The 121,896-nt window shown below is 35.6% G+C and overlaps 26 protein-coding genes, 1 long non-coding RNA gene and 1 pseudogene across 48 annotated transcripts; 12 read left to right on the top strand and 16 right to left on the bottom strand.

Moving 5' to 3' along the window:
• Positions 1–316: 316 nt before the first annotated feature.
• LOC105962483 (Ribosomal protein L14p/L23e family protein) lies at positions 317–1,992 on the top strand. 3 transcript variants are annotated; one of them, XM_012986795.2, is made up of 4 exons: positions 317–473; positions 577–661; positions 1,177–1,268; positions 1,413–1,992. In XM_012986795.2, exons 2-4 carry the CDS (start codon positions 628–630, stop codon positions 1,785–1,787), a joined length of 501 nt encoding a protein of 166 aa, XP_012842249.2. In that variant the 5' UTR covers positions 317–473; positions 577–627; the 3' UTR covers positions 1,788–1,992. The 3 variants fall into 3 exon arrangements, with proteins under 3 accessions (XP_012842249.2, XP_012842248.2, XP_088668644.1); XM_012986794.2 differs by having other exon boundaries at positions 318–473; positions 580–661; XM_088812518.1 differs by having other exon boundaries at positions 330–473; positions 607–661.
• Positions 1,936–4,503, bottom strand: INT2 (inositol transporter 2). 2 transcript variants are annotated; one of them, XM_012986796.2, is made up of 6 exons: positions 4,153–4,503; positions 3,962–4,032; positions 3,458–3,793; positions 3,248–3,355; positions 2,543–3,148; positions 1,936–2,450 (listed from the first exon to the last, which is right to left on the bottom strand). In XM_012986796.2, the coding sequence occupies exons 1-6, from the start codon at positions 4,295–4,297 to the stop codon at positions 2,001–2,003; spliced, it is 1,716 nt and encodes a 571-aa protein (XP_012842250.2). In that variant the 5' UTR covers positions 4,298–4,503; the 3' UTR covers positions 1,936–2,000. The 2 variants fall into 2 exon arrangements, with proteins under 2 accessions (XP_012842250.2, XP_088668642.1); XM_088812516.1 differs by having other exon boundaries at positions 3,962–4,464.
• A 1,863-nt stretch (positions 4,504–6,366) lies between these two features.
• Positions 6,367–7,236, top strand: LOC105962448 (glutaredoxin-C9). Its single transcript, XM_012986750.2, has one exon. The coding sequence runs from the start codon at positions 6,632–6,634 to the stop codon at positions 7,043–7,045; it is 414 nt and encodes a 137-aa protein (XP_012842204.1). The 5' UTR covers positions 6,367–6,631; the 3' UTR covers positions 7,046–7,236.
• A 1,056-nt stretch (positions 7,237–8,292) lies between these two features.
• On the bottom strand, positions 8,293–10,469 carry LOC105962486 (uncharacterized). Of its 2 annotated transcripts, none has more exons than XM_012986797.2 (3): positions 10,145–10,469; positions 9,684–9,796; positions 8,293–8,693 (listed from the first exon to the last, which is right to left on the bottom strand). In XM_012986797.2, exons 1-3 carry the CDS (start codon positions 10,302–10,304, stop codon positions 8,604–8,606), a joined length of 363 nt encoding a protein of 120 aa, XP_012842251.1. In that variant the 5' UTR covers positions 10,305–10,469; the 3' UTR covers positions 8,293–8,603. The 2 variants fall into 2 exon arrangements, with proteins under 2 accessions (XP_012842251.1, XP_012842252.1); XM_012986798.2 differs by having other exon boundaries at positions 8,293–8,690.
• Positions 10,470–10,645: 176 nt separating this feature from the next.
• LOC105962491 (Transducin/WD40 repeat-like superfamily protein) lies at positions 10,646–12,453 on the top strand. The gene is made up of 3 exons (XM_012986804.2): positions 10,646–11,401; positions 11,523–11,817; positions 12,245–12,453. The coding sequence occupies exons 1-3, from the start codon at positions 10,754–10,756 to the stop codon at positions 12,316–12,318; spliced, it is 1,017 nt and encodes a 338-aa protein (XP_012842258.2). The 5' UTR covers positions 10,646–10,753; the 3' UTR covers positions 12,319–12,453.
• A 220-nt stretch (positions 12,454–12,673) lies between these two features.
• Positions 12,674–15,705, bottom strand: RH1 (RNA helicase 1). The gene is made up of 9 exons (XM_012986800.2): positions 15,365–15,705; positions 14,918–15,164; positions 14,440–14,694; positions 14,198–14,352; positions 13,898–14,093; positions 13,596–13,783; positions 13,301–13,505; positions 13,074–13,179; positions 12,674–12,995 (listed from the first exon to the last, which is right to left on the bottom strand). The coding sequence occupies exons 1-9, from the start codon at positions 15,490–15,492 to the stop codon at positions 12,901–12,903; spliced, it is 1,575 nt and encodes a 524-aa protein (XP_012842254.2). The 5' UTR covers positions 15,493–15,705; the 3' UTR covers positions 12,674–12,900.
• A 2,758-nt stretch (positions 15,706–18,463) lies between these two features.
• Positions 18,464–22,839, top strand: CIPK23 (CBL-interacting protein kinase 23). The gene is made up of 15 exons (XM_012986802.2): positions 18,464–19,607; positions 20,210–20,272; positions 20,361–20,432; positions 20,531–20,638; positions 20,753–20,833; positions 20,922–20,975; positions 21,075–21,200; positions 21,276–21,365; positions 21,495–21,614; positions 21,705–21,833; positions 21,912–22,028; positions 22,147–22,203; positions 22,290–22,364; positions 22,478–22,544; positions 22,623–22,839. Exons 1-15 carry the CDS (start codon positions 19,380–19,382, stop codon positions 22,634–22,636), a joined length of 1,401 nt encoding a protein of 466 aa, XP_012842256.2. The 5' UTR covers positions 18,464–19,379; the 3' UTR covers positions 22,637–22,839.
• A 10-nt stretch (positions 22,840–22,849) lies between these two features.
• Positions 22,850–24,043, top strand: LOC105962490 (transcription termination factor MTEF1, chloroplastic pseudogene; annotated as a pseudogene). Its single transcript, XR_016029390.1, has one exon. The product of XR_016029390.1 is annotated as a transcription termination factor MTEF1, chloroplastic pseudogene (transcript).
• A 54-nt stretch (positions 24,044–24,097) lies between these two features.
• Positions 24,098–26,625, bottom strand: LOC105962488 (Chaperone DnaJ-domain superfamily protein). Its single transcript, XM_012986801.2, has 7 exons — positions 25,878–26,625; positions 25,285–25,784; positions 25,130–25,188; positions 24,982–25,038; positions 24,649–24,744; positions 24,372–24,548; positions 24,098–24,292 (listed from the first exon to the last, which is right to left on the bottom strand). The coding sequence occupies exons 1-7, from the start codon at positions 26,420–26,422 to the stop codon at positions 24,254–24,256; spliced, it is 1,473 nt and encodes a 490-aa protein (XP_012842255.2). The 5' UTR covers positions 26,423–26,625; the 3' UTR covers positions 24,098–24,253.
• A 493-nt stretch (positions 26,626–27,118) lies between these two features.
• LOC105962492 (Tetratricopeptide repeat (TPR)-like superfamily protein) lies at positions 27,119–32,425 on the bottom strand. Of its 9 annotated transcripts, none has more exons than XM_088812504.1 (4): positions 29,685–32,421; positions 29,139–29,202; positions 28,647–28,718; positions 27,119–27,173 (listed from the first exon to the last, which is right to left on the bottom strand). In XM_088812504.1, the coding sequence occupies exon 1, from the start codon at positions 32,186–32,188 to the stop codon at positions 29,747–29,749; it is 2,442 nt and encodes an 813-aa protein (XP_088668630.1). In that variant the 5' UTR covers positions 32,189–32,421; the 3' UTR covers positions 27,119–27,173; positions 28,647–28,718; positions 29,139–29,202; positions 29,685–29,746. The 9 variants fall into 9 exon arrangements, with proteins under 9 accessions (XP_088668630.1, XP_088668636.1, XP_088668635.1 ...); XM_088812510.1 differs by lacking the exon at positions 27,119–27,173 and having other exon boundaries at positions 28,480–28,728; positions 29,685–32,181; positions 32,277–32,421; XM_088812509.1 differs by lacking the exon at positions 27,119–27,173 and having other exon boundaries at positions 28,480–28,718; positions 29,685–32,181; positions 32,277–32,421.
• Positions 32,426–32,571: 146 nt separating this feature from the next.
• LOC105971113 (Metallo-hydrolase/oxidoreductase superfamily protein) lies at positions 32,572–35,443 on the top strand. Its single transcript, XM_088812514.1, has 10 exons — positions 32,572–32,929; positions 33,037–33,172; positions 33,384–33,511; positions 33,671–33,818; positions 33,913–34,018; positions 34,386–34,444; positions 34,603–34,638; positions 34,734–34,843; positions 35,008–35,069; positions 35,207–35,443. Exons 1-9 carry the CDS (start codon positions 32,739–32,741, stop codon positions 35,063–35,065), a joined length of 972 nt encoding a protein of 323 aa, XP_088668640.1. The 5' UTR covers positions 32,572–32,738; the 3' UTR covers positions 35,066–35,069; positions 35,207–35,443.
• A 292-nt stretch (positions 35,444–35,735) lies between these two features.
• Positions 35,736–37,413, top strand: LOC148765983 (uncharacterized). The gene is made up of 3 exons (XM_088812515.1): positions 35,736–36,239; positions 36,368–36,433; positions 36,784–37,413. The coding sequence occupies exons 1-3, from the start codon at positions 36,063–36,065 to the stop codon at positions 37,300–37,302; spliced, it is 762 nt and encodes a 253-aa protein (XP_088668641.1). The 5' UTR covers positions 35,736–36,062; the 3' UTR covers positions 37,303–37,413.
• A 4,316-nt stretch (positions 37,414–41,729) lies between these two features.
• LOC105962494 (Remorin family protein) lies at positions 41,730–44,604 on the top strand. Of its 3 annotated transcripts, none has more exons than XM_012986807.2 (6): positions 41,730–42,067; positions 42,354–42,525; positions 42,710–43,312; positions 43,412–43,865; positions 43,949–44,030; positions 44,107–44,604. In XM_012986807.2, the coding sequence occupies exons 1-6, from the start codon at positions 42,038–42,040 to the stop codon at positions 44,308–44,310; spliced, it is 1,545 nt and encodes a 514-aa protein (XP_012842261.2). In that variant the 5' UTR covers positions 41,730–42,037; the 3' UTR covers positions 44,311–44,604. The 3 variants fall into 3 exon arrangements, with proteins under 3 accessions (XP_012842261.2, XP_012842263.2, XP_012842260.2); XM_012986809.2 differs by having other exon boundaries at positions 41,858–42,067; positions 42,713–43,312; XM_012986806.2 differs by having other exon boundaries at positions 41,858–42,067; positions 43,409–43,865.
• A 180-nt stretch (positions 44,605–44,784) lies between these two features.
• LOC148765982 (auxin response factor 6-like) lies at positions 44,785–45,547 on the bottom strand. Its single transcript, XM_088812464.1, has 4 exons — positions 45,369–45,547; positions 45,142–45,298; positions 44,925–44,978; positions 44,785–44,820 (listed from the first exon to the last, which is right to left on the bottom strand). The coding sequence occupies exons 1-4, from the start codon at positions 45,545–45,547 to the stop codon at positions 44,785–44,787; spliced, it is 426 nt and encodes a 141-aa protein (XP_088668590.1).
• A 686-nt stretch (positions 45,548–46,233) lies between these two features.
• On the bottom strand, positions 46,234–48,296 carry LOC105962495 (uncharacterized). The gene is made up of 2 exons (XM_088812503.1): positions 47,497–48,296; positions 46,234–46,958 (listed from the first exon to the last, which is right to left on the bottom strand). The coding sequence occupies exons 1-2, from the start codon at positions 48,140–48,142 to the stop codon at positions 46,561–46,563; spliced, it is 1,044 nt and encodes a 347-aa protein (XP_088668629.1). The 5' UTR covers positions 48,143–48,296; the 3' UTR covers positions 46,234–46,560.
• Positions 48,297–50,091: 1,795 nt separating this feature from the next.
• Positions 50,092–55,816, bottom strand: LOC105962496 (ADP-ribosylation factor GTPase-activating protein AGD5). Of its 4 annotated transcripts, none has more exons than XM_012986813.2 (11): positions 55,520–55,816; positions 54,430–54,488; positions 54,211–54,301; positions 53,774–53,828; positions 53,579–53,669; positions 53,264–53,498; positions 52,559–52,763; positions 52,240–52,421; positions 51,818–52,018; positions 51,671–51,729; positions 50,092–50,558 (listed from the first exon to the last, which is right to left on the bottom strand). In XM_012986813.2, exons 1-11 carry the CDS (start codon positions 55,568–55,570, stop codon positions 50,402–50,404), a joined length of 1,386 nt encoding a protein of 461 aa, XP_012842267.2. In that variant the 5' UTR covers positions 55,571–55,816; the 3' UTR covers positions 50,092–50,401. The 4 variants fall into 4 exon arrangements, with proteins under 4 accessions (XP_012842267.2, XP_012842266.2, XP_088667611.1 ...); XM_012986812.2 differs by having other exon boundaries at positions 52,559–52,766; positions 55,520–55,788; XM_088811485.1 differs by having other exon boundaries at positions 54,211–54,333; positions 55,520–55,771.
• Positions 55,817–56,255: 439 nt separating this feature from the next.
• On the top strand, positions 56,256–57,265 carry LOC105962498 (hypothetical protein). The gene is made up of 2 exons (XM_012986816.2): positions 56,256–56,548; positions 57,205–57,265. Exons 1-2 carry the CDS (start codon positions 56,354–56,356, stop codon positions 57,259–57,261), a joined length of 252 nt encoding a protein of 83 aa, XP_012842270.1. The 5' UTR covers positions 56,256–56,353; the 3' UTR covers positions 57,262–57,265.
• Positions 57,266–58,517: 1,252 nt separating this feature from the next.
• Positions 58,518–59,069, bottom strand: LOC105962497 (uncharacterized). The gene is made up of 2 exons (XR_016029236.1): positions 58,913–59,069; positions 58,518–58,679 (listed from the first exon to the last, which is right to left on the bottom strand). It is a non-coding gene; the product is annotated as an uncharacterized LOC105962497 (long non-coding RNA).
• Positions 59,070–60,497: 1,428 nt separating this feature from the next.
• LOC105962500 (hypothetical protein) lies at positions 60,498–62,274 on the top strand. Its single transcript, XM_012986818.2, has 4 exons — positions 60,498–60,748; positions 60,881–60,951; positions 61,815–61,898; positions 62,070–62,274. Exons 1-4 carry the CDS (start codon positions 60,622–60,624, stop codon positions 62,091–62,093), a joined length of 306 nt encoding a protein of 101 aa, XP_012842272.2. The 5' UTR covers positions 60,498–60,621; the 3' UTR covers positions 62,094–62,274.
• Positions 62,275–62,511: 237 nt separating this feature from the next.
• On the bottom strand, positions 62,512–65,002 carry LOC105962499 (hypothetical protein). The gene is made up of 6 exons (XM_012986817.2): positions 64,375–65,002; positions 63,947–64,024; positions 63,356–63,390; positions 63,209–63,264; positions 62,882–62,977; positions 62,512–62,773 (listed from the first exon to the last, which is right to left on the bottom strand). The coding sequence occupies exons 1-6, from the start codon at positions 64,819–64,821 to the stop codon at positions 62,715–62,717; spliced, it is 771 nt and encodes a 256-aa protein (XP_012842271.2). The 5' UTR covers positions 64,822–65,002; the 3' UTR covers positions 62,512–62,714.
• Positions 65,003–66,151: 1,149 nt separating this feature from the next.
• Positions 66,152–68,707, bottom strand: LOC105962501 (uncharacterized). 2 transcript variants are annotated; one of them, XM_012986819.2, is made up of 5 exons: positions 68,342–68,707; positions 67,287–67,561; positions 67,072–67,194; positions 66,681–66,971; positions 66,152–66,576 (listed from the first exon to the last, which is right to left on the bottom strand). In XM_012986819.2, exons 2-5 carry the CDS (start codon positions 67,533–67,535, stop codon positions 66,367–66,369), a joined length of 873 nt encoding a protein of 290 aa, XP_012842273.1. In that variant the 5' UTR covers positions 67,536–67,561; positions 68,342–68,707; the 3' UTR covers positions 66,152–66,366. The 2 variants fall into 2 exon arrangements, with proteins under 2 accessions (XP_012842273.1, XP_088667661.1); XM_088811535.1 differs by having other exon boundaries at positions 68,282–68,432.
• Positions 68,708–69,453: 746 nt separating this feature from the next.
• On the bottom strand, positions 69,454–72,983 carry LOC105962503 (hypothetical protein). The gene is made up of 13 exons (XM_012986820.2): positions 72,744–72,983; positions 72,510–72,623; positions 71,972–72,082; positions 71,836–71,898; positions 71,608–71,721; positions 71,363–71,512; positions 71,213–71,290; positions 70,892–71,113; positions 70,702–70,788; positions 70,486–70,605; positions 70,247–70,339; positions 69,853–70,068; positions 69,454–69,703 (listed from the first exon to the last, which is right to left on the bottom strand). Exons 1-12 carry the CDS (start codon positions 72,918–72,920, stop codon positions 70,009–70,011), a joined length of 1,389 nt encoding a protein of 462 aa, XP_012842274.1. The 5' UTR covers positions 72,921–72,983; the 3' UTR covers positions 69,454–69,703; positions 69,853–70,008.
• A 1,596-nt stretch (positions 72,984–74,579) lies between these two features.
• On the bottom strand, positions 74,580–77,926 carry LDL2 (LSD1-like2). Its single transcript, XM_012986821.2, has 2 exons — positions 75,776–77,926; positions 74,580–75,552 (listed from the first exon to the last, which is right to left on the bottom strand). Exons 1-2 carry the CDS (start codon positions 77,322–77,324, stop codon positions 74,870–74,872), a joined length of 2,232 nt encoding a protein of 743 aa, XP_012842275.1. The 5' UTR covers positions 77,325–77,926; the 3' UTR covers positions 74,580–74,869.
• A 3,471-nt stretch (positions 77,927–81,397) lies between these two features.
• On the top strand, positions 81,398–82,985 carry LOC105962449 (uncharacterized). The gene is made up of 2 exons (XM_012986751.2): positions 81,398–81,703; positions 82,136–82,985. Exons 1-2 carry the CDS (start codon positions 81,466–81,468, stop codon positions 82,858–82,860), a joined length of 963 nt encoding a protein of 320 aa, XP_012842205.2. The 5' UTR covers positions 81,398–81,465; the 3' UTR covers positions 82,861–82,985.
• A 5,287-nt stretch (positions 82,986–88,272) lies between these two features.
• On the bottom strand, positions 88,273–88,784 carry LOC105962450 (uncharacterized). The gene has a single exon (XM_012986752.2). The coding sequence runs from the start codon at positions 88,684–88,686 to the stop codon at positions 88,477–88,479; it is 210 nt and encodes a 69-aa protein (XP_012842206.2). The 5' UTR covers positions 88,687–88,784; the 3' UTR covers positions 88,273–88,476.
• Positions 88,785–94,644: 5,860 nt separating this feature from the next.
• Positions 94,645–97,628, top strand: LOC105962505 (3',5'-bisphosphate nucleotidase AHL-like). Of its 3 annotated transcripts, none has more exons than XR_016029009.1 (4): positions 94,645–95,106; positions 95,543–96,206; positions 96,810–97,193; positions 97,298–97,628. XR_016029009.1 is itself a non-coding variant. In XM_088811470.1 (3 exons), the coding sequence occupies exons 1-3, from the start codon at positions 94,953–94,955 to the stop codon at positions 97,111–97,113; spliced, it is 1,122 nt and encodes a 373-aa protein (XP_088667596.1). In that variant the 5' UTR covers positions 94,705–94,952; the 3' UTR covers positions 97,114–97,222. The 3 variants fall into 3 exon arrangements, 1 of the variants encoding a protein (XP_088667596.1); XR_016029010.1 differs by having other exon boundaries at positions 94,811–95,106; positions 95,189–96,206; XM_088811470.1 differs by lacking the exon at positions 97,298–97,628 and having other exon boundaries at positions 94,705–95,106; positions 96,810–97,222.
• Positions 97,629–102,346: 4,718 nt separating this feature from the next.
• NAC2 (NAC domain containing protein 2) lies at positions 102,347–103,944 on the bottom strand. The gene is made up of 3 exons (XM_012986753.2): positions 103,481–103,944; positions 103,015–103,325; positions 102,347–102,913 (listed from the first exon to the last, which is right to left on the bottom strand). The coding sequence occupies exons 1-3, from the start codon at positions 103,662–103,664 to the stop codon at positions 102,401–102,403; spliced, it is 1,008 nt and encodes a 335-aa protein (XP_012842207.2). The 5' UTR covers positions 103,665–103,944; the 3' UTR covers positions 102,347–102,400.
• Positions 103,945–113,050: 9,106 nt separating this feature from the next.
• RD26 (NAC (No Apical Meristem) domain transcriptional regulator superfamily protein) lies at positions 113,051–114,675 on the bottom strand. Its single transcript, XM_012986824.2, has 3 exons — positions 114,353–114,675; positions 113,989–114,257; positions 113,051–113,899 (listed from the first exon to the last, which is right to left on the bottom strand). Exons 1-3 carry the CDS (start codon positions 114,531–114,533, stop codon positions 113,336–113,338), a joined length of 1,014 nt encoding a protein of 337 aa, XP_012842278.1. The 5' UTR covers positions 114,534–114,675; the 3' UTR covers positions 113,051–113,335.
• Between the last annotated feature and the right edge of the window lie 7,221 nt (positions 114,676–121,896).

Genomic DNA, 121,896 nt, shown 5'->3' with positions numbered 1-121,896 from the left:
ACTCGAAATTCGATTCAAAATCGCTTGTTCGAGGAACTTCATTTGAGCTCGATTTGCTAACATAATGAATCAAACTTGATCACATATTTTAGTTTGATAAATTAAAAAGCTCGACTCGAGTTCGATTATTAAAATAATTAATAAGATATTAAATTTCAGTGAAATATACAGTTTTTTTTATAATTATGTTGCAAACACCATCCTAATTCAACAAAACAACTTTTGATTTGTTAAGCCCATATTAAAACTTGGGCCGTAACCCGGCCCGAAGCAACATGGTTTAGTTAACATCAGTATTTTTTTTTTGAATTTATTTATTTTGTAAGCCCATATTAATTTAGGTAATCAAGCCCAGACGAGTTCGAACCAGTGTTAGCTCTCACATCTCACCCAAAACCCCCGTCGTCCGGCAAACCACCTCCGCCGCCATCATTCAGCCACCTTCGCCGCCACCCTCACCGGACACAGACTTCGTATGTACACTTTACCCGCACCTGTTTATTATGTAATTAAATGTACATAATTTGGGTGATTATAGACGGTGACCTATATTTTTGTGCATTTAATTGAAATTAGCAGGAAAGCTGAATCGAGTTTTCATTTCAGTTCTCCTGATTATTGTTGAGAATGGCTGCTTCAAATTCTTCTAAATTGTTTCGTGGTATGTAATCTTCCTTCACTCTTTTTCGAATTGATCAATTTCCTTTTTCCCCTTCTGTTTTTCTCTATCAATTTTTACATTTCTCCGAGAAAAAATGGACTCTTTTTCGATCTGTGTTCGTATCCAATTGGGAATAAGAATTCACATGGGTACTGATTTTCTGTATGTTGGTAGCATTTATGATATTATTGGACTAGAAAAGTTGTAAGTGAAGAACAAATCGCCTCTTGCATAAAGCTATTAGAACCATGTTAAAATTTTATATTATCGAAGATTAAGTGAACGTTCACTGCTTGCTAGGCTCTCTTATCGGTGTGGAGCTTACAATTTTTACATCCGTTTTCGATTTTCTTCAATATGTTGGATATAAATTGCTGCACCTCAGAAGCATTGATTTAGTTTGTACATATGCAAGCATCCTTTAATTAAATTTTGCATGATATATGATTATTTGTATAAAATGATGGTAATCTTCAATAACTAATGTTCACTCCAAATCTTGTACGAATCGTCAGCTGGTCGTTCACTTCTAGGTGGTCTTGGCAACAATGATTTTGCTGGAAGCAAGCCATCTTCCGAGCTGGCACGTCTGGATTTCTTATCTCAAGTTAGTATATACTCTCCTTGGTTCTCTCTGCAAGAGTATTACCTTTCGTTAGAATGCATTCAGTTTGCTTTCGTTGGAAAAAAAATGTTATTTAGCTAGTATCACGAGATTGTTTGAATGTGGAAATTGGGTTTTTTTGTATAGCAAACGAGAACATTCATACAGATGCGGACCAATCTGAAAGTGGTGGACAACTCTGGTGCAAAAAGAGTGATGTGCATACAAGCATTGAAGGGAGATAAAGGAGCTAGATTGGGTGACACTATAGTTGCATCGGTTAAGGAAGCACACATGGGAGGTAAAGTGAAGAAGGGAGATGTTTGTTACGCCGTTGTAGTTCGTGCTGCAATGCAAAAGGGTCGGTGTGACGGGAGTGAAGTCAAGTTCGACGACAATGCTGTTGTTCTTATCAATAAGCAAGGCGAGCCAATCGGAACCAGAGTTTTCGGCCCTGTTCCTCACGAACTCAGGAGGAAGAAGCATCTCAAGATTCTCAGTCTTGCTGAGCATATTGCCTAGGTATTTGTTTTTGTCAAATCGTTATTATGTTCAAAACAAAACTTGTGTAATTCTGTTGTCCTCGTTTTTACAAGTCTTTGCTTTGGTCTTGAGACTTGAATGATCTAGTTCTTGTAGAATGTGTTTTTAAGATGTTACGTGTGTACGATTTACGAAGAAGCTAGATATTTTATTGAATAAAAACGTTGGGAAAACCTCTCAGAAATACATAGTCTATCTTTTCCAAAGTTTGAACTGCAAAGCTCTCCCCTCCAGCATGTTCTCCACTTCTTCGAACGGAAGTCCCTTTGTTTCAGGCACACAAACAAGAACGAAAAACAGAGCGACAACAGAAATGACTCCGAATATGAGAAAAGTCGAAGAAGTGCCGATTGCTTCTGTCAAGGATAGAAAAGACTGTGCCACAATCAGGTTCGATATCCAGTTAGCTGTGGCAGCTATTCCTCCACATACCCCACGTAAACGCAGAGGGTATATCTCGGAATTCACAATCCATGGAACTGTTCCCATTCCAGGTGAGAAAAATAAGATATATAGTGCTAGACCAATCAGTGCTCCCCATCCAAAACTGCTAGGGCACCCCCTTGTGTACCACTCCCTGTCTTCTCCATGACAAACTTCCTTAACCGTGTTGTTTGAAATCAGACATGCTCCAGGAAGCAGCTGCAGAGGGTAAATCGAGTGTTAGAACATGCTATATTCGAAGGGTTTTATAACAACCAATTCAAATAGACTGTGTGCTGTACTTTTTGTACCTTGTTCTTTGTTGATGATGAACAGAAGCCACAGCCGGGAGAAGAAGCTTTCAAGCACTTGGTGCAATCCCAAACAGGTGGGGGTCCCACCGAACGATAGTCAGGACAGGTGTATGGTGCGAATCGAGATGTTTCGATTGCACTTACCGCAGGTGCGTGTGAGGCAGTTTCGTGAAACACAGCTGATAAAACCCCGAGGGAGACTGCGACCCCACATAAGCTGATCACTAGAAGCTTCTTTCGTCCTGTCCTGTCTATGAAGTATATGCTTACAATGGAGCCGAAGGCGTTTAGTCCAGCTGTTACGAGGGATAACAGAAGTGCCGTTTGGTTTGATGCAAAACCTGCCAGCTGGACTATGGTGGGGCTGTAGTACATAACGGTGTTTATGCCCACAAACTGCTGGAAAATTTGGAGACCTACTCCAGCTATGAGCCCTCTTCGAATTGCTTTCGTTTGAAATAGCTTCAGAAAGGTGATTTTCTCCGAGGACTCTTTCTTGAGGGAATCTTTTTCGGTTGATTCCTTCAGGGATTGTATTTCTTCTTCAACTTCTTGTGGCGGGTATATCTTTCTCAGTACTGCCTCTGCTTCTTCTTCTCTGCCCTGCTCAATTTTTTTTCATCCACATTGAGTTAATTAGTCTTTAAACTCAAGAAATTCAATCTAAATTGCTAACTTCACAATTTAGATTAAGATTAAAACCTTTATATAAAGCCAACGTGGCGATTCTGGAAGGAGAAGCACAAGTATAAACTGTAGTAGGGCCGGCAATCCGGCAACTCCGAGCATCCACCGCCACGTCCCAGGTGCCTAAAAATTCGGGGTTTTTTTTTCCCGATTGAAATAAAAACCTTAATTAATTTCCGTCAACCTTAAAAGGTGGTAATTAATTATCATTATTATTATTAAAACCTTGGTGAAAGCTAAGTTGATAAGGTAAGAGAGGAATTGGCCGGCGGTGGTGAGAAACCCGTTGGTGCTGACAAGGGCACCTCGGATTTTGGCGGGAGAAGCTTCGGAGATGTAGAGTGGAGAAGTCATGGAGGCCATTCCGACACCTATGCCGACAAAAACTCTGCCGGAGATTAGAACGGATGGATTTGGGGCGGAAGCCATTAGAACTGCTCCGATGAAGAAGAGGAAATCGGCAACTAGGATAGCTGTTCGCCTTCCGTATCTGTCATTTAACCAGCCCCCTATAGCGGAACCTATGATTGCTCCTGCTACCGCCATGCTCACTATGCTCTCCTGTTTTCGTTATTAAAATATTTGCTTATAAATTAAAAATAAATGTTTAATTAACAATGCTGATAGGATTAGTGAAACCAATGGACGCTTTTAGTTTTACCTAATTAAATAAACTCATGATCATATTGAAGAATTCAATATAATTGGCATGCTAATTATTTCACTAACCTGCAATACAGTTTTCCTGTCTACAGAATTGAAGTCATCTCTAATATACAGAAGGGCACCTGATATCACCCCTGCACACACACACACACACACACAAGTGTAAGTGACGAGGAATACATACGTACATACATGCATACATACGTACATATATATTATAATGATCGAGGATGATAAAGTGGGAACAGGGCAACCTGTGTCGTAGCCGAAAAGGAGACCACCGATGCCGGCAGAGAAAGCAAGACGGAGAACGAAAGGGTTCTTCCATGATAGAGACAAGCACTCTTTGAAAGCTGTGCTATCACCTCCTTCAGTACTGTGTATACCTCCTCCTTCCATTACTTATTATTATTTCCTATTTATTCATATATCACTATAATATATCTAGAGAGATGAAAAAGTGTATGTGAACATAAATTAAAGAAATGTGCTGAAATATTGTTTCTGATATATATATATAGATAAATACAGGCTACTATTGAGTGAAGAATGTGAATTGAAAGGACAATTTATAGCAAGATATGAGACCCCCAATTTAAGAAAATAAAATTTAAAAAGAAATATTAGACTATATATATACATATGTAATGTGACATGTCAAGTTGGTGCAATGAATGAGTAACTGAATTAGCCACTTTATATTATATTTATAGTCTTTATTTCAATAAATCTAAGATATCACCGTGATATGTTATGCCATTTTCGCGGAAAAAATACAGTTTTCGTCCCTCACGTTAGTATCAATTTCACATTTGGTCCCTCGTGTATCAAAAATTCAAAATTTTTAGTCATTTCCGTTATAACTAACAGAATCGATCGTATGCCCGTCAATGACTTAACTGACAGACTAATGGTAAATTGACGGAAATAACCAAAAGCGTTAAATTAGTGAAACATAAATGACCAAATGTGTTTTTTGTGAACATAGATGAGCAAATGTGGAATCGATGCAAACTTGATGGATGAAAACTGTAACTTTTTCCCATTTTCGCATACCGGAATTATACGGGCCGCAAGCTGGGCAGGGTTTTGGATCCATAGTGGAAAAAGATTCATGACAAATTATATGGGCTACAAGCCGGGTAGGATCTTGGATACATATTGGGCCTTTTGTATGTATATTGGGCCGCGGAATTTCTTTTATCCAATTTAAAATTAAATAATAAATAACGGAAATAGAAAGAAATCTGCAAAGAGGTTAAAAAGCAGCATGAAAAAAGTAACAGAAAAAGGAAGATTATCTGACGGATTTTTTTGCAAAAAAGAAATTATTTAATTTTGGGTACAGAAAGCAGACGGCGTCACTGTCGATGATGTCGTCGTGGTGTCTGGGGAAAGTGGCAAAACCCGACGAAATGCATTCAAAGAACTTGTGTTTTTCCTGACCGTCAAAACGACGGCGCCTAAGGCGTTTGCTTGTCGGCTTGTCGGTGCTTTCCTTTTTCTTCTTTTAACACCAATTCACGGCCATTATAACAAACCCTATAATTCTCACTCCTCTCTCTCTCTCTCTCTCTCTCTCTCTCTCTCTCTCTATATATATATATATATATATATATATTAATTGAGCTACGGCAGATTCTAGTTAATTAATCTGTGTCAGCCAAGTATTTTCACCGTACGGTGGGATGGATGATGCTCATGCCCAATCACGCCTCCTGTTAAAGCTGTTATACAAACCCGATTTCCTCTCTCTCTCTCTCTCTCTCTCTCTCTACTCTCTACTCTCTCTCTCTACCGGTGTGAGCTAACGCTTGTACCTTCGCGATTCCTCTCTCTTCTCCCTATCTCTATCTCTCTCTAGATGTATATATACATACATACAGTATATGTATATAGTGATGAGTATCACGTAATTCTGGTGGGTCTAACTGCAAATAATTTTTCTGTTTTGATACTGGTAGTACCTTGGACTAATTAATGGTCCCACTTTTTCATTAGACCGTAGAAGAACATGGCACACATACACCAAACAATATATGGCACGCGCATCACGCCTATAATTAATTAACTCCTCCCCCATTTTTTAATTTTTTTATTTATATTTATTTCCAGTGACTCAGTGAGTCATGAGGCTTACTTAATTCACCAATTTACAATAATATATAGCGTATATCTAATATCAATTTGTTTTGAATTATACATATCTCAATCCTTATTTTTTATTTTAAATTCAAAATTGCAGAGAGTGGCATAAAAATTGCTGAAAAGACCATCAGAATATTGTAATTAACCAAAGAGTTCCGTCGTTGTTGAATTACAGTTAGAGATATTTGAAATCATTTAATTTCCTTGTAATTTATCTTAAATACTAATAATAATAAAAAAAAAAGGTGATTTAATTCCTTTTAGACTTATCTGTAAAAGGACGATAAATCGAATGCAGAAAGCATGAGAAATCTGGCCGCCAGACATTTTGCCTGCTACCAGTACACCTACGCCCTCTCCTCTCTCTCTCTCTCTCTCTCTCTCTCTCTCTCTCTCTCTCTCTCTCTCTCTCTCTCATAAGTGATGCTTATATATATATGCAATGTAAACCCTAGTTAGTTATCGTATGGTTTTTCATGAGACTCTTCTTTCCTCTAACTATTTAATTTAATTCCCCTCCCTAAATTAATTCGGCAATTTTCATTTCTCTCAGTACAAGTTAAATTAGACGAAGAATTGTACAAAATGCAGGTGGCGAAGGACTTACCGGTGGTAGCTGTCAGGGTGGACGGCGGCGGAGGAGAGACGCCGGCGATGAATATGCAGGCGGCGTACGAGAAGGTGAGCGTTCTGGTCTCCGGCAACGCGGTGGTCGTGTTCACTATAAGCGGCTGCTGCATGTGCCACGTGGTGAAGCAGCTCCTCTTCGGTCTGGGCGTAGGCCCCACCGTCGTGGAGCTCGACCGCTGCGCCTCCGGCAGCGATATCCACGCACTCCTCGTCCGATTGTCCGGCGGCGGAGGCAAGCCGCGGCAGCAGGTGGTGCCGGCGGTGTTCGTCGGAGGAAAGTTTTTGGGCGGCATCGAAACAGTTATGGCCTGCCACATCAACGGCACTCTCGTCCCTCTGCTCAAAGACGCCGGAGCACTCTGGCTTTAATTTTACGCTTATTAATAATTATTACATATTTAATTTTCCAAATAATATTATTAAATTATTAACCCTAACTTTAGTTTTAATTATGTATATTGTGGGACTGAATCTATGATTCTGTTCTCCATTGTTATGACATCAGCTTATATTAATTAATATAATTATGGTTTTGTGCGATATTATATATTATTTTATTTCACTGATTGTTATGTTGATTTTGATTATGGAAATTAACTGGACAAATTATTTTATTACAATGTTTTATTTTATGGAAATTGTTTATTGTCACATGAGCCATGCATGCATACATACATGAGATAGGTGTGGTCTCTGGTTGTAGAATTAGGATGAAGAAAATTCAATTTTTATATTTTTCAAAAAAAAGAAAAAAAATCAATTTTTATTTTTCAATAATATCAAATTATATGAAATTGAAATTAAATAATGCCAAACAGGGCCTTGATTTATTACTACTAGACTAAAAAGGAAAATTAAATATCCGACAGACAACTGGGACAGTGGGATTCAGCACTAATTAGTACAACCCAGGAAAATGACACGCAATCAACGATTATCTCATAGATAATTATGACACACATTTTTCTTTTACTTTTATTAATTTCAATTTCATTTGTATTCTTCAAGTTCTGATCCACAGAGATCAGATGACATATGCACATTTGACCATGATTTTTTCACCATTTAACAGCACAATACAAAAGGGAAAAAGAAAAAAAAGTAACGAAAACCGCTGTAAATTAGGATGAAGATATATGTTGCCACAAAAGAGCATTTTAGCAAAGTTAGACAAATCTTCCCTCTATCAAACACGAGAGGAAATCGGCCTGATCGGATTGGGATTAGCACTTTTAGAAAAAAATATTAAATTATAAAGATTGTAAAGTTCAAAAGTCAGAATATTGAAAATTGGAATGAAAAAAACTTGGTTCAAAATCGAACTTTTTTGAATTGGGGTCAACGAAGATCGAAAATTTTCAGTTTTTTAGTCACCCAAAATACATAATAATAGTATAAATAATAGAAGTGGGAATTTCAGAAAACAATCGGAATCTTAGGATGTTTCTCGGAAATTGAAATTCAGAATCTCAAATTTCTTCCAATTCCAATCCAAAAAAATCGGAAAAAACAAAACTCGGAATTTTGGAATTTGGAATGAAAAGTAATGTTCTAAAATTGGAAAAATTCGCATAGGAATCAGCCCTATTCCAATTTCCACCCCGACCATCAAACAATTGGAATAACCTACACCATTTTAACCGGTAGATTTACAAAGAATGTATACAAATAGCACAAATTATGGTACAGATCAATCTAGTATCGCACAAATTCTTATACGCGGGAGTCGAGCATTACAAGGATTTCATCACGAAGACATGGTTTCCATGCTCGATATAACTGACTAAACACAATCATTCACATAAACTTAATCATATGTAGCAAAATGAGGAAGTATGAAGCTGTTGAATACATATACACTTTTAATATATATATATTCAAAAGATAATAGGTGAATAAGAGGCAGATCTAAAATCAGCAGTGACACCTAGCGGGACTTCTTCACACGTTTGGAGGGTCTCGATCTCAGCATTTCTTTTCTTGGCTCATCTGCCGGTTTTATGTCCGTAAACGGCTGCTGTATTATTTCAAGAATCGGTTAATTACTCAATCAAAGCATCACTTATCATGCAAGAAATCAGATGAAAATTATATACAGCAAAATGTTTCGTAAATGTAAAATCTGGATTAAAAGTAGACCGATTGGTAATAGGTTGTATAAACCAAATCATAAATATGGCGGATTCGATCAGTCGAAAAAATGATGAAAATTGTGAAAAACAAATACAAGAGCTTCCACACACATAAAGACAAGTGTTAAGCATGCTATTGGTATCACATTTTTTTATTTCAATTCTGTCCCGATGTCATTAACAACCAACCTGAAACCCGTTACATCCTATACACCTTTATCATACAGCTATAAAATTTACCTCAGTGCATTGAGCAAAACAGAGAAGAAAAATGATGGAAATGGGAAGATGAATATGTAGATTTTACAAATAGAAAATATATCTATAATCATCAAATTGACCCTTTACAAATTTCAAAAACCCAAAACAGTCAAAGTCGACATGAAGAAGAAAGTGAAAATTTTCATTTTCAGACCTCCTAAAATAAGAAACCAACGAGCAATTAAATTCCTCACAGGGGATAATAGCTAGTTGATTCAGACAATACCATCAAACAGAATAGCAGAAATAAGAGTGTTAGTAACAGGATTAACAATATAAAATTTGGTCTCTATCTCTCCCAGTCAAAGGAATCTACCATCATTACTCTATTATGTGTCGAAAATGTATCGGGGATCATAGGCCATCCTTTAGATGATTCATTTTCTTCATATAAAAACATAGACTAACAAACGAGCATCGCCACATTGCTACATAAGACAATCAAAGTCAAAATTTTGTATGCATATGTCAAAATCCCAATCTGTTTAAGACAAACTAACAAATAGTTGGTAGACAACCAAATCATAAAACGATCACATATTCCAGCGGACATATTCAACGAGCAAACATCTGAATATCAATTTGTTAATAAAACGCATCACAGTGCTAAATACCTCGTCTATTTTTTTCTGAAGTTCCAAAAGTTCTTGGCAGTAAGTGAGGCACTCTGCATGGTATGAAGCTGCCAATTCTTTGATCAATGCCTTCCTTCTGATGATGCCGATCACTTGAATCGACAAAAAAGGTTTCGTCTCATAAGATACAATTTAATTATAATTCTCTAAAATGTATGAGCTCAACACATGTAGAAATCAGCAGTAGCATGAAATTATCCCAATCCATAGCTTTTTTATCAAAATCAATCCAGATATTCAGTATAGATAAAGGCCAAAAATAAAGCTATGAACAAGGTCAATCGCCAACGTGAATGCCATGGGAAATTACACATATAAATTCCGAAGCCCATAATCACAATTCAAAGAATTAATCATATACGGATACGGATAGATCGTTCACGATAGTACAAAAATTGAAGAAACACACGCAACACACAAAAAGGGAGAGAGAGGGTTACTTCGGCTGGGGTCGAAAGGAAGGGGTGGCGGAGGAGGACGGCCTTCCGGCGATGAGGACGGCCGAGTGGCGGGATCGTCGCGCGATGAGGACGGCTGCGGAAGAGGGGGGAGCGGCGGTGGTGGAAGAGAGAAGGGGTGTTGGATTTGGAGTTCACCCATTTCTCGGCGTCGCCGCCGTGAGGGGTGAAATTAGTCTAGCAACAGTAAGAAGAGGGCGGATTCCGAAATCGAGATTTGCGATGTGAGGTATAATTGTCTGCAACAAAATGCAAATTTAGGTTTTATCAAATTGAAGATCGACACCAGAAAATACTGAACAAAGTTACTTATTGGAGAAGAAGAGGAGATTCTAATTTATTTTTGTTATTTATTTAGTACTAATATGTACATTTAAAATAATAATTGGGCCCAATAAGAAATTAAATTGAAGATGGGCCTGTTGGATTTTAATTATTTTGGGCCCCCTAAACAAAACAAAAATGTCTTAAATAGAGCGGGAGGGGTTTTCTTTTCCAATATTACCCTCTGTCAAGGGTTTCCTCACTGTTAAACCCTTGCTCCTCCGCCATTGTTTCTTCTACCTCTGCTAAACAGAAATTTTTGGGAAGATGAGTTTGGTTGCAGGATCATACGAGCGTTTCATTTGGGGCTACAAATTAAAATCACGTAAAAACCCCGATACCCTAACCCTAAGCCCACTCTTCTCCTTTCCGTCCCACCTCTCTACAATCAAAACCGTCGCCGTCGCCGGTTCCGTCGCCGTCTCCGGCGGAAACGACGACACAATCAAAATCTACGACCTCGCTTCATCCGCCGAGATCGGCTCCCTCTACCATACCTCCTCAATCACCTCCCTCGCCTTGTACTCCCCTCCCGCCCTCTCCTCCTTCCCCCGCAACCTCATCGCCGCCGACGCCGAGGGTTCGCTCTCAATCTACGACGCCGACCCCTTCGTGCTTCTCAAGTCCGTCAAAATCCACAAGAAGTCCGTCAATTCGATTTCCGTGCACCCGTCGGGGAAGTTAGCGTTGACTGTCGGCCATGACGATTGCTTGGCCATGGTCAATTTGATCAGAGGCAGGCGGAGTTTTTACTGCAAGTTGAGTAAAGAAGCATCAATCGTGCAGTTCGACGGAACCGGTGAACGATTCTTCATGGTAGTCGATGAGAAAATCGGTGTTCACGAATCGGAGGACGCCAAATTAATCTTCGAGCTGGATAATAAGAAGAGAATCCTCTGCGCTGCCCCTGGCAATGTGAGTTCTCCATCTCTCTCAATTTTTCATTTCATATTTGCTTGTGAATTAATAGCCAAAAATTAAAATCAAGAACGGATTTTTTTGTGCTGATTTTTTTTATTGGGATTTCTTTTGGCAGAATGGGATTTTGTTTACAGGTGGAGAGGATAAGAATCTTACTGCTTGGGATACAGTGAGTGGGAAATTGGCATATACTATTGAAGATGCTCACCCGGCTCGGCTCAAAGGCATTGTAGTTTTATCGAAGAACAGTGATAATTCAGGGGAGGATCCTTATTTGGTGGCATCTGCATCATCCGATGGGGTAATACGCGTTTGGGATGTGCGAATGGCTGGTAAAGGGAAGACAAACCCTTTAGCCGAGGTCAATACCAAATCGCGACTCACTTGCCTTGCTGGATCGTCTATTAAATGTGAGTCTACACTTTCTTTATTGTTTGGAGGTTTTAGCTATTGTCTCTGGATTTGTCATATGTTTTCTCCTTAGTGTTGCAATTATGTCGATAACTTCGTGTATCAAGCAATGGTCAATCTTCGTATCTGTGTTATGTAAAAGTTTCAAGATTGTGTGGATATTAACACCAACTCCAGTTTTTATGTGAAGTATTTTAAAAACTCTCTAGAAAGTTCAAACAATATTTATGCCATATAAATGATGAATGAATAGTGAGCAAAACTGCAAGAGAGATATGAAGTCTCTTGTTTCTCAGTAATTCCTTTGTGTCAATTATGTAAAGTTTTTATGGTCGTATCGTTGTCATTCGCATATTAAGTTCCAATTTGATTTCGTTAACCATAATTCATTATGAATTTGTTCAATGGTTGTGTTTCTTCTTGCAGCCTTGAAACGCCCTCGGTTAGAAACGCTGAATGCAGATGAAGATACAGATGCTGCAGCTGCTTTGGTATCGTAGAGCTGAAGAGGATGTTCACTGAATTTACATTTCCCCAACGTTTTTTCGTCCCTTCTGTTTTTGCCTCCATTGTTAGGTCTTTGTTTATGACTCTATTTTGGTTTAAATTATATCACAAGTCTTGCACTATTAAAAGGGTCTTGCACAGAAAATTTGAGTCGATGTAGTATTGAAGCAATACCAAACATCAAACAAAATCCAATTTTTTAGTTAATAATAGTTAAGTCTCCCCAACCAAACGAGGCCTTATAATAATTCCCTGATTATTTACCAACTCTGAAAAAGTTAAATATTTACGAGAATTCGTATATACCCGAAAATATATAAATTAGCAAGTTATATATATACTTGTAAATGGAAGCAAACCCCTTTAAATTATCAATTAGTAAATCCAAAAATGAATCATAACAATATCTGTCTTTTTCTCCACATAATTCCGGCAAGATTACGCAGTCAATTAGCAAAATCTGCAAATCAACTGACAGTCGAAAAATGGAGATTCAGCCATTTCATCTGTTAGAACTAAAAAAAAAAGAAAAAAGAAAAAAGAAAATTATATAGGAAAGAAATGTTAGAAAAACATTATGTAGTTTCTTCAAGCGCCTTCTTCTCTTTCTTTCCGCCTTGCCTTCTCTGTATTTTCCCCGATTCAATACTCTCTTTCAATCTCTCCAAAGCTGAACCAAAATAAATCATGAGTCCGAGATTCTATGTATATATACATATATGTGTGCGCGTGTGTGTGTATTGTTTACCTGTATTGTAAGTAAGACGAAATGACTCTACAGATTCAGATGGAACGGAATAATCGGGACATGATTCATTTCCAGCTTTCTGTAACAGCTTTTTGAATTTCTTAACCTGTAACCAAAAAAAATATCCCAAACATTCCAAAATTAAAATACACCACCAACTATAAATACATACAAACTAAATAAAAATAATCTTAAAAAAAAAAATTCGACTGAGAAAAAAGGCAGACCTCGTCGTTGCGCAGAAGTGTGAAGCAGCTTCCAACTTGCCCTGCTCTTGCAGTTCGACCAGCTCGATGAACATAGGTCTTAGTAAATGCAGGCATATCGTAATTTATTACGATTTTAACCCCTTTAACATCCATGCCTCGAGATATTAAATCCGAGCAAATAAGTACTTGTATTCTTCCTGCTCTAAATGCCCTCAATGTCTTACTGCAACATATATTTCATCCAATGTTAATAAAATAAAATAAAAAAAGAAAAAGAAAAAAAAAAGAACGGAATAAACATGTCTTAATTTACCTTCTTATGGCCTGGGGTTGAGAGCGGGAGTACTGTTCAAACTTAATTTGGAGGCCATCAAAGAAATTCAATAAAGTACACAGCCTGTGAGTTGACTCAACAGACGATGTGAAAACGATACATTTCTCCCATTTCAAACTTTCCAAAAGCGCAAGTAGATAAAGTGGTTTCAGCTTCGATTTGCACACCTGCGAATATATTAAAGGAATATTTCATCACCAAAAATGCACATGAGTAACGAAAAAAATATTAAAATTGCAGAAAAATGAAAATGTATGCTGGAATGTTTATCTGTTTCGTACCACTTTAAAGGATTTCAGCTGTTCCGGAAGATAATATCTCTGAGGAGTCTCGTCTCGCTTTTGCAAGGTGGTTAAGAGCAAAGGATGGTGAAGATTAAGCTGTGCAATCTTACTTGGATCTTTAGTTAACGTGGCTGATAAAACCATCTTTACGAGTCTCGGGTGCGGCTTACCCTTAAACCCTCTGTCAACGCCGCTGCATCGATTGCAAAGTTCACGGTTTTTTAGAAGTAGAAATTATTTAATTTAAGTCTATTGAAGGGGTAAAAAAATTAACGAGAGAACATAGCCGAAACTTACAAACTCCTTATGGTCTTCAGTGAACCGAATTTAGGAAGAATAATGTTGTCGGCAAAAGGAAACTGATTTCGATTATTAGAGTACACCGACTGAAGAACAGTAGGTAGCCAAGATTGATACGATTCCCTTAATAAACGATCTGTTTCATCAACCACCTGAGAGTGAGTGACACAGTCAATTAGAAACAAGAATTCAGCTTTACAACGATGATTTAGAACGAAAACGGGGGTTATATTACGTACAAGAAATTGGAGATGTTCGAGTGTGAAACCATCGGTATTGTCAATGTGATCCATCAACCTTCCTGGTGTTGCTATAAGTATGTCCACTGCACTTGTTGGCTCCGGACGAACATATTCAGGGTCGTAAAAGATGCTACTCTTTAGTTCGGGTTTCTTGATGAGCATTGAAATGTCATCCGCCATCGAAGATTGTCCCACCGCTAAACCCACTGACAAGCCCACGGCAGGGGCCAAATAGTCAAATACTTCCTTGACCTGGAAAAGAAAAATAAGGTAGTACTTTATCATCATCAACTATAATACCAATCTATTACGGAAATGAAATTGTATATCTTCTTATGCGACTGGAAAATCCAAGATTTAATACAGCTGAATCCATTTCATCGTGTCTCATAACAAGTGCTAAATCACTATTCATTAATCGGGCAGTCAATATAGGTTAATGCGAATTGCGGAAAACGTAAAAGCAAGATATTACCTGCACGGCCAAATCACGAGTGGGCAACACCACGAGAGCTCGAAGACATTTAGTCACACGAGTAGACAGCATTTGCACAATCGGTAACACATAAGAAAGAGTCTTCCCACTCCCTGTAGGAGAGTTTATGCAAAGATCTCTCTCAAAAGAACCCGGCCCGATTGTTTCGTGCCAAACTGCTACTTGTACAGGAAACAACGATGCCATATCCTTGATATCCGTATTATGCAGCAGAGCCATCTTTAGTCTAACAAAAAAATAAAAATTGAATCTTTAATACTCTAAACTACACTTAAACAGCTTAAACAACATGTTGCATTTTAACTGAACAATAATCAGCTCCTTACAAATAAAATTGCAAAGCTATATTGAATGACCCACAAAATTACCACCGTAAAAAAATTCAGACAAGAGTCAAAACATCAAGTAAATAACAGAAAAACCAACCTGGGATCAAGAAAAGGAAGCGAGTCCAACGGGCATGGTTCGGATAGGTTAATGTCTACTGGGTCTCTCATCCATGGTATGGCAGGTAAATTTATCCTCTTCTTTATCTCTGTCGCCGATTCCACCATTGTAGATTTTTCGAGCTCTGTTTTATTACAAGAATAATTTGAAGTATTTGTTGATCAAAGAAGGTTGTTTGGGATATATAATCAGAGGAGAAAGAAAATGAAAGAATGTCGCAAGATAGCCACACAGCGGGCTTGGCTGAAGTAAGAAACGTTGAAATTAGAAAAACCCTAAATCAAGAACCGTGCCACCTGATTGGAAGTAAATTCCCCCAATTTAATTACAAATTAGGGTGTATTTAACTTGTCATTTGGGCTCAATTTTAGGCCCATGTTTTTATTTAATTAAATGTGGTCATGAATTACTATGGCCCACTATGCATAAGGATTGTCAAACCCTTGACATATAAGACAATAAAGCTATATTATTTATTTATTGCAGAATTCAATAAATATATAATATAGTTAAGATTTTATCCGAAACATGAGAGTTGACCACTGTGCATGGGACAGCAAAACTGGATAAATTGAAGAAAAATATATCATCTTTTAAAACAATATTTTCATTAATTTATCAATAGTCACTAATCATTTTGTAATTATGACACAACCAAGTTTTTCAAGTTAAAATTCTTATTTGTAGAATACCAAGTTTTATAATTTAGAAAGAAACAAATGTTTAATTTATATAGTCAACAGTCGAATTATTCTTTTCTTTGTTAAAAAACATGGTGGAAAAATGAATTATAGATTAATACTCCCTCCTTCCCTTAATATTTGTCACTTTTGCCATTTTTTCATATTTCAAATTATTTGTCATTTTCCTATTCCGATGAATAATTAATTACAATCTTTCAATTTTGCCCTTCCTCACTTATAATTAATTGAAATATAATTATTTAAAAATCAATTAATGGCATGGGCATTTTAGTGATTTACTATACTTTTTGCTACTATCTATGCATATTTATTGAGTTTCTTAATATGTGTGCAACTAACAAAAGTGACAACTATTGAGGGAAGGATGGAGTATTTTATAGTCGTTGGGTCTTTTTGTTGCATTAAATTTTAGAGCGTAGTTACTAGAATTGGTATAAAAGGTAAAGAAAATTACACTGGGAAATGGGAATAAATTGTTTGTTTACGTGATCCTAAAAACTAGGGATTATTAGCAAGACCCCCCTCATCTAGTAAATGTAGTTAAGAAAACCCCCTCTCCCAAAAATAATTTGAGAAAACCTCCTTGGTTAGTATTCCACCAAATATTATTTTTATAATTCCAAATTTACCCTTAATTGTCAATATACTATTTTAGTATTTTGAAACCCTAATTTCTCTTTCTCAAATTCACCTGCCTTTCACCACCGCCGCTGCCTCTCCCCCGCCGTCCACCGCCTTTCACCACCGCCACTGCCTCTCCTCGCATCCACTCCACCGCTTCACACCTTGCCTCGGCCAGAGATGGGTTCTGCTCGAGGCCGGCGGCATCGTGCAGTTCGTTTCCCTGCTCTTTGTGCAGTAAACAGCTCAACTCGTCAACCTCCCACAACTCCACAAATAAACTTGGGTCAGAGTTAGTAGAACTTTTTTCCTTTTCTCTGTCAAATCAAGAAATTAAATTGGAAGGAAAACATCAAATTAGTTTTTCTTTTATAAAATGGTATACAAAGACTTGTTCAAATTTCTCTGCTCATGAATGATGGTAATGATGGTTGTGGCGGCGGTTTGAGTGGAGGATTGCGATGGGTCTGTTGGTGGCGGCGGTTTTGGGTATGGGTCTGATGGCGGCGGCGGTTTTGGGTGGAAGATTGCGATGGGTTTGCTGAATTCGCGCATAAAAAGAAATTCGCGCAGGCAGGGCCTTAATCGACTACGTGTGTTTAATCGACTATGTTCAATAGTCGATTAAGGCTTAATCAACTATGTTCAGTAGTCGATTAAGGTTAACCAACTCCAGTTGTTAATTTTTTTTTTTTTTTTTGATTTTTTGTTTATTGATTCCCATGTATAAATCAATTACAATGTTTGTATATTTTTTTTAAATATAGTTGATTTTGCATTTTTTTTTGTAATTATGATTTGTTATTTTTAATAGCTAAAATTTTAATCGACTATGCATTAATAAACTTGATAGAGAAAAAAATTAAAAAAACCAAAAAAAAAATTTAAAACAAAATTAGAAACAAAAAAAATTAAAAAAATAAAGATTTTCCTTAATCGACTATGAAGCATAGTCGTTTTAAGACTAATCGACTATGCTTCATAGTCGATTAAAAAAACGGAAAAAAAAAAAAATCCTGGAGCGCTGACCCAGTGATGAGGTGGCGGGCGGGGGTAAAGCTGGAAAATATAATACCTGAAAATGGGTGTGGACTTTTCTCAAATTGACTAAAATATTTTGGGCCTCCCTCAATTAAAAAAAGTAGCGAGGGAGTTTTCTCAAAGAACCCCTAAAAACTATATAGTAGAAACTATAAAGGATAGTCGGGATGTAAATGAGTTGAGTTCGTCTTGTTTCACGAGCTCAAGCTTGTTACATCTGAACAACGCTCGAGCTCGACAAACCTATATTTTTTAGATCGGGCTTGAGCTCAAAATCAGCAAATCCAAAATTTAATTCGTTACCTATCCATCATATTGGGATGAACATCTATAAATCCCTAAACCTAAATTTTAATTCTGATTATCTCTAACCGAAGATGTAAATAAGATTCTTATAACATCAGTTTCAGACTCCCATTGTCAAATTATGCAAGTAGAGAGAAAAAAATAAAAATAAAATCATATTATATATAATGTGAGATGGATGAAAAAATTGAATAGGTTGACCAATATTATTGATTGATTATGTCAAAAAAGAAAAGAAAACAAAACAAATTGCTATATATGTGGACGTAATTAATTTCAAAAGTAATTACTTTGATATACAATTAAATCTGTATAAATTAATAATGTCGAGACAAACTAATAATTTAATACGTATATTATTTTTCTTAGCCAAACAAGCCCTAATTATGGAATAACACCATCGTGTGGTAAGCGATTTGTCAAAAGGGGGGAAATCCGCGTACAAACCGAGTCCCTATGTTTGACTCATTGTGGGGGTTCATCATAAAATTCCGTGCGGCTTACCACACAATATCCCACCCAATCAGACATCACCTTCCTCAGTTGTCCACTCTTCCTCGTACTATTTTAGATGGGAACCCTAAATTGTTTAATTAGCGCTAATTCATAATATATTATTAGTTTCCATCAATTGTTTAGGCGAAGCTGAAGCTCCCCCTCTCTGCGTAATCACAACTCCAATTCCCATTAATCCCGACACAAATCCGACACATCTCAGCCCCACACACACACACACACACACACACAGACGATATGTGAAAGACGAATTAACAAGAATTTCCCTTTTTTGAATACGTTCAATTAATCTTGATTATTTTTTTTTCCTTTTTCGAGCGAATACTCTTTCCTTTTTATACCAAACGATTTATAGATGGCGCCGTCATTATTTGCTTCCGTTTACAGAAGAATTTCCGCCTTCTCTCCTACGAAAGTTGCAATCTTGATTGGTTTGTGATCTGCCCTTTTTTTTTTTTTTACTGTGTGGTCCTTTTTTTTTTTTTTCTTGAGAGAGAAAAGTATTCGAGGAAAAAAGAAGATGAATGTGGGAAAATCCCAGGTTTGGCAACCTTGCAAGAAGAAGAGGTTTTTATAGCGTTCAGGAATATTCAAGAAATAAAACTTTTTTTCATATATAATAAAATGGATGGGATTTGTATTGGCAAATCAGGGTAGCTGAAAAAAATAAATCTGCGGATTGTTCAGAAAGGGGGTTTTGTGGTGAATCTTGGTGAATCTACACACACACACATATATATAATATAATATATACACACACACACACACACACAAAAAAAAAAAAGGAAACAGAGAGGGATTTAGGAATGGTGATGGCATCAAGATCAAGTGGTGGTGGTGGTGGTGGTGGTGGTGGTGGAATTGGGAGTAGTAGCGGTGGGCGGACGCGGGTGGGGCGGTATGAATTGGGAAGAACATTAGGTGAAGGGACTTTTGCGAAAGTGAAGTTTGCTAAGAATTTGGAAACAGGTGAGAATGTGGCTATCAAGATTCTTGATAAGGACAAGGTTCTCAAGCACAAGATGATTGGCCAGGTTCGGTTTCGATTACATTTTTTTTTTTTTTGAAATTTTAATATCTTCTGTTACGTATGGTTCTTGATTTTGATGGATCGGCATATTTACTCTTTGCTTCTGAATTGAATCTGATTTTGTTGGTGTTCTAGACTTTAGAGTCAGTATATACTGAATTGTTGGTTTGACTTTTCAATTTTGTTTGCTTTTATTCCCATGCTTTTTTGTGGGGTTTGACATCCTGATGTTGGATTTACTGTTTGCTTCTGGCATCCGGTTCCGTTTATGTTTCACTTTTTAGTTAAAAATCGGCTCCACTTTTGCGATTTTATGGAGTACCTCTTTCGTATCTCCCCTTTTCCCGTCTTTTTGTGGGGTTTGTAATCCCCGATGCAGCTCTATGTATTATCTAATTTGTTGGTTGACTAACGAGGTTTCGCATATAATGTAATCACTAATTGATATTTTGCTCCCGATCTTATTTGAATTATAATGAGATTGTTTCTGATCAATCAATCATTCATTCGTTGCAGTATTTGTTAGGAAATTAACCAGAGTTGAAAATATTCGTGTTTTGTTGAGATCTTGAGTTTCACATTCCAACTCTGTTGTCCCACTTGCAGATCAAGCGTGAAATCTCTACCATGAAACTAATAAGGCATCCTAACGTCATTCGAATGCACGAGGTTAGTGACAGAATACGATTTGGGCACACTGGGAAGCTTTTATTTTTACTACATGTTAAATGATTGAAAAATTATTTCTCGTTGCTAGGTTATGGCTAGCAAGACAAAGATATATATTGTTATGGAATTCATCACTGGTGGCGAACTTTTCGACAAAATTGTATGTTACGACTGTAGTCTTATTCACTCTTAAGATAATGAACTTGTGCGCAACAATAATCGATTTAATTTTTTTATATTTTTTTTTGTTGTGACCAGGCTTCTAGAGGGAGGCTGAAAGAAGATGAAGCGAGGAAATATTTTCAGCAGCTTATTAATGCTGTTGATTATTGCCATAGCAGAGGTGTTTACCACAGAGACCTTAAAGTGAGCCTGCAATTTATTTGTTTAATCCGTTTCTCTCCTAATTACCCAAACTGAATATTTTGGAGACGATGAAAAGATTCCAATATTTTTTTTCTTCATTTTCTTTGATTGTAGCCGGAGAATTTGCTGCTTGATGCCAATAGTGTTCTCAGAGTGTCTGACTTTGGATTGAGCGCTTTACCTCAACAAGTTCGGGTATTATGATTTACGTTTTACTTAAATTTACAAATTGGTGGATACGAATGCATTAATACTAATTCTTTTTTCGTAATCTTTTTATTAGGAGGATGGGTTACTTCACACAACATGTGGTACGCCAAATTATGTTGCTCCAGAGGTACGCAATCAGCTTTTGGCACAACTCTGTTCGATTTTTTGTTTAGTGACTGATTAAAAAATTCTTAATATCTCTTCTTTTGGCTATTTAATTTTGTAGGTGATCAACAATAAGGGTTATGATGGAGCCAAGGCGGATCTTTGGTCTTGTGGTGTTATTCTTTTCGTACTTATGGCTGGTTATTTGCCCTTCGAAGATTCGAATCTTATGGTATTATACAAAAAGGTAAGAAAAAAAACATCTTTTTTTTTTAATCTCAATATCTACATTACATTTTGTCATTACTTTATTTGATTGCAGATTTTTAAGGCGGACTTTTCGTGCCCTCCGTGGTTTTCCTCCAGCGCAAAGAAGCTAATCAAGAGGATTTTGGATCCCAATCCATCAACGGTACCAAACGATCTTTTTGGTCAAAGAATCAATTTTTATTTTGTTTTTGGCCTCAATATTATATTCTGCAAGAACCCTTTTTCTATCCGATCATATAACAAAAGCAATGTTTTTGCCACGTGAAAACAGCGCATCACAACTAATGAGGTCCTTGAGAATGAGTGGTTCAAGAAAGGATACAAGCCACCTATTTTTGAACACGAGGAAGTTACACTGGACGATGTTAATTCTGTTTTTAATGAATCGGCGGTTGGTGTTCATTCTTTTGCTTCGTAATTAGTAAATATTTGGAAATAGAATTTTAATTTTTAATTATTAGCCATTCATTTTCATAAACAGGAATCTCCAAACCTAGTTGTTGAGAGGCGGGATGAAAGGCCACCTATAGCACCAGTGACCATGAATGCCTTCGAGCTTATCTCTACCTCACAGGGTCTCAATCTGAGTTCCCTTTTCGAAAAACAAATGGTATGTGATAAATAGAATCAGAATCTCGATAATTTCTATTACACTACACGCCTAACATTCTTTTTTTAATTACTATAGGGTCTTGTGAAACGAGAAACAAGATTTACATCTAAAAGCACTGCCAACGAGATCATCTCGAAAATTGAGGAAGCTGCTGGTCCGATGGGGTTTGATGTCAAGAAAAACAACTATAAGGTGATTTACACACACCACTTACAAAAAAGTAAAAGAACGAAAGGAATTCATTTTTGTTTTAGGGACTTTTTAGACATATATTTAACTTTAACTCCTTTATCTATTTATGGTGTCTCAGATGAAACTTCATGGGGAGAAATCAGGGCGAAAGGGTCATTTAGCAATTACAACTGAGGTATGCAATCTTTTTTTTCCAAATGCACTCTGGTTTCTGGTTTTGATACATCGGTCGAGTAAATCTTGAAAATTGCCTTGTTGCAGATATTTGAAGTGGCTCCTTCGCTGCACATGGTTGAGCTTCGTAAGTCTGGAGGTGATACGTTAGAATTCCACAAGGTATTTTCACCGTTTGCCCTTTATTTAATCGAAAAAGATATATATTCCGAATGTTTCGATAATTGGATTCTGTGTTCGATTTCTCCTTTTTTGGGGGTGTCTTTGTGATGCAGTTCTACAAAAACTTGTCGATTGGGTTGAAAGATATTGTGTGGAAAACGGGCGATGAAGCAAATAATGGTATGCGTTTATTAATCTGCATTACTATTTCGATACGCAGTTGAAGTGGAACCTTATCAATCTGTCATTCTTTTGCAGATTTGTCGACTTGATTGGGATTATTCCGTCGTCGTTCGTCTTTTTTTTTTTCTTTTGCTGTCTGTGTGTATTGCTTGTCGAAACTGCATGTCCATAAAATAACTCCCTTGTTTATTCAATATGTAGTTATCCCCTGGATTTGGATTGCCAATGTTAAAGCTTCTCTTAACTTGAGAACATCCCAGATTGTAATAATAAGCAAGCTTGTTCTTGCCAACTAATTACTTTTTTTTTTTTTTTTTTTTTTTTTTTATTTTAATAACTGAACGAGTGAATAATCTGATCCAATCTTATGAAATCCATTTCCAGCCAATGAAATTAGACAAAGTTGCCAGGTGTCAGTTCCAACATGAGATAAAAAAAAAAGGAAAGCTGAATGTTCATTGTAGGCATCATCAAACAACACTTCTTCTATCCCACTCCACCACCACCGCCGCCGCCATGCTGGCAGCTACGGTGGCATGCAGCCCCTCCTCCGTCACCTTCTCTTGTTCACCAAAACCAAGTGCAGAATTAGAGCAGCAGCAGCAGAGCAGCAACAACAATCTTTTAACATGCAGACCAAAAACCCCACTCCACACAAATCCACTCTACCAAACAACCCTCCACGCAAATCTCTCATTCGAATTCAAAGAGAAAATCCTCTGCCTAGAAATCATGGGCGTCAATTCGGGCCGGGCTTTGGCCCAAAACCCATCCCTCCGCACAGTTTCTCTGCACTCAATCCACGAAATCGTCACCTTCCTCCAATCAAAAGGCATCCACCTCAAAGATCTAGGCAGAATCTTCGGTATGTGCCCCTCAATTTTAACCTCACGCATCAAATCCGACCTAGATCCGGTTTTCGATTTCCTCTCGTCGGATCTCAAAGTACCCGATCGGAATTTCAGAAAGGCGGTCAACAAATGCCCTAGGCTGCTGGTTTCCAGCGTCCGGGACCAACTGAAGCCGGCGCTGTTCTATCTCCGCAGATTGGGGTTTAGAGATGTGCACGCGCTGGCTTATCAAGATCCGATTTTGCTGGTTTCCAGCGTCGAGAAAACGCTGATTCCGAAGCTGGATTTTCTCGTCGGGTTGGGGTTTTCGAAATCCGATGCGGTGGCCATGGTTCTCAGGTGTCCGGCGCTGTTCACTTTCAGTATCGAGAATAATTTCAAGCCGAAATTTGAATATTTCAGAGAGGAAATTGAGGGGAAATTGGATGAAATTAAGGAATTCCCGCAGTATTTTAGTTTCAGCTTGGAGAACAAGATCAAACCGCGGCATATCGAGGTTGTACAGAGTGGATTGAATATTCCGCTGCCATTGATGCTCAAGACCACCGACCACGAGTTCACGGAATTATTGTTGATAAAGCAACACATTTAAATATAATAATTTTTTTTTTTTTTTGATAAGTGTAATAATTAATTATTATATTATTATTAATCTCTTAATATAATTATAAATACCCCATTTTCTTGGCTCTCTTCTCATTTCTTTAGTCAAATAATAACTAATATAGAATTATTAATTTATTACAGTAGTTGAACACAAACAAGATCCAAAGAAAGACACTCAGACAAATATAATCACAAATATTTGGATATTTTACTCTGCTTCTTGCAATAAAAGAAAATAAATTATAATCCTCAGAACACATCTTGGGAGATAAATGCAGACCAAGCATCCTGAAAAGAACATACAACCGTTATAAATAACCGAACATAAACTAATTATCTGCTATTTAAAATGAAGAAAAAAACGAACCTGTAGAACATAAAAGGCTTTATCAGCAACGTATTTTTGCTGTTCAGTAGCACCCCGTTGCTGGAGCTTGTCGGGGTGGAGGCATAAACGGGCTTTCTGGTACGCTTTCTTCACTTGCGAGATTTCGATTATATACGACAGTGGCACAGCCAACCATCCACTCTCCGGCCATAGAATCTGAACGGGGGAAACAGGGGTATTCATGTCATTTTGGCAAAATCGAATATTTAAAAGACGTTGATGATTAATTAGTTTATTTGAGGAAATTTCATCTCACTTGATGCAGAGAAGATAAAAGCAATCGGATATCGGATTCCTTGCCACTTGACCACAACCTTATCTGCTCGTCCAATATTTGCAGCTCCGTTTCTAGCTGTAAGGATTTAAAGATCAAGTTTTTATTACTTTATTATTATCTTGTAATGAAAAAAGATTCACATTAGTCACGTCTAGTTGTTGTTTTTGCTTGCTTATCGCAGTAGGTATGACATTGCTTGAAAAGCAGCCGATTTTTCAGTTATGATTCGATAAAATATCTCGAATCAATCCACTTTCGTTTAATAACAATATAGTCTCAAATGCGAACAAAGTTGAATTTTGTTTAAAATACCGTGCATTCAAATTGCTGCGTTTCTTCTTTGGCAGCAAACTTATCCCGTTGTTCATCCTATAAAATAAGAGACGTAAGTTTGAAATTAGATTGTGATAAAGACAGTCGGCAGCAAGAAATCGTATAAATGGACAATTATATTTATTACCAATGAATTATAATAACTCTCTGTTTGCCCCATAGAAACACGATGCCCGTCCATCGTTTCTGCTTCGATACGAACCAATTTTTAGTAATAATTCAAGATTTGCTTTCCCAAACTCAAGAAAACTATATACAAAAAAAAAAAAATTAATAACTCACTCAAATCTTCAGTAGAATATTGCGATTGAAACTTCTCTCTCGCCCACGCAATCGCTTCATCCACACCGTTCGATTCACACGTGCCTTCCCTATTATCAGAATTGATCTCAATTACATACGAGCTCATGACATCATCATCGTCATCATCATCTTGTTCTTCCTCCATTGGGAAACATCCTTTTTGTTCTTTTCCGGAAGATTGGCAAATCGAAGAAACGGGCGACGAAGGTGAGTTGACGAGTTCCAAGTCATCTGCAGAGAATCTGCAACTGTTGTTCGAAATGGGCTCCATACTAATCGTCTCTGGAGATGAATTCTTTCGATTAAGACCAAAAGGGTAGCTCCTCAAATTATCAGGGCAATTGTTTTCGGTGGTACCGTAAAAAGGCTGTCTGCCCGCAAATGGCGGGGTCGACATATGTTGTTGTTGTTGTCTTTGGTGTTCTTCGTGCCCCATTCCTGTTCTTTTTGATGTCCACTCTGATCTTACATTTATTGGCCTGAAAATCGATCCGAATTTATTTCAGTACATTTACTCTTTGTTCATTTGAAGTAAAAAAAATGTTAAAAATATCAAACACCTAGCTAGCTACCTGAGTTTTGAAGCGAAGAAGGAAACATCGTAGTCGAACGGCGGCCGGAGAGGGCTGAGCTCCTCCGAGCTGAGAACAGATGAAGAGCTTGCCTTTGATCTTGATCTTGATCTCACCACTCTCTGATCGTCTTCTAATCCGAAGATATCGCTGTAAAACCCTTTGTTTTGACGTTTGTTCTGATTATTGTGATCGGTTTTTCTCGTTTGACCCGGGATCATGAACTCCGGCAAGCTCCGGCCGGACTTCCGGGTCGCCGGCGACGACTTGTCCGAGGGCCGGAAAATCTCCTCGTAGGAGAAAGTGGTGGAGGAGGAGGATGATCTTGAGAAGCCGGTGGAGAACTGGCGGGAGATAATGGTTCGAGGGGGCCCACCGAAAACGTCGTTGAAGTCTTCGGGGTTTAAGGGGTCGTCGGAGATGGGTTTACGGCGGTGGGAGGTGGCGTCCTCTGTGGATCTCCGGGCAGCATACTCTGGCATGTGCCGTGTTGTTGGCGGCGGAGCTGTCGGCATTCCCATCCTCATTCTCCACGACTCGTCCATTTTTCTTTATTTTCCGGCGAGTGGTGAGTTAGCGGAGAGAAGAAGAAGGCGGAGGAGCAATGATCGCTAATTCGTAATTACAAGTATGATGGCATGCGCCAGTGTATGCGTTTATACTGCACAAATGTACTTTTTCCCCCCCTCTCTTTTTTTTTTCCCCCTTTTCTTTTATTTTGGATTATTTGATTATTCAAAATATATTAAATTATATTATAATATATTAAATATGTAGTAAATGGTAATGGACGAGAGAAACTAGATTAATTAAATATATTAGCACTTACTCAAGCAATCATCCCTACTTATCTGGAAAGCTGCTTTGTGTTGGCTACCCCACTCCGCGGTTTTGCTCGTCTTGAACCATTAATCTACATATAATAACACAAACACTCGTGTATATGTATGCTTAATGGATAGTTATTTATATAAATGTACGATTCAAAACCACCAAGTGCAATATCTCATAGACCACCACTGCATTATCGAGTTTCTTTAAGAAGATTAATATTTATAATTATACAAACTTTCAATATGTATAAAAGTATTGAAGAATATATATATTATATATATATAAAAGGAAAACGAGATGAGGTAAGATTCTTTACAAAATATTGGAGACAGCAAAATCGAGGGCACATGGGCAACTTGAGAGAGCTTTCCTTGTTTTAGCCACTCTCTCCTCCCTTCCCTTGTTCCTTTTTCTATCTTTTTTTTTAACTTTTCTCTTTTGGTTAAGCAGTAGATTGAGACCCTTTGACATAAATTAATCACCAATAAATAAAATTTATATAAATAAATAATTAATTAACTTAAAAAAAATAAAAAAAAATTGGGACCTCTATTCTATCAGATGGGATAGGGGAAAACAACACGATGCTATTTCGTCTATAGCTAAATTTTGTCCCAAAATTAATGATATTCTACAGCAAATGTAATACATATAAAAGGGATGCTGTTTTAATTTCCAAGAAGACAACATTAATACACAAATGTGTGTGCAAGTGTATCACATTATCATGTGATTGCTGTTTCACTATTAGGCCAATACTAGATTAAATATAATAAAATAAAACATATTGTTGATAAATAAACATATAAATATCCTGAAAGAAGATTTTAATTTCAGGCCATTTATTTATTTTATTTTTTTAAAAAGAAGAAGAAGAAGTCCCATAAAAATTTGCAGGAGTGGGTAAAAAGGTAAAAAGGACAGGTGAGGGAAAGGATTATTGACACCTCACAAGGAGACAATGCATGCTGTGGTGTTTTATTCAAATTAACTTTTATCATATAAATTAAACCCAACCCCTCTCTCTCTCTCTCTCTCTCTCTCTACTTTTCCTTTTTATTTATTTATTTAGTTATAAATTATAATTTAACTTTGCTTGAGAAACAATGATAATCATTAATTTCTAAAAAGCAAATATATTATTCAATGAAATCTCTATTCCCCTTTTCTCCAGTTGGACCCTAATGATTTATTTCCTATCTCAATGGCCTGATTCTTGGGTGGAGCCCTGCGGTGGTGGTTGGGTGGGTGGTGGTGGTGGTTGTGGGGTGGGAGTTTATTTGTTTTATGCTATGAAGACAATGTACATTACTACAATGCAATTCAATACAAGTCTTTACTTAATATATTCAATAATAATAATCCAGAAAAAAAAAATATTGGACCAGTCCCAGACATCTTATGTATACAGGCCTAGCCTATGTTGTCTTGTGATAATGTAACTTACCATTAAAATTAATAATAATGCATAATTCCTATTAAAAAAAAGAAAAAAAAATATGCATGTAAAATTGTTTTCTGAAGTTATACTTAACCTCCCTAAACAAAAGGAAAAACACACTCGTATGTCACAAGATATGATGCTACAACATACAACAACCGATTAACCGACAAGTTTATGTTCGTCGCATTAGAATACATAGTACCGTGTTTTAAGAGATTAGGGAAAGGAAAAGTTTGCACAATTCATGCATTTAGTTTCCTTGATATGGAACATCGACTAAGACAACCTAGAATCAAGCTAATGTTTCTTAACGAATCCAACAAATTGACAACGATAGCCCGCCCACCGCTCACTTTTATATCATAAAATAAACATGTTATTTTAACAAGAATCATTATTGTATTTACAGCTTTTAATCTGCGATAAAAATTTGGAGTTTAATACATTGTAAGGTTGTGTGATGTTGTATCGTGTATTCAGAATCAACTTACCTTCGAGCTCATGTTCTGCACCTCGTTCCATATTTTTTTAACCTTCCCATCGTTGTTCGGTAATAACACATCCTGCATAGAACTTGAAAATCATGCGACATCATTCGTATGCTTTTACAAGTGACTTAAAGATTCCACACGATTATACGTAACAGCAAAATTTCTGTTTATGCACAGCATACTGATAGATTCGCTTATGTTGGTGGGATTCAATAAACGAGTAACAAGAGAAGACATTCATAAAAATCCTATGTAAGAAAAAAGGCTATAAATCTACTACCTAGTAATGCTCCTAAAATTCAAGGCACTAACTAGCATTTTAGGCAGGTGAGGATTTCTTGCACATGCTTACCAAGTTAAAATCAGAAAGCCGTAAAAAATAGCAATTCGGTGTCGAGATTTACTTTTTTTTTTTTTTTTTTTTTTTTTAAAGTACGATTTAGAGAAGTTCGAGTAAGGGATTGAAGCGGGATAAGTGATTCTATGAATTACCTGATGTAAATTTAAATACACTATGCATGCAAGGTCCAAAGACAAGCGCTCGGTCCTGCATCGTCTGAAAATTATGCTTACAGTTAGAGACAGAAGCTTGTCAGCTGATAAAACAAGGTGTTAGATGACTCAGTGTAAATATTTCTACTTCTTTTTTTCATCTTTCCTTTTACCTCGTTTTTCAAGTTCCGGGATCGAATTACAGTTGAGAAAATAAATGGATTTTTAACCACCATAACTGAAGAAATTCATGCTCGGAAGATTTTGCTTTTTCAAGACTCTTAATGCATTCACAAAAGAACTCATAGATTAAGTTAACATTTCGTACATGTAAATTTAAGCTCAATTTCTACGCGAGATAGCTAAATTGGTCTCAGGTGATACATTTTAAAATCGGAAGTCGCCGATTGATCCCAATAAAGTCATATCTATCTTTGCGAACAGTCAGCGTTAAACTTAGGAATCAAATTCCTTAACAAACCCAAGATAACAGACGATTGTTTCGTTGAGGATCAGCTTATCTTACAATTTATCAGCGAATAATACCTGATGCATTCTCCAGTTGATTAAGGAATCAGTTTCGTTTCAAGTGCTTATATTGTTATTTGTCACACAAACGCAGCCTTTTTGCCATTGGGTGGGATATGACCTCGTTCCACAAACCGCAGTATAAGCTTATCCGCCTCATCAAATTTCTGCTGCAAAATCAATTTCTTACTAACTTCCTCACACAGCTTTAAATCAGGAACCAAATTACGGTTAAACATCCTACAAGCCACTCTATACGATCCAATCGGATTCTCATTCTTCAAAAAACTTCTCATGAGAATATGGCAAGTATTCGCATCACTTCTAGAAGCAGTTCTCAGAACCTTCCCCAATAACTCATAACCTTCATCGACATTTCCAAAACAGCAAAGCTTCTCAATAACTTGGTTATACGCCGTTTTGCAGCTTTCCCTTCGAAGCATCTTCTCAATCAGTTTCAACAAATCATCCACTTTCCCATGCTGACAGAAATGATGGATGACTGACCGATAAGTGACTTGAGTCGGGAGCAAACCACAGTGGAGCAGTTTCTTGGTCATTTCATTAGCCTCGTTTATTCTACCTTTTCTTCCCAGTGCATCAATGACAGCTGTATACGTCACTTCATCGGGGTGTTTGTTGTTCAAATACATGTCGTCAAGAACAGACAGTGCAGCTTCCAAGTCGTCGTTTTTACAGAATCCATGAATTACTGTAGTGAAATTCACCACATTTACAGCACACCCCTTTTTCATGCACTCCTCTAGTAATTTCTTCGATTGATCTGCTCTGCCCGCTTTACAAAGAGACTGAATCAAGATGTTGATTTCGACTGGAGAAGGATAAAACCCTTTTCCGATCATTTCCCTCATTACATCACAGGCCTCTGACAACTTCCCTTCTCTACGAAACCCATGCATTACTACACTATACGTCACAGCATTCGGGGCCCACATTCCCTCACTCATGTTCATCATCTCTCTTGCTTCTAAAGATTTCCCGTTCTGACAAAGCCCGTTCAACAAGGCTGTGTAAGAAACACAGTTTGGTTTACAACCGTGCTTGTACATCTGCTGCAGCAGTTTTTTAGCTCGTTCGATTTCTCCTATTCTGCAAAATCCATGCAAAACAGCAGTGTACGTCACAACATCGGGGGTGCACCCCTTCAATAACATTTCATCGACAATATCTTTAGCCCTATCGATTCTTCCTTCTTGACAAAAGCAATTCACTACAGCAGTATGCCCAACTTTGTCGACATGGAAACCTCTTTCCTCTGCTTCTCGTATAAACCCTAGCGCCTCTTCTGCATGGCCGTACTTTGATAGCATGTGGATAAGAGTGTTGTACGTAACTTGATCGGGCACCAAATTACTCTCTTTCAACATCTTATCCAGAAGCCCTCTCAGTTCGTCAATCCTTCTCTCCTTGCACAAAAAACCCATGACAGTATAGTAGCTGACTTTATCCGGAGAACAGCCTCTCAGGGGCATTTCTACGATCAACTTCATGGCATCTTCAACAAGATTCTTTTCGCAGTAGCCCTTAATCAAACAATTATACGTGACGACATTAGGTTCAATCCCTACAACCTGCATTCTCTGCACAAACCTCAATGCTTTCTCCAACTTTTCCCATTCAACCAAAACGTTAACTGCGGTATTGCATATCGAAACATCAAGCTCGATTCCTGCTTTCTGCATGAGATTCAACACCTGCATTGCTTTCCTAAAATGTCCAGCTCTACTGAAAGAAACCATTACACAGCCAAAATCTTCGGGCCAAATCTCGATCTTTCTCCGTGCCATAAGCCGAAGAATACGCTTAGCTCCTTGACATAACTTGGTCTTACCAAGAACATTAAGCATTGCATGATAAACCATTGGATCGTGCCTGTACCGCCACTGCCTGTCAGCCCAATAAAAGAATTCTAAAGCAATTCTTTCATCGGATTGAGCTCGAATTACTGCACAAACTTGAGAAGGCTTCAAACTGCGCAGCAAGTTCTTGAACTCCGATTCGAGATTCGGAGTCCATGATGCTCTGAGACCAATCAGCCTGCAAACCTCTCTAACTAAAGGGTGTCTTACTTCGTCTTCGTCCACCTCGATTCTTCTAGAAACATCACTTCTCTCTCTGTTTCTGTCGAATGAATTCAAAACCCTAAATTCATCGTCATTATCTTCATCACTGTTTTCCTCTTCTCCTTCTTCTGACTCGCCAAACTCATTGGAAATACCACGATTGCATTTTTCTCCACCCCAATTGCAAGAACTATAATCTGGACTAAATATCCTAGATTTTTCAGAACCAATTTCTCCAATCCCACCAAACTCATGATTTTTACCCTCGGGATTAACTGTATCCACGTACCGCCCGCGCATTTGGGGGGCCAAAGGGGGGGCGGAACTACTGCTTTTCGATGACCATGATGAGAAAGAAGAACATGTATGCAACAGGGTAGTTTTACTGAAGCGGCGAGCCGTAGCGAAACTTTCTCGGATTCTTTTGTGAACTGACATTTTCAGTGAATCAGAAGATCAAAATTAGATTATCATAAATTGGGTACAGAATAGAATTAGGGTTTTGGGAAATTACATCTGACAGAACCTGCAATTTTAAATGTCAGAAAGGGTTTTGGTGAATTTCAAGAACAATCTGCTGTATTTCCTTGCAATTTGACTAACAATTTATATGAAATTTTAATTCTTCATAATCAACTGATAAATTAAAACAAAACAAAACAAAAATCTTCAAATGCTTAAACAAAACTGATTAACATATATATTTCCGTAAACTAACGGTGCGAAGCACTAAATTTAGGAAATAAACAGAATATTCGGAAGAAATCCAGTCTAAAGAACGGCACTTGCCTTAATTACTGAATAGTCCCGTTAAATGTAACGTGACGGATTAAAAAATTAAATAAAATACAACACGAGGAAAGAAAGAAAACAACAGCTGTTCTGTTCCGCTCCTTTTCATAACCGGGCCCCACCAACGTCTCTCCTCGGGCTTCACGCGCGCGCGCACACACACACTGATAGGACAGCCAATCAGTTCGCCGGCGAGATGGCATCTGCCGCCGTTGAGGTGGCCGAGAACGGCAATGTGGAATCACCGGAATCAGCACTGATTTTTCTCGGGACCGGTTGTTCGAGCGCCGTGCCGAATGCGATGTGCTTGATCCAGCCCTCCGATCCTCCTTGCCACGTCTGCTCCCAGTCTCTAACCCTACCGCCGGATCAAAACCCTAATTACAGGTTTTTTTTCTCATTTTTCCAATTATTGCAAAATCATAGGCTGGGATTGTACTCTCTATGCTCTGATATTTGTTAGTCTGATGGTTTGATGATGCAATTTATTGTAGGTGCAATACATCTCTCTTAATTGATTACTGTGGCAGTGAGGGCAAACATAAATACATCTTGATCGATGTTGGCAAGACTTTCAGGGAGCAAGTACTCCGATGGTTCACCGCTCATAAAATTCCGCACGTAGATTCAGTGAGTTTTTGTATTCCTCAATTAAGTTCAACTTTGCCTTGATAATAGAAATGTAAAAGAGAACATTACTGTGAGTGTAATCGTGTTTCCAATTACACGAAAATTAACAACCATTGCTTTAGTTTCAATTTTTATTTTTTCAATTGGCGAATGACGATTATCGAATTTAAAAGTAGAATGATGTGATGTAGTTTGCTAACAACTTGTCCAGATTATATTAACTCATGAACATGCCGATGCTGTTCTCGGTTTGGATGATGTACGCACTGTGCAACCTTTTAGTCCAACAAATGACATCGAGCCAACTCCCATTTACCTCACCGAATATGCAATGGAGAGGTACTTTGCATATACATACAGATATCAGTTATACGATTTTGTTTTGCCCATTTTTTTGTGATTCTGTTGTATCTATACTCTTGACATGGATATTGCAACTCAATTGATGGCATGTACTAGAGTTGTTGATTAAACCTTGAAACGTTTGTTTTTGAACAGCATTGCAGTGAAATTCCCATACTTGGTTCAGAAAAAACTCAAGCCTGGCCAGGAAATTAGACGTGTAGCACAACTTGACTGGAAAATTATAGAGAACGATTGCAATAAGCCATTTGTGGTATCTGGGCTACGAATTGTTCCCTTGCCGGTAAGTTTCGCCTCGTACTTTTTATATTTTATTTTATTTACAGATATTTAAGAAGTCTTTCGTATGCATTCTCATGTTTTTATGTTCTTAACAGGTGATGCATGGCGAAGACTATGTATGCTTGGGTTTTCAGTTTGGCGAAAGATATAAAGTAGCGTATATATCAGACATTTCACGATTTCTTGAACCCACTGAAAACTGTAAGCACTGTCATTCTCTCCTTGTCTCACAAAAACCTGTAAAATATGCACCATGGGCTGCAATCCTATTTTTATTTTTTATTTTTATGATTTTAAGTTAGCTGCCCTAATCTTATTCTGTAACGGATAAATATTTTAAGGCATAATAAGCACAAAGAAGAACTTCCAGTTTTAGGGTTACGGACAAATGAAACAACTGTTCACTATAATTTATATACTGCAGAATGATTGAATAAACAAAAAAGCATTGGGAGCCTAAAGATTGGAAAGGTCAAAGGAGCATCGGATAATTAGCTTATTTCTTTTTTTTTTTGTAATATAGCTACAAATTTGAGCCTTGTAAGGATATATATCTCCTCTTTTGTAGATATTTCGAAAGATGGTTGTCAACAGTTAGATCTCCTTATTTTGGACACACTATACAAGGTTAGCTACTATACACTTAGACTTTTTATCTACTTTTAAGATCTTCATTATTTCCTGTTTATGTTTATACCGACTAAATTCGCTAAGCATAGTAGAGAAGCCGTTCTCCCCTTCTTTACTAACTAATATGTTGCTTTTCAATGTGCTCGTCCATGCAGAAAGGATCCCACAACACTCACTTCTGCTTCCCTCAGGTTTTCCTCTTTTACACAATTTCTTGAATATCGTTTTTGTTCTTGGCAAACGCTATTTTTATTATTTATTACATTGTCAAGTTTTCCATCTGCAGACTCTTGATGCTGTGAAGAGGATATGCCCAAAGAGAGCTTTGCTTATCGGAATGACACATGAGTTTGATCACCACAAAGACAACGAATTTCTCAAGGACTGGTCCCAAAGGTATTGCTTATCGCACTTCTCTTTTAGAATCTTTTTGTTAAGGTGAATCACGAAAAAAATCCTACGTGGCGTTTCCTTTTTGTCCTTTCCGATGTGCACTATGCCACGTTGCTTTAATAGCCAGTAATCTGAAATTTATACGTGTTTTTGTATGTTGATTCCAGGGAAGGAATACCAGTTGAGCTTGCGTATGACGGGCTGCGAATTTCTGTAGACCTTTGATGAGGTAAGGTTTTGAGTTTAAACCAAAAGCTGCCTTTTTATTACAAGGTCCCTCTTGGTAAATTCTATTGCAACTAAGTATTTGCTAAACTCTGTTCTCTTTGTTTGAATAGAGAACTGATTATAAGCTTGTCTCTGCAGGTTAAAAACATGGGCTATATTTGTAAACAGTTGATATTTATTGGTTCTTCTTCCCCATTATTGAAAAGGGGAATATAGTTTCCCAAGTTTTATTCTCTAATCCTTGCTATTTTACTATGTTGTGTTACAAATCCTCCCTCTGATATTTGTTTATTTGATGATGTTTGATTAATGCATGTCTAAATCAGCTTGCATTCTGTCAAAATTTGTTTTTAGTATTACTACTCTATTGCCCAAGATTCATTCTTTATTTTATTTTATTGGAGAAAATTGGTTTTGCAGATAGACAACTGGTGTTTTGCCAATCAGGAAATTAGAATAAAAAATATTTGGGTTCAATTATTTATTTATTCTTTCAAGGGTAAATAGCACTTGCCTCCTATGGTTTGAACTTTTATGCACATAACCCCATGTATTTTCAATATAGCACATAACCCCTTATACTTTCAAAAATTCCCTCCTAATAAGCATGATCATATTAAAAGTACATGGGGTCATGTGCACAAAACTCAAACCAAAGGGGGCTAAGTGTCATATACCCTTCTTTCAAAGTTGTAACCAATTCTTCTAGAATGAAAAAAAAAAGTCGACATGTTTGGTAACTGGCCCTAATATAGTCAACATAAAAGACCTCTAGATGTCTGTTCAACTCAATTACCATCAATTGTTTATTATTTAGGTCCAAAAAAGAAGCCAATCACCTCAGACTAATCCAATTGCTACATGACTTTTGACCATACTACCCTTTTTTCTTGAAATTCAATTTTTCCCCTCCATCTTTCTTTTCTTGAAATACATGCATATATATTAACACACAGACCAAAGAATAACTCTGAGAAAGAAAAAAAAAAAAGATATGGCATCATGTTATGTTCCGTTTAACAGCAGGAATCTGGATATAAGTTTCTTCGTATTCAGACCGACCGTTGTATACGTGGACGATTTATTACACGCTCTGAAACAATTCTCTTCGTACACTCAGACCCTTGGCTGTGTTCATAGTTCCATTCTCAGAAGTATTCATGGCAACATGGTAATTAAGATATTTTAATTTTGTTTAATTTCTTCTCTCCATTTATATATATATATTTTTAATTAAATGTTTAATAATTTAGTATCTTTCTTATGTTGTGATCATATTATATATGATTTAATTTGTAGATTGTATGGTATGGTGCATGGATGAAGAGGACTCATGAGAACAAACAACTTTTAATTGATGCTCTTGTAAGTAATAATAATAAGCTTTATTGCTAATTAATATCCTTGCCTTATATCGAATTTGCTAAAATACCATCCCATGTTATTTTATTTGCAAAATTCACCCCTACTAATCAATTTTTGTTAGCACACAACCCCTAAATATGGTTACTAACTGATAAAAAAAACTAAATCATAGGGTGGTTTTTGACAACAAAAAATAACACGGGGCAATATTTAGCAATTCGATATAATATAGGGGTACTAAATGCAATAAACTCAATATTTATGCCAAAAATCTGTTTTTTTTTTCTTCTTCTTCTTTTTGATATTTTAGCTCTTGATTAATATAATATAATTTCTTTCTTTTTATGTAGCTTTCGGTGTTGACAAATGTAGCAGGCATGGCCATCTTAATTGACCACAGCTTCTTCGACGCCTTCACCGGAGAATCAAGAGACGGCACTCCGGCGGCAAAATTCTTCACCGGAGATATTGTCTCCATGAGCTCCGCCACTCTTTCAGCCAACAACGACGACGAAAACAAAGTTTCTTACGCGTGTTTGGCGATATTCAAAGACCGGTTCAACAAGATGAGTGGTGCAAGAGCCGGCGTTTGCTTTAAATCCCAAAGCGTGCCGAGAATAGTTTGCCTTTTCGTTTGGAAATCTCTTCAGTTCTGCTACACGTATATATTAACCTCGGATTATCGAAACACGATTCTTCCTTACCTTGATGGATTTGCGCTCGACGTAAAGTACGATGTTTTTAGGGTCGTGTATGTCAGTGGAGACAATGTAGTGAAGTTACAGAACTACCCTCAGCGTATGATGCTTGAAAATGAAGTAGATAACAATGCAGGGTACCCTTTTGTGCATGATTTTCAAGACAGATGATTGATTATTAATGCTTCTTCATATGATTACTTTGGCCTAAATTTTGCTATGTAAATGTTCTATATACACAAAAAAAAAAAACATAATAGTAAGTCCTCAGATTTGGCTTAATTTATTACTTATAACAAATGAAATCGTTTTTTTTTTCTTTTTAAATATATTTTTCGACTACTTTGTATTGCAAATCAACTTTCGGTCCCAGTATTTCAAGAACTTCTTTTATAATCAAAATAGGGTAAATTACAAACACCCCCCTGAGGTATGGTCAAATTACAAAAAACCCCTCTTGTTTGGATAATTACATCTACCCCCTCAACTATGATTTTTTCAAACACCCCCCTGAGGTATGGTCAAATTACAAAAAACCCCTCTTGTTTGGATAATTACATCTACCCCCCTCAACTATGATTTTTTCCTATCTTTATGGTGCCAAATTCAACATAGTCATTTAGATTCCGTGAAATGTGCTCTAGTTTGTACTCTTTGTGTAAAAAATACAGTTTCCGATGCACCACAAACTGATATATACAAGCTAAAAATCACATATTATGGTCATCTTGCTTCATAATGTAGAGTTTGAATGGGATAAAACGGGTACAAAAGTGATAATATTCCATATAATCTCGAAGATTCCACTAAATTTGATGAGTTGAGGGAGGTGGTTGTAATTATCCAAACAAGAGGGGTGTTTTTGTAATTTGGTCATACCTCAGGGGGGTGTTTGTAATTTAACCCAATCAAAATATTTGCTTTCATGATGAATATCTCTTTGCGATGTGTGATTTTGTTTCGAATTTCTTAGAAATTTTAATTCAATTTGTTAAATTGGGGAACACGTGGACTTGGTTCATTGGGCTTTTATATACCCAGATTCAGTGGTCCATCAAAAAACAAATGTAGTGAAGTTTAAAATTGGGCTTGATATTTGGGGCCCAAATTGTTTTATCATCCAATAAATAAATAAATAAAATGCCAAAAAAAAAAAAAAAAAGGGCACGTGACATAAGTGAGATTTTTGAACTGAAATCCCCCCACAAATATTAATAATATTTTCTTCAATTTATAATTGGTGTTGTCGTTTTATCCCTGTAATAATAAAAAGTTTGAAAAGTATGGTAGAAAAAGTTGGATATTTGAAGGACTAATATAAGAAAGCAGAGAGAAACCATACCACCTCAGTCAAAACATGTGAACCAACATTCATCATTTTCTATTTTTTATTACAAATATAATAATATTACTTTTATTTATTATTTTTTTGTATTTTTCTTTTGTCATAATTTGTTTTTTAAAAGGTTCAAAATTTTCAGGTTTCTGCACAGTACAGAAGTTACTTCCAATCCACATCAAACGCATAGTGAACTACTGTAGATTTTGCTGCTGCCCTCTGTTCTTTACTACATAAGGGCCCCTCTTTTTTTTGTATTGTAAATCATAAACAATTTAAATAAATAAGTAAATAAAGGACTCTTAACTAAGGCCAAAATTAATCATAAGATATATTTAAAAATAAAATAAAAAACTTATATAATTTGATTTATTTTATTTTTTTTGTTTCTTATAATGTGGAAGCATTGGTCAAAAATTTGACTATAAAAATCAAATTCACTATCATAATAAATAAGTTAAGGAAAATGAAGTATGGTCAAACATTATACATTTGACTTTTTGAGAGAAGAATGGGCGACCCGACCCGACCCATAAGTGGGAACACTCCATGTGAACACGCTTCCAAATTCACCCATGCACTAATCATTTGAATATGGCCTACCCTTAGAAAGAATGTTTTGGACTTATACTTCGTGCCCTTATTATTCTTTCCAATTTATTTACTTTTAATTTTATTGCTCCTTAAACAAATTTAATCTATTTTTAAATAAAATATGGTGGGGGTAGGGGTAATAATGGGAAAGAGATTAACCTAGGACTTTGAGCCTAAATAAGGGAATATAATAATTAAGTGAGTGGATATGGTTATTAATTTGTGGGATTAAGTGACAGTCAAGAAGCATAATCTAGGGTTTTGTGCATCATTAATAGAAAATATGAATGATGCTTAATGGACTAGTACATACAATGAACTTTGATATTTTGTTTTAATAAAATTCATAATCTTATATATAAAAGTAAGAAACGCTAGGTCAACCTAAGAAACCTTAATGACATATTTGTAAAAAAATAAAATAAATTATTATTATTATTTTTTCATTTCCTATTTTTCAGCTTTTTTCTCTAATAACTTTCATAGCACTAACAAAATCATAATACATTCCGATAGTGTTTTGTTTTTTTTAATATATAGTTTTTCTCTCTCTCTCTCTTTTACAGAAATCAATGTGGATTTATTTGTTAATATAATTTCATTATCATATATTTAAATTTTCTTTATTTATGAATTGGGATAGTGTTTTGTTTTTTTATATATAATTTTTTTTCTCTCTCTTTTACAGAAATTGATGTGGATTTATTTGTTGATACAATTCAATTATCATATATTTAAACTTTCCTCATTTAGAATTGCTAGTTAAGAATAATGGGAGAAAATATTATATATGTAAAAAAAAAAGGGATAAATTATTGAAAGTCACGTGACTATGCACGTGCGGTCGTCATCAAATGTGTCTTATTGCAACAGGGGAATTCTTGTATTGGTTTGTGTGATCACATGGGCTTAACTTTATGTTTAGTGAAAAATTATTAGCATAAAAAGTATAAATTGAAGCTAATTAACACCCAAAGAATAGGATTACTTTCCAGTGTTGGGCCAAATGCCTAGCACTCAATCATCATCACTGCTAATTAAATAAATGATTAATTATAATTTTCTTGGATTTCGGATGCCTTATATTTATTTTATTTTGTTTCTAATTTTTCTTTAGTTTTTCAATATTTTGTAATTAAAAAAAATTATAATGTACATAGTTTTCTTGTATGTAAATTTAAGAATTTCAAATTTGATGTTTTATATATATTATAGTATACAAAAAAGATAATCATCATATAAATAAATTTAAACCACTTTCTAAACCTTTTTTAAGTTAAAAAGCAACAAATGTAGAGAGAGAGAGAGGAGAGGTATTGACCAATTACTACAGTAGTAGACTCTTCGAACACCGCGCCATGCACCTCAAAATCATACTAACTGCTATTTATATTTATATATTAAAGTTTTTTTTAGGGGTATAAAATATACGCTTTTGTTATATTTACATTTTTTAATGTAATAAATACATACCTAATACTAATAGTATTAATTTACTTTTCATTAAAAAAAAAATTAATTAGGGGGGGGGGGGGGGGGGGGGGGGGGGGGTGGGGGGGGGTAGTGGGTAGGGTGGCGTGTATGACCAATGGGGAGGAGCACATTATAGAATTCAGTAATCCAATTTTCCTGAATTTCCTGTCACACACACTTCATTCATTCACTCACATAATTGAGGGGCATTTATGGGAAAGTGCATATTTACTACCCAATCTTTGACTGATTTCTTTATTAGTATCATATTTTAATTTCTTTTATTTCCAGAGAATAGTAAATTAATTTGTGAATAACTACTGCTAAAATCCACCTGCTCAAAATAAAAGTATGTAAAAATGTATTTATCTATTTATTGTTAAATTAAATATTGAGTCCAAGTAAAATAAGAGTGATTAATGAGGGGCATAATTGTCTAAAGAGACAGAAATGTATTGTGGCAACAAATTCAGGTCTGGCAAAGCAATTAAAATCAAATTGTACTATAGTAATACACAGCATTATTACTTGCTTCTGAAATAAGTAAAAAAGAATCAGAAATCCCAACTGCTACAACACATTTATCGAAAAATCTTTCTCAGTTCTGTGACTCTATAAGCAATCATTTACCCATTTCTTCCTTTTTTGTACATTATATATATGATTTCATTTTTCAAAAATAAGTATGCCGTTGTTTAATTTTGTGAAATTCAAAAAAAATTCTATTTAATTGTAATATAAATATTAAAGTAATAATAGTTGTCACTACAGCTTGCTTAGTTGTGATAATAATTGTCAAAGACAAATACTCTAAAGTCTAAACCGACCCATTAATTACATGTCACAAAATCCTTGAATTTTCTCTTTTGATTGATTGAATTGAATGTGATGGAAATTCAATTTGGGGAAATTAATTTAGAGAACAGGCTTAATTCAAAGATGTACAATTGCAACTTCATTTATTGTTATTTATTGTCCCCAGAGTCCAATATAGTTCAAAATTACTCCATAGATTTTCTATCATTACTTATATCTTTTACATTTTATGTTTAATAGGCATTTTTAAAATAAAAATATAGTAACCGGATACAATTTCAATAACCCACTACCAATTAATTATTAATAAAAAAGGGAGAGAAAAAAAAAAGAAAAAAGAAAAAAGAAAAGAGAGTATTTTAAACATGCTTGGTAGGGACTTGATTGACCAAACAAAAATTTGTTTAGCCCCAAAAAGGGAAAAATGAAAATGAAATGAATCACTGAGTCAACAAATCGGTAGAAAATCGCCAATTTATATTACATTTACACACACTCTCTCCTTCTCACAGATATATACAGTATTAGATTAGCGGAACTGTGTCCTCAAAAGAGCTTTGGCTTCTTCTTTGGCTAGCTCCCTTTCTCTCTCTAGACTTCTGTTCAACATTTTGTTTGTGCGTGTCTCTCTGTGTGTGAGAGAACTTAGAGAGAGAGATTAGAGAGAGAGAGAGAGAGGATCTTATGGAGTACGAAAGGATACACAAAGTTCAGGTAATGTGATTTAATATTTATCACAGCAATTTTTTTTATTTTTTTTTTAGCTTTTTCTCACACACACAAATACATGCATTTGTCTTTTCACTTTCTCAGAGCTGTTGTTCTATCTCGATTTATGCGTCTCTGTAAATGAATTATTGAAATATTTTTGTTCTCTGATCTGAGCATTCTGATTTCTTTGGTTAGGTGTGCTTGATTTTCTCAATTTGTTATATAATTTGTTTTTTTTTTTTTTTTTGTATTTTAATTTTTTTTTTTTTTTGTTGTTGGTTGAATGCAGACTGGTATGATATCTCCGAGTAAGTTGAGGATGAAGCTTATAGGTCACAATCAGAAGAAAAAAGATGGATCAAACTGTAATTCTTCTAGAACATCTCCTTCTAGGATGGACGATTCAGATTTTGTCAACAACAGCTTGTTGTCTTCCCCAAATGGAGATTTCTGCGATGAAGGTGTGATGTTTTTGCCCTAATTCACTGTTTCTGTTATTTATTGTGAGTGATGATTATTTGATTAGGGCTAATTAGTAAACCCAAACCCCCCCTCCTTTTTGCTTTCTTACTGTAACTAGGGCTAAATTGCTTCTCGGATTAGGAATTGGGGATTCTTAAAAATTCATCTGTTTCTTCTTTTCAGCAGCTTCGAATACAGAAGCTCCACCGGTTAAATCCGACAGTGCTACATCAGAGTTAAGCCAAGTTGATTCAAATTCATTACAGTCGAAGGAAAGCTTAGCAAAGGATAACGGTGAAAATGGCCGTTTTAGAATGCAGCTAGTTTCGAAGGGCGAGAGCGGCAATTCCAGTTCGGTACACCCTGTTCGAACATCCGAAGACGAAAACCTCGATTACGACAGCACGTCGAGCTTCGAGTTCCATAAAGGGGAGAGATCACTTCACCATTCTCTTACTAGATCCTTCTCGAGACCAATGTCATCCAAGTGGAACGATGCAGAGAAGTGGATCATGAATAAGCAAAATAATGCTCCTCAATCCAATGTCTCGAAAAAGACCAATCTAGCTAACCAAGCCAGTCGCCCGCCAGCCGTCACGAGTGCGGTGAGAGTTGCCCCAGAATCTACTACAACTTTGGTGAAAAGGGTTGATTTTTGTCAGCCTAATTCGCAGACAGGATTATCCAAGTTTGCTTTAATTGATTTATGTCCCGAAAGTAAGGACCTCGCTGAGGTTGACGACGAAGACTTGTCTTGCACAAAGAGCGTGACCGAAGAAACAACAGGTGATTGATGATTGTTTAATGCCTTGATTATACATCTCCTAAATTTGCTCTGTTTTCAAGAAGGAACTTAAATAATTTTAACATCCTTGAAAAAAGCAGGAGTTGCTGCAATAAGATCAGTTTCAATGAGGGACATGGGAACAGAAATGACTCCAATTCCAAGCCAAGAGCCTTCTAGAAGTGTGACACCTGTAAGTGCAACAACCCCAATTAGAAGCCCAACTTCTTCGATACCTTCGACCCCTCGAAGGGGGGAGCCGGCCCCCACACCGACAGAATATTCCATCGCCGCGCCAGCTCAGCAACACACAACAGGCGAAGCTGGGAAAAGGAATTTGTCGGAGCAAGAAATGAAGCTTAAAACAAGAAGGGAGATTGTGGCACTCGGTGTACAGCTTGGTAAGATGAGTATTGCAGCTTGGGCGAGTAAAGACGAAAAGGAAAAGGGTATTTCTGGAAGTGAAGCCGTTGATAGAGACGAACTCGAGCAGATTGAGTATGATAAACGCGCGGCTGCGTGGGAAGAAGCTGAGAAATCGAAACATGCTGCCAGGTTTTGATTTGATATCCTATATAAGCTGATGCCCTGTTTTATTATTATAAAGTATATAAACTGAATCGAATACTCTTTGCCAGGTTTAAACGAGAAGAAATAAGAATTCAAGCTTGGGAGAGTCAGCAGAAAGCAAGGCTTGAAGCTGAAATGAGGAAAATAGAGGTATTAATCTCATTCATCTCGTTTTTGAGTTTGAGCTTTTTGCATAATGATTTTAACGTAATCGAGCTTTTCACAGGCACAAATAGAGCAAATGAGAGCGCATGCGCAAGCAAAGATGGTGAAGAAGATAGCAATGGCAAGACAAAAATCGGAGGAAAAAAGAGCAGAGGCTGAAGCTAGTAAAAACAAACAGGCTGAGAAAACAGCAGCACAAGCCGAGTACATTCGACAAACGGGCCGAATTCCTTCCTCTCCATTTATCTGCTGTGGTTGGTCATAACTTAATATCGAAAACTCAATCGTTTAAAAGCCAGTTATGATTCTCAGCAGGATATGCAAATTATTAACGTGGTACGCTACCATTTGGAATATAGATTTAGCTTAATCCGTGTTAAATTGTTGCTGTTAGAGTATCGTTTTATATGTCTTTGTAACTATCGACAATCAAATGTTTTGCCGGGACTAGAATTAGTGAAGTTATACACATGCCTTCATTTACACCTTGTAAAGTTAGGTGTTGTGCCTGCTAAAAAAATGTGTTCAATGATGATATCAAACTTTCTTGTTGCTCTCATGTATTTTATACTTCAGACAACCTCCATTAATAGATGATTAGTAAAGACCTTAAATAATGTTTCATACTATAATGTTTTTTTTTCTTATAATTTTTAGTCATTTTATTTTTATAAATAAATTAATTGACATGAATAATAAAGACCTCAATTTCGACTAAACCATGAAAATATATAACTATCTATTTCAAAGATAGTACCTTAGTATAGGCAATATTCTGGAATTAAGATATAAAAACAGAGGATTATCATAATTACAGAACATACTTATATATATGGACGGTTTTAGGTTAGAAACAGAATTTTCTTGCCTAACACTTACCAGAGCTGGAAAATGATGGTTATAATATTGTACAAACGACCCCGGCTTATAAACCTGTACAGGAATAAAGAAAATTGATCCGTATTTTTAAATATTATAATAAATTCGACTTAACATTAGATGATACATGTCGTTTCATTTTTTACGTTTCGATTTCAAATGTGATTTTGACCTTTTTTAGTCCTAATTTGGCAAAAGTCGAAACACGTCAACTGACTTTAACGAAGGTTCTATTGGAAGGATTTGCGTTCCCCGCGCTATTATTCGAAGACAGCAGAAAACCCGACTCGTCAATGCAGCCGCTCGAAGTAATAACTATGCATGTAGCTAGACGAGGCAAATGCCATGCTTGCATTATCGATTTCGTTACTGTTCTGCATTAGAAGAGGGATGAGGAAGTGTCTATATTAACTTCGAATAGGAAGTGGTTTTGAGGGTCAGTACTTTCTTGTTCTATAAGGGCACTCCCTGCCAGGAAATGGAGGCAAAGAAACTGAGTCGTGGGGTATGTTAGCCTGTGGTGACATTCCACCGGAGAGGAGTGGATCGAGAGCAACCCTCTTTGTGGGCCAGCCACTTTCTTGGCTGACTGAGCCCAATAAACTGTGCAGGGGCGAATTCATATTGCCCGCAACAGGTTTGATGTTTGGAGACAGTTGAGAATCGAAAGCATGTTGAATCAGGGTAGACGAGACGACAGTTCATATTGCTGATGGATTTGTAAAACGTTGTTATTAAACGAGTTTTGGTGGAGCATTTGTTGGTGAAGAAGGCTAGTGGCATGTGATTGTTGTTGTGGTGGTGGTGGTGGTGGTGCCGCCTGAGGCTAGTGGCGGCTTAATGGAAGACTTTGAAGAAACTGAGGCTGATTCATCATATGCTGGTGCTGCATAATCGATGAAAGCATCTGTTTGGTGGGGTCCACCATAGCTTGGTAAACATCGTTGTTTTTTTTGCATGGCGGCGAACGGTGGCTGCTGCTGCTACTGCTGCATCCAGGGTGGTGGGACCCCCATTCCTTGTCCGAGAGATTGCATTCCTCCACCTCCACCGAGACCATCTCCTATAGCGGTGCCCTCCTCCTCGGCGGGGGTGTGTACACCATCTCCTGTAACAATGGCAATGTAAATGGCAGTGACAAATGGTCTGAAGAAATCAGAGCAACGATCAGTTCTTCTGATATCTCTTGATTCGTAATCTCGGACAATGCTGGGAATTGACAGAAAGTACAAAATGTGTAAAATGTTCGGGGTTTAGATTTCATGTCCGCGATTAAAAACTAGACTCGGAACTTAATCGAGCATATGAATGATAACGAGCCGAAAATCAGTCTGTAGTCCCTATTATTGCACAATCCTATGAAGAATATTGTTCAATACAAAGATTACATAACTATAAATCACAAAAAAGAAAAAAGAACCAAAAAATGCCATAAATTAATATTTTTAAAAACATGTGAAAATAAATAGTATGAACTTCCTAGGTTTATTACTTGCTACCCCCTTCCCCCATTTTCGTCCATAATCAAGCACAGAATCAAATTCTATATCAACCCAACCCCCAAAATTTAGCACAATTTCACAAACAGTATGTAAACTATGTATAGCTGAGAGTGCTATATATATATATAGCTGATCTAGTGAGAGCCGCGGTTGATCATTTGCATGTACTGGTTAAGCGATTCCTGCCGCTGAAGCCTCATATCCTCGTTGAATTTCTTTATGAACGCTTCCACTCGCCGGTTCAACTCGTCCTGCCCCAGCGACGCTTCCCTCCTCAGTTTCCCCGATCCGCCGCCGTCGCTGCTACCCGGAGATGACGTGTTGGTCCGGTCGTTGAAGGTCTCTGCTTTAGTCATCGTCTTCTCCGGCTGGCGGCGGTGGTGGTGGTGGTGGTGGCCGTCGCGCTCCCACGTGTCGGATTTTCTCAGGTGCCTGGTTATCGGGACTGCGCGCCCCTCCGTTATTGTCTTCCACGTGCTCTCCAGCGTGTCTTGCTTCTTCGGTTTCGAAACCCCGAGCACCGTTCTGCCACCTGGACGGAATACGTATTATTTTACTATTAATTAAATAAGCGCACGCTGTTCTAATTTTATCCAACACCGAATAACAAAGATAAGAATATTATTTTCACTGCTTCAGTTCTTATTGAAGAAATCAAAAGGCACACGTGTGGACAACATACGAGAGCTGCTAACTTACGCCTACGGCTTATCGTTTCAAAGTTTGTCTTTTGCTACTCCACCGTCTAGTAAGGGTATTATAGGTATTTACTATTTTAAGTGACCTACCCCACTTTCTGTCAATGTTACTGGAAAGGTGATCACCTACTTGACGGTCCACCAAAAGGTACCTACTTGGGCCAATTACTTTAATCTTAAGAAAAATGCCTCGATCTGTGTGGGGTTCATTTAATTCCCTGGACCGGCACACACCGAATCACGCCCAGCTAACACTCTAACGGTAACATTTTTTGCCAGCTACGGCGAAACCGAATCCCCACTCGCCGGTGGATTTAAAAAAATTATCTCATTAATTAATTTAAAAAGGAAAAAAGGAACAGTTATTTATACCTTCTGGACTGGTTTTCACATTCCTCCGGTGACCGAACCTCGCCGAAACCGGCGGCTTCACGGAAGGGGATTTTTCCGTTGCACCTTTGCTCTCGGCGGTCAATTTAGACTTGGCAGTAACATACTCGTTCTCCTTATTGCTCGTCGCCTCCTCGGCGCTAACAATGAACGGCGCCTGCTCGTATAATTTTGTGCTCCCCGCAATTGCATCCACGCGCTCGTACGCATCGAACCCCAATCCTTTCTCCGCATTCAGTACTCCGTAACCGACGCTGGAATCGTCCAAAACGACGCCGTTGTTGTACTTGTATTCCGGTTGACTGGTTTTAACAGCCAGCGCCGCCGCGACCGGCTGCGGCGGCACGAAACCCATGGTGACGAGCGCAGGCGTCAGCGAGTCTGGCGACGGCGACACGTCATCCTTCTTCGACTGGAGTTTGGAGGAAACGACGATGGTGACGACGATGCAGTTGATGACGAGGTACAGATACGGAGGCCTGAGCCACGAAACGACGCCGTTGTAGATCGAAGGTACATGAACATGGAAATCTGTGATTGCCAGCATAACTGCAGCTGATAGAACGCTGGTGGATACAAGCACAATTTTTAACAAAGACATGGTGTTAGTTGTTGTTCGATATATCATCGGCGATTTTATTTTTTCCGGTAAATTGCTCGTCGGAGATTTTTACTTTTCGGCGGTTATTGGTGGAGAGAGAAAAATATAATTTAGAGAGAGAAAGAGAAGAGTGTGGTGTGTGTCTGGTAATGAAGAGACGGTGTGGAAAGTGGGGAGCCGCGTTTATAAAGGTAGGGGGAAAATGGAATTTGATGATAGATTCGTGGGCATAATTGTAATTACGTGGAGTAAAATTTCTGGCTGGCATAGCTTAATTCCTGTGGAGACACGTGGAATGTACACGTCAGATGCCTACGTCTATTTTGGCCCGTCATCTCTATCTAAATCACAAATTTGGAAAATTATTTGTCCAAAAATTCTATTGTAGTGCACTCCTAATATTATTTGGAGTTTGGACTAATTTAATGTATAGTGATTTTTAGATTTTGAATTGCCTATCAAAATAAATAAATAAAAAATAATACTTTTAGATTTTGAATATAAATTAATATATTTTAATATGGGTTAAAATTAAATGCACCAGACTGAAGTAGGAGCGAAAATGAGACGAAACGTATAAAATTTAGCTGTTATGAATTCTTTTGATTTTTTTCCGGAAGCAAAAAGCGAAAAACGGCTTTCGATTTCGAAAATCTCGGGATTTAAAAATATATCTCGAATTCAAAACACGTTGAATTTTTTGAAATTCCGTAATACACAACGGATATTACATATTTATAATTTCCGTTGCGTTATGGATATTTATTTTTCAGATTTCTTTATCTAATGGGATTTACAATAAATGTGACAAGTAATCATAAAGTGTCTAAACTTAAAAAAAAAAACAAGGAATATAGAAATTTGGCAAGTATATTAAATTAAACAAATTAATTTTCTAAATAACACGTCAATAACATATGATTGATAAGCAAAGCGCAGTTAATTAGTGGCAACCTCCCAATCTATTATCAATCAGGTCACCGATTAGTTTAATTAATGCTAATAATTAATTAATTTGGATAATGAGGCGCTTTTTCAACGGTTATATATACTACACTACATCGTACATACATAAATATTCCGACCGTTGCATCCGGGCGCGGTTTTTGGATCCGCAACTTGCTAATGGGTCAGCACGTGACAAACAGGTCGATGCTTATGTTTCCACTCACTCGCCACCGACCCTACATTATAAATAAATTCATTAATTATTGCTTATATTGCTACTCTATTTCTTTCAATATTTATGGCCGAAAATAAATTAGAAAGATACAGTTATTGTATTTTTATCAAACAACACGACATATGGATAATATTGAATCTTCATTCTTAATGTTCTTTGCAACAATGTTCGAAAATCAAGATTTACATTCGAAACATGAAACGATACTCCTATAACGTAACAAACAGCGTCAAAACTATTATACGAGAGTGTAGATTTTACCCAGTATAACCTATATGGTTGGTTGCATGCTCCTTCGTTACCGGAAAAAAAAAAAAAAAAAAAAAAAAAAAAGTGCCACGTTTGGTTAAAATAGGCTTCAACTTTTGAGGACAGAAAACAATTGAAAGTCGTGATAGTGATTGTGGCGAGTATAGTTGATTGGAGGGTGTTGAACAGAAAGGCTGCTTTGTTTAGTTTGAATATTCAATCACCAAACTTTATAGGCTGTGTAGGATTAAAATCAGAACCATACAGAAAGATTACGAAACGTACCGACAGAATTCAAATAATAAGTCCAATTATATTCGGCACCGTCCACAGCTCATCTACTAACACGACTTTTACAATTTACAAATCCTATCATCTCTTCAAAACCAAACATATAATTCCAAGGAAAAAATCCAACTTTATTATATGTTGGCTTCTTTATTTCTCTTACCAGACGATTTTTCACTTAAAAAAAAAATAATCTAGTTTCCCATAAGATAAGATATACAAGGAGTAAACAAGATTGAAATAAGCACCCACAATGTAAACTATCTGCATTTGTATTAAAAAAAAAAGAAAAAGAAAAAAGAACCCAATTATCGTACATATGAATCGAGTTTCTTGCTCTGTAACATCAAATTCATCGAAACGAGCAAGGAGTCGAGAAATAAGTGCTTACAAAGAATATTTCATTCTAAACCAATTTATTATTCCAATACACCTACAAACGTAACGCGCACACTGCTCCTCAGCAAATAGTATAGGAGGTAAGAACTCACACTGTGGCTAATTTTTCTGTGAATGACTTGTTTCCCTATAACAGAACATGAGTATATGTATATACACTCACTCATTCAGTGTTTTGTGAAGTAGCCTTGCATCAACGAGGAAAAATCATATTCTTTTCCTGATTGTAGAGAACTGGATGAAACAGACGATGCAGATTGTTTGGCAGGTCCAGGTTGTATACTTCCATTTATAGACGTATTGTTAGCTCCCCCTGCGTATGTGCTGGAACACAATTACAAAACGATTATACATCTTAGTAAAACTTTCAGCAATACACAGAAATAACACGACTAATAACTCCCTAACTACAACTTGTATTAATAATGCTTAAAAGATGAACCAATGTGTTTGCACTTGATAGACAACCCCAACGATGGGCAAGCGACAACAGAAATCATGACGGGCATCTCCGTATTCATAAATTTCTAATTTCATTTTCCAAAACAGTTAACAAATTGTGCTAATAAGTTGGTTTTTATATCATAGAAGAATGAGATACGTATTAAATAAAAGCCTTCAGCATTGAAAAGTCAAATTTTCAGGTGGTCCTGCAAACTGATCCGGAAGGGTGTGGTCAGTGGAACTTCTGCTTAATAAAAAAAACATCTATTTCCTTTTCCAAAATAAATCCTCTAGCATGAAAAAGTCAAAATTGCACTTCGTTTTGTTAATTAAGAGGCTCCAGACCACTAGTCATATATGGAGTAAAGTTAAAAAAAAATAAAAAAAAATGAGCCTTTCAAGTATGATCTGTTTCTCTTCTATATACCATGGTGGAGTTGAGTAAGAAAATGAACCTTTCAAGTATGATCTGTTTTTGTTCTATATACCACGGAGAATTGAACATTTAAACAGCACCACAGAGGCGTATGCAAGATAAAGAATGTCTTGTAATTCTAGTTTACTCTCTCTATAGTACGATGCTAGTAAAGCCTACGACAAAATTGGGTTGCATACAGGCTGCAGCTCATTCTAATGACAATTGGTATCCAATAATTGAAAAAGGAAATGACATCCTAAATGTCATCTCTGTATTCCTTAAAAAAATTAGACAAATAAGCATGCTACTGAAAAATGAATCGTTAAATATCCATCAGAGAGAATCAAGAAACGTTTTTCTCAACGTTATCTTAAGCCGGCATTAAAAAAGTGGGGCCAAAGATAGAACTTTTTCTCTCTTGATTAAAAGAAAAGATAAAATACATCTTGCGGGGTAACACTAAAGACACCACTACGTATTCATGCAATGCCAAGCAATCGTACTAAACACTTGGACAGTAAGCAGTTTGATATAGTCATATGCTTTTTATCAAAACTGGTATTTATTCACATACCTCGACATTTGAAGAGCAAAAGAATTTGCAGCTGGTTGAGTTGCCCCCATGTTCCCCATCTGTCTCAGGAGCAGAAAAAATAAACTTTTAAAGCAGACTAATAGTTTCGTATTGTCAATGACGGAGCATCAAATATCTCTATATTACCTGCATGCCAGGGAACTGGTAGCCAACATTTGGCCAACTTTGGTTCGGCAAGTTGGTTCCATTTAACCCTGGTTGTGCGTTTGCAGGAACTTTAGGAGCCCCACTAGAAGCATTGGCTGCAGCAGCCATTAGAATAGACTGCTGTTGTGCTAGCATAGCAAGTTGTTGTTGGTGAACAGAAAATGGTGAAACCATGTTGGTCTGCATTATGGATAAACACGGGATTGATGGATTATATTACAAGACTGCTAATATCAGCAATAATAGCATAATTACAACGATAATCTTAATAGTATTATTTTACTGATACTTCCATAAACTTTTAAGTATTAACTGTCAACACTTCTCTTTTAGGGAACGGGTGGAATGAATAAATTTAAGTGGCAGAAAGGTTGTTGATGTTACTCGTTCTCAATGCATACCTTTTCAAAGAGAGACATGATATCATTTTTCACATCTGTTTGAGGTTTCCCTGACATTGAACTAGGTGTAATTGACGGTAAATCCTTAAACAGATCTTCAATTCCAGAAGCAGAGGTGCTCTTATTATCATCAACTTTAGCTGGGCTAGGCTTTTCTGCTGTTGATGACAATGCGTCAGCAGCTGCAAATTGTCAAAAGTTACTTCCAGATAAATTAAGAATTCTTGACGTCTCAAGCTCAAAAGAGAGAATAAAAGGAAAGGAAAATTAACATAAGAAAAACTAGTATTGAAAATAAAGAAGAGCAATGTGGCCATACACCGAAATCCTGCCCATGTATTGTCTTCCCCAGATGCTCCAGCACCATTATCAACAGAACCATCCATAGAAAGCATATTGAAAAGATCAGTAGCATAATCAACTTTGGGGGGTGACACAGTGTCTGCAGCCATCTTCGAAGATTCAATGGGCGCAGCTGGTTGTGTTTTTTGAATCACTTCTTTAGTTGCCAGAGCTGGAACAGCCTGCTTTTTAAAAGACATGTAAGGGGCACAATTCAACTTTCACCATTTCTGGAGTAACAAAAATATATGACAAATAAATAATCGAAGCTTTCACCATACAAAACATTCACAACTGACATAAAATAGACCCGTTGAGAAATACACTATTGCAATTCATCAACATAATAAAATGAAAGAATCACGTCAACATGGCCAATAATGAAAAACTCGAAAGACTACTATTAGTTTTCAAGAAAATTTGTACATGCTCATGTCATAATTTCAAGTTCTAACCTCAATCTTTTTGCAATACTGCATCCATCAACAAATTCCATCTTAAACAAAACATATATAGAAAATCTGATATTTTTTACAATTAGCAGTGGCTGCATGAACTATATCTTCGTTACCAGCATCATGCAGATGCAAACGAGAGAGCCGAATGATCACAATGACACATTAGAGAAACAAAAGAAAAAGAAAAAAAAAAAACAGGAAAGCAAGGCAGCAAGTCTGCATACTTGTTCTGGTACTTTAGGGTGAACAGGAATACTAATTCTGGCAGCAGAAATATGTTCTTTCGTACTAGGTGCCGTAACACTTCTCCTCTCATCAAAAGCGTTCCTGGAATTGCGAACTTGTCCATGACCACTTCTATCATTTGGTCTTTGCAACTGGACAGGAGCTTTTTCTTCTATTCTCCTTGCAGGCAACTCGGTCTTACCATCCTTCGATATCCATCTCTTCTCGTCATACCTTCACAGAATATAGATAAGACATATATCCATTTAAATGTAGGTTGCATGACAGAAGCCATAAGAATAAGAGGCTCATACTTTGCACGAATGAAATTCTCAATCCCAACTCTATCATAATTTGGCGGAAGCTCTGCCTCCCAGTAACTGTTTGCCTTCTCGTTTCCCATGGCTATGACCACAAAATGGAAGTTATAAGGGAATTTTGAATATCAAATATCAATCCAAAAGATCGAGAATTAATACAATAAATAATAATGATCATAATAATCTTACATTGAATAAATGTAACCTGTTCAGGAAGCCATGTGTCAAGTGTAGCGGATCTGACCTGCAAAAGAATAAAACATATAAGCCATGAAACCAGAATAAACAATCAATTCTTACTAACTTCTATAAAAGAAAGAAGGTAAAGCACTATTAACAAGAAATATTAGAAATGACAGCTAATTAGTGTACAAAGTTTTTGGAATTTGCAGCAAAAAATATCACATTGAATAGAAATTGGGAAGTCCAAGCCATAGTATCAGAATAGGTTTGCACAACTCAGTTACAAAAGATTCAAGTATCTTAATACAGCTTCAAATAACATTTACACAGCATCGAACTCCAGTACCGGAAATCAACCAGTTTTGATGTGAATACGTACACCTATATCGTCGACAACTTGTATGCATTAGTCAAATAGAAAAATATAGTGTCGAAGATATCACCTTTGTGATGTGCACTCCAAGACTTCTGTGAATCCCAGAGCATTGCATGCAGATAAATATGCCTAAGTTTACACTGGCCCATCGAGGACCCCTGAATTTAAAAACAAAACAGAAAAACACAAGCTGGTAAAGGTCAATGGAGGATTTTTATCTGAACTAGATCAATGAAAGAAATCCTCAAGCTAGTGCAGAAAAAAATAAAATGATTAGAGTACACACTTGGTTTTGCAATCAGCACATTCCCTGTTCTCTGGACGTTTAAGAAGCTCTTCCAAGATCTGAAGACACAGAAATCATTACTCTCAAGTCTCAACTCATGTTAAGAGCATGAAGGGATGATGCAACTAAACCAATAAACTATTGCTTTTGGGGTAAAGAACACCAAATTGAAACACAAACTGTAAAGAACAAAGTAACCTAAGCACAAGCGGGAAAACAAAGAGGACTGATAAGCTGTACCAAGTGGTACTTTTATATAAAGGAATGGCAGTTTCGAAACACTTGTTTTTTTACTTTATGTTAATGTAACACATAAACAACCACTTGATAAGAAAAAATAATGACAATATTTTGAAAAGTTATGACAAAGTCATGAACAAAATAAATCGATAGGCTAGGATTGAAGAGAGACAGGATAACTGAGAGTGACTCTGAAGAGAAAATGGGTAGTGTGACTAAACTAATGAATGTGCTAAATCACCAAATTCTTCAATAATTGGTCCATAAGATAAATATCTCGATAACATATCCCATTAAATTCTACGTCAAGTGTGTTATGAATATGCATAAAAGATCAGCAGAACGAGATACTTCAACATGTTGGTAGAAAAGCTACATACATCTTGAAGTTGAATAATCTTCAATTTTTTCAGTTAAGCAAAATAAAGAAACACTCTCTGATTAGAATAATGATATTCCCTAGGCAAAACTCAAAATATTCTTTTGCCAAATCATGAATCATAAATGATATCATCACGTGAACTAAATAAAACCTCAAAAACACAAACCATTTGGATTAGGAACTAATTAATAGTGGGGATAAAAAACCAGATATATTGGAATAAAAGAACATCCTTTTCTCTTCCACTTTTATCTACGAATTTCTCTGCCATGGGTTACAAAAATCCAGAATTTTGAATCCCTTAACACAACCACCTTCAAGTATAACAGCAGCCCCAAATAAAAACATAATTAAGAAGAATCCAAGTTGAAATGAGGATCACGTTGCCCAGGATTATAGCAGGAAGATCGAATTACCGAAATAGAAAGACCGAAAACAAAATTCAACGAGAAAGCAAAGCAGGAATACCTTTCGATGCTTGGCATTGAGCTCTTTAGAAACGTTTGCCTTCCCATTCATGGTGACAATATATACAATTCGCGGCGAAAGGGCTAAAACCTAGCCACTCTTCACTTCCTCCCGCTGAAGACCGTCCAATTAGCCGATGACCGGCGCCGTGAAATTGCGTAGAGAGAGAGAGAGAGGGAGAGAGAAAATGCAACCGAAATTCGTTTTCGATTTGACCTGTATTTTTTGCTATATTTGCTGTCTTCTCTTCTCTTCCACTTCTTCCATTTACTTTTTATATTTTACAAATATTAAAATAAATAATTTAAAGCATCCTCGTGGTTTTTACTGTTTTCGACCCGGTACGTGTGAAACGGAATTATTGGTTCACACGTGGGAAGGGTTGAATTAACATTTATTTTGTGTGGATGTGTAGGTACAGAGTTGGTCACTAATTAGTGGGTGCTGATGAAATTATTGATATTCTTTACTCTTTAGTGACACAATTCATACCTGGCATTTTTTTTATTTTTTTTTTAAATTTGTCGAACATCTGTTTTTATATCATAAATAATACGCAATTAATAATATAATCAAAATACAGTAAGATATATCCGTTATCCAAGTTGTCAACCTGGCAATCCACGTACTGCGAGCTTTATTCTGATGCTGTTTTTCTCATTTTTGTTGGCATAATTAATAAAAATTAAAAATAATATTAACAATAACTAATAAATAAATAAAAATAATAAAATAATAATAATAAAAGAAAAGAAATAGCACTTCACTAGTTTACTAGCAGGTCTGCAGTTTTTTAGGTTTTTTGGGGGGAAAATTAAGGATTCGTGCAAAGAGATGGATCCAGAGCACGCAGGATCGGCGCCGGAGAGTGTTAAACAGGGGTGGCGGTGGAAGCAGATGGGGAATGAAGAGAAGACGGCGGCGGTTGAGGAGGAGATAAAGAGGGTGCATCAGCTGCCGCCCAAAAGCAGTTACGCCTGCCACCGCTTGCGTGTCTTGACCAAAATTCACCAACTCCTCTCAATTCAGGTTCGTTGTTCATTCGTCTTGCTGCCTCTGAATTCAATTGTGGTTTATATGTTGTAAGTTTTTCTTTTTCATTCGATGCAAATTTCCCCTAAATGTTGAAAATCTAGGGTTTCAATGTAATATATATATATACCTGATTGTTGTACTGGTTTATGTATGAAAACGGAAAATGAAATGATGGAAATGATATGTACTCAGAATCATAGTGGTGATAAGAAAATCGGAGAAGATGAAGAGTAAATGTTATGATCATTAGGAGAATTGCATCTTACTGCTGCGCTTCTTCCATATTGCAAGTTTTCAGACTTTTCGTACTGATGAAAGTGAAACCAATTGTGTGAATTGTCTAAAAAAACTTGAGTTAACGATTTCCACCAAAAAGAAAAAAAAAGAGACGGTTTTTACACGTTGATTTAGCAAATACATTAGCCCAAGATTCTGTTCACAGAAACGTCGGACGCATCTCGTTTCCATAAGATGTTATTTTTAACACTCTATGCTTTTAACTTTGTGTGCAAGAAAACATACCATAAATTTCAGAGGTGCTATTCTACTAGATTTTTTCGGTACTTCTTACTTCCCCAACCCTGGATTGTGCATTTGATAATCATTTATACTAAAATAGTTATACCCCTGTTGCTTTTCTTTGTCGACAGAGAACCACATCACAGGAAAAGGAGTTGGAGTTGCTTTTCTCTGGGCTGCATATCTGAATAGGTATGTTGATGTACGTGAACTGATTTGCTTAGTCATTTAATTTACCGTTCCTTTCTTGCCCTGTTTCTCTGTTTCTTTTTTTTTTTTAGTTTGATCAGCTTTTCGATTGTGCTTAATGTAGTTGACTATAGGATGCATGATGGGGTTTGATTAATTTTTTTTTTCTCAATCACCTTGGATATTGAATTGGCTACAGCTTAATTTTAGGAAATTGTCTTGACCCTCCTCCAGATTGACAAACTTCCTACTTACATTGCATTTTTTTAAAAATACCTAAGTCATTTGATTTTATTCGCTCACTTTAATACATGTGACTTATCAGAAAATAACGTCAGCTTGCAACTGTAATTTTTTATATTTTTTTATCAAATTGTTCGTTCGTATCCAAGTTGCTGGTTTCACGAGATACATATGTATCTCGTAGTTTCAAGAATTCGCTGCCTTAGTTTGGTGCAACCGTGCAAGTGCAGGTAAGTAACTAACGCAAGTGCTTAATGCTAAATTTTTCAAAGTTTTAATCACCTTGAGAATCACGATCTTCAAAGATCTCTCAGCTCTGGCATCCATGTTGAAAGCTTATGTGAATTTCTATTCCAAGATAATAGCAACTATTTTCGTAGTCCCTTGTTTTTCAGTTTGACATAATTGTCTCTGGGTTTTTTGTGTGACAGAAAAAAAAATCGACTGGAGTTGCTTTTCATGCGCAAGAACACTCACTGTCAAAGAAGCTAACATGACATATGAACTTTACCTCTCTCTTCTCATTGGAGTTTAAACTACGATTTCTTTTTTTCTGATTAAGTAATTTGATTTTGCAATGGAAACTGGAGAACATGGATCTGATAATGGAAAGTGCCGACCTTTCTTGTGTATATTTTGTTGTATAACTCCATAGAAGAGTTTCAGTTGTAAACATTTATCTCTTAGTAATTGAACACTGTAATTTGTGCATAAATATATAAAGTATGATAGACAACTTTTTGTTTCAGAAAATAAATGATTCCCACAAGTTGTTTTAGTTGCTCCGCTATAGATTGCTCGAAACGTTTGGGCTCTCGTATGATTGCCCACTCACATACACCGAGTTTCATTGTATAATACACAATCATCGGAGCATATTAAACTACAACAAATAAACTCTTTTACAGACGCGATCGAATGAAAATCTTTGGCCGACGAGTTGACTCAGTCGTCGAACTCTGGGGCGGGTCTTCGGAAAAGTGTTTGAGATGCCCTAATTGTTCTTCTGTTCTGATCAGCATGTTACTTTGCTCTTGTTGCATTATCTCCAGTTTTGCTTGCATTTCTTCCACCACCACTGAATTTTGCTTCCTATAGCTGTTAGGAAGGGCGTCTGAAGGGGGCGGCCCCCCCTTTAATTTTCCTTTCACAACTGCATAAACTTGCATACCCCCTACATATAAAACATTTAAATCAAGATAAATCATCAACTAAAGAAATTTAATTTGAAATACTCTCAGATATAATTTGTAAATTTGGAATAATAATTATTTGATTGCTCTATAACGTGCAACAAATACACAATAATCAAAGGAATAATTCTACTTTTCATATGTATAATTTATATATAAACATGTATGCATATGTGCGTAATAAAATTGATGCAGAAAGAACCCGGGTGAGAACCTCTAAGGAGGGACTCGTTCACGGCTGAGTCAACGGCAAATTTACCCACGTTTATTAGTTTGGCGGCGGCCCACCGGAGCTCCTCCGTTATCCCCATCACCGTTTTCTTTTCGTTTATTTTTTCCTGCAGAAAAAATATCAGTCTGGGAAATATCTTCTAATTTAAAGCCTTCTTAGAAAAAGTGTCGAAAGGGCAAACCGTTGACTTGAGTCCTGGTAAATCGCATCTCGACAACAACGTTTCTGACTTTGGACTCAAATGCCAACATGTAATATTTTTGGGCGCAAAATGAAATATTCATAATATTTTGGGGAACATTGTAAACTTTACATATCTTGAAGAGCAAAACCCTGATTTCTTTTCTAGGGTAAATGGCACTTTGCCCCCCAAACTATGGTGTCTTTTGCACGTTACCCCCTGGACAATTATTTTTTACAAAATTTTATCTGAACTCGTGATATGTTGGCACGGTGCCTTAAATTTGCCGGAATTGTTCAATTTTCGCCGGAATCACTGTCACATGCATTGCACATGATATTTTTAAGGGTACAATTGTCACTTCATATCAACCTTGATCCTAGCCCCTTTTCCCCTTGATTTTGGCAGCAATTTACCCCCATTTGTTTGCTCATTTTAAAAATATTTGCAGCAATCGTTTGAGCACTGAAGATAGAGGAGCCACATCAGTCTTCATGATTATCAAATAATCCAAACAATAAATAAATTATTATTTTTATTTTCTTGTTCATTCTTAAACTGCAATTCCATTTCTGGAACCCCAACTCTTTATTTATGAGTTATAAAAAGATAGATAAAAACTTGCAAAATATAGACGAAACCAAGCAAAAAAACTAATATAAGTTTAAATTGATGTTGTCAAGCATTTAGTTAATTAAACAGTGAATCACATGAATTCCGACTCTGTTTTTCCACCGCGTCCAAATCTCATCGGTCCCTCCATCCATGCATATTTAAAGGTCCTCCAAAGAAAAGAGAAAAATACATTTGGAGAGAAAAAACAAAAAAGAACAAAGAACAAAGAAAAAAGAATAGACTACACATTCATTCGTCTCTCAATTGCTCAGTCATTTTGTTGTTGTTGTTTTTTCAGAGGGAAACATCTGCTGTCTCAATATACACACAAAAACATGCACATACATAAGTGAGATGATTAGGTCATGCATATCAAAGAAATAGAAAGATAATACACATATATCTGTAGCAATCGTTTAAGTGCAGAAGATAGAGGAGCTGCAGAAGCTGGGAGGGAATGATATAGAAGAGGGGAATGAAAAAACGAGGGAAAAAGTGAGCAAAAAATGGGGGTAAATCGTTGCCAAATTTGAGGGAAAAGGGGGTTAGGGTTAAGTTTGATTTGAATTGACAATTGTACCCTTATAAATCTCATGTGCAGCGCATGAGAGTGTGATTCCGGCAAAAACTGAAATTTTCCGGCAAATTTGTGGCACCTTGCCAACATTTTACGAGTTCAGGTAAAAATTTGTAAATTTTTTTAGTTCAGGGGGTAACGTGCAAAAGTCACTATAGTTCGGGGGGCAAAGTGCCATTTACCCTCTTTTCTATGGCACCATTTTCTATACATTTCCAGTACTTCCTCTGAAACTCCATTTTCCAACTCTTCGGTGGCTACTACATCTCATCACACACACTCATTGCCTCCCGCATTTAATCAATTTGGGGAAAAAAGATGGCGGCGTGGACGGCGGCGGCTCGACAAGCTGCAAACATTGCTAGGCTCTCCACTCCCAAATCAGCAGCCACCTCCGCCCGAGCTTCGATCCTGGTCCAGCGTCGCGGTCTCGCCGGCGGTGGCGGTAAGGTTTCCATTCCTCATTCTTAATTAATTCGATTTAAAAATTTCGGTCCATTACATTTTCCGGCGGGCGGCTCATACTCATCGATTTTTTTTTTTTTTTCCTGATAATGATTGTATGTGTTCGTATTAGATCATCACGGGCCTCCGAAGGTGAATGTTTGGGATGACCCGATGAGTCCGTCAAAGTGGAAAGAAGAACAAGTACGTTTTCTTCAATTTTGTTTCTCTGATTCCTTTTTCTTTTTCCAATTAGTGGATCATTTGGGATTTTAGTATGTTATATTAATTTTAATTGAATTGTGTTTTGGATAATTATCCGGTTAACAAAATCTGGCTGGCAAAAATGGTTGACGGAATTCTTACACCTGTAAACTGAATGATGGGCATTACGGAAGAAACGGTTATGTATGTCGAAGAAAAGAAAGATGAAAGCTTACCGTACACAGGAAAACCAAAGAAGGGAAATAGTGGAAGAGTATCAATATTGAATATGTCGCCTATCGTATGACACAATAGCTAAGTATTTCATGTTTGCAGCATATGTATCGTACATAAGTTATTGCTCGTGTTGTATTTTGATGTTTACTATGGGACTTGAGAATTAATGAAAGGAGTTGCTCGTGTGTTGTTTACATCGGGTAATGCAAGTATAGAAAACCGGATGCCAGTGGAAAGAATGAGACTGTGAGCATATAATTCAGGCTTGTGTCACTAGAAACTGTTAATCATCTTCGTATTTATCATGTTATTTTGAGTAATTGATTGAGCTTTTCTAAATGTTTACAAACGTGAGAGTAATTCTCGCATTATTAAAAAATGTTCTACATGTCCGACTCAATGTATTACTTTTCAGTCTTTGGGCCATATTCATTCAATAACCAAGACTTTCATGTATGGGAGCAAAAGAAAACAAACAAATTATTGCAAAAGAAAATCGGAAATAGTTTTGTCTTGCAGGTCGAGGTTATATTTGTTTGCACACAAGCTAGTTGCGCGAAGAGGTGTGAACACAAACTCGAAAATCTTTAGTCTGTCTAACTAGTTTTGCTTTTGGTGTTTCACAGTTTGTGATTGTGTCTCTTACTGGCTGGGGATTGCTCATTTATGGAGGTTTCAAGCTCTTCTCAGGGGGCAAGAAAGACGAAGAGGTACTATTATATATTGATTTTGCTCATATTTCGTTATTCGTTCGTGGTTTTATTCTGGGCTTCAACATATACTGGCTATCAACTAGCTACCATGATTTTATGTTTGTGTATAGAGATTTTTGATGCGGCAATCTATCTACATAATACTAATTTGCATTGTATCATTTTCAGAAAGTTGGAGAAGGGGCACACTAGTCTCGGGGTTAGACGTGCATTCGAAATAAAGTGGCTACTTAGTAGATCATGACTTGAGATTGTAGGTGCAGTTTTGGGCAGTCCTAGTTTTGTAAGGGTCATTATGTTTCAGACTGATCGACGTGGAATTTACGTTTTCGAAAAATAACTTTCTATTTTTTTCAGAAGCAAAAAATCAATTCCGATTCCAACTAAAAAAAATGGAAATTAGGAATTTTGCAAGTTTTGGAATTTTCAAAATTTTTATGTATAGTTCCATTTTCGATTAAAAAGAAATCGGAAAATTCGGAAAGAAAAACTTGTGTTCCAAAACTTGAAATTTTTCGATTGAATTTTACGAATTTAAAAATTATGTTCTGATTTCGACCTTCTAAACAATCTCACGTATATGTAGCGATGTGATGGATTCTGCTCATGAATTTTGCAATATAATCTGTTTGGCGATGTTGATTATCTTACGTATGTTTTACACAAATCATGTGCTATGTGAAATATCCAACGGCATACTTTTCACGACCGGAATCGGAGTTCCATCTTGTCTGTCAAACTTCCTGGTTCCATTAGCTTTCATTGGATATATTTCCAAACAAGGTTGATTTTCTCAATCATACAACAAAACTACTACTCTGCATCTCTTATTTCTGCTTCGATATCCACCACAGAACCCTTCGAAACCTTTCCTGTACGTAATATTACGAAAGTAATCGTCACCACAAGATAATTCTGAATAATTATTGATATTCGATGGTTTAGTTTCTCTTATTCACTTAATAAGAGAAGAAGCAAACCTTTGTTTTTACGAGGAATATCGCCATACGCTTGATTAAATTTTGTGGATTGATTCGAAAACATCACTGGATCACTAACAAATTCATTGCCTTCCACTGCATATTACAAACGAACGAGCGATTCTTTAGCTTACATAAACATGCATGCCACCACAATGTAGTTCTACATCGCTTATACAATAAAAACTAAATATATATATATATATAAAAAAAAAAACTTGTTTTCGAATATGTGATAAAAACTATGTAATAAAGTAAAATTAGATTAGAGAAACAAAGGAAATCAGATTAACTCAATGCGGTAAAAAGACGAATCGGCCCCTATACCTGAAAATGGCTGACTACAGAACGGACATAACTGCAGCTCGTCATTCAATGTTGATCTGCAAATAAAAAAATAAAAAAATTGAATAGAGAATCAACCAATAAAATTACAAGCTTAAGATATTAATGAAGGGTTCGAGTATATCGTACTTGAATACTTGAAATTCATTTCCGCAATTTGGGCACTGTGCAAAAAAAGGGTTTCGTTAATGATCGGATCTTTAAACATCTAATCACACCATCGTGTATCGTAAAAAGAAAAGCAGAAGAATCATTAATCTAATAATGAAGTCCGAGGGCTCAACAACTTAAGCAGCACAGTGGTAAAATTACCACTAATCTACAAAAATCAAGTGCCGATAAGCACGAGTTTCAGAATAACGAGCCTTAACAAACAATTAAAATCTTAATATAAATGTCCCCACAGAAGGAATAGTAAAAACGATCTTCTCATGCCTAAGAAAATAAAATCATTTGAATCCAAGAAAGCTCATAAAACAAATAAGTATCAGTGAAAATATATTTATTTCGAACATGCAAGCAGGATCGTAAATATTACACGGGTTCTGAAACCATCAAAGCAAAAAGGCCGAACGTAAGTAGGCGAAATGTATAAATTCCAAAGAGCACAACTGCATGACACATGGGTAGTGGTTGAAGCATTTACAAACACATTATTGAATTCGGACATGAGACGAAAAGAAGTCGAATAGCACGTGAATGAAGTTAAAGATATCTTACATTGCTTTGGACAATATCTCGGCCTGCCCACCATAGAAAAGCTCCGATACCCACAATCGGTACGAGCACCGCAAGAAGCTGAAAAAAAAATTCCAACGAAAAATGCTTTTTAAATAATCCGCGATGCATATTTTCTACGAAAAAACGTAAGGTTTATTGAATAATAATAACAATATTCTGCATAAGGAATTCGAATTCGAAAACAACAATAGTTATTTAAAGATAACAAAACCCTAGAATTATGTGGTACAGCAAGGAAGATAATTACATATCTGAATTAAATAACTAAAATCCTATTCTAACAATATAGCAGATGATTTATAAATCCATCCATACATACATACATACATACATACATACATACATACATACATGATACATGTAAATAATATCATAAAAATAAAAATAAAAGAATGGAGGAGAAATACCCAAATGGAAACAATAGCATCAAGAAGCCAGCCCAACTGCCCAGTCATAGAAAGATAAGTCAGTAAAACTGCCAAACCAAGATTCCCCAACATCCTTGATGTCTCGCCGCTAATTCTCCCACCACCGTCGCCGCCGCCGCCGTCGCCGCCGCCTCCACCAAGCCCATTAAAGCCGTTATTGAATTTCACCGCGACTGCCCTCTTCCTCCTCCCTTTACTCACCAAAATTCCATCTTTGCCCCTGCCCACTCCTAACAATGGCAAATTATCCCCCAACGCATCAGATTTGAACCTGCCTTTGCGGAAAGATTCAATCTTTAGAGTTAGGTGGGGGTAATAATTGCTGGGTTGTGGTAATTCGAACTTGAAAGAAGTGTTGCATTTGCATCTGTGGGGAGGGTGCAGGGCTGATGAGAAATTGATGGAAACATGTAGTAACGCTGGCATGGCAAAAAAGCTTTTTTGTCTTGTGTTAGATGAAAGTTGTTTATGCAAGAGAAGTTATCATTGTTGGTGCTTGTCTATGAAGTAGTGGAGCTCTTAATTTCATGGTTTGGATGGAGATGATAATAAAATTGAATTGATTTTTCTTTATTGATTTTGCTCTCTGCCTCTTTGTTTAGTAAACAAGCCCCACCAACAACATGCTCGCTTGAGGTGTGCTAAAATAATTTTAAGGTCCATGTGGTATCGATATTTACAATTAGTCCCCTGAAACATAGTTAGAAGTTATAACCGAATAATGCATTGAATAAGTTATTACATTAGAGTTGTACCGAACTATTAGTTTCAGGAAGTGGTGGAGACAATATAAAGTTAGGGGATGACACGGCTCCCCCAATATTTCTTAAATCATCCCTAGCTCTATGTTGACACCATCACTTCCTGAAATTAATAGTTTGTTCGAAGTCTCACCGTATAACTTATCATATGCATTATCCCGTTATAAATTCTACAATGTACATGGAGGTGATTGTAATTATCAATACCACATGAAACTTAAATTTATTTTATCTTACCTTAGAGGTATAGGTGTAATTTACCCTAATATTATCTTGGAGTATTATTTGACTCTGCACTGTTTTGTTATATGTAGAAATAATTTAGCCAAAGATAATCCAAGGAAGAATGAAGTATCTGTTTCCAGGGAGGGACCATTCTTGAAATTGATATTTTCGTTCGTTTATTAATTGCAGTAATCATCTTATAGATATAATGGCTGGGGCAAATTACGGCCAACTCCTGAGATAATATCAAATTGCTAAAATACCCTTTTTGTTTGGATAATTACAACCACTCCCTTAAGTACGTATTTCTTATGAAAAACCGGTCATTTGGTAAGTAAATTTGACACTACAAGGATGAACGTGTAAGACAATGCAAAGTTGATAGATGATTGTAATTACCAAAACAAGAGAGAGGTTTTCGTGTTGGACGTAAATTGTCCTATTCATTGGGAAGAAAAAGTCATTTGCAGCCAATATATAATACTCTCTCCATGCCAAAATATCTATCGCTTTGGGTTGTTGCGCACATATTAAGAAAATTAATAAATGTGCGTCGATTTTAGAGAAAAGTATATATAATGACTAAAATATCCATGTTATTAATGTTGTTTCCATTAATTTTTAATCAATTAATGAATAGTAATAAGGGTAAAATTGAGAAAATAGTAATTAATGCATCATTGAAATTTTAAAGTGACATAGATAATTTGAAACAAGAAAAATCCCCCTAAGCGACAGTTAATTTGGAACGGAGGGAGTATAAAATAGAGTTTCTTCCAAAATGGCCAGTTGATTCACAAAAACTGTAAACACAAGGCCGAAAAGAGAAGCCGTGGTACTATTCTTATTCAAAGATACAAATACAGAAGCTAAAAAGACATAATAATAATAATAATAATAATAATAGCATCATATTACCTATGGTTTACACACACATACACCATGAAGCAAGAATGTTATTGCAATCAATCCTAGGTTTCCCCATTCACTCTTTCTTCTTCTCTTCTGCCTTTTCCGAAATCGATCCCTTTTGATAAGGCTCGGCGGTGTAAGCATACTGCATAAGTCGAGAGAAGAAAACCATCTCAACAATCACAAGCGTATTCTGCAGCGCTTCCTGTAGATGCTCCACATCAAGCCAGAAATGGTTCGATTTTACTATCCCGATTGCCACAAGAATATCCAGCACAATTCCCTAATAAAGAAACGAAGACGAACTCATAAGCATATACGAATCCTGATTTCAAATCATTTTTCATTAGGAAAAAAATATTTCGTAGCCACATTTTATATATATACCTGCCAGAAACAGAAGAAGACGATGCCTTTTACACACAAGAACTTGGCTAGAGGTTTGTGTGGGGCCAGCTCCTTAGCAAAGACATGGTAGAAGATTACGAGAGAGTACAAGGCCAGCGAAACGGAGGTGTTTAGAATGAGGGTAAATGTCCAGCTAAGCCAGCTCGGATAAATGTCGAGAAGTTGAAGTGCTATCATCAAGACAGAGCAAACGGGGCGAATATAAACAAATTGCCATGTCCACTGCTTGAGAAGTGATAAGTTTTTGTGGTCCAAACGTACGGTGTGAGGCTGCAATTACAATATTATTATAATAACGATCAACGAATTAACACACACACAAAAAAAAAAAAAACAATGTACATAAATAGATATAGATTTCGAGTTGTACCTGGAAAAAAGTCATCGGAAACGAGTGATGGATTTCTCTTCCTTTGATTCCGTCGGGCACTATATTTTTGCTGATTGATATGTTCAAGTAAGTATACATCAAACCCAAGAACTTAGCCATCACCTGCCATTACACGAAATAAAACTTAATTACGTTACATGAATGATCTTAAGCAAAGACAAAAGACGGTTATCTCGGTTTATCAAGAAACTCACCAGAGCTTCGTAACATTCTTTTATAGAATCCAAGAAAGTGAAAAATGTTGTACTCCCTCGAATGTCGAGCAAACCGACGTAGGAGTCAATGGCGTATAAGGGAGCCATGAGTACGATAATAATTATTGCCTTCTGCTCCTTCGGCTTCTTCCAAGATAGGTAGTGTTGAGAAACTAACTGTATTGAGAAGTGCAGGGAGAGCATGACGCACACGGTCGATCCCATCAGCGTAAATTGGCCACGATCCATGGCTAAACAGAGAAATAAGTTTCAACCTGCAAACACGTATTGAATCTCAATTGCAATAATGAAGCTAATGATTAATCTCGTGAACTAACTGCACGGGCGAGTTAATGGAAAAGAATCTTACTCCAGATTTTTCACTATCATAAAAGATAATTTATCATAAAGATTCAAAAAATAATGATTTGGGGTTTTTTTCAATAAATGCGAACCCGCAATCTTATTCTTCTTCGAGAGGGGAAAACAGCTAGCATATAATTCCGTTAATACGGATAATGCAAAAGGAGACCTCCAGGCCATAATCTACTAAGATAGAAACGATAAGTAGATCTGTTGGATCCATTCGAACAATTTGCATTTGCCATTTAATTTTAAATTATCAGAATTAACAACTCAAAACTGCGGCACGACTTTATAATAGCTATCATACAACTCAAACTGCGGCACGAGTTCATAATAGCTATTAATTCATCATTGTAATACGACGATTCATCTTCAGAAGTTGTGTAAAACCTTATTCTATGCAGTACTACTTACTAACAGGTATCAATCTCAACAGCATACATAATAGCATGATCAACCCAACAAGTAGTTTAACCTTAATTGAAAAAAACACAGTAAAAGTACACAAAATCATAACCTAGGTAATCAAAATCACACACATCACGGAAACAAATTCCCCAGACAAGAACAGCTCGTAGTTGATAAAAATCCGCAAATGTGACTTATTTACATAGATAGATGCAGCGTACTCTGATTTGGAGAAACGGAATTGAGATCGCTTGATGAAGGAAGGAAGAAGGAACACTTACAGAGATGAGGGGAGTGAATTTTGACCGGAGATGTGAAGAAATCAGACAAGAGTTGATTGCTTTTGTTGTCGACGGAATGAACCGAGATTGTTGGATTTGCCGAGTCTTGACTTTAATATGTGCTTCAAAAAATATCAATTTGGGTAAAAAACAATTTTTAAAATAATAATAATGTGAATTAATAAATGAAGGAATGGGGGAGGGTGTAAAGATGTAATCATGTATTATTGGAGTCGTTGGATTTGTATAGGTTTGATTGTTAGGTGAGATATATATATATGATGAGAATTGAGAAGCCAAAAAAACAAGAATATCAGCGGTGAAGCCAAAGACTGTGTGATAGTGGGTCTATTGGGACTGAATAAATAAAAGATATTTGTTACAAGATTTGCTTTAATGAATGAACGTGATTGTACATGGTCTTGATCACGATTAAATTAAGGATTCTTCTTCTTTTTTTTTTTTTTTTTTTTTTTTTTGCAAATGTTTAGTGATTTGAAGAAATTGTAGTGAATGGTTAGTGATTTGAAGAAGTAAATCCCCATTTTAAAAAGTAAAATATTGAAACATATGCAATGATTCTATTTGATTTTGTAGATGCTACTACACCCGGTGAAATACGTCAACTGATTCTGACATTCTGCATCGTACGCATGTGTGTTTAGTGAATGGTTCTTTTTATAGATCTGTAGTACAAAATTACCCAATGTTTTCACCATATATAGCATCTCATAGACCATTCTATTCTATATTACTAATTCATATTAAGAAAAAGAAAAAGGAGGATGAAAAAAAACAAATGTAGTACGTGTTCTTTTTCACCTTCAATAGATGAGACCCTTCACATATATCTAGCTAGCTAGAAAGAAGATTGAGCCAACTACAAAATTTAATGCATGTATACCAAATACTATTTGGCTAAAGATTATTATGTGTGTGGACGGTACTTTTTTTCTTTCTAATGTCGTTGTTAGTAATGATAAATTTAATGATTTTACCGGGTGAATTTTTACCGTTGATCTACGTATGCCAATGTAGGTGTGTGTGCGCGCTTGTAAATGATAAAGATCTACCCGATGTATTACACCCGATGTAGCATAGCATAAACCGGGTATGGGAATGGGGCCATATATTACATACATATCCAATATGAATTGAATGATTGACCGACAAAGCCCCCCATAGAATTTAACTTGCATCTGTTAAATGTAATAACTAATACATGTTAGAAGTTCAACAATTCTTACTGCAATTGGAAGATAACAAAACTTGACTCATCTAAAAGCTCTTATCCGGACATGTTACTAATTTTCCCGCGAAAATTTCGACTAACAATGGCAGAGTGCAATTCAAAGCTGGTAACTGCACCACAAAATTGAACACTTAGAACATGGTAGACCAAAAACATTAAGGGCAGTTCTTGCAATCATCCTACTACTTAGTATAACTTTAAAAAAAAAAAACATATATTCCGTCATGTATTTAAGGCAAAATTCACAATTAAACCTTACCAACTAGTTTGCAGTAAGAAATAATGAAGAATTTACGCCAGACTGAAGCCACCTCTCAAGAGCATCACATTAGCCACAAGATCGGTTGATGGATGGAGAGTGGTGAGATTAAAGTTGAACGAGTGTACCATTAAAAGAACCGATATGTGTTGTATTCTATAATACTTTTAGAACCTCCCCTAGAACTAGTCCCCACTGAGTCCAATGGCTGCCTCCCTGTTCATGAAATTCATACATAAAATCGAACATACTAAGTAAATAACAGGATGGATTGAATCGGTTCATAGAGATTCAAAGGGATACACAAATAGATTTCCACTTGTGCATTTTTTTCTGGGAAGAAGTAGAAAAAGGTTTATTTATAAGAAGTGCAGGAGCAAACGGGAGCGCGCACCTGACAAAACACAGCAAATGGCTCACGCAATGGTCCATCGCATGAAAGTTCGCTCGTACTTCCATCAATAAAAGTCCCATCAGCAAATACCACCTATGCCACACAAGTAATTTCCCATTGGAATCACAAGATTCTCAGAATCAAGAAATGCGATGTGAAAGAAATGAAAGCCCGCAAATAGTTATTATATTTGGATTTTTTTATAACTGAATTGGGTACTGGAATCAGCTAAACAATACCTCAGATGCATAGCCAGCGGTGGCGCCTGCTATGGGCTTTGTAAAAGAACTAACTGGAGAACTTCTCTGCACAGCTTGGCAGAAAGCAAGCAGGCGCTCACGGCTTCCAAGTTGTACCGCCTGAAAATGCAGGACAACTTATGTAGTACCAAATCATCGGTTCATTGATATATTAATAGAATAATAACACATGGGATGTAAATTTACTCAATAAACCTGCACTACATCATGGCGAGGAACCCGGCAACCTGGTTGCACCTTGTATCCTTGACCTGCCATGACTTCAGCAATCAGAAGGCTTCCCTGTTAATAGCTTAAGATGTGATGACGTGGCACATATAATAAAATAAAATTAAACAAAACAAAAACACGAAGCACACAATAAATCTGATGGCTTATAGTTTACCTTTACAGCTTCCCCAACCATTTGAGGAGCAAGGTACAAACCCTGGAAAAATATTCGCATAATATCACCTGGAGTTGAACCGCAGTCAACTCCTAGACCTGGTGCTGAGAGACGAGCAGCTGCTGCCGCTACCCATTTTTTTCTTCCGGCAACGTAACCACCGCATGGAGCAATTGTTCCACCGGGATTCTTCATAAAACTTCCGGCAATTAGATCTGCACCCTGCCAGCCACACAACAGCACCATCATCCTAAATCTTGATACCGAAAAACTCTAATGATGAAAAGGAGAAATTACGAAAGAAAAATAAATGCTATGTACCACCATCGGAGGCTCAATTCTCTCCGTAAATTCACCGTAGCAGTTATCCACCATGACTAGACAATTTGGATTCTGAGACTGTATACAAACATGGATGGTAAGATAAGTAAGATGACAAATCCTTGCTTATAAAGAATGGAGAAATGTTACCTTGATTATCTTTATGGCCTTTCCGATCTCATCTACACTCAAGCTGCGTCTCCACGAATAACCACATGACCTCTGAATGAGTGCACATTTTGTTTGAGGTTTCAGGGCAACACTTAGGGCAGCCCAGTCTAGCCCTCCATCCTCGGCTAGCTGTACCATGATAAATCAGAAAATCAACACTTGTAAGAGAAAAAGAAATCTGAGCATATATACAACTGAATGAAAGCATACTAGCAGCGACATACTGGCACTTCTCGATAGTCTATTCCGAAATCTCGTAAAGAACCTAAACCATCGGAATCCCTAATTCCGATAACTTCCTCCAGTGTATCGTATGGAGCTCCAGCAACTGCTAGAAGCTGACAAATAATCAGTCTAAGCATGTTATTGATGCATCTTAAGCACAGAGCGGTGTACACAAAGAGTAAATCTTAAAACAAGAAATGAAACAGTGCGAAAGAAAAACAAACTACCTCATCTCCAGGTCTCAAGAAAGCAAATAAGGCACAGGTGATTGCATGAGTACCTGAGAAGAACTGGAATCGAATAATAAGTTAAGAAAGTGTATCACCCCCTTCGACCAGAGAAGAAAAATAGGTAATGGCAAACCTGTGCTCTAACAATTGCAGACTCGGCACCAAAAACTTCTGCAAAGACTTGATCCAGGGCTTCACGCCCACCAGCTTCTTCATGACCGTATCCTGTACTGCCGCCAAAATGCTGATGCGGATATATACATGTCACGGGAAAGCACAAAAAAACGCTAAATAAGAGAAAGCTAAAAAATCGTGTAATTGACCTATAAGCTATGCAAGAGTTGTGATATATGGGAATTACAATACTCCTTCATGTTTTTTGATAAATACGTTAATATGTGACCTAGTCCCTTAATTTTGTACGGGATTATGGTAAAATCAATTCTTAAGAAATACTTTAGTAAAATGTTGCTTTAATTGGGGTTGAGTGTTATGTTACTGATGGTATATGATTTGGAAGTTTTTCAACGATCAACAAACAAATAATGGATATTAATTAGGTAACCAATGCCTTTCGTGCTAACGACGGATTATGAACAATTAGCACAAGCAATGCTAGTAAAAGGCAAACAAAATAGGAAGCTTAAATTTCTGTGAAATTCGAAGCTTACATGAGATCCAACACGAGCATTCTGAAACGCTTTGAGCACGCGCGCAGAGTTTCGCGCCACCAAATTATCCACTGCTCGGAACTCCGAATACAACGAGTCCACCGCTTTCTCAACCTAATCAATTGCCAATAAATCACGAAAAAATAAAAAAATAAAAATATAGGTAGACAAAACTATCCCTGAGACATCGAATTTGATGAGTGTGATAAGCTAGTGTGCAGCGATGGGTTGTACCTCCGGAACAAACACTTGTTCCTCGCAACGGAGAGAGGCAACTGAGGCTCGAGACTTTGAGAGCACAGAAACTGTGATTCTGGTGTAAGAGGCGGCAGCGGCGGCGGCGCGTGGGCGGGATAAGGTGAAACTGAGGGTAGGATGAGCCGAAGTGGTGAAGGATGAGAGAAGTAACATTTTCTTCACAAGAGGACTACTTTTTTCCGGTTACTAATATTTAATTGAAGGCCCCATACCTCTGAGCCCCTAGTTAAAAAAATAACAATGAAATAGTAAATATTGTTTCAATTTTACTAATATTATTTTAATTTTAAATGGAGTTTTGACACCTTTCTAGTTTGATTTTAGTAAAATTTAAAATACAAAATATATAAATTTTTAAGTAACTTTGTAATATAACTTGAACAGTTAAATTGAAGGTCTAATGAAAATTTTATATATGAATGAGTTACATTTTGAATTTTAGATAACTCAATTTTTTTTTTTTGTTAACGTTTATTTATTCATGCATATCTTTCTCATCCGACATCCAATCTTGGTGGTTCAAGTTGTATTAAAAAGGTTACTCGAATAACTGAAAATTGTGTGTTTTGAGTTTTGGCTAATTCAGACATGCAAATAGTTAAAATCTCGTTTAAAATTGAAATGATATTATTAAAACTAAAACAATATTCATCACGTGTCTAAAAAAAAATAGCGCAACATTTAGTTTTATAATAATGATGATGACCATGTAAATATCATGTACCATAGTATTAATTTAATGCACTAAGATTCATGAGAATCAAATCTCTATCTTTTGTGTTCAATTTTTTTGTTCAAATACACATCCTTTTCGACATGTTTCATTTAATTTATGAGAATTATCGCATGTGTTACATTTGCAAATTGCAATTTCACAATTTCAGATTAATAAAGTTCGCTCATTAATTTTTTTTTTTTAATAAAGTTCGCTCATTAAACAAAAAGTTTAATAAAGTTCGAATTATTATCAGAAGCCACACACAAACTTAGCTCCACTTCGTAGCAATAAACTCCACTCTCGTACAATAAACGCATGTTACATGAAAAATGTATTAATAAACTCTATTCTCGTACGAGAAATATAAACCATACTGAGAATTTTCACGACGATATTTATTCAATTGATCAACAAAATTTGTCAAAATACAATATTTTATGTGATTGGGGGTGTTCATTCAGACCGTGCCGAACCATACCATAAATTTGGTTAAATGAAATTTCAGTAGTTTACCAAATCGAACTAATTAATTTGATTTTTTCTGTTCGATACCGGTAAAACTGAAAATATATTAAAGTATTATAAAAAATGTCAAAAAATAATATTTAAACAAATTAATTCTAGAATTTGACATTCAAATTTCTATAATCAACTCTAAAACCAAAAGGTGATTATCAATAGAGGCTAATTTGTAAATAATGGGGAAAAAATATCAATCTAAAAGAATTTAAAATAAAAGAATAAATAAATAAATATTAATTACATATTTCGGTATTCGGTATACCGAGCATAAATTCCACATACCGGGATTCCAAAAATCTTTACCGAATACCGAGCCGAATTTTCGGTTCGATATTTGGCACATACCAGATTTTTGGTTCGGTTCAGTTCGATCGATTTACCATCAAGTGAACACTCCCCTACACACAATGCCGCACACAATTTTCAATAAACTAAAAAAAAGACTATCATTATCAGATCAATTCAGCCGATGTCTGAATCAGTTCTAATCAAAATTCATATTCGATTAAAAAAAAAAAAAAGTGTCTTCTACAACACAAACCATTGTATAATGAAAACTGCAAAAAACATCAAAATCTAAAAATAATCCGATTATAAAAAACACTGTTTTCTACAACACATCCACTGTATACTGAAAATTGCAAAAACATCAAAATCTACAACAGCTGTATATCCTTTCTTTACAAGCTAATGCTCCGAGTATTAGATACACAGATTCAAAACACCTTCGACCAAATGGCAAACGGGCCATTTCGAGCAAGTTTCCAAAATCGCATCCCTAATTCCGCAAAATCCCGATTCTGCCCACCCCTATACGAAAAATGACCAAAATATCCTCTAATAACAATTCGTCCGCATTTAGTTATCCAGCAACAAAGCGGGGCCTACCCCTACCCCTCCTCGAGCTATTAAGTTTCGTAATCAATGCATCGCTCGAAAACCCTAACGCATCTGCACCCATCAACTTCAGCCCAAGATTCCGGAACAAAAACGAAATCTTATCCGAACTTCCTCCGTTAACACCCTGCAGCTCAAGCGCTTGTTCACGAGATATCACAGTATAAAGCTGCACCACTTCTTGATTCACCGAATCTTCACTATAACAACTAAGAGTCACGCGCATTAATCCCAAAGATTTTGGCTCTCCACACAAAGGATCAAACACGAAACTAAAATCGTCAAACACTAAATCGGGTTTCTTGAAAAGATTCAATAAAACGTCACTGATGCTCTGTCCAAGATTCTTCTGTATGACGGACTTCCTAGGGTTAGTTTGTCTAGCCCGTGTAGCTTGGAGGATGCGAGCAGCTTCTCTGAGGCCACTCAGATAAGCACCATGCATGGTGGCAGGGTATTGCCTATTAGTTGCTTCGCCGCCGAAAAATAAACGACCCTCTATGCTTTCTGCGAGGATATCATAGTCATTTCCAGAAGATTGCACTCTGATGTGTGAATACGAACCGTAAGAAAGAGGATCGCTCCCCCATCTTGTACATATTGATTGTATAGGATCTGGCACGTGGATTCCCTGGGGCCCATATATACCTGAAAAAAGATGGAAATTAGACCTAAAAAGGCTCAACAAAACATGCCAAAAAGATAGACAAAAAACAACATAGGCATTAATATCTACAGATTAGGTGGCGAAGCCAGCATGGGACATCGAGGGGGCCATGGCCCTCACCGTTTCTCGAAAACTTATCATTAAATGTAGAGATTCGTTATAATTAAAAATAGCGCAAGATAGCAGAATTAGTAATTATTATACCTCTGAGAATGCCCAAAACACGGTGAACTGAAGAAGCGGGGTCCGCATTTTCAAAAGGCTGCGCTGCATCTCCGGCGACAAGAGCAACGAGGACCGGAGCACCCGAAACGGTGTGGTAGCTGTAAAACAAAAAGAACTCCCCCCTTTGTTGGCTTGATTCTCTCAGCGAACCAAACGTATCCAAATCTTCGCCCCAGAAATTATGGGGGAACACCATAGCAACCTTATTAAGCAAACCAAAACCGAGTCTTTCTATTGCTGCTAGCTTCCTTTCAGGCAACTCGGGTTCGAATCGGATCGCTCTCTTTTTAAGGACTCCTAAAGGCACTGTGCAAAGAACCATGTCTGCTCGAAAGACTTGGTTCCCTGCAATAACTTCAACGCCTTCATTCCCATACCTAATGGTTTCAACGGTCTTGTTGTAGAAGATCGGAACCCCTTTACACAAGGCTCTAATTATTCTCCAATTCCCACCCGCGAGAAAGCAGTGGTCCCCACCCATCTCGTAAGGGTCGTCTTGATCCCAATAAGCAGCAGAAAGATTCGAAAGTCCACCGGCGTTGGAAAATTCCAAGTTAGCGAAATGCCAATCGAGAAGCTGTCTTTCGTCATTGCTTCTAGCGACGGCGTATAACTGTCTAAGTGTTTCAAGAACCGAACCTAGAGAAATATTAGCCGCAAATCCGCTCATTATTTGCCTAAGTTGGGTGACTTTATCAAGAAGCTTATTAAATACATGCTCGACATTCGTATCGATTTCCTTATCAACGGGCCCACCATCTGGCTTGTAAAGAGGACAGTTGTCTCTTACCTTGTGAAGAGGAACCGAAATCTGCCTAGCTAAAACACCCAACGGATTTGCATGAATGCCAGTTATTACACTACCGCCAAGATCGACAGCTGCGTAATTACCGTTTTGCCCCATCTTCTGAGTGTACACTCTACCTCCGGGGCGGGCCCTACCTTCTAAGACGAACACTTTGAAACCGAACGCCATAAGCTGCCTTGCTGCTGCCAATCCAGCAAGACCTGCACCGACTATTATCACGGAAGCTTCCGTAGTTTCCTCGAAAATCTGCGACTCGAACGAAGCCGAAATCCCGAAATTAATGTACCCATTACACAGGAGGAAGTCGTAGGCAGCATTTATCAAGTGGGCGTAATCGTTGCTCACTGTTTCCCTTATCTGCCCTTTGGAAAGCCACGAGTGCACATTGGCCCTCCACCTTGCGAGTATGTGGTTCCGCACGACTATGTAGTTGTTCTGCTCTTTCCCGTTTAACTCGGTTACCACCCCGGCCCCGATTTCCTCTTCGAGCAGCTCGTCGATTGGGAACCCTAAAGATAGCGCTATCATGGCTTCGGTCTCGGTTTCTTTCTCCAAGTCTTGCTGCGTTCTGTTTTTCTTCCTCGAAGAAGTGCCCAAATGCTTCTCTATCAGATCATCCATTAGATTCTCGTCGTAGTTTTTCGTGATCGTTTTTCTTCTCGATGATCTCTTGGAACCGGAACTATTAGGTAATACCGGGGTATGCCCAGTCTCCCCCATTGTTTCCACTTTCTGAAACCTTCTTAACTGGATTCCCAAAATTCAAATATCTAAAACTTTGATCAGAACCTCATTAAACATTTCTTCAACAAAACAACCATATACATTCCAACAAAATTCGAAGTACGAACTAAATTCTTCTCTGATCAACTAATAAACAACCAATCATCACGAGTCTTAGACATCAACTAACAAAAACCCATAATTCTCTACCACATTCCTTCTTAACTACAAAATGCTACAAAAAAATCCAGTTTCCAATTGGAAGAACTTAACGTCCGGCACGATGAGGTAACGGAACATAGCCCAAAACTTGACTGTAAATGATAACTGAATTCCTTCAATTTTTATCAATTGTGAGAATTCAGCGCCGGACGGAGTGACGGCGAACAGTAAAACAATGGTGCGGGGAATTGGAGAGGCGGAGAGGACAACGTACCGCTGAGGGAAAGTCGAATTGCTGAGGGCGGAATTGCGGTTGAGGGGAATTAGGGTTTATTTTGGGAAAGATTTTGCACATAGACAAGGACAGGGCGAGTTGACTCAGTGACGTAGGAAATTGTACAATTGTTTGGAGGGAAATTACACGTGTAATGGGATATGTAAAAATGCCAGCTAGGAAATGATAAATGGGCCTTTTAATTGGATCATGAAACTTGTGATGGCTTTCATTGGGCCCACGGGCTTCAAATATATACGTATGTTAGATTAAAATATTTATGGTTAAATACATTTTGCACCTCTGAAGTATAGCATATTAACGATTGTCCCTTAAAGTATCATTTGTAACACTTGTCCCCCCAACATCAATTATTTTATATTTTAAAATTTAAAACATAATAAACATAACAATCTAATAATTATTGTATCATGTAAAATTGAAAAGTAACTAAAATTAAATTATTCAAAATTAATTAGAAAGTAATTTATATTGTAAATAATGAATGAAAATATATTTTAAGAAATTAATGAACTAAAATAAATTTAAATACTTAAGATTACTATTAGTTTTCTATTGATTTCTTCAAATTTATTGATAGGAATATATTCGACTAATTGGTCGAACAACAATTACATGTTATTTATTAAATATATACCCAACGAAAGATAATATTTTTAAACTTTTAAATATTGCATTTTTCAACAGATAATTTTAGTTTATAATTTAATTATTCCTTTCAGTAAAAGAGAAAATTTTAAGGTACTAGAATTTAAAATACAAATTAAATTATGCTTGATGGAGTACGTGTTACAAATGATACTTTAAGAGGTAATTTTTACAGAGGGTATACTTTAGGAGTGTAAAATGTATTTAACGCAAATATTTAAAACTAAAATAAAAATTGGAACTGAAAATTTATTTCTAATTTCGTTCCGAAAAAATAATTGAAAAATATAAAAAATACAATTTTGGATATAAAAATGAAAACACAAAACTTGTTCTAAAAATTGGATTTTATCCGATCGTTATGGACGGAATTTGGCAGTTTTATTTTTTTATTCGCCTATCACATGAAATACATAATAATTTTGATTTTATAAATGTAACTTTTTAAAAATTAAAGAAAAAAAATTAAGATGTATTCACCTATCACATGAAATACAAAATAATTTTGAATTATTTTTATAAATTTAATTCGGTTGAATTCTCATATGCATTGCTTCCAATCTAACAACTTTTTAAACAAAATTAAAAATCTTTTTTTTTTTGGAATTCAAAATAAATATCTTTGTTCCAAAATTATAAAATTTCGGATAGAAATGGGCGAAAATTCAAACTTCCATTTTTTTTGCCCTATGTGTGTGTGCGTGGGTCGTGGGTATTGTTATTATTATTTAACTTTACGGTGAAATAATAAATAAAAGGATGATGAGGAAACATAGGCAAGAATCTAGGCGATTTTGGGGAATACGATGCTACACCCGGTGATTTTCATCGGGTGGCTCTTTTCTTGATATGTGTTTTTTTTTTTATTTATTTTATAATTATATTTCTAAGATTTATTGGGCCATAACTGAACCCGTAATGGGAATCTTATTAATTAGGGTGCCTGGTTATATTCACCAGGTGTAGCATAGAATTTCCCGGCGATTTTGGAACATAACGAAAAGACTGGTTTTAATCGCACATGTATTACGCCGCCATGAATTAAGGACATCTCGGATGAGCATATGCCGGCTTTGGTAAACGGACAACTTATCATGTGATTAATTAGTTTTTTTTATAAATCAGACACAAATGTCAACTGTACAATTAACTTTATTTATTCATATTTATATATATTAAACCTGATTACAGCCCCCCTAAAGCATTGACCAAAAACATAATTATTTGCTTCACAGAAATAGACCGGATCTAAAGAAAGTCTTTGTCCGGAATAAATAAAATTCAAGAGAATTTGGGAAAATAACAAGTTTTCACCCCTCAAGTTTGCACCGATTTCACTTTCGGTCCCTCATATTTTAAAATTTTAACATTTTTAGTAATTTATGTCAATTTTACGTTAAAACTAACGGAATTAACCGTGGCGCATCATTGCCTTAACTGATAGGCTAACGTTACGTTGACGGAAATGACCAAAAACGTTAAATTATTGAAACATGAGGGACCAAATGTATTTTTTGTCAATATGGAGGACGGAATGTGAAATTAGTGCAAATTTGAGGGATGAAAACAAAAAAATTCCCTTGAGAATTCCTTTATATATATATATATATATATATATATATATATATATATATATATATATATATATATATATATATATATATATTTTCTTTTTTTATGGATATAACCAGTCCTCTTACTTCTCTTCTTTCAGTTTTATATGATATATATTTGTTCTTATATATTTTACTTGTATTTTAGTTCTATGACGTAACAAATAATAAATTTGATGAATTTAATATACTTAAGGCTCGTTCGGTTACCGCTATAAGGTTCTACTGACTAAATAGTAGGGTCTAATAGCATGTCCGGTTGGTAAGATTCACATTTTTTCAAACCCGCTACTAAAATCAAAGTCCGCAATTAAATGCTACTATTTCTTTAAATTAGTAGCACCCCCTGAGATTAATTTAATAGGGGGTGACTAAAAAGGAAAAGACAATTTTATCCTTAAAATCATATTTTATTATTGAAAACTAAGTGATTTTATAGACAATTCATATATAATAACCGATTTTAACAAATTTAATAGAAAATCTAATCTAAGAAACCGAACATGCTACTAACTAAATAATTAATTAGTCAATAGGGAGTTAATCCAATCTCATGTAATCCCAATCTAATCCAATATAGGTAACCGAACGAGCCCTTATTGTACGCCTCAAACCTTATAAATTTGCCATATAAGTTTTGATATAATTTTATGATACGAGAGAGGACAAATTGAAATTAGAACTTTCGAATTTTCTTTTAATTATTTTCGGAAATTATAAACTATCTCCAATAATTTTGTCCCAATAAAATTCTTAAATTTGACTAATTTTTAAAAATTGGATATCAAAAGCTAGCACAAAATTGGACATTTTTCGTATAAAAATGGGCAGAAATATATAGGAAATTTCATTTTTATATTACATGAAATATAAAATACGTAATAAAATTGATATTGTAAGTGTAACTTTTGGAAAGTTCTTTTGATATTTGTTGGGATTATTTTGAAAATTAAAACGAGATTGAAAACCAGAATCTTATACGTATTCCAGTCTTGATAAAAAAAAATTCAAAACAAAATCAGAATCGGTAATTCGAAATGAAAAATAATGTTCAGAAACTAGAGTTTCCGGATCGAAATTGATACAGTTCAAAGTTTTGTCTTGATTTCCACCCTTAGGTAGCCAAATTCAACCAAAACTGGTCCAAATATGCTAAAATTTGCAAAGTTATATTGCATGTAAAATTGAAATTTAAAAACTTTAAGGAACTAAATCTCCGAATAGGCGAAAGAAAAAGGACCAAAACTACAAATTTTTCAGTATACATAATATATGCAATATTAAATGTTTCACCAAAGAATAAGTCCATGTGATTGCACTCTATATAAAGAAGAAGAAGTGTCCCTTAGTTTACACAACTCAATATATTGTATTACAAATTACTTCATTCTTGCTCTTGAAAAAAACAAATTAAAGCAAGATGATTTCAATTAGCAGCAAAGTGTTGGTCTCACTTGTGCTGGTACTGATATCTCATGTTTGCTTAGTACGAGGATACATTAATACAGAGACAGTCGTATGCTACACGAAGAGCTGCCCGTGTTTCCTCAAACCCGTCAAATGCCCGATCCAGTGCCCCTCTCAGCATCCAAAAAACCCTAAACATAAAGCGTGTTTCCTTAACTGCAACTCTCCTATTTGCAAGACCGAATGCAAACGTAAGTCGTGCTTTGCTATTTTACATTATTCTTTTTGGACAAATTATGAAAACCCCCCTGAATTTAGGCTAAATAACGAAAAATGCCCCCAGGGCCCCAGTTATCCGTAATAACTAAAATCTCCATCTGATTAACTGTTGATCCGATTTTTTTAACAGAAAATGTGTACATCCTAAATATTATATCTTCTGTTAAGTAGGTGAGAAATAAAAGAAAATATTTGATATTGTGAAGAAAAAAAAACCCGTGAAAAGTCCCACTGTAAGGGGTTGGTGTAAGACGGAAACAAACCTCAGGGGATTTTTGGTAATTATGAATAGGTGGAGGTGGTTTTTGTATTTTAATCTAACTTTAGGGGGATTTCGTAATTTAATCTAAGTTTAGGGGTTTTTTTGTAATTTACCTTTTAAAAAATGCTGTTAATGTATATAGATAAGAAGCCGAACTGCAACGGTCCCGGAGCAGCATGCCTGGATCCTCGCTTCATCGGCGGAGACGGCATAGTTTTCTACTTCCACGGCAAGAGCAACCAGCACTTCACCTTACTTTCCGACCGGAATCTCCACATCAACGCGCGTTTCATCGGCCTGAGACCCGCCGGAAGACAGAGGGACTTCACGTGGATTCAGGCGCTGGGCATTCTGTTCGACAACCACACTTTCTCCGTCGAGGCGACCAAAGCTGTAAAGTGGGACGACGGAGTCGACCGTCTTAAGTTCTCCTACGACGGCGAGGAACTGAACCTGCCGGAGGGTTACCCGTCGGTTCTCCGGACATCGCCGGAGAACAGCGGCGGCGGCGTTGAGGTTGAGAGGACTTCGGACAGGAACGGGGTTCTGGTGATATTGCCGGAAGTTGCGGAGATTTCGATCACGGTGGTGCCGGTGACGGAAGAAGATGACAGGGTTCATGGGTACCGTATACCTTTTTCCGACGACTGTTTTGCCCATCTGGAGGTGCAGTTCAGATTCATCGGCGGGTTGTCCCCGGAGGTGGAGGGTGTTCTGGGGAAAACATACCGGCCGGAGTTTGTGAATCCGGCGAAGCCCGGAGTGGCGATGGCGATTGTGGGAGGTGAGGATAAGTACAGAACTTCGTCTCTTTTGGCTGCTGACTGTGTGAACTGTGTTTTTTCTCATGAGAGTGTGGAGCTTTAATTTATGTCACAATTAAAACTAGTGATATAGTTTTAATTTTTTTAAACATTTTTAATTTGTTCAATATTAAACATCTTTTATTTGTATTTTCTCACAGTTATCATTTCGTAGTTTAATTATTTAAAAACTTCTTTTAATCTATCATTTCGTAGTTATTTTCTCACAGGTACTTCCTGAGTGGATTTAATTTTAATTTGTTCAATATTAACAGACTGCTTGCATGCCTCTTTTCATTCTATCTATAGTTTTAGGTTTACTTTGATTGGGATATATATATATATATTGATCGATTAATATTTAAGTACTATGTATTAACAATTCAGATCCAATTATAGGATTGGGTTATAATATAATTTCAAAGTTCATTATTCCATTGTGACAACAGATCTTAAAAAATAATTAATTTATCTTTGCATATCATGATACGTTTATGTTGAATTTTGGGCCAAACTAATATTATTTATGCCAGCCCATTATCTATTTCCTGAGATGGCCCAAAAAGAAATCAGTCCAACAATGCAAACCCTCAAGTCTTGGTCATAAATTCACAACTTTCTACATTTTTTATTCGACCGTTGATTCTTAGCTTTTGATATATCCATTCTACTATCATTCGAGATACTCAACATCTGCCTCTCTCTCTTGGCATAATTTATGATGATCTCTCTTTCTCTATCCTCTCTTGTTGTACCACTTCAATTGCTTTCGACGATACTTCGGTTGACGATAACATGATGTTCTTAAGTTGTCTTCTCCTTTTGAGACCATTATATTCTTCTTTATCCATCTATATACAGAGAGAGAGAGAGAGAGAGAGAGAGAGAGAGAGAGAGAGAGAGAGAGAGAGAGAGAGAGAGAGAGAGAGAGAGAGAGAGAGAGAGAGAGAGAGATGCAATTTGAATCTTAACATACTTTCTAGATCTCTGTTCTTTGGTAAGTGAGTGAGATCCACTTATGAGTGTAGAAAACACGAGAGTTCAAATTATGTGAGATTATGGGTATTGGGTGACGTAATTGGTCAAGATCTAAGAGATTTTGTTCCTATCTACGGTTATGAGTTGTTTATACTTTGTGCTAAACTGTTGGAGCCATTACCAATAGTTTTCTGAACGAGACGTGACAATAGGAAATTGAGACGTAACAGCAAACTGAGGTTCTCCATGTCATTGGAATTTAGCAATCCACAGCTTCTCTCTTTTTTGTTTCTTCATCTTTGAAATAAATTAAATATTATGTATTATCTTCTATGTTTTTGGAGTTGAAATGGTGCCCAACAATTTATAAAGTAAATAATGAATACAAAGATTAAAATAAAAATAAAATACGAAATTGCAGTAAACGCTGTTTTGGAAGTTTGTTTATTCTTTGAGAATAGCTAGAGTATCCAAGTGCTGTGAGTTCGATGGGCCTGCTAAATTCAGGACCCAATTCGTGCTATGAACAAATTTATCTCATTTACCTATAAATTCAGGTCCACTATTTTAGCCCCTAATTTGGCACCGCAAATTTAATTTAAGGGTTTATTAGGGAAAACCCCCTTGTTCATATTTTCTAATAAGGTAGATCCAATTTTTTTCCCCTTTTTGAGATACACTCAATTTTGCCAACTTGGCAAAATATATTATATAATTTCCCTTTAATACCCCTGTTTTATTATTAAACGGCATTTATTTCCTTTAATACGTGATTTGAGATTTGCAGATACGTTGCCTAAAATCACGGAATAAATTTACGTGAGATCATTGGCCGTTATATCAAATCGTGTACAATATTTTTTGAAGATTCTCTTCATCGTTCCAGCGGGTTTTATCGTCTTTGAAGATTTCTGCACCGTCGTGGAAATAAGATCGATTTTTGAGCGTTTGTTGTTGGACGTTGTTAAGCGGGTATGAATGCGTTATTCGTTTTTATTTTTTGCTCAATGTCCATGATTGTCGTGTACGGTGGTTAGAAATTTTTAAGAGTTGTGTTGATACTTGATTCTATTAAGTAGAACGTTTTTTAACAAAATTATTCCGTCATATATATATATCGTTTTTTTTGGCCGATGATGTTTGTTTGGAAGAGGATTGACAGAGTTAGAAGAGGATGGTTCACGCAGATCGGACCAGAGTTATTTTTTATGAGCTTCGTAGTTGGTTTATGCAATAATCGGAATAATTGTCCGCTGTGGTCGAGTTCATGTTTTTATCCCGATCGATAGTTGGTTTATTTGTTTATAACAGCAGATTTAAGTGTGATGGGTAGTACATTAAACTATAGTTCGTAGTCTTTTCTTTAATTTAGCGTATGGATTTTGCATTTTAAGTTTATTTTTGATGATATTAATGTATTATCATTCAAATGTATTTGCAGTCTATTTAATCATTTTTTAGTATTCTGCATTTTTAATTTTGTTTCATGATTTTAGGTTTTTTCGATGGCGAATTTCGTACGGATTTTGTTGAGGTTTGGTGGGTTGGTTGCTATAAAGAGGTGTTTACGATGTAATGGCTCGGTAACTTCGGTTAAGTGTTAAACCGTTGTAATACAGTAGTATACTATTATGAATATCGTATGATACTACCATTATCATTTTATTATACTATTATGAGATTATTAATGTACTAGAGTTTTTTAACTCGACATATTGGTTTGATTGTGTTATGATGTGTTTTATGTATTTTATCAAAACCGTAGATTGAAATTATGAGATTATTAATGTACTATTTTATTGGTTATGTGGAATACTTTACGTTGGTGTTGTTCTCAATGTTCTTGTCATTTCAGTGGTATATTGTTTGTAACACAATTTCATATCACTACTATAACCGTAATATACTATCATAGCAGATTAATGTACTATATTGAAATTATTAATATACTATGTGGTTGAATAATACCGGATCCATAGTCGATTAACGAGATCCATAGTCGAATTAGATCAATAAGATAGTCTATTACATGATATAAGGAAAATTACCCTAATTGATTAGTATTTCAAACAAACATATTATTCAGTTTCCAAATATATTATTATTTTTTCATATATATTATTATTTACCCTAATCGTTTTCATATAATAAGGAAAATTACCCTAATTGATTAGTATTTCAAACAAACATATTATTCAGTTTCCATATACATTATTATTTTTCCAATAGTTAATTAACTAAACCCATAGTCGAATTAGATACATGGGATAGTCTAGTAAAAGATATGAGATAGTCTATTAATTTTAAAACACAAATCCGCCGCCGTCACTTCTCAAATCTAGGGTTTTGATGATTCTTCGGCCCATAGTCGATTAACGAGATCCATAGTAAAATTATACCAGTGGGATAGTCTATTAAATTATATGGGATAGTATATTAATACAGATGTAATTCGACTATGCATCTCGTTAATCAACTATGGGCCGAAGAATTATCAAAACCCTAGATTTGAATAATCCTAGATTTGAGTAACCCTAGATTGGAGAAGTGACAGCGACGGCGGCCAACGACGATATCACTTCTGGTGGATGTCCTGCCCATCAATTGTTGCAATATCAATGATTTAGTGCTCGAATTCGGTATGCGATTATAACAAATCTGCAATTATACAAACGTGATAGTCGATTTAGCCAAAACATATGAACAAATCGATGGACGATAGCGATGTAGCGACCGACGAAGACGTACCTACGGTGGCTTGCTCGGAATCCACGAAAATCGTCGTTTCACGGCAGTGCAGATTTCTTCCCCTTTCGATCGGTCGTACCGGGAAGTGGTTCTGGGAGATTTTTGCAGTTTATTTGATAGTGGGTTTTGGGGTGATAGTGTGTTAACGGGAAAATAGGAAGGGATTTGATATTATTTCAAAAGGTAAAGTAACGGGATTTGTGGGATTTGATTGAGGGTAATTATGTAATTACGAAAAGTTTGGGCTTTTATCAAAATGGCAAATTTAAATTTGGGTCTACCCCTATTGTTTGAATGTTTAAGGGGGTTATATCTAATAGACCCTTAATTTAATTCAAAATATATACCTTAATAAAGAACTATAAAGTCTTTTTGGTTCTCGAAATATATTTTAATAGACTTTTATTCAAAATTATTCAAAAAATAATAGTAATAATTTATCAACTCTTAAAACAACTTATCATGTGTATTAATTTATGTTTTCTTGTGCCGTTGGTTTTGTAATACCTACACGGCTACACTACACACATAAATGGTTTGTTAAGTAAGCATTATGTTTGCATTTTCAAACTAAACATTCAATTTTCGTGGAAATTAAGAAAGACATGTTTTATTTTTGATACCTCTAATTTCGTGCCACGTGGAGTATAATCCTTTCAAGCACACCTATTGAGTAGAAATATTCTTCAACACGTTTTTAAGTCAAACCGAAAAGGAAATTGCAGCCAGAGATTAAAAGGAGAAAGTCGTGAATAAGTTGCGCCTAACAAAGAAAAAAATGAATCACAATAACTGAATTCGGCCCACAGAAATTAGAAAATGAAAAATATGATTCAATGAAAAAACAAATATGTCAGTGTGCATTCAGAAAAAAAAAAAATCACGTAACCTAAGTAAATTAAAATTAATTAAATTCTCAACTTAATCCTAAATTATTATTTAAAAAAAAAAAAAGAATAAAAAATTGCGAATGTAGAATGTGAGAGGAGCAAGTTGGAGTGGTGGTGGGGGTGTAACATCGTACCAAAAAGCTGGGACTTGAATTAAGGAGCTAGGTCGGCAGTACGACGTAGTTTCGTGTTTATTTCTTCTTCCTTAATTTGGCCTGGCAAACACTGTGAGTGTGATGTGATCTACTGTTTACACACGCACACGTCACGCATATTTACATTAAAAAATAAAGAGTAAAACTACGAAAAAGACCTTTAAACTAAAGTTAAATTACGAAAAATACCTAGCTATCCCTAATTACCATAATCCCCTCGACTTTTTTTTTTCCCATATTACACCAACTCCCTTACGCTTTGATTTTTCACAAAATATTTTTTTATTAAATAGAATATTCCCCAAAAGATACCGATTCTACCTTTGCAGACGTGACATTTCTCTATGCTACTTTTGAGAGAAAAAAATTACCCTCTGGAATCCCGGCCATTACCCCTTTAAGAGTAATTTTTACCTTTAAAATGTAGCATAAAATAAATTTCACGTTTGCAGGGGTATAATTGGTATTTTTTGGGAAATATTCCCTGAACTCAAAAGGATTCCGTGAAAAATTACACTGTAAGGGTCGGTGCAAGACGAAAACAAATACTGGGGGGATTTTAATAATTACGGATAGATGAGGGTGTTTTCATAATTTGGCCTAAGTTTAGGACTTTTTCGTAATTTACCCAAAAATAAAAAACAAAGTGAAATTAAACAACCCCGACATCAAGGAATAACCCCAGAATCATGATGTTTGCTTGAATATTAGAACACAAGTATTATAAATTAGTTAAATTAAATAAATCACTGTTAATTACAACTTTGAATTTTAAAAAAGAAAAGGAAAAAAGGAAATAGAATACATCCTTATAATATAATAATATTATTACAAAACATGGAGAAATTAAATTAATTAAAGAAACCCTGATGAATCTCTGTACTGTAGTTTCGACGAAGAATGAAACAATCAGGTGTTGTAAGATTTAAGAATACTCCCACAAAAACAACATACGATAGCTTTCCAAGATTTGCAATAAAACGGGATGTAACAAAACCTCGTCAGAGTTTTCATATCCGCCACCGTGGCGCCGTGCCGGCACCGCGAGCACGTCCCCGCCACCGGCTTGCTCCGCCGCACCACACTCTTCTGATCCACCAGAAAACAGAAGCAAACCATCAATGCCCAAACTTCATATATCAATATATGCGAGGCCCTTTTTCTAGAGAGAGAGAGAGAGGGGGAGAGAGAGAGAGAGAGAGAGAGAGAGAGAGAGAAGCTTAACTACCCGATTTAAAGAGGCCAAAGAACAGTATTTATATAGTTTTATTCTGATGTAATTTCATACTCAAGCTACATTAAATTATTGAATGTCTTTTCTATAGGAGAAAATTCAAGCAATTTGACTAATTTGTAGTGCTAAAAATAAAAATAAAAACATAATTTTCAATACTCGATTTGAAATTGATTGTTAAAACTTAAAAGCTCGGTTCATGAGCTCATTCTGTTCACATAATGAAACAAACTTGAAAATAACATTTTGTACGATAAACTAAGAAGTTCGACTCGAACTCCACCTCAATTATATAAAAAATATAAAAAACATGTTACTCGAGTTCGATTCGTCTTTGGCTCTATTAAAGCTTGTTTTAGCTCGATTTATGTTCAACTCGATTAAAGCTCGTTCGAGTTTGACTTGATTGTTTATCAAACCAAACTCAAACGCAACTTAATAAAATCGATTAAAACCCTAACAAGTTTGAACTACTAATTCAGAAAAGAAAAACAAAAATTGAATTTTCATACATTTAACTCGACTCGATTCGTTTACAACTCCACTAGCTGGACTATCATGATGTTGATTTTTACTAGTATTAGTGTTATTAAAGCTTAAATTCTAAATATTACTTGTTGGATTATATCCCATAAAATTCAAAAAAGAAAAATCTCATAAAATTACATAATAAATAAATAAATACTATTAAAACTATTTTTAATGTACAAAATTAGTAATGAAGTCATAAACACCAAAAAGGTAATTTACCATTTGAGACTAGCTAGGGAGGATATTTGGATGTATAAGATTGGGGTTTTTTGCAAGAACCACCCTTGTGTAATCTATAATTGCTGAAAAACCCCTCATGTTAAAAAAATTAGCAAGGACCCCCCTATGAAAGTTAGTCAAAGCCAATAAGGCCCCTAACATCTTATCGTGTTCTGCACGCGCACATTGTGCGGCTGGGCTGCATATTTTGACCTGAAAAGATATAAATACCCTTTAAATAAAAAGTGGAAAATTACATATTGGCCCCAAAATTTTCATAACCCCAAATTGAAACTTTAAGAATTTTCAATTCAGCCCTTGACAATTTCTAAAACGCCCTCTCTCCAAATCATCTCATCCCCAATCAAACTCTCCACAATTTTCACGCAAAACACACACACACACAATGCTTCCTGATGGTGCCCCCTTTGCAAATATATTTTTTTTCCTGCAAAATGTTTGGAAGGTACCTCACCAAAACAACCCACTCCCAAATTTGCCTTTCCTCTGTTCCATCTCTCTCGAGAAACTCCGACCACTTCAACCGGCGACATATTCCACAGTTTCGTCGACGAAGAAGGGGCACGAGCATGTTGAGTATGGGGCGGCGGCGGCGGGTGGGTATGGTGACGGGGGCAGCGTATGGGGGTATGGTGGTGACGGCTAACACCGGCAGAGTATGGGGCGGCGGCGGCGGCGGGTGGAGGTAATGGAGGTTGGGTATGGTGGTGGAAGATTGAAGGAAGAAGGGGAACAACAAAAATGGCTTATTTGCTGATTGTTGAAGAAGAATTATTTTGGGTGGGGGTGGGTTAACGGGGACAGGAAGACTCTTCTCTATATTTCTTGTTTTTTTTTTCACGAATTTTCAATTGGATTTTCGGTATATTGCAAGGTTAATTTTGTCATTTCATTTAAGTCAACAACTAAATCTGATAAAAAGGGCTGTGTGCTATACAAAACCAAACATAAGGGGGTATTTGCTAATTATTTTATCATGAGGGCTTTTATGCCAATTAGGAATAACACAGGGGGTCTGTGCTATTAGCTCTATAAGATTGTTAAGTTTCAGAAGGGTGGTTGGATGATCGACATCTGTCAAATATGGTTGGTTGAGCAATTATTATGTTTTAATGAAGTTAGATATGGCTATAACCCTCCTAAGCAAATCAAAGTACAGCATATATCTTTTGATGAATTAATTCATATCTTAGTTACTAAGATATTGAATTTTATGTAGGGGGGTTGAGATTTAATAAATGGGGTCATTTTATTTTAAATTTTATTATTTAGTTTAAAAAAAAATTATTAATGCAAATAAGATATATCAACACATATATATGTTGTACATTAAATTAGAGATGGAACAGGATTAGGAATGAAATGTCTATTTTGGGATTCTATGGAGTGACAAGATTGAGATTTTCAATGATTTAAATTTGAATTAACATTCTTTTATTTGATTATGGTCTCTATCTTTTTTTTCTGAAACCATATATTTATTTATCAAAACGACAAATATAAAAATGTTTTTCTTTAATTTTCAATTCCAAAACTTACTAGGAATCAGACTCTTATGGAGTGATAACGGTAGATGTTTGTTCTATGTAACATTCAATATAATTTATCGGCGAGTTTTATATATATCCTACTATATACGTGTATAAATGATTAATTTCGTTCATATATTTAGCAGGAGGTATTTGTGATATTGTGTAAATCTTAGTCGAAAATTGTTGAACGAAAATCATCATATGATAAGCTTAATTGGGTCGGGCCTACAATTTCTTTACTTACTAGGCCACGAACTCAATATTGAAGACCACTCTATCGAGGCTCAATCACCTTCAAATAAGGTTTGTGCCCGACAATCTCAACTAATTAAATTGCAACCCAATCAAGGAGGTATAAATAAATGTTTTAACTCATTCCTTTATGTACGTCATATTATCTGAGCAATACTACAACATGTATTCCTTGGACTATTTCTACAATCTGCACGTCTGACTTGAGCGTCAGAGGGGTTTCCGCCGAATCAACCACCGGCTTAGTTTGCGTGTTCTATGATCGTAGGTATCTCAAGGTTATCAAACTCTGATGCAATGATCCACTTTGTTCTTCCAACTCATCTTACTTTAACTATTTAAGGTGATCTAACCCCTAGCATCATCACAAAATAACAAGTGTAACTTTTTTATAATTATTATTAATATAATTTGTTTTAATGTAAGTTTGGTTCGAAGTAAGAAAATTGGCATTAATGTGTGAAATGTGTGTTATTGGGTGGCTAATGGCTAATGAGTGATGCCCATGTGATAAGGTATGGATCACCTCCCTACCCGTACGTTCCCATTACTATTGTTCCGAGGAGAATTTTTTTTTTCTTTTTCTTTTAATTGTAGGGATGACAATCGGGATATGTGAGTCGAGCTTGTATCGGATCTCGTTACTATATGCTTAAACTTATATACCAACGGACCTCGTCAATGAAATAGATTGGCTAAAATGGCTCAAACTCAACCTGATTCACTAACAGATAGACTTTGCTAAAATATAATCGGACCGAACCATCGACTTTTATTTACAATTTACATATATGATTAGTATAAAAGTGGATAATACAACATATATCAACACTCAATACATTGAATTGCGGGCGAATTTGGATATTACCGAAGCTTATACAAAGAACCAAGCAAACAAAATATAGGTTTTTGTTCATTGAACCGAAAATGGACGATTTATACATCATGGGCCTTTAAAGTTCATTTAACATAGTGTCACATGTAGTTGGATACTACTTGAATTGAAATGCCATTTTCTTTTAAATACCTAACATACTAGTAATACATATTTTAAGTTTACTAATCAACATTCATTAATATATGATTTAGAAATATTTCAAAATATGCACCAAATTACACATTTTTTTTTCTTATTCGAGATATACATAATTCAAGAATTGTAAAAATATAAATTCCTCAGATATGCAACCGTACGAGTCAAAAATTAGCATGGAGAAATTTTTAGATCGACAGAGTTTGTGAGAAACATATTAAAAAATAAAACAATAATAAATACTGCAATCACTTTGTAATCTACCAATTTTTACTATGTAAATATCATGTAAATTACATTCTCCACAATTCCCCCAAGGTGTAGGTGACCAACTTTTTTTAAATTTGTTTAAAGGAAATTGATAGTGCCTTCTGCCTACACAAACACTAAATTAACGCCTTTTGAGTTAAAAATTGAAAAGCACTTTAATATTTTTTTTAATTAAAAACAAATACTTTATGATACTAAATAAATAATTTCTCAAAAGGGGAAAAAATATCTAAAGATATGAAATGAAATGGAGGAATGGACAATACTTTATTAATTAATTAGTGAATATTAACTAGGGGAATATGCTATGAGCCCATCAAATCAAACATAATTTGAACTAAATGATAACCTTAAATTTAATCTTTTAATTAAATCCCTATTTTCAAATAATATATGAGCTACATCCTTTAATTTTTTTTAATACCTAATTTGCCCTTATACCCTAAATATAATATTTATATTCACGTTCCTCCAACTTATCAGATCTATTTATTTTATTTTATTTTCTCTCTGCTTCTCTCTCGTTCTCTCCCTCTCGTTTTTTTCCTTCTCTCAATCTCCATCTCTCCACATCTCTCTCGCCGCACGGTAATGATTGGGCTGATGACAACGGCTATGGACGGTGGCTATAGTGGCGGAGAACAACAGGTCGCGGCCGCCTGTGGAGGCAATGACGGCAGGTGGAAAGCGTGGTGGGGGTTGTGCCGGGGGGGCTGCGAACGCGATTATGGTTGAGATGTTATGGAAATTATTTTTTCACTAATCTATTTGATCTAGTTTCCTTGTGTTTTGAAAGATTTTGTTTGATTTGGGTTGTTCAAATGTCAGATCTAGGTTTTGCGAAAGTTGGTAGGAGTTTTTGGTGGCTAGGATTTGATAGTAAAGCATAGTACACCGTAGTATACTATATTACACTGTAGTATACTATAGTACACCAGTACACTATAGTATACTACAATACGTCGTAGTATACCATAGTATACCATAGTATACTACAGAAAAATTGAAAAATATGTAAACTGAAAAAAAAAAAAACTAGCATTTTTTTTTATTAGAAAAAAAAAGGAAAAAATAAAGAAATTTTTATAATAGTGTATAAAATGCTAAAATGAATAACGAAAAAAAAGGAAGAAGATAGAATATTTTGAAGAAAAAAAATGAGATGAAAATATGAAAATATTAAATGTATAAATAAAATGATAATTGCAGTTTGGAATTTACTTAATGAAACATTTCAAATTTGTGAGTGAAAGGGGCATTTTTGGAATGAATTTTATAAAGAATGTGAAACAAATGTTTAATTAGACTTGTCATTTAGTTCAAATAAGTTTTGTCACTAGGGACTATATCCCAAGGGGAATTGTTTTTTGCGGTTTGAAAATTGCTATTTGCGGTTTCTAACAAAACCCCCAAAAAAACACTTTATTTCACTAAAACCCCAAAACTTCTCAAAAAAATCCAAAAACATCCCCAAAACGCGTAAAAGCCCTACTTGGGCGTCCATTCATGTAGTGCACGCCCAAGTTGGGCGTGCAAGCTGCATTTGGGCGCCCGAGTTGGGCGTCCGGTGCAATTTTTTTTTTTTTTTTTTTTTTTAATGTTCGAACGCCCATGGCGTGTACGAACGCCCGTTCCGGGCGTTCGTACACGCCTTGGGCGCCCATCTTGGGCGTTCGAACATTTTTTTGCGAAAAAAAAAGCCCTACAAATCGATTTGTAGGGCTTTTTTTAACATGAAATTGGTTCCGTAATCGACCTACCCAATGCATATTACACATAAAAGAGTCGAAATTACATCAAAAAATCGAAGCCCAACCCTTCTTCAAGCTTGATTTCGAATTTTCGAATTTTTTTTTTTTTTGTTTTTTTTGCTATTTGCAGTTTTGGGGGTTTTTTGATATTTGTAAAAGTTTTGGGGGGTTTTGTTATTAACCGCGAATAGTAATTTTGTGACCGCAAATAGCATTTCATATCCCAAGAGGCCAAGACCCCTATTAACAATCTTTCAAAATTAATTTAAAAACAAAATTAATTATATGTTCGAAGAGAAAATGCATTGCCAAAAACATTCACGCCACACAGTTCCCAAAATCTCAGAGAAACACAAATCTCATATAGTACCGAAATTCGATGTACCTGCTCATACTACTCGTACAGGTTCACGCATTTTCTCTCTCTAACAGGCTTCGCTTCTCACTAGCAAGCACCACATCACCCCTTCGTTTTCAATCGGGGTTTCAATTAAATTAAATTAAATTAAATTTAAAAAAAAAAAAAACAAACTTGGGCAAAAATGGAGGACGAGAAATACTCCGACGAGTTGAATGTGGCGGTGAGGGTGGTCCACATGGCGTGTTCCCTCTGCGAAAAGGTGCAGAAGCAATTGCTCTCCACAAATTCCGACCAGGTTAAATCCAAAGACGACGATTCACTTGTTACCGTTGCAGGTAAATTCTGATTTCTCGAATTAGGTTACTTTTTCGTCAGCCGTTTGTTTCCTAATCAGCATTTATGTGATCGGTGCCGCAGATTTTTGATAATGTGGGAAACGCTCGTTTCATTTATTACGGTTTTGAACATGTATTGAATTTTTGGTTTTGATTAGTTCATATGAATTTTTGGGTTGTTTCATTTAGTAATCGATACAGTGGCCGTCAATTGGATGTAAAATGATTTAAAAAGCAGTGTTCATGAACAAGCATCGATCATCGTTTTACGAAGTAATTATCGATTTGCAAGGCTGTAATACGTAGAATGTGTCTTGAATCACTTAACCTCACATCGAGTAAGGTTAAGTGATGTTTTGCAGCTATGCGAAAATCGGGACTTTGTGCACTAGGGCAATGTAAAAATAGCTATCGTTTTCTTTTTTGGAATAAACAGATTGGAGTGTGCAAGCGACAGTAAGCTGGATGCTGTCGAAATCCTTCGGCAGCAAAAACATCTCAATTGTGGCCGAAGAAGACATACAAACTCTATCAAAATCTGAGTCATCTTCTCTGTTAGCAATGGTGGTGAGTGCTGTAAATGGATGCTTAGCCGAAGCATCAAGATTCGGTCTCCAAGGACCAGATAAACCACTCAGCCCTTCACAAATTCTTGAAGCAATCAGCCAATGCAGCTCACGTGGGGGCCTGCTTGGTCAGCATTGGGTCCTTGACCCAGTCGACGGGACCCTCGGTTTTGTTCGTGGAGATCAGTATGCAGTTGCACTTGCCTTGATTGATGATGGAGAAGTTGTGCTCGGAGTTCTTGGTTGCCCTAATTATTCGGTTAAAGATGACGGTTTAAATAAGTACAGTCGAGAGAATCTTGTTACGTCGAACGGTGAAGTTGGGTGTGTGATGTACACGAGGAAAGGGAGTGGGAAAGCTTGGATGCAGCCATTGATTCGTTTCGATAAGAGGCTCGATTGGCCGAATTCTGCGAAATTGATACGTGTTTCTTCGGTTGATGATCCTGCACTTGCTACGTTTTGCGAACCGGTGGAGAAATCTAATTCTGACCATTCTTTTGCTGCTGGAGTAGCTAGCACTGCTGGCTTGAGGTGTGCTTATTGCATTATCAACTAAGTTATTATTTGTTACATTAAGATGCTTAGTTTTGTTCTTATCGGTTTCATTTTTTTCTCTCAAAGTGATGGTGTTGGAAAATAGATAGGAATTTGGCTTAGAATGTATGAATCTATTCTATTAGGTTGTGTTTGGAATTGAGAGATTTGAAATGAATGGATCCGAAATAAGTCCAAATGGGTAGGATTTGAAAAGACTCCAAACGGGAAGGGATCTGAAATCCCTCACAATTGCTAAATAAAAAATAGAAAAATGTGAGCTGTGGATTTGAAATTTCTCGACAAATAACTCCATCCAAACAACATCAATGGATTTGTTATTACGGATTTGAAATCCCTCCCTCAAATCCTTCCATCCAAATGCGCCCTTAGGTAATTCTTTTCTATCTATGTTAGTAGATGTCTGTCTGTCTTAGGGAAGAAGTCTTTACCAACTCTATCTATATAAAGAGAGTTGACCATTCGATATTGTATGTTTGGCTATCTCTGCTATTCTCTCTGGCTATTCTATAATAAAACAGCCTGCCTGTTTTATTTTTATTTATTTATTTATTTATCTTTTTGAATGTTAAAATGCAGAAAAAAGCCGTTGAGAGTTTATAGCATGGTGAAATATGCGGCGATAGCAAGAGGAGAAGCAGAAATATACATGAGATTTGCGAGGTCGGGTTATAAGGAGAAAATATGGGATCATGCAGCTGGGGTTCTCCTTGTGATAGAAGCTGGTGGGGTGGTGACTGATGCAGGTGGGTGCCAGCTGGACTTTTCTCGGGGAATATACCTAGAAGGCATCGATAGGGGTATAATTGCTTGTTCCGGTTCTAAATTGCACGAGAAAATAATCGGAGCTGTTTATGCTAGCTGGGAATCATCTAACTTGTGAGAGCTGCTTTTCTCTCTCTTGTGCCAAGAAACTAAAGAATAAAGATGATAATCGAACACAACTTCAGTACTTGATGCAAGGTAAGGCCATTTCATAAAAAAAATTGCTTATCGATTTAGGTTTTTTTTTTAATTGTTACAAAATTGTGTTTTTTAATAGTTTCCTTGCATATAAAAAATTTCAGGCCAAGGAGAAGTCAATAATGGAGCTGTTCTTTGTATACCAAGTTTCATATTTTCCGCAGAAGGTACATTTGTTTGTTACGTTTGTACTAAGGAGGAATCTTCAAACCTGCGGATTAAACGGGCTTCATTGTAGTAGTGAATCGAGAATTTCAACGGGGGGGCTGCTCTTTCTCCATGTGGTAATTGAATAATCTAGTAGGCGAGACAGGCGTTTATACTATTCTTGTATAGTTATTATTTACTGGCAGTATTCTCAATCAATTTCCCTATGTAAAAAACCTTCAATACTAGGTTGCAAGTGAAGAAATCGACGCACATGTTCTTGCATAATCGATCTCCATTTTTAACATCGATCAACACAATTAACCAAGATAAGAAACAAACATCAAACAAAATTCAAATATTTGAATTAATAATGGTTAATCTTCCCAACCCAAACAAGGCCTAATAATGTTATACAATTTGAAGGAAAAAATAATATCATCTTCGGGAATATATATAACTTACGTATTGAAATTTCTTGGACCTAGATGTTAATTACAATCATGCCACAGGCATAACGAAAAAACGGCTAGGCCTGGGCCTGAAATTCCGCCACCTCAAGCTCGGCCTCTGACACGGCGGCGCCAAAGCCCTCATAACAATCTCTTTGCTACCCGCCTGCCTTCTTCTCAACCTGATCCCGGCGGGCGCCGCCGCCTCAAATCGATGGCTAGAAGCAGGAGTTGTGGGACCTCTGTTTATGCTGTGAGACCTCGGCGAGGCCAGATAACTACTCCGAAGATTCAACCTCTTCGGAACTCCACCTCCGACGGCTGCCACCGGTGGCCTCGCCGGCGCCGGAATATTCTTACTGGTTTGATCCATAAGATTGATTCGGAAGAGAAAAACAGGGTGGTTGAGATGTATATATTTGCAGAAATGGGATTTAGGACCAAGTTATATATATACACAAGTGGTGAACGTATTATTAATTAATTAAGGGATGAGTTCTAAGAAATATCTGTATGTACTATTTTTCAGAATTCAGAAAAGTGGTGCTTCAAAAACTACTTTTGACTATTGACAGAGTATTGGTTGACCGTGCCAAACACTCAACTATTTTATTATTATTTATTTTGATTATTTGAACTGCTCAATTCAAATATATTTGTGAGTGGGAGTGGTGGGGGAGGATCAATTGGAATATGTTGACCGACGTCCAATTAATTATTACATCATCATCATCGTCATATTTAGTTTCAAATTCTTACTATCTTCAGATAATAATTTGAGACCTCATTTTAAAAGGGGTTGAGTATAAAAATCATACATTTTCGATGAAGCCAAGAACATAAATTGATCTACGTTTTTTGTTTGTGAGTGTAGTTGCTGATTGGAGAACAACATATGGAAGGTTCTGGAACCGATTCGTATTCGTCGGATCAATGTTGTGTAATTGTGCCCATTACTATTCTCATTTGAAACTCTACTTTCTATCTGCCCGATTTTCTGTCTCATTTCTTTATACTATTCTAAAACTCTGTCAATCTTGGGTCAAATGTCACCGTACACAGCTGACTTCGACTATGTGCTAGTACCTTCACCGTCTAAATTTTAACATGAATCCTATTTACACAAGGATGTCATAGATAAACCCTAAATTCTAAATTCTTAACATAAACCCTAAATTCTTTATCTATGTGATATTCAGGACTTTTGGTGATTGTGTGAACTTGTCTTCTTGAGTATGTGCTTCCTTCTGTGGGTTACTGGGTGAATCTGGGAGAGTGCATTCAGAAAAATCTCATATATATATATATATATATAACCTGATTTGATTGATCTCACGATCATTGACGTTGTTCCGTATCCATTAAGAACGAAGGGCGGTTATATTAACGGCGTTATAGATGAAAATTTTCATACCTCTAAATATTGGATACTACTAGTAGTAAGTAGTAACAAACCATCTCTATACATCAGGTCTTGTTTGATAAATTGTATTATTAAGTTTGAGGTATAATTAATAAACATAATATTTTTTGGTGGACTATGCGTTAGAGCAACTAGGCCGGCCGACAGACAAGGTTTACACCAAATAGATGGGTCGATAATTTGGCCCAATAAACATTGTAATTCTTACATGCATGTATGTGGGCCTATATATATATATAATATATATAAATATATAGTTTTTCAATGCCATGTACTTTGTATGTTAAGATAATATCATACCTTTCAATAAGTATATGAAGATCAATGATTACAAAAGTACATTTCCAACATATTATTTATAAACACATATAATCACATCGACAATTACCCTAAACTACGAGTCTATGAATATTTATCGTTAGCTGCATGCAGAGTCACGTTTCTAAGGTGCCCCTACAATGGCATCATGTGGACTGAAAATTTGGTAATAATATCAAGTTAATTTTATGATCAATTCCCCTATATTACTAAATTTATTCAATTATTATTAGCCACCCTACCCCAGCCTCCCAAAATCATAATCAGTCCACGATTAATTAATCATCCAAAGTCGTGATTGTTCCATAATCCTCGATCAAGATCAGATAGGAAATTCCATGGACCAATTTTATTTAGTAAATAATTTTGATCAAATTAAAAACCCTTTTGAATTTAAGTTATTAATATCTTATTTCTCCTACAATTTCGTGGCATTTTTCAAAAGTATCGATTTTGTTATACGAATGTCAACTTACGTCTGCATATATGTAGTCCTTACGAACACATCAATCAAATACCAACTAGTACATATGAAGTGCAATAATACATACTCCCTCCGTTTCATATATAAAGTGTAATTTTAGAAAATGTAGCAAAATATTTTATTTAACTTTATCATATATATGAAGTAAAGTGAAAATAATATCAAAGCTATTTAATAGCTTTTCTGAACTAGTGTGTAAAAGGCTTAAACGACGACTCTAATATGAAACTGAACGAACCATCTTAATTAAATCCTATACATAAGTTCACATAATATAAAAAAATAAAATGAAATAGGGGTTCTAACCAAACCCCTTTTTTCAGCATGGACACTACTAAAGATATTTGCAGAATCAATCGATCACCATAACCATAATCGGGGAGTTAGATGCTACAGTACTCGATTATTTATGCTGGGAGCAGTTTAACCGTAAATCTGATTAAATAACCATCTATTAAACACTCATATATATAGATGTGTGCGATTATGTGTATATATATCTATAGACTACAGTTGAAATCCACCAAGTGTAAGGTGCATACGTAACATCTAAGTACGCCCATAATTAATCTATATATTCCTATAGCATGTTAAGCACTAATGAAAAGGAAAATCAGTATTAAAAGCTGATTTGTACCATTTCCTTAAATAGAAATAAAATGTGGTTAAGGATAATAAATTTGTGTGGTTAAAAGATAATGATTCCTTTCGATGAACAGAGAGGATGGTCCCTAATTCATGAAAGAGAACCCTTCTTTGTTGTCAAAATTGCATTGATTTATATTTAATTTAGGTCATTTCTTTTCAAGAAATTCAAGAAAATGACACCCACACCACACTGTTAATTTCTGGATATTAAATCAAGAAGATGATGGAAATGAAAGCTGTCATTAAGACCAAATTAAGATAAGGGCTAAACCCTTTTCTTTTTTCTTTTTTCTTTTTTAAAATAAAAAATTAAATTATTACCCCTTAATTATTTGAGAATATATGCTTTTTGTAGATCGAAAGATGTTTTACCATGTCTGGCTTACTTTTCGAAATCACCAAGAAATGATGGCATGTGAATTAATAATGCAGCAACGGTTAATTTGGGATGTATACTTTTTGATCAAGACAGATGCGTGTTAACTGGTAATTAGCTAATAAGGACGAGATTAATTATAATTACTTGAAATACTATTTGTAATATTGACACCCACATCAGTTAACTGTTTGAAATAAATTAAATAATTAAATCAATTTTTTTCAGGGAAAAAAAATTAAAAAAATTGTGTACACCTATACTCAATGGAGCCCATAAATTTATAAATTGCTCATCAAGATATCAAGTGTGTAGTACTTGATAATAAGCTGAAATTCTTAAATATGAAATTTACTGAATATCTAATTACAATATTCTTATTATATAGTGGAATATCATAAGAATTATTCGAACACACACTTTTAAAGCATGGAACTATTTATCTGCTTTTGGATATAATTCTGCAAGAACGAATTTAACAACTGAATGGATCGATCTACCCCTCAACATTTGGAAAAATCGAACATTACTTTTCGTCAATTGCTATTACGAACCGAAAATTTAAACGAATCGAAAGTGTTGAGAAAGATGTCAACTTTATATATGTATGGTGCAACCGTCACTAGGAGAAATCTGTTACATGTCGATTGAAAGCAGATTGTGTCATCCCCAGAAACTTATTACATGCACATGCGAATTTATGTATATGAGAGAGAGAGAGAGAGAGAGAGAGAGAGAGAGAGAGAGAGAGAGAGAGAGAGAGAGAGAGAGAGAGAGTACATGTTAAGATTTTAGTTTAGGGTTTTCTGTGTTGTCTTTGCTGATATATATTTATTATATATAATCAAGATGAACACATCATATATATATATATAGACACACACACACACAGACAGAAATACTAAGAAAATTCTGATATTAATTAATTAAATTGAAATAAGAGGTAATAATATTTTTGCATGCTTTGTAACTAATAGCAAATCACTAATATATTAATTTACTGTATTCCAGGAGAAAATGATTTAGTTTCTATAATCTGATTTCATACACTACAATTGATGCCTACACACAAAGATGAACAAATTATACAAGATTTTCTATAGTACTATAACAACATTAATAATAATAATAATAAATAAAAAAGACATTATTATATATACGGTCTCATCTGTATATTTATGATATATCACCTGCGAAATCCTTGTGTACGTATAATTTATAATTCTCCCCCCTAGCAAAATCTGAAATCCCCATAATATATATATATATATATATATATATATATATATATATATATATATATATATATATAGATACATCCAAGCAAATAATAGTTAATATTTCATCATCACTAATAAATCAGGCGTACCAATTCATGCCGGAGATCTGATACTGTTGCTGCCGGAAAACCCCATCTCCGAGAGCACCCAGCATTGTTTGATGCTGCTGCAGAGTCGCCGGAGTTTGCGGCAGCTGGCTGACGATGCTGCCATCGCAGCTCTCAGTGAGGAATCTTTTCGTCGGAGGTGAGCTGGCGCTCCCACCGCCGCCGTCATCGTTCCAGTACAAACCCGGCAGAGCCCTCTTTCCGGCGAGGATACTATTAGGGTCTGCGGCGGCGGAGGAAACCAATAACGGGAACTGATGATGCTGTAACTTCAAATGATGATCGCCGCCGCCGCTCATCATCCCTTCGTAGAAGCTGCTGTGGTCGTTCTCCAGAAACCTCTGTTGTTCTCCGACGGCCATCGCCGCCGGCAAACCCGCCTTGAACGAGCCCATGATGACGTCATGTCCGTCATCTCTTTCTTGATCCACCGGCCTCTGCGCGTTGTTCTTCTTATATATCCGACACAACACCCAATCATCCAGCTGTTTAATTACAGCAAAAAAAAAAATTATTATTATTTAATTTACCAACCTCGGATTGACGAAAAAATATATGTAGATTGTCACGGATCAGTAATTATTACCCGTAAGGAAGCCTTTTTATTGGTGACGTCACAGCCGGGAGGTTTCATATTGGGGGGTTTGTTGTCGGTGAGTCTGTACTCGTGCATGATCCAGTTCGTTTTGATTCCTTTCGGCGGCTTCCCGCCATAAAAAACCAGCGCCTTCTTAACCCCAACCTTCTGTGTTCCTCCGGCGGTCATCACCGGCTTGTCGGTTCCAGTGGCCTTCCAGTAGCCGGAGGTAGCCGCCCGGTTCGGCCGGGCTCCGTTCGGGTATTTCCTGTCTCTTGGACTGAAGAAATACCACTCTTGCTCTCCGAATATTGACTTGGCTGTAATTTAAATTAATTCAATATTATTTTCTGATCAAAAATATTGATACAGTTAAACCTCTTTAAATTAATAGAATTGTGAACAAAATTCTATTTAAATAATAATAATAATAATAATAATAATAATAATAATAATAATAAATACCAAATAATACCTGGGAGTTCCCAAGGATCGAATTTGTAGAGATCAACTTCAGCTATGATAGAAACAGGGAGAGGGGCGGAGGCCGCCTTCTTCTTCAGGTAGTGCACCACCAGTTCTTCGTCGGTGGGGTGGAAGCGGAACCCCGGCGGCAGCTGCGGCTTCTGCGACCCGGTGGAGGAATCGGTGCTCTCCATATATATATATAATTCTTTTTTTATTTATTTCTAAATAATATATTGTTTACCTGAGGATTGTAACGAGGCGTGTCGGAAGTTGGTCGGAGAAGAAGAGCATGGTATAATTAAGAGAGAGAGAGAGAGAGAGAGAGAGAGAGAGAGAGAGAGAGAGAGAGAGAGAGAGAGAGAGAGAGAGAGAGAGAGAGAGAGAGAGAGAGAGAGAGAGAGAGAGAGAGAGAGAGAGAGAGAGAGAGAGAGAGAGGGGGAAAAAAGAGAAAAAAATCAAATAAGCTGAAAATGTTTATTTGTTGGGGAGTTGGCTAATGCCCACAATCTCTCTTTTTTATATACGGTATATACGAGCCTGTGTCTCGATGTACAAAATACTATGGGCTACGTACAATTTCGCGTAGCATCTCCACCAGCCAATCAGATCGCGCCGCGTGTACTACTCATGAGTCGACGGCGTTTTAGTATTACGGAGATTATAACTGATTAAGCGCTTGGTTGATGACACGAAATTAGGGGGGCGATAAGAGAGCCTAAAAATTAGGCGATTAGTAAAACGACACGCGCGTGGTTTTGAGGCGAATGGGAGGGCGACACGTGGCGGGGGGATTTTTTATGTTGGGGGGACCACGAGGGCAACATGGGGAAAATGGGTGGGAGTGATAAGACGGAGGGAGATAAGTGTGGGTGAAAATGGGTGTGTGTATGTGTGTGTGTATGTATAGACTGGTTCCTGTGTGTCACCGTCTTTGTTATGCTAATCACTTTGAAAGCTACCGTCATTTAGCCCCTAATTGCTTTGAACATTTTATAATTACGTACTTAATCAATACTGTATTTAGATTTTTTTTAACCATAAGAATTATATAATAGTTATTTAAGAAATTCCGCATTAGTTTTTTAGATAGTTAATTTAAGTGGACAGTTACTTCTAGAGAAAAGATTAGGTTTGAGGTAATAAAATTTAATTTTGAAATTGAAAAACAATTTTAAAAAAAATCGAATTTAAATTTTAAATACAATTTTCTCTACCTAAGTTTCGAACTATACAAGACAAAAAAAGATAATCATGGTACTAGGATTGGTCCAATCCAAATAATACTGGTAGTTGGGATTTTTGCTTTATGATTCTATTAGAATTAATAATATCATTTGGATATTATTTATTGTTTATTTGGTTTATAAAAATTAAAGTGGCTAGTTGAATTTTTGATGTTCATTTTCTTTCTTTTCTTTTTAATTTTTATATTAATTTACCTCATTGTTAAGTACTAAGTAAACTTTTCAGCCGACAAACTAGAATAATTAAATGTTACACCTGGTTATTTATAATATATGAATTTGAACCGTTAATTTACACATAATTAATCACACACACATCCATGTATATGTGTACTTGTTGATCGTTATTTAATCAGATCAACGATTGAAATCCACCCAATATAAATAATCAGGTACAGATGTAGCATCTAACTCTCATACACGATTTCTAGTGTGAAATAATATTTTCAAAGTCAAATAATCAATTCTAATAATTTTAGCAATACATTGATCGCGTATATATATATATATATATATATATATATATATATATATATATATATATATATATATATATATATATATATATATATATATATATATTTTTTTAATTCGGATGTAAAATGTGGAAAAGGGCCAAGCAAAAAATGACAGGTTGAATACTAGATGATGATATTATTCTGCTCATTTTTTTTATGTGTGGATTTGAAGGAATGGAATCGATAACTAAATAATAATTGCGACTTAATGACATGTATTACACATCACAATTACACAAACACAACTATTTGAATTAAGAGGGAGGCTGACTAAACTAATTAAAAGCACTTAAAAACAACTTATAATCTCTTTAAGAGCTTATAAGCTATTTAAAAAAATTTAAAAGTGTTTGATAATGTTTTAATACATTCATCGTACTTTTAAATGCTCAAGAGGATCCTAGAAACCTTTTTAATTTTTATTGATTTATCTTATTATAAAAAAAGTTATAACCAACCATATTAAATGACCTATATTAATGGAAGGCTACACCGCGTTATTATCACCAGGTTATTATTAACCCGTAGACCTACGTATAATCATACACACTCATGTAAAAAAGGTATATATACTACGTGAGTGGTTATTTAATCTCATCAACGATTAACAAACATCTGGTGTCAATTAAATGAACGTACACAATTAAACCTAAGATTTTACATAGTAGTATAGTGTAAAAGCAAATGTGTGACGGAAAAGAATCTTTTGTATACTAATATAACACACGGTGGGTGGGGTCCATTGCTGGTTTCATCATCTACCAAGTCCTATTCAGAGTCAAATCATATTGTCTATTTTTTTTTTATTATTATTATATATTATTATTTATTTTTGTTTACACTCACGATTTTATAGATCCATCACTCATAAGATTTATCGGGTGATTTTGAATCATAGATCTCACAGACATATATATATATATTCAGGTGTATAAAATGTAAAAACATATACTGAAAATATATTTGATGAAGTTCATTGGTTGTAGCTTCGACACAGGCGCGCGCTCTTTGAGTTCGAAATTATTAAATAAATTACATCTAATTGTGAATAATTTTTAACCTAATTACCTTCTGAAATAGAAATCTGATTATTGGGCATTATGGCAACATCCTAATTTCATATTCAATTGGGCCCTATTGTCCATAAGTGACAATCAATGTTGCAATCAATTGTATAATTAGTAAAAAATAGACTTTAGTAGTTATTATATTCAGTGGCAGCTGGGCCGCGTCCTCGAACATTTCTCATATCTCTATTAATTTATATAAAATATAAATAAATTGTGTATACAACATTGACGGTCTCCCTTCGGATTTTTTTTAATGCATTCGGCCCTCAGACTTGAAATCCTGACTTCGATAATTATTAATGATAGAAGGGTCTGGCATATATACTACGCTAGTGTCTCGACTATTGTGGAATATAAACATTTATGTCATTGAATTTTATATACCAAATTATTAGCTTGAAAGTACTTAGAATTAATTTTATTTTAAACGATTACGTAATAAAATGAAAAGAAAAGTAAATTTAAAAATTTGACATAATTTAGTGTATGTCGTCATTTTTTACATTACACGTCAACAATCACATATGTTAATTGTGAGGCACACATCTTTTTCAAACCATAAGATGTAGCATCTTCCAATATATATATATACCAATTAGGAAGCTAGTAAATAATAGCTCATGATATTATTCATATATATACACATATATGGAGTTTTTCTCTGAAAATTAATGACGAACGGTTGGTTTGTTTATCAAAAAGATCGATTAGACCCCTTGAAATGAACTAGCCTATTATCATATATGATTCTTAGTTATTAATATGTTATAGCTAGCTCTTTTGCGATGATCACTAACACAACTTATCTATATTAATACGAATTGGAGCGCCAAATAATTTCCCGATCTCGATCGGTTTTTACTTCTTAGGGTTTGTTTTAATAGCCATATAACAAGGTACGGTGTACATATACATAATGATTACTAATTAAATATTTTTTTTCCTAGGAACAAATTAAAATAAATTAAAGTAGTCTAATAAGACAATATAAAAGATTAATTAGGTTTACTACATTCAACAATCATGTGTTTACTTCACCACATATATACATATATATGTGTGTGTGTCTGCACGAATGTATATATGGAAGGATGACATGATAATAAATGGAAAAAAAAGTTAGTATATATATATATATATATATATATATATATATATATATATATATATATAATATGGGAGGTTAAGAATGATGTTGAGTGCATGCAATGCATGTGGGATGCACAAGGATGCATGTAAGCCAAAGTCTCTTTTTAAAGACTTGTGAAAAATAGGGTATCAATCGGTTTCTTGTTCAAAGCAAACCTAACTTCCCCTTTTTGTGTTTATTTTTATTTCAAACTCTATAACTAGCATGTGTAGTTATGTTATGTGTGTATTATATTGTACTTTGATACCATGCCCCTCGTGACTTTATTTATATATATATGCTCCAAAAGTGCAACCCTTCATTATCTAATTTTATTTTCCAGGACCGACCGTATAATTATTACTCATGTGTTCGCCTCGCCTATATTGTCCGATCCATAGGCTTTGGATTCGTTATTTCTCAAGAATCTACACTATTTTACGATTATATGTATTTATTATTGTTCAAATTCAATATAGTAATACAATATTCTAGTCCGTCACTCGGTGTGATATACTTTAATTTGCATTCATGCGAGTCCAGGCAGGTACGTAGTTAGTACAGCGTGGACTTAAAATAAATTTTCGGGAGTTAAGGAGCAGCACCCCTGGAAAAAAAATTGGACACTTTTTTGGATAAATTAGGAAGATAACTTTTTTAGGGGTTTCTTTTACATACATACATACATACATACACACATGCATGCATACATAACATACATGATGATTATTATTGAGAGATATAAGATAAACCAAACTATAATTAAATGAAAGAATAGGTAGGTAAGATATATGGGGCAGAAATTGCGGGCACAAGGAATAGCGCTAAAAAAAACTCTCATAACAAAATTCAGGCAAACTCGCTATTTGCATGACCCGCTTTCCCCTTCACATGTGATTTTATTTATTCAAATCCGTTTCACATTATTATCCATCTCTCTCACGCAATCATTACTTATATTATATTATATATATATTGTTTGGCAACACACACAAGTCAAAAATATTATTATAATTATATTATAATTTATATTATATTGTTGCATGATGATTCCATGCACGTGCTGGATAACCTAACCCTAGCTTGTTTTCACACTGATGAAGATATTATTTATTTAGTAGTTATCATTTTATGGAAGCGTCGTTGTCACTGCATATCAAATTGGCGTTCCTAGGTTACGTTTCTGATATTGCAACGTTGAACATAACAAATCAGGAAACAATATTTTTTATTATTATTTTGTTTTTATTTTTCTTCAATCCTTTTTCAATTTGGAAGATAATTGTATGTAGTATATATGTATCATTAAGGACGTACGTACAGACATATATAGTAGTAACATATAATAGTACTTAGATTTTTTGTACAACTTATATTAAGCCTACAAATATTCACTTGTTTTATGTTTTTTTTTTTTTTTTTCGAGATTGTTTTATTAATTTTATAGGACCGCACGAACTAGCAGTTGTTCTAAAATCAATTGGTGATAGGAAAGGCGTATATACCCGTAGACAACTGTCGTCGAACTCAGGCTAACGAATTTCATCAACTCCAATCAATAGGATGATGGATACACAATCTAAATTGTCTAATTCAAAATTATAGTATATTTTATTTATCATAATATTACAAGAAAATGTCTTCTTGTGATTTTTAGATTATATTCTGTATGTATATAATATACGTACATAAATAGGGTAACACGCTAGCCAGCTTGTTGAACTCCACTTGTTCTAAAAATCTCCATCTCTGTCGGAATTTTATCATAGCTAAGACACATGAGTTTGATCAAACTACTAAATTTGAATTATATTTCAAATTATACACTAACATAGGCCATAGCTGATGTGGTAAATATTTTACTTGTACGGATATATAATATAATAGGCTTCAATGTATTTGTTCACAAAATAAGACTAATTTATGTTCAAGTATACGCTTTTATATGTATTTTCTTTGTGCCAAATTATTTGTTATTTAAAGGTTTAGTTACACATTAAAAAAAAAGACTCATTCAAAAGTTTTTTTGTTGACAAAAAAAAAAAAAGCAATCAAAAAATACTGCATCTATGTATTTTATAATTACCAAACGAGGATTTAAAATTCGCGCAAAAATAAATAGTTAGCATTAAACTGCTAAAATGATACTCTATTCAATTCACATAAGTTGTTTTCGGAGAAATGTTTATATTACACATTATTTGTCACTTTATATTACCAAAATTGCATTAATTGATAACTATTTTTTTTCCCTTTTTTTTTTCCTTTTTTTTTCCTTACTATTCATAATATATAAGGATTGCAATTTGTCGGTTCCGGGAGATGGGTTTTGTCTAAATTTCATTACTAACGGTCGCTAGGTTCAATTTATCACAGATGATTCTAATGTAGTTTACGTTTATCGTATGGCTTGCAAGTTATTATACGAGAGTACTGTATGACTTGCAAACTATTATATGAGAGTACCGTATATTTATCTAGTGCACTTATATAATTGGTTGCGAGTTTCTTTATTAAAATAAATTAAATAAAGGTTTTGATGCATTGAACTTTAATTTGTCCATATTAACTCACGATGTCACAAGTCATGCAATTAGTTGGCATGCACCATATCTCAAACAGTCAAACCTAATTGATCTCATTTTTCTCTAAATTGGAAAAATTGCTGATATCACTCAATTAAATTCGGCATTTATTACAAACAGTACTTACATTTACGAATTATAGTAGTTTAAGTGCTTTTCCTTAATCCAGGATTAAGATTCCTAAGATTTAATTAATCACATCCCAAACACAGCTTTCACTAGTGGCCAACCTGTTGCTAATCACCCTCAAATCACTTGCCATTTTTGTACACCAAGACAGAATTCCCTCTCTCATTCCATTAAAAAGTTAAAATTAAATTAAAGAGTTAAAATTAAATTAAACACACAGTAATACTCCACTAAGGTGCTTATCATCATCATCAGCCATTGAAGCTGCTTTCATAGCTAGAGCTAGGTCAGAATATTTAATTAATTAAGATGCTAATTGATTAATTAGTCTACCTCCAACCAACCATTAATTAGTAAATAATGCGCATTTTTTTTTTCACTTTAATTAATTCCCGTGATTTGATTTTGAGTCGTCGATACTCGATACCTACCAATTAATACCTGCCAATTATTCGATTCTTTATTTTTTTATTTTTTTAAATTTCATACTAATTATGATAATGAGAATTGATTAGCAGGGACCAAAATCAGTGAAAAGATCTTACTGCATGTACAAAAATGGAAAGAAGGGAACAACGTTATCTCAATTGCTATCCAGACATTTATCATTTTGTTGAAATTTTGTCACATGAATTGATGCCCCTCTTATATATATGCTTACGCTATTCATCATGGAAAATAAATAAAATAAAATATTTGCCTTCATTAAAGAATTGGGCTAGGAAAATAATTTTAGAAGTGTGTCATAACATTTTCAGCCCAGTGGGCCAACTTATCTATAAATTTTATTTTATTATTTTATTTTTGTTTTGCAAGTATTTTCAAAATTGGCGGGAGCATGATCTCGTTATTATATGATGAAGAAAATGAAGGTTATGACTTATGAGTAAGTCAAAGTCTAATTATCAAAAAAAAGAGTAAGTCAAAGTCAAATGGAAGGAAATACTTCCTCTGTTCCAAAATAATTGATTTTTTTTTTTTTGAGATAAACTAGAATAATTTATTAAGCAAAATATTCAATGTTTGAAGGGAGAGAAGCTCCTTCAGAGGAAATAAATAAACCTTGACTAGCTAAAGCATGGGCTAAACAATTGCCCTCTCTTTTGACAAAATGAAAATCACATAAGGAAAATGAGCAGATAATACGTAGGCTATCTTCAACGAATGCTCCGTACGATGCTAGTGACTCATCTCCATCCTTAAAAGTATTTATGCTAGTGACTCATCTCCAAAATAATTGATGTTTTAGGTTACATAACCTTCATTTCGTTCAGCATATAATATGTGTGAGTTTTAGAAAAAGACTTATAATATGACTGAAATGCCCATGTAATTAATTATATTTCAACTAATTAATATTAATAACTAAAGGACATAATTGAGAAAACAGTAATAAATACACTATTGGAATTATAAAGTGACATTTAATATGAAACTAGAAAAATTCCCTAAAGTAACAGTTAATTAGAAATAGATGGAGCAATAAAGATGAAGATAGAACAACGGAATAAATATTAAATAATATGTGTGGTTTAATTTGTAAATTGTTTATTAAAGTCGTATCGTCATTTTAAGTTGTGATCCTTTTATCTGCGCCGAAAATAAAGAACTAGGACTGTGTCACATTTCTAAAAAAGATGGAAATATCTTACCAAATTATTTAATTATCTTCTAATTGTTTTTTATAGCACGTGTGAAATACCATTGGGTTAGAGCGGTAGCCAGCACACATATTATAATACTAATACTTCTTAAAAGACCCATTATTATTTTTTTCAAGATAATATATTTTTAACAAAAAATGCTGGCGTCTACTTTTCATGTCCAATATTAAGCCATTGATGAACAACATGAATATATGATCATATAAAATATATGCATTGTTAATATAATTTGTATAACGTTTAATATATTGGGTACAAGTTACAATTGTTTTTATTTCAAATTTTTGTAGATATTATATCCAGTAAAATACATGAGTGATCTTATACCACAGATCTATACATAATAAAACATACACACATTCATGTGTATATATGAGTAGTGGGTGATTATTTGCAGTGTTCTAAAAATCGGCCGAGGCGGCCGATTAATCGGTCTCCGAGGCGGAGGCGGTCCAAAACCTTTACGATTTTAGTGTAAAGGTTTGAAAAATCGGTTTTTTGCCTGTGAGGCGGTTTTAGGCGGTCTGAGGCGGTCCGAGGCGGTCTGAGGCGGTCAAACCTTTAAGGCGGGTCAAACTCGGTGGCAAAAATTGGTCAAAAATCGGTTAAAAATCGGTATTTTTTTTTTAATTCAAAATAAAAGTTGGATTTTAATAAAAGAAAATGTGAGTTTATGCCTTATTTTGTTTATGTTAATTGTTATTGTTAAAAAACTAATGATGTATGCCATGAATGTTCAAGAATAAACGTAAATTCAAAAAAATTATTTTTTTATTTATATTTTATAAGGATATTTATGTATTATGATCTTATGATTATTAAACTTTTATTATATATGTTATTAGGATATATACATGATGGAGATATAACTATGTTAAAATATATTTTTATATATGTTTGGAGTATTTATAAATAATATTTAGAAATATATTATATTAAATTTTAAAAACCGATTTATTTCCGATTTATCACCGATTAATCACCGCCGCACCGATTAATCGTGAGTCGGTGCCTGACCACCGACTCGGACCCGATTACCGATTTTTACAACCTTGATTATTTGTATTCACATTCATGTGTATATTTAAGCACCTCGCGGTACAAAATCATTCAGTGTTTGTAGCATCTCATAGACAGTTTTTATATACAAATAAATTTGTTGACATGTATTTCATGATATCATTTTTTGAGAGACATTCTTGAATAATCCATTGATGAACAAAAAATAATTATAAAACTTTATAACAATAATATTATTAAATTTTGAAGGCAAATACTAATCATCTACTATAATTGTAAATTAAAGTACACAATCTAATTCCTATGCTTTATCCTTTCTTTTTTTTCACGTGCTTTCCAAAATTTCATCATCATCTCTCCGGTTGGGACTACTAATTCTCTCACAAATCATAATCTACATAACAAATACTCTCTGCCTACTGTATTTTTGGCCCAAAGAATTCCATCTATTTACACAATCGCCCCAACCAATCATCTGCCCTCCTAATCATCTACTCAGCTATTCACTGCCTAAACCCCAACCCACCAGCCTGGGTCTGGTACCGAGCAACAAACGGGTCAATCGAGTTCGAGTATTCCTGCCCGAACATGCCCGCATTCTGCGGGTAGAATCCGGGTTGGCCCACCCGCTGGGCCCTGGCCCCACTCTGGACTTCTTCGTCCACCACCTCACTGCCGCCAATAATACCAATGTGCTGCAGAGAAGGGGCAAATATGTCATTTTGACAATTCAAGTTATTGTAGACCGGTGGCTGCTGGACCGGATCTGGACCGGGTTCGGGCAGCGGGTTAAGCCCGGCTAGCGTGGCCCAATCGAAATTCCCAGAACCCAAATGCGCGAGATTCAGCTTCTGCTCCTCTTGCTGAAAATTCTTCAGAGAATCCATTCTCGGCAAAGAGAAGAAACGGTCGTTAATCTCCGGCAACGAATCCATAACGTCGTCGTATTGCGACGAAGACGACGACGAAGATCCGATGCTGTACTCTCTGCTTTGAACACCGGTAATTGCGGATTTTTGTGCGCTCGAATTCTTCTTGTAAATCCGGCAAAGCACCCATTCATCCAGCTACAAAATTAAAAATCAAACACATCAATACGAATTCAGAAACATGAAATTAAAAAGAAAAACAGAAAAAAATTGAAGAAATATCTTACTTTGGCGCTGCCATGTTTTCTGGAAGGTTCGAAGAGTCTGTATTCGTGCATAATCCAATTGGTTTTGGTTCCTTTAGGTGCTTTACCGATGTAGAAAACTAGGGCTTTTTTAATGCCGACTTTTCTCCCCTCCGTCGTGATGATTTTATCAGTTCCGGTGGCTTTCCAGTATCCAGATCCGGCGACTCTGTTCGGCCGAGATCCGTTCGGGTACTTTCTATCCCTCGGGCTGAAGAAATACCATTCCTTTTCCCCAAATATAGCTTTGCCTTCACAATTCAGAAAATATAAATAATTAATTTAATTGGAATGAATTGAATACAGAAAACCAAATTCAAAATCAAATTGGGGGAAATGAACTTACTGGGGAGATCCCAGGGATCGAATTTGTAGAGATCAATATCTCCGATGATCGGCAAGGAGAAATGGTGGCCGGCGACTTTTCTGCAGAGGTACTGCACCAGAAGCTCCTCATCAGTCGGGTAGAACCGAAACCCGGGAGGCAAACTCAGTTGTGAAAGCGGGTCGGTTTCTCGGACCCCCATTTCTCTGTGATAATTATTCAGCTTGCAAGTTGCAGATGATCACTATTATATTTTTTTAATTTATTCGAAATGAATTTATTTTTTTTTTCTTTTCTCTGGAAAATGGTGAGAGACGGCGGTTATTTATAAAAGGAGGATGCACAGTGAAAACTGAAAAAAGGAGGAGATAAGTACGGGTTTGTCCTTTTCGGCGCGGTCAAAGATGTGGGCCCCACTTACCACCGTTTAAAATGCGACACGTGGGGGGGTTGGGTTACTATCTGATGGCCGACCTTATCGGATGGTAAAAGGGGGCGGGGGGGTGGGTGGGGGGTGGGTTCTTTTCGGCCAGGTGCATGAACATCGTGTATTTTACAGAATTAGATAAATACAAAGAAAATTAATTACAAAAAAGAAAAGAAAAGAAAAGGTGATGTAAGGAATGTACGTATGTATGAGTCATCGTGGTGGTACGCCACGTGTCCTTTGCTTCTAGAAGTCACGAGTAGGTCCTGCGTTTTGCTGCACCTGGGTAATAAAAAAGATGCTGCTACTCATGCATGCATTGTGTTAAAAAGTTATAACTGTTACTATTTCGTGTATGTTTGATTGTTTTTCTTTTTTTTTTTTTGTTTTTTGTTTGGATTTAGGTATTTCATAATTTTCATTAATAACATATTATTACTCTGTTAGCTATAGTCGTTCTGTTAACTATAGTCGTTCTGAATTAAATATGTGGTTTTTAATCTTAATTATAAGATGAACAATGATATATGTGTGCAAATGAATTTGAACCACCGAGCACTTTCCAAAAAAAAAAGTCAACACCATTTACACTAATTAAGGTTGTGTTTGCAATACTTTTAAAAATAGATTATGAGCTTTTTTTCTCACATAATTTGTTTTTAAGTACTTACAAAACCGATTTTTGCTTTTGTTTCTCTTAAAATAAGCTCTTTTAAGCTATAGTTTTAAAAACATCAATGTACTTGATTTTTTTATTTAAATTGATTTTTCATATTTTTTGCAAACACCCCCAACTTTTAGAATTAAGAACTTAACTCACAATCACTAAATTATGTTTTTAAATATTTTTTTGCAAACACCACCTAAGTTTTGACGATTTGTTTAGCCATAAACGAAGTTTTTCCATCTTTCAATCTAAATTTTGGTTAAAAGCGAAAAAAAGGAGGGATCAAAATTTTCGAACGGTATCAATTTTATCGGATGTAGCATCTACAAAGCCTCGATTTGAGTAAAACAAATCAGAAGCATATGTTTCGTGATTGAATTCATTCGCTATTATTAAATTTCTCTTGTTTTAACCTTGTTAATTTCAGTTATATATATATGTATAAATTCTCTCTTATTACATCGTTAAATAATCAATGTTATTTTATTGTTTTTGATATATTTTTCTTTTCTAAATTAAAATACATTTATTGATATTTGTAATAATTATGCAAAGTTTGGAAACGAGTTAATTAAGAACGAAGGGAGTATTCTGCTCCAATTCTTTGATGAAAAAGGAATAAAGCAAAAAAAAAAAAAATGGCAAAAAAAATATTCCGGTCTTGTCAATTACAAAAAAGGCCTACAAAAATCATGTTCAACTTTTGGATCGATAGGCATCGACATTCGACACACTTTAGTGCGTGTAAATCGCCAGACGCCACACACTCTTAGTATAGATATACGAGTGCGTGTGTAAGAGAGAGTTTCAACACGTGTGAATGTGAAAATAAAACACGTCGACAAAGAGTGGGAGTGTGTGGTGTATAAGACACGTGGACACTAGTATGGGGGCGTTTGGAGTTAGGCGGGAATTTTGTCCAAGATAATTTACCAGACCCCACAGTAAATCGACACGTACGCACTTTTGTTTTTTTGTATTTGTTTATTTAAATTTTCTTTTGGTGTTTCTTACACACTACAACTTCCGAACACCTTCAGGATTTACTCTGAGCTGGCGATAATATTAAATATTATTATTATTATAAAGGTCAAAAAGATTGAATTTTTGGCTTTGTTATGAATTAGTGACAGGGTTGGTTTGAGAATTGAGGTTTGATGAGTTGATGTTTTTTTAAGGTTTAGTGCACGTGTCATTTAATCCAACATTAAACTAGGGTTTGAATTGTTTGGTAGGTCAAAAGGCCACGTCTAAGGCTTTCTATAATAGATTTCTTTTTTTTTTTTTAATTTTGTGAGGCTCTTGTTCTAACAGCACTTTGTCACTTTATGTAAGCTTTCCCACTTGATGAATTCGTACTAGGGATATACTAATATTCTGATTAGCAAATTTCTTTTATTAAATAGGTTGTCTTAAAGACATGAGTTATATATTCTAAGATTTGTTTTTTAGGTGAAATTACGAATAAACCCTTTTTTTTTGTATAATTAGGACTGCTTCAACTATATATGTATTTTTTTACGAAAAAACTCCTAATTTAGTTGGCAAGTTTAACACTGTAAAAATAGAAATGTAAGACAATACGTAATCCAGGAAGATAGTTGTAAACTTGTAATTATCCAAACGAGAGGGTTCTTTTGTAATTTGACTTTATTGTAGGGGGTTGGCCGTAACTTGTCTTATTTTTCATTAAAAAGCGCACTAGGTGAAACCCATATTCGTGCAATAGACTGTAAACCAAACAAAAATGTAAAATAACACTACATTGATCATTTTTTAATGAAAAGTTTGATGTAGAAAAGATACTGAGAAAAGTTTCGAGCTTGGATCAAATGTAATCCCACAACCAGTAGTTGAATATTAAAATTATTTTTCTTTTACAAAATTCGTTCACTAGGCCAAAACTGCACTCTTGCGACGATTTTATTTGCGACGATTCATGTTTCGTCGCAGTATTGCGACGTTATTGTACCCAAAACGTCGCAATCAGTTCAAGACCCAATTTAACTACAAACATATGCGACGATTTTCCGCCATCGTCGCAATTTAACGACGAAAATTCAAAATCGTCGCAACGGGTAATAACAAAAAAATTATATACATCAGTTGTGACGATAATAATCAAAACGACGCAATAAATAATATTTCAACATTTATAAAATTAAATAATTGCGACCAAACCAGAAATACGTCGCAAGTTTCTCCGTAAAATTAATTTTTGACACGATTGCGACGAAACTAGATAATCGTCGCAGAGAGAAGATTAAAATTTTATTTTACTAATCATAACTTTGCGACGATTTCAACATTAACGTCGCATATCTTTCCAATTTAGGAATCATCAAAAATGAATACGTCGCATATTAAAATAAAAAATTTAGATACATAAAAAATACGATTGCGACGAAACATAGAATCGTCGCACGAAATAGATTAAAATTTTAATTTTGTAATTATATGTTTGCGACGATTCATACAGTAACGTCGTATAAGTTTTAAATTGGCGAAGTCGTGCGTCGAAAATTAAAACGTCGCATTCGATAATCAAAATTTTATATAAATTTAAAACACAATTGCGACGAATATAAACTAAAAGTTGCAATTAAATTTGGAAAAATACAATTTCGCGCTTTTTTTGTGGGAAAAAATCAAATTTCTGAAAAAATTCCGCCTTTTTGTGCGACGAATGAGAAAACGTCGCAATAATTTATTGTTTTTTTAATTAAATGCGACGATGTTTAGGTTAACGTGGCAAGTTTTTTTTTAATTTTCAACCCTAAATTGCCGATTCTCCTCCAAATTGTTTTTCTTTGTCTTTGTCCTGTCTTTCCCTCTCAATTTGCCCCCTTGATTCCTTGACTGCTGCACAAATCCGGTGGCATCTCTTCGTCTCCCCTCCGGCGTCCTTTACCCATTCTCCCGTCGAGCTTCAACGGCCCCTATCACGCAGCCGATTTTGGCAGCGTAACACTCTGCTTCCCTCTCCGTCGTCGAGCTTCAGCCGCAGCCCACTCAGGCAGTGTCACACTCTGCAGCCCACACTACCGTCGAGTTTAATAAGCCCTTGTCCCGCAGCCCACTCCGGCGGCGTGACACTCTGCCGCCCACTCCGCCGTCGAGCTCCAGCCGCAGCCCACTGAGGCGGCGTGACACTCCGCCGCCCACTCCGTCGTCGAACTTCAGCAGCCCCTACCCCGCAGCCCACTCCAGCAGTGTCGCTTCGTCTTCAAACTCCGATGCCCACTCCGCTGTCGAGATTCAACAACCCCTATTCCGCCGCCCACATATATCTCCCCACAACACGTGAGTGTTTTTCTCCATTCTTTTCCAGTAAATATCTCCATTAAGTGAGTTGGGTTTGTTGTTGGTTGATTTTTTATTTGATTGAAGATGATTGTATCAGTGTATGGTTGTGAATGTCTGAGTCTAATATTCTAAAAAAACAATATTTTGAACTATCCAGGAGGCATAATCTCTTATAGCTTGGCCTGTGTCTTTAATTTTCATTGATTTCGGTCTCAAACAGTACATGGATTTTGACCTTCCTATTAGTTATCTAAGAAATTGCATCATTGTTTTTGCCGAGTTATTAGCTTAATATAGAAGTTTGTAAATATGTAGTTGATTATTTTTCATCAATAATCAGTGGTGATATGTGGGCAGAATTATATGAGCAATTTCATTATATGTCTAATCTTGAGCTAAAGGGAAGGTAAATCGTACTTTTAATATTTAAGTCGATTTAGTAAACTGAGGATTCACGAAAAGCAGTTGCAACAGACCATCATTGGGGTATCAATAGTTGGTCCCATAAGCATGTAAGTGATTGTAACTATGAGTTCTATTTCTTTAATATTTAAAATGTCTAATTACTTTATAATTTATTATTATAGTTTCAAACATCTAGTAAAACTCCTACGGTGGTTGATAAATATAAGAAAGCCTATATGGGCATTGATTCATTACAAGCAATGGGGTCATCCACTAGTGAAGAGATGATTGGAAGAACCGTTTACTAATAGAGCTACTCCCAACTCGCTATTTCTGTAAGAACAATATTTTTAGTACTTCAATATTAGTATCTCAATTATTCATGTTTGCTCTTCTTGTTGAATGTTATGTTGGGGATTTATTTCAAAATTTATGTATCTATGGCGTAGTTCCGATTTATTACTTGATTGTACATTGATATGTTGATATACAAGCACAGTGTTGATATGTTGAATCAGTAGTTGATATATATGGATTTATGTGGATAGGTTGGTTATTGTATATTAATATGGGGCTTTTTTTTGTATGTTCGTATTTTAGTCGTTATGACGCCGAAATTTGGGTTTAACTTGTGCACTTAAGTTGTTTAGGCTGAATTGGAGAAAGTTTATGAAGAGTGTAGACTTGGTGGAAGTGACGAAAGTACGGCCAACTCATTAGCTTATGAAAGAGTGTTGGGAAAGTGTAAAGGATTTGGGATTAAACGCGTGAGCACAAAAAGTATTGGAAAATCAAGATTTTCTTCAAATAGATAAGAAGAAATGGAGGCTCGAATGGAGTTCTTGCAAGAACAATTGCAAATTAGGAATGATAAAAGCTACTATGTGAAATGATGGAGTATAAAACAAGGATTAATTCTTGTTTATGTCTTATTTGGATTCATGTTTGTGTGCGACTTTAATTTTTTTTTATTTATGTACGACTTTAATTTAAGTTTATGTAATTTTTCGAATTCATATTTGTGTGTTACCTTAATATTTACTTTTAATGTAAGACATAAATTTTAATGTGTTTTGATGTAATAGCTAATTTTATTTATTACAATTGGTGTACATATTTAATTTTTATTACGAAAAATGAAAAAAAAAATGATTTAAGAAAAAAAAAATAGCAGTTGCAGTAGCGACGAAAATTGAAATCGTCGCAAAAGAATAAACTATTTCTTTTGGGACGAAATATATTTCGACGCAATAGCTACAGATTTGCGACGAATTATGGATCCACAATCGTCGCAAATTGACTTTAGTGTATCTACGAAATCAAATATTTCGACACAAAAAATCTAAATTATTTGCGACGATTATGACTAAAGTCGCAATATATTGCGACGAAAAGAGTATGTATCGTCGCAATAGAAAATAAAATGAATATTCTAGGAAAATCTAAATATTGCGACAATTTAACCGTTTCGTCGCATATTGAGCGACGGAAAAAAAATTCGTCGCACCATTTGCGACGAGACACAGAGCAACGATTTTGGACCATCATTGCGACGAATATTTTGCGTCGCAAACATGCAATTTTCGTCGCAAATGAGTCATTATCGTCGCAAGTTTTCGTCGCCAGTGTCGTGTTTTGGCCTAGTGGTTCGTCGGAGCTACAATACATTAACACACACTACGATGAAGCTAGATATCACGCGTAACTAATGTGTTAATATAACTAAACACTTAAAAATAATTATATATGTATGAAATTCGTCAATTTCCTTTGTATTGGATTTGAGAAATTGTGCCAATTGAAAACCTTACACAAATCTTGTACCATGTATTGAATACTTCTGACAATGTTTTAAAATACCAAAATAAAACATTCTTGAATTGTCGATTCCTTAATCAACAGTTCAATCAAGAGAAAAAACAATAAATAATGGTGTCTAGACATTTTACACTGTCGATATTTGCCTTTTTCTAGGATATGATTTTATATTTGTATATTATTAAATAGGATTGGCAGCAAAAGTCAATAATGCCATTGACATTGATCCTTTCTTTTTACCCTCAATTAGCTTAATTGCCATATCAGTTGTAACAGCTGGCAATCAATTAAATATTGGGATTATTATATGTGGACACTGTTAATTTGTCCAAGAATTAAACCCAATAAACAAGATTATCAATGTGAATGGAAGTGATTAATCAATAATTGTGCATGATAAACTTATTAATGCAAGGCAATTAATAATAAATAAATTGGACCAAACATATAGTGAAGTTTCAAATACGGTCTCCTTTTATTTAGCAAGAAATAGTAACCCTGGTAGCTGTCTCATTTTTCGTGTGTTATGCATCTTAATTAGACTCCAGCTGTATCGACTAACTAATTTTTAATAAATTTATTAATTACTAGTTTATTTGTTATGAACTTTAATGTATTACTAATTTATTAAGATTGTAAATAGAACCATATTTTCTTTGACAAATTCATGGCCATGGAACACCACCTCCACTTGTCATACATAGTAAGAGAAAAGAATTTAAAAAAAAGAAAAAACAAACAAACAAAGAAAGAAAGTAATGTATATAAAAGGTAAAATTAGGGGTGGCAATTTCTCAACTTGGACCGGATCCGATCCGGATCCATGTGGATCGGATTCAAAACGATCCGGATCCAATATCAACTTATATGAATAGATTTAATGTGGATCAAATTTAGACTGATCCGGATTGGATCCAAATGGATCCATTTCATTTTTAATTC

Source organism: Erythranthe guttata, chromosome 13 (assembly GCF_056151865.1).
Source record: "Erythranthe guttata isolate IM_541 chromosome 13, IM_541, whole genome shotgun sequence".
NCBI lineage: Eukaryota > Viridiplantae > Streptophyta > Magnoliopsida > Lamiales > Phrymaceae > Erythranthe > Erythranthe guttata.
Note: the sequence above shows the minus strand (reverse complement) of the source record. Positions and strands in the feature narration are given on the sequence as shown.

Coding starts and splice junctions, on each gene's coding strand:
- LOC105971113 (XM_088812514.1), top strand. CDS start 32,739: ATGGCATCTGCCGCCGTTGAGGTGGCCGAGAACGGCAATGTGGAATCA. Junction 33,173..33,383: donor AAATTCCGCACGTAGATTCA/GTGAGTTTTTGT, acceptor CAACTTGTCCAG/ATTATATTAACTCATGAACA. Junction 33,512..33,670: donor ACCGAATATGCAATGGAGAG/GTACTTTGCATA, acceptor GTTTTTGAACAG/CATTGCAGTGAAATTCCCAT.
- RD26 (XM_012986824.2), bottom strand. CDS start 114,533: ATGGGGGTCCGAGAAACCGACCCGCTTTCACAACTGAGTTTGCCTCCC. Junction 114,258..114,352: donor CGATCCCTGGGATCTCCCCA/GTAAGTTCATTT, acceptor TGAATTGTGAAG/GCAAAGCTATATTTGGGGAA. Junction 113,900..113,988: donor GAAAACATGGCAGCGCCAAA/GTAAGATATTTC, acceptor TTAATTTTGTAG/CTGGATGAATGGGTGCTTTG.
- LOC105962496 (XM_012986812.2), bottom strand. CDS start 55,570: ATGAATGGGAAGGCAAACGTTTCTAAAGAGCTCAATGCCAAGCATCGA. Junction 52,767..53,263: donor ACCCTAAAGTACCAGAACAA/GTATGCAGACTT, acceptor TCTTTTAAAAAG/CAGGCTGTTCCAGCTCTGGC. Junction 51,730..51,817: donor ACCAGTTCCCTGGCATGCAG/GTAATATAGAGA, acceptor CTCCTGAGACAG/ATGGGGAACATGGGGGCAAC.
- LOC105962494 (XM_012986806.2), top strand. CDS start 42,038: ATGGAGTACGAAAGGATACACAAAGTTCAG. Junction 42,068..42,353: donor AAAGGATACACAAAGTTCAG/GTAATGTGATTT, acceptor GGTTGAATGCAG/ACTGGTATGATATCTCCGAG. Junction 42,526..42,709: donor TGGAGATTTCTGCGATGAAG/GTGTGATGTTTT, acceptor TCTTCTTTTCAG/CAGCTTCGAATACAGAAGCT.
- LOC105962488 (XM_012986801.2), bottom strand. CDS start 26,422: ATGGACGAGTCGTGGAGAATGAGGATGGGAATGCCGACAGCTCCGCCG. Junction 25,039..25,129: donor AGAGTTATTATAATTCATTG/GTAATAAATATA, acceptor CTTATTTTATAG/GATGAACAACGGGATAAGTT. Junction 24,293..24,371: donor AAGCCTTTTATGTTCTACAG/GTTCGTTTTTTT, acceptor TGTTCTTTTCAG/GATGCTTGGTCTGCATTTAT.
- LOC105962486 (XM_012986797.2), bottom strand. CDS start 10,304: ATGGGTGAACTCCAAATCCAACACCCCTTCTCTCTTCCACCACCGCCG. Junction 9,797..10,144: donor TCCTTTCGACCCCAGCCGAA/GTAACCCTCTCT, acceptor TGTCGATTCAAG/TGATCGGCATCATCAGAAGG. Junction 8,694..9,683: donor TTCAGAAAAAAATAGACGAG/GTATTTAGCACT, acceptor GAAATAATACAG/CAGCCGTTTACGGACATAAA.
- LOC105962483 (XM_012986795.2), top strand. CDS start 628: ATGGCTGCTTCAAATTCTTCTAAATTGTTTCGTG. Junction 662..1,176: donor TTCTTCTAAATTGTTTCGTG/GTATGTAATCTT, acceptor ACGAATCGTCAG/CTGGTCGTTCACTTCTAGGT. Junction 1,269..1,412: donor GTCTGGATTTCTTATCTCAA/GTTAGTATATAC, acceptor TTTTTTGTATAG/CAAACGAGAACATTCATACA.
- LOC105962449 (XM_012986751.2), top strand. CDS start 81,466: ATGATTTCAATTAGCAGCAAAGTGTTGGTCTCACTTGTGCTGGTACTG. Junction 81,704..82,135: donor TTGCAAGACCGAATGCAAAC/GTAAGTCGTGCT, acceptor TAATGTATATAG/ATAAGAAGCCGAACTGCAAC.
- LOC105962495 (XM_088812503.1), bottom strand. CDS start 48,142: ATGATATATCGAACAACAACTAACACCATGTCTTTGTTAAAAATTGTG. Junction 46,959..47,496: donor TGTGAAAACCAGTCCAGAAG/GTATAAATAACT, acceptor TATTCCGTCCAG/GTGGCAGAACGGTGCTCGGG.
- NAC2 (XM_012986753.2), bottom strand. CDS start 103,664: ATGGAGAGCACCGATTCCTCCACCGGGTCGCAGAAGCCGCAGCTGCCG. Junction 103,326..103,480: donor CGATCCTTGGGAACTCCCAG/GTATTATTTGGT, acceptor TTTAAATTACAG/CCAAGTCAATATTCGGAGAG. Junction 102,914..103,014: donor ATAAAAAGGCTTCCTTACGG/GTAATAATTACT, acceptor GTAATTAAACAG/CTGGATGATTGGGTGTTGTG.
- LOC148765983 (XM_088812515.1), top strand. CDS start 36,063: ATGGCATCATGTTATGTTCCGTTTAACAGCAGGAATCTGGATATAAGT. Junction 36,240..36,367: donor GAAGTATTCATGGCAACATG/GTAATTAAGATA, acceptor TTTAATTTGTAG/ATTGTATGGTATGGTGCATG. Junction 36,434..36,783: donor AACTTTTAATTGATGCTCTT/GTAAGTAATAAT, acceptor CTTTTTATGTAG/CTTTCGGTGTTGACAAATGT.
- LOC105962492 (XM_088812508.1), bottom strand. CDS start 32,188: ATGTCAGTTCACAAAAGAATCCGAGAAAGTTTCGCTACGGCTCGCCGC.
- RH1 (XM_012986800.2), bottom strand. CDS start 15,492: ATGGTGGAATCGGCGACAGAGATAAAGAAGAGGATAAATTTACCTGCC. Junction 15,165..15,364: donor CTTCCTTTTCTTGATCCCAG/GTTGGTTTTTCT, acceptor TTTTTTTGTTAG/ACTAAAGATGGCTCTGCTGC. Junction 14,094..14,197: donor CTGAAGACCATAAGGAGTTT/GTAAGTTTCGGC, acceptor CAATCGATGCAG/CGGCGTTGACAGAGGGTTTA.
- LDL2 (XM_012986821.2), bottom strand. CDS start 77,324: ATGGGGGAGACTGGGCATACCCCGGTATTACCTAATAGTTCCGGTTCC. Junction 75,553..75,775: donor TGTTTTGGGCATTCTCAGAG/GTATAATAATTA, acceptor ATCTTTTTTCAG/GTATATATGGGCCCCAGGGA.
- LOC105962491 (XM_012986804.2), top strand. CDS start 10,754: ATGAGTTTGGTTGCAGGATCATACGAGCGTTTCATTTGGGGCTACAAA. Junction 11,402..11,522: donor TCTGCGCTGCCCCTGGCAAT/GTGAGTTCTCCA, acceptor TTCTTTTGGCAG/AATGGGATTTTGTTTACAGG. Junction 11,818..12,244: donor TGCTGGATCGTCTATTAAAT/GTGAGTCTACAC, acceptor TTCTTCTTGCAG/CCTTGAAACGCCCTCGGTTA.
- LOC105962505 (XM_088811470.1), top strand. CDS start 94,953: ATGGAGGACGAGAAATACTCCGACGAGTTGAATGTGGCGGTGAGGGTG. Junction 95,107..95,542: donor TTCACTTGTTACCGTTGCAG/GTAAATTCTGAT, acceptor TGGAATAAACAG/ATTGGAGTGTGCAAGCGACA. Junction 96,207..96,809: donor GCTAGCACTGCTGGCTTGAG/GTGTGCTTATTG, acceptor GTTAAAATGCAG/AAAAAAGCCGTTGAGAGTTT.
- LOC105962501 (XM_012986819.2), bottom strand. CDS start 67,535: ATGGATCGTGGCCAATTTACGCTGATGGGATCGACCGTGTGCGTCATG. Junction 66,972..67,071: donor TTCCGATGACTTTTTTCCAG/GTACAACTCGAA, acceptor TTGTAATTGCAG/CCTCACACCGTACGTTTGGA. Junction 66,577..66,680: donor TCTTCTTCTGTTTCTGGCAG/GTATATATATAA, acceptor TTTCTTTATTAG/GGAATTGTGCTGGATATTCT.
- LOC105962500 (XM_012986818.2), top strand. CDS start 60,622: ATGGCGGCGTGGACGGCGGCGGCTCGACAAGCTGCAAACATTGCTAGG. Junction 60,952..61,814: donor CAAAGTGGAAAGAAGAACAA/GTACGTTTTCTT, acceptor GGTGTTTCACAG/TTTGTGATTGTGTCTCTTAC. Junction 61,899..62,069: donor GGGGCAAGAAAGACGAAGAG/GTACTATTATAT, acceptor TATCATTTTCAG/AAAGTTGGAGAAGGGGCACA.
- LOC105962499 (XM_012986817.2), bottom strand. CDS start 64,821: ATGCCAGCGTTACTACATGTTTCCATCAATTTCTCATCAGCCCTGCAC. Junction 64,025..64,374: donor ATGCTATTGTTTCCATTTGG/GTATTTCTCCTC, acceptor TTTTTTTTTCAG/CTTCTTGCGGTGCTCGTACC. Junction 63,265..63,355: donor AATGAATTTCAAGTATTCAA/GTACGATATACT, acceptor TTTTATTTGCAG/ATCAACATTGAATGACGAGC.
- INT2 (XM_088812516.1), bottom strand. CDS start 4,297: ATGGAAGGAGGAGGTATACACAGTACTGAAGGAGGTGATAGCACAGCT. Junction 3,356..3,457: donor TCAACTTAGCTTTCACCAAG/GTTTTAATAATA, acceptor CCGAATTTTTAG/GCACCTGGGACGTGGCGGTG. Junction 2,451..2,542: donor CATCATCAACAAAGAACAAG/GTACAAAAAGTA, acceptor TACCCTCTGCAG/CTGCTTCCTGGAGCATGTCT.
- LOC105962450 (XM_012986752.2), bottom strand. CDS start 88,686: ATGGTTTGCTTCTGTTTTCTGGTGGATCAGAAGAGTGTGGTGCGGCGG.
- LOC105962448 (XM_012986750.2), top strand. CDS start 6,632: ATGCAGGTGGCGAAGGACTTACCGGTGGTAGCTGTCAGGGTGGACGGC.
- LOC148765982 (XM_088812464.1), bottom strand. CDS start 45,547: ATGAATTCGCCCCTGCACAGTTTATTGGGCTCAGTCAGCCAAGAAAGT. Junction 45,299..45,368: donor TGCCCTTATAGAACAAGAAA/GTACTGACCCTC, acceptor CTTCTAATGCAG/AACAGTAACGAAATCGATAA. Junction 44,821..44,924: donor ACCATCATTTTCCAGCTCTG/GTAAGTGTTAGG, acceptor TCTTAATTCCAG/AATATTGCCTATACTAAGGT.
- LOC105962498 (XM_012986816.2), top strand. CDS start 56,354: ATGGATCCAGAGCACGCAGGATCGGCGCCGGAGAGTGTTAAACAGGGG. Junction 56,549..57,204: donor ACCAACTCCTCTCAATTCAG/GTTCGTTGTTCA, acceptor CTTTGTCGACAG/AGAACCACATCACAGGAAAA.
- LOC105962503 (XM_012986820.2), bottom strand. CDS start 72,920: ATGTTACTTCTCTCATCCTTCACCACTTCGGCTCATCCTACCCTCAGT. Junction 71,899..71,971: donor CTGCAATTGTTAGAGCACAG/GTTTGCCATTAC, acceptor ATTCGATTCCAG/TTCTTCTCAGGTACTCATGC. Junction 71,114..71,212: donor GAATTGAGCCTCCGATGGTG/GTACATAGCATT, acceptor TGTGGCTGGCAG/GGTGCAGATCTAATTGCCGG.
- CIPK23 (XM_012986802.2), top strand. CDS start 19,380: ATGGTGATGGCATCAAGATCAAGTGGTGGTGGTGGTGGTGGTGGTGGT. Junction 20,273..20,360: donor ACGTCATTCGAATGCACGAG/GTTAGTGACAGA, acceptor TCTCGTTGCTAG/GTTATGGCTAGCAAGACAAA. Junction 22,204..22,289: donor ATTTAGCAATTACAACTGAG/GTATGCAATCTT, acceptor GCCTTGTTGCAG/ATATTTGAAGTGGCTCCTTC.